Raw genomic sequence first — 144,179 nt, 5'->3', positions numbered from 1 at the left:
GAAACCTATTTCCCCACAGTTTTGGAGGTTGGAAGTCCAAGATCAAGATGTCCTGGCAGGGCTGGTTTCTTTTTTTTTTTTTTTTTTTTTTTTTTTTTGTCTTTTGTCTTTTGTTGTTGTTGTTATTGTTGCTATTTCTTGGGCCGCTCCCGCGGCATATGGAGGTTCCCAGGCTAGGGGTCGAATCGGAGCTGTAGCCACCGGCCTACGCCAGAGCCACAGCAACGCGGGATCCGAGCCGCGTCTGCAACCTACACCACAGCTCACGCCAACGCCGGATCGTCAACCCACTGAGCAAGGGCAGGGACCGAACCCGCAACCTCATGGTTCCTAGTCGGATTCGTTAACCTCTGTGCCACGACGGGAACTCCAGGGCTGGTTTCTTATGAAGCCTCTCTTCTGGCTTATAAGCTAATGTTTTCTCACTGTGTTCTCACGTGCTCTTTCTTCTGTCTGTGCCTTCCTGGTGTCTCTTCTTTTCTTATCTGGATACCAGTCTGGATTAGAGCTGTATCCTTATGATTTCATTAAACACTAAATACCTCCTTAAAGGTCCTATCTCCAAATACAGTTATACAGGGGAATTAGGGCTATAAATACAAATTTTAGGTGGAGGGTGGAGGGCTCACAATTCAGTCCATAACACTTCTTTAAATCTGTTAGATGATTCAAAAGAAATACAATGCAATTTAAATTTTCTAGTAGCCACTTTTTTTTCTCTTTAATATTGGTCTTAGCAATATTGTTTTGGATATGTCTTCTTAGGCAAGGGAAACAAAAACAAAAATAAACTAATGGAACTACAGACAACTAAAAAGCTTTTGCACAGTGAAGAAAACAATCAAAAAAATGAAAACAACACTAACTGAATGGGAGAAGATTTTGTATTTGGTAGATCTGAGACAGGGTTAACATCAAAAAATGCAAAGAACTTGTGACTTATCATGGAAACAAAACAGAGCAACCTGATGGAAAAAAATGGGCCGAGGATCTAAATAGACTTCCCTCCAAAAAAAACATACAGATGGCCATTGGGCACATGAAAAGGTGCTCAACATCACCAATCATCTGGGAAATGCAAATCAAAACAATGAGACACCATGCCACATCTGTCAGAACAGCCATCAGCAAAAACAAAACAAAGCAAAACAAAACAAACAAACAAAAAAACAACAAATAATATGTGTGGAAAAGGATGTAGAGAAAAGGGAAACCTCAGGAACTATTGATGAGAATATAAATCTGTGCAGCACCATGGAACATACTATGAGATTCTCCCAAAAGTTAAAAATAGAACTACCATACTATCCAACATTACCACTACTGCATATTTATCCTAAGAAAATGAAAACACTAATTTGAAAAGATTCTAGTAGGTACATCTTTTTTAAAGTAAAAAGGAAAGGTAAAATTAATTGTAACAGTATCTTATATTTAATTCAGCATATCTAAAATATTATCATTTCAGCATGTGTGTAAACTATACTAAAAGTATTAATGAGATAGTTTACAATCTTTTCTTCAAACTACGTCTTTGATATTGATGTGCATTTTTACTTTCGGTACATCTCGTTTTGGACTGGCCACATTTCAAGAGTTCAGTAGCCACATATGACTAGTGGACACTAGTGTCAGAGAACCTCCAAGCTGAAGAGAGAGAAGTGTCAAATAAGAGAGCAAGGGAGAATGGTGCAAGATATGACTGAGGCCCCAGGGGCAGGGGGTTGAGGAAGAGTCATCATGACTGATAGAATCCTGAGGGAGGTTTGGGGATCTAAGCACAGAGTGACCTGTGTTCACTTCCCAGGTGGGGCCAGAGTAAATAGGAAAGGGTAAAAGTGGGTGTGTCTGAGACAGCCCCCCAAGTCTCCACAGTGGCACAGGAGGACGTCCATGTTTCTGAGTCGATAAGAGAGGTGGAGACATGGCAAAGGGAAAATCACCACAGTCAAGACAAGGAGCTGCTAGGGAAGGACTAATGACCGAGGATGACAAGAACGTGAACAGTGAATATCAGCCTAAAGTGTTATTGGCGAACATGACACTTCACCCCATATACCCTAGAACTTAGATAACACTCTAGGAAGATGATGGGTATAGGGGTGGGGAAATTCTGAATTCATGGAATTTACCAGAAATTATGAAAAAACTCAGAAGTAAACTTATCTACAATCTACTGAACTCTATTTCTACTATCAGGCAGAAGAGAAGCTTGAAATAGCAACTTAAGTTCAGTGATAACTTTTAAAGTTCAGTTATGAAAACATAGCTCTAGCCACCCTGGTCTCTGTGCAAAGGGGAACAGTAACTACCAAGAGGGTGAAAGGGTCATTCCAAGCCCAGCCAGGGCTTTAAAGCCATCTGGCAAAGGCTTCCCTCTGGTCCCTGTGCCCAGCCCAGCAGACGTGTTGAACCAGAAGGAAACCCTGGGCACTTTGTGCACATAATTTATTCTGACTTTCCTTGTTTTTTTTCCCCCACACCTTATTTCTTCTCTGCTTTCCTTATATTGATCCCCAGAATTAATCGTGCCTTCCTCTTTGTGGGTGCTCCTGGCAGAGCAGGAAGTTAGGGTTGTGAAACTGCTTGACGAATTCAGTGCCCTGGCCAGAGATAGTACATAACAGAAAACAAAGTACTTCTCAGTTTAGCTCTTCAATGGATTTGATTGGCTTCTCCAGCTCACACTGCTGGCTTGGAGATTCCCAGGTTTGGGGCTGCTTGTTTTCTCCTTGGCACAGACCTTGTTAAGTGCTTTCCCCAGGGCTGAGTTCCTACGGTACCAAATTTAAAGAGGCACCTATTCTCAGGCTGCCCGTGAGAGTGGATGCCTTCTTAAATTTGGCACCCCAAGTGTCTCCTCGCCTCCCCCCAGCTTAGGCCCTGTGGCTTTCTCCCGCCAGGAAGTAAAACTTCTTCCTGCCCCAGCCCCTCCTGTGGTCTGCCTTTGTGGCAGCCTTGTTCTTTGCTCGTTGGTGTCCCCGGTCTCTCCTCTACACTCACATCCTCATGAAACAGAGAAGAAATCTCAAAGCAGCAGCAGGTCAACCCTGTGTATCACCCACTGGGCAAGAGGGCTTCTTTTTTTCCTTAAGATGTAGAGTTACAGCATCTTGGACCTAGAAAGATTTTAATGGTCATGTAATTTTATGTGCATGCTAATATTCAGGATTTTGAGACTTTGCATTTGTTCATTTGTTTTACTTTGGAGATTCTCAAAATGGCTATTAACAAAGGTATTACTCTAACAAGTAGCTTAGAGAAGAAAAGTCATCCCCAGGACTGTCACCTGTTGAGAAGCCAGTAGAATCCAGGTCAGCTCAAAACTTGGAGTTCCCAGCAATCAGTGACACGATAATCAGAACATTGGGAATAAGAGAGTCATAGCTAGACCAATATGCAGTGGAAACCTTTACATGTCTGTGGTTGGGTTCAAGCAAATATTCACTTAAGGATCGGATGGGACCACAGGCAATATTAAAATAAATAATTTGAAGGTAAAATTATGAAATCTCTAAAGGACCAGTTTGAAAGATACCAAAGCAAGTAAAATAAGCTAAGTATGTAATTCTATATCCATACTGCATTAGAGACTGACATGCTGTCTTTGCTGAGTGAGTCCAACATAGCAGTTCCCTCCAAACACCAGCAGCTGGACTCTATATTTAGCTAGGTAAATTTCCCAATCCTAGGAAATCCATTCAAACATGATAGTAATGAGTGAGAAGCTTTTAAATATCTATCTACTCTGTGTGTTGTCATCTAATAACATTCATGACATGTAACCTTCAAAGCATTTTATAAGCACTTGATAAAATGTCCTTCACCATCCACCTAAGTCTAAAAATATCATTATAACATGTTAGGAGTGAGGATCTGATACAGAGACATCAGTGACTCATCCTCAAGAGAGCCAGGAGTTGTACCCAGTCATTCTGGGTATCCAGTCCAGTGACTACTTCATGTGGACAACCTCACTTCCTCTGCTAAGAGATAAGTCAATTAATTAATCTGTTAATCCAAAAACATCATTTTCCTAATTAGATTTTTTCTTTTTTTGTTTTTTGTTTTTTTTAGGGCCGCACCTGCGGCATGGGAAAGTCCCCAGGCTAGGGGTTGAATCAGAGCTCTAGCTGCCAGCCTACACCACAGCAACAGCAATGCCAGATCTGAGCCATATCTGCGACCTATACCATAGCTCACCACAATGCCAGATCCTTAACCCACTGAGAGAGGCCAGGGATTGAACCTGTGTCCTCATGGATACTAGTCAGATTAGTTTCTGCTGAGCCACAACAGAAACTCCAGATATTTTCTTAATTGTAAGAAGACTACATTATATCACACTTAGATTCATCCAACAGAAATGTTTGAATTTATGTGCATTTTAGATATGTGTGTTAAGTTTCTCAGCTGCATAAATTTATTTCCACTTATTCTGGATTTCTTAAGAAACCTGACCTTATATAAATATATTTAAAGAGGTAATTTAATTCAAAAGATTAAATAAAGCTAGTTAAACAAAATGCAATCATAATTTTAAGAAAACATCCTTAAAGAATTGTTCAAAGAAAAATCAATTGCGGGAGCTCCCATTGTGGTTCAGCGGTAATGAACCCGACTAGTATCCATGAGGATCACTGGCCTTGTTTAGTGGGTTAAGGATGTGGTGTTGCTGTGAGCTGTGGCATAGGCCGGCAGCTGCAGCTCCGATTCAACCCCTAGCCTGGGAACTAACATATGCCACAGGTGTGGCCCTAAAAAGAAACCAAAAAAAAAAAAACAATTGAAAAAGAGGCTGCCAGTTGTGATGATGGTTGTACAACTGTAAATACAATAAAATTCATTGAATTAAAAAAAGCTGCCAATATTTGTCTGGCAGATAAGGGAACTGTCTTCTGAAATTTCTAAATTAAATTTTAGAGAAATTAATATCTTATCTATAAAATTATTAATAAATCAATCTAAAGATTATTGTTCAGGTTTTCCCTAATAAAACATACTAGTGCTTCCATTACTGGAGTTTTATTTTTCTGATTCTAAATGTACATGATGACACAGTTTTTAAAATAAACTCTGCCGGTGTTTCATTTCCTTTGTAGCTATCAACATAATTGTCAAGTTATCATATGACCTAACATAAAATTTTAAATAAAGTTGGAATTTCATTTATAATATGATGCTGGAGAGTCTGCTTATGAACCAGAAATTCAAAGCATCATGAAATCAAATATAAAACACCACAGTCTTATTTATTAGCCATTTGCAAAGATTTACTATTTTTCATAAGGGTACAATTTTTCATCTGAACCAAGGACATATTCAGCTTAGTCATGAGAAAGGTTAAAAGACTGAAGCTCCTCTTGCCCAAGAGTGAACAGTAAAATGAATAAAAAAATACTGATTTAATAACAAGGACATTGTTCAGGTATATCTGGCTAGAAGTCAGAATACAGGAGCACTTCTGTTTATGGGAAGAACTGCAACTTCTCTCTCACACTTATTTAGCATCAAGCCTTATGTTAATACAGAAATTTTAAAAAGCAAACTAAAATGGTGGCAGTAGCACTGTCTCTCATTTTGAAATCAGAACAGAAACTACAGATAAAAATGAAGAGCTAAAGACTTTTACAATTAATTCAAGGGCAAACACTTGAAAGGTAACTGGAACTAAGGTGAATCAATTTTGGGAAGTAAATTGGGAATGCTACATTTTTTTTTAAGGCATCTCTATCACTGATTCATTTGTAAAGTGAAATGGGCTTTCTGCAATTATAGGTTATCATTCAAGGAGTAGAATTTCTGTCCTAATGATCCAGGACTCTCCTTTGGCTGTGTCTGTGGAAAGTCACTGCATCACTCTAGCCAAGGAAATTAACATATCCACATCTCATTTTGCATTTCTGTAAAATGTTGTTCTCCCCAGAAGCGCTTGAGAATGTTTTAGACAATAATTGTGAAAGGCTTTGTAATCCTGATATACTAGTTGCATGCTAAGTAATAATGATTACAATTGAAGTATCCTTCAAAAGAAACTTGGGGAAAAAAAGAAACTACTTTGGGGTTCCTCTGAGAATGATTAAGTTTCAGAAAGAAATTTTGACTCAAATGTTCTTGAACAGCTAGTGGTTCAAGGGAGCAAGTTATTCTTCAACTCACTTTAGAAAGATACATAAGAAAGAATATAAATAAAATTATTTAAACCCTGAGTAATGATGCTTTCTACTAATGCCTAGGCATATGCATGCATATATATATTTTTTTCTTTTTTTCTTTTTGACTTTTTCTAGGGCCGTACCTGTGACATATGAAGGTTCCCAGGCTAGGGGTCTAATCGGAGCCACAGCTGCTGGCCTATGCCAGAGCCACAGCAATGCCATATCAATCATAATTTTAAGAAAACATCTCTAAGCTGCATCTGCAACCTATACCACAGCTCACAGCAACACTGGATCCTTAACCCCCTGAGGGAGGCCAGGGACCGAACTTGCAACCTCATGGTTCCTAGTCGGATTCATTTCCACTGCGCCACGATAGGAACTCTTATTTTTAATATTTATATGAAAAATATTTTTTAAAAATAAGACTAGATTTTAAGACTGTATTTTATTTTATTTATTTTTGTCTTTTGAGGCCCACACCTGTGGCATATGGAGGTTCCCAGGCTAAGGGTCTAATCAGAGCTACAGCTGCCAGCCTACGCCACAGCTACAGCAACGTCAGATCTGAACTGCATCTGTGACCTACACCACAGTTCAAGCCAATACCGGATCCCTAACCCACTGATTGAGACCAGGGATTGAAACTGCAACCTCACGGTTCCTAGTCAGATTCGTTTTTGCTGCGCACAACGGGAACTTCTAAGACTGTATTTTTTTTTTTTTTTTTTTTTTTTTTTGTCCTTTTGCCTTTTCTTGAGCCGCTCTTGCTGTATATGGAGGCTCCCAGGCTAGGGGTCTAATCGGAACTGTAACCACCGGCTTATGCCAGAGCCACAGCAACTCAGGATCTGAGCCGCATCTGTGACCCATACCACAGCTCACGTCAACACCAGATCCTTAACCCACTGAGCAAGGCCAGGGATCGAACCCACAACCTCATGGTTCCTAGTCGGATTCGTTAACCACTGCACCATGACGGGAACTTCCTAAGACTGTATTTTAAACATTTTTTGAAAATCAGTGACTTTGCTGGTTTTGACCACATCACGATATGAGAAATTAGTTCAGATTAAGTTAGAGGAGTTCTTGTCATAGCTCAGCAGTAACCAACCCAGGCAGTATCTGTGAGGACTTGGGTTCGATCCCTGGCCTTGCTCAGTGGGGTAAAAATCTCATGTTGCTGTAAGCTGTGGTGTAGGTTGCAGAGGTGGCTCAGATCCCATGTTGCTGTGGCTGTGGTGTAGGCCAGCAGCTGCAGCTCCAATTTGACCCCTAGCTTGGGAACTTCCATATGCCTCAAATGCAGCCTTGAAAAGACCAGAAAAAAAAAAAAAAGATAAGTTAGTATTATTATTATAAAAGGAATATCAATATTAATTAAGTCCAGTGAGAAAGGCCTGAAGAACAGGTTGCAATGGAAGGAACATGGCCTTTTGGAGTCAGACAGACCTGGGTTGGAAAACTGGCTCTGCTGTTGCTGACTTTGAACAAATTATTTCATCTTCTGGGTTTCTGTTTCCTTGTTTGTGAAATGAATAATGATACCTCCCTTTTAGGGCTGCTGTGAGGATTAGATGATATTACATTTGAAAAGTGCCTTATTCAGAGACTGGCTGACCATTAGTCACTTATAAAAGAACTACTCTCTTTTAATTAAATTCTATACTTAAATAGGAGCCTAAATGACCCCATCTGAGAGAGCTTTGCCCAGCAGTTCATTAGTACTTTACAGAGTGGAACCAGATAGGTATATATGTATATATACACACAATGTACATATGTTTTCTTGGGTTTTTTTTTTATGAAGAACCACTGACACCTTGTGGGATATTTCATATATTTTCAGGATGTTAGAGATGAGATATCTGAGCCCTCACCTAGTCTGACAACTTTTCTTTACAGATGAGGAAACTGAGGCCCAGAAAATTTGAAAAATTTGTCAAAAATAACACAGTGCTAGAATCATGAATAAAACTCATATCTTTTGACTATCAATCCAATTCTTTTAGGGCCTTTATTTTTTTATGCTTATTGAGGTATGACTTATATATCATTCACTAATTTCAAGTATAAATTGATGACTTTTGACAAATGCTTGCAGTCTACATTTCTATTACAAAAATATAGGCATACAGAAGTCAGACATCAATCAATATTGTTCCTCTGTAGGTGATGTGTCATTTGTCTCTGGATGCTTTTTAAAATTTTTTCAGTTTTGATGTTCTTCAGTTATCAGATGATGTGTCTAGATATGTGGTTTGTTTGTATTCATCTTATTCGGGGTCCATTGGATTTCCTGCATTTAAAGATGTGTGTTTCCCAAGAACTATTTGCCTAATAGTGAATGTGAAGTTTTAATTTGCTACAATTCATAATATTTGTTGTTCTTTACATATTGGAAAGAAAAATGTACACAAGTGGTAATTTTATAGCTGAAAAAAGTTGCAAAATATTTGTGTGATATATAATACAACTGAAATAAAAGATACACTTAGAAAAAAATATATAGCCATAAACATACCACTCACTGTTCTTAAACTATTTGTCATAGCCACTTGATATTTTGCAGTTAAATTATGTATATTTATAATTATTAATTCACTTTAATTATTTTTAAATTATAGGAGTATATAAAATAAAAGTACACCTATCCCACTCCCTGTTCTGCTTCCCAGAGTTAGCTCTTAAAAACTATTGGAGGAGTTCCCGTTGTGGCACAGAGGTTAACGAATCCGACTAGGAACCATGAGGTTGCGGGTTCGGTCCCTGCCCTTGCTCAGTGGGTTAACGATCTGGCGTTGCCGTGAGCTGTGGTGTAGGTAGCAGACGCGGCTCGGATCCTGCGTTGCTGTGGCTCTGGCGTAGGCCGGTGGCTACAGCTCCACTTCAACCTCTAGCCTGGGAACCTCCATATGCCGCGGGAGCAGCCCAAGAAATAGCAACAACAACAATAACAAAAGACAAAAAGACAAAAGACCAAAAAAAAAAAAAAAAAAACTATTGGAGGAATTCCCTTCTTGGCACAGAGGTTAACGAATCCAACTAGGAACCATGAGGTTGTGGGTTCGACCCCTGGCCTTGCTCAGTGGATCTTGCGTTGCTGTGAGCTGTGGTGTAGGTCACAGACGCGGCTCGCCATGTTGCTGTGGCTCTGGTGTAGGCTGGCGGCTATAGCTCCGATTGGACCCCTAGCCTGGGAACCTCCATGTGCTGCGGAAGTGGCCCTAGAAAAGACAAAAAAAAAAACTATTAGAAACTCTTGGAGTTCACTTGTGGTACAGTGGATAAAGGATCCAGCATTGTCACTGCAACAGCTTGGGTCACTGCTGTGACCCAGGTTTGATCCCTGGCCTGGGAAAATCCATATGTGACCAGAGCAGTCAAAAAAAAATTGGGAAGTCTAAAATACTTTACATCTTCTTAAGATAAATGTTAGTGTATTATGGAGTTCCCATGTGGTGCAGTGGTTAACAAATCCGACTAGGAACCATGAGGTTGGCGGTTCCATCCCTGGCCTTGCTCAGTGGGTTAAGGATCCGGAGTTGCCATGAGCTGTGGTGTAGGTCACAGACGTGGCTCGCCGTGTTGCTGTGGCTCTGGCCTAGGCTGGTGGCTACAGCTCCGATTAGACCCCTAGCCTGGGAACCTCCATATGCTGTGGGAGCAGCCCTAGAAAAGACAAAAAGACCAAAAAAAAAAAAAAAAATAGTGTATTATATATATTTTAATTAGAAATTTGATAATATCATCTAGTATATATGCATAGATGGATACATATCTATTTTGTTTTATTAGCACTAAATATTTATAGTTTTCTAAAGAGCAATACAATCTCTCATAAATGTCTTTTCTATACTCATAGCCTGGAAACTTATTTTCCCCTTTCTTTGTTTAAAATAAAATTCATTTTGGGGAGGAGTTGCTGTCATGGCTTAGCAGTTAGCGAATCCGACTAGGAACCATGAGGTTTCAAATTCAATCCCTGGCCTCGCTCAGTGGGTTAAGTATACAGCATTGCTATGGCTTTGGCATAGGCCTGTGGCTACAGCTCCAATTGGACCCCTAGCCTGGGGGGATGTAGCCCTAGAAAAGACAAAAAAAGAAAAAAAATAAAAAACCCTCAGTTTGGGTTAGTTTGAGCATACTGTGTTTAATTATAAAATAATATTTAATGATTTTTTTCCCTTTTTGTCTCTTCCTAAACTATTCTAGTTTCTATGATCTTTTCAGGGAGTATTTTATTGTTCTTTATATTTCCTAAACCTATAACTATTGTCAAAATAAATATTGGGTTTTTTTTAATTGAAACATTGATTTACAATATTGTGTTAATTTCTGCTATACAGCAAAGTGATTCAGTTATACATGTATATACATTCTTTTCCAAAATTATTTTTCATTATGGTTTATCACAAAATACTGAATATAGTTCCCTGTGTTATACAGTAGGACCTTGTTGTTTATCCATTCTATACATAGTAGCTTATATCTTCTAACCCCAGACTCCCACTCCACCCTTCTCCCCCATCTCCTTGGCAACCACAAGTCTGTTCTCTATGTCTGTGAGTTTGTTTCTGTTTCATAAAAGTTCATTTGCGTCATATTTTAGATTCTACATACATGATATTGTATGATAATTTTCTTTCTCTTTTTGACTTATTTCACTTAGTATGATAATCTCTAGTTCCATCCACGTTGCTGCAAATGGCATTATTTTGTTCTTTTTTATGGGTGAGTAGTGTTCCATTGTATATACACATACAATATTTTCTTTATCCATTCAGCTGTCAATGGGCATTTAGGTTCTTTGCATGTCTTGCCTATTGTGAATAATGTTGCTACAAATGTAGGCAGTACATGTATCTTTTTGAATTATATTTTTCTCAAGATATATGCTAGATATAAACACTTGTTTTTTTCCAGTTTTACTGAAGAATAATTGACATCACTATATAAGTTTAAGATGTGCAGCATAATTATTTGATTTACACATATCATGAAATGATTATCACAAAAAGATCAGTGAACATTCAGCCTCTAATATAGATACAAAATTAAAGAAATAGAAAAATTTTTTTCTTTCTTCTTAGTAACTTTAAACTTAAAAGGCAAGACAGTACACTGTTGCTTTTTTTTTTTTTAATGTTCCTGATCAGAGATTTTGTGTCCCATTAACAGGCAGTATGTTATATACATATTTGTGTTCACACAGGGCCTAGCAGAGTTCTTTGGAATAGTGAGTGCTTAATACAAAAATTTATGGCATTTTTTTAAGGCTATTAGTGTGTATATGAATTTTCTTTTTTGAGAGAGAGGGATAGTTGAACAGAATTGGATTTTGCTGCATATAATGGTTGGAAACTACAATAAATTTATGATGACATAAGCAAATGAATAATGGAACAGTTGTCCGGAATTTTTAAAAAATTACCTGGCATTATAAAGAAATACTGGCTACCAGCATGGCTGATATATACCAAAAGTCCCTTTTTTTTAAAGGGAGAAGACTATGTTTTTGTGCATAAATGAAACAGTTTTCTGAAAATTTCACATTTCTTTCCTTACTGCATTGAGTCTTGGGCTGTGGCTCTGTGAGGTCATGCATTTTGATGAAAACTGGAAAATAAGGTAACCATCAAGATGTTGATATAATCACAGCATAGAAAGAATAAGCATACAGTTGTAATCAAAGAAGTTATACCTATTGACTTGCATCACAATATTACCTATACATGGCAAATTTACATAGTAAAGCCATTCCAACTGTTGCAATATTGCACTGCCACTAAAATTAATGATCTTGAAGATAATGTGACAACATGGGGAAAATGTCTGGTTCTAGTATTTCACTAGGAAATCAGTATTCATTGTCAGATAATTTTATAGAAAAGAATTCTGCATAGAAAAGGAGTAAAGGAGTTCCCGTCGTGGCGCAGCGGTTAACGAATCCAACTAGGAACCATGAGGTTGCAGGTTCGATCCCTGCCCTTGCTCAGTGGGTTAAGGATCCGGCATTGCCGTGAGCTGTGGTGTAGGTTGCAGACACGGCTCGGATCCCGCGTTGCTGTGGCTCTGGTATGGGCTGGCAGCTATAGCTCCGATTGGACCCCGAGCCTGGGAACCTCCATATGCTGTGGGAGCGGCCCTAGAAAAGGCAAAAAGACCAAAAAAAAAAAAAAAAATGGAGTAAAAAAGGAAATATACCAAAATACCAAAATAATAACAGTGGCTCTGTTAGGGTGGCAGCAGTATGAGTGCTTCTTTCTTATCTCTAGTTATATTACTTCTGTAACAGAAAGCAAATTTACAAGTGCAAAGAAAATGAATTCTATAAAAAAATAAAATATAGTAAACATCTGTTATTCATGGCAGTCCCAAATCTAGCCAAAAAACCGCCACACATCTTATAGTTCCCCATATTATGGATTCTATCCTCCTGAAGTAAATTCTAAAATTTAATATTTCATCATCTTCCTAGCCTCTGAGTCTAGGGTAAGGTCCTATACCTTAGTTTCAGGCTCTTAGTTGCACCTGTCAGAAACTACTTATAGTGAAATTCCCTTGTGGTACAGTGGGTTAAGGATCTTGTGGTGTCATTGCAGTAGCTTGGGTCACTGCCATGGCATGGGCTTAATCCCTGGCCCAGGGAACTTCCACATGCCTCAGGTGCAGCCAAAAAAGAAAGAAAGAAATTACCTATAGAACAAACAAGGCCCAGACATCCACTCTGCTGGCACAATTGGCTTCAGTGTCATAGTTGGGGGATCAGCATTGGGAACAGAAGCTTCCCATGGCAACAAAGACTGATGGGTTCTGGGACTGGTGGTAGGCTGGCCCAGAACCTGTTCCTCCAGCCTTTCTGATGATTACCTGAGCTTTCTAATCTCCCCTCGCAAATCCCTTCTCACTTAAATGACCTAGATTTGTTTCTTCTGTCTACACCTAACAATGCTAACAGATGGAGGAGGCTAACAAAACTAGAATTCACCTAAGAAAAGAAGGAGAGGTGACATAATTAAAAGCAAGATCATTCTGAACTTTGAAAGAACATTGTGATCAAATAAAAGATCGTTATAGTGGGTAAATATCATGAACATCATTTCCAGGCAAAGCACCTAAAAGATGCCATGGCTCTTGTAGCAGCAGGTGATGCAGCTACAAGACATGAGATTCCCCATCAGCCCAGGTTCTTGAGAGACTGTGTGGAAGACAGCCTCCCACTGACCCAGAAAACACAGGAAATGTGAGCAAGAAATAAACCTCTGTTAGATGAGGCTACTGAGGTTTGGGAGTTAATTTGCTACCATGGCATACATAGCCTAGCCTAATCAGGTTTAATACCCATTGGTATCAAAAATGGGATGTGGGGAGTTCCCGTCATGGCGCAGTGGTTAATGAATCCGACTAGGAACCATGAGGTTTCGGGTTCGGTCCCTGCCCTTGCTCAGTGGGTTAAGGATCCAGCGTTGCCGTGAGCTGTGGTGTAGGTTGCAGACGCGGCTCGGATCCTGCGTTGCTGTGGCTCTGGCATAGGCCGGGGGCTACAGCTCTGATTGGACCCCTAGCCTGGGAACCTCCATATGCTGCGGGAGTGGCCCAAAAAAATAGCAAAAAGACAAAAAAAAAAAGGGATGTGTTTAATGATCAAAATAAATGTTTATAAGCCTCATATGATTATCTAATAATCATAGATATTATTGTTATCTAATAAAAATAAATCACATAAAACATGGATTAAGGATTTGTTGTCACTCTTCATCAAGTAAAGATAATCTTGGTTTTCTTAAAAGCAACAACAATAAAAAAATGTAACACATTGTGAAAAACCCTAAATATTTAATGATTGTAAAAACAACAAATAGGTTATGCATTTTAATTCTCACCTTATAAAAATATAGAATTTTTAATGCATATTTTATTAAAATAATCCCCCCCAGTATGAGAAGGAAAAATTTTAAATTAGGTTGTGATGATGGTTGTATAATTATAAATATAATAAAATTCATTAAATTTTTAAAAAATAACCCCCCCAAAATTATGCAGTAATAAAAGATCAAATCATATTTACTTTTGTGAAATTCTTGGTGGTCTGTGGAAAGAAGTGTAGGGAAATTGCTAACAAAATTTATTGAAATTGCTTCAGGCAAAACTAAAAGAGATGTGAATGCGGCATTCATTGGAACAGATTCATCAATGTCTGCTTGCTTTTGCAGACCTTTTCCTTTTTAAATGTCTATTTCAGTCTGTACAATAGTATTCTTCTGCTCAGTAGTAAATTTCATAAAATGTATGTGATTCACCTGCAATAGCCACTGACAAGGTTATTTTCTATCTGTCTATTATAATCAGCTCTGCCTTGTCTGCACTGAGTGATCCAGCCTACTGGGCCAACACTGGCAGAGGAAATCATCATCACAGTTCTGTTGTTTGAAGGTTCCCCGTGTTCAAATGCCCTGGTAAATGATCCTTTACTATGTCTTAAACATGAAAGGGTTTTCAAAAGAGTTGGTTTTGTTTTGTCTATAGTACAGAAGATCAAATAAGAGAAAATGAGATTAAAGTAGGAGAGATTTCTATTGGACATAAAGAACTTCCAGACAACCCTAATGAAAAGATACTGGAATGGATTATCAAGGGAGAAGGCCTGGTCTTTTGTCAGGCACATGATTAAGAAAAATTAACTTTCTTTCTTTTTTTTTTTTTTTTTTTTTTTTGTCTTTTTGCCTTTTCTAGGGCCACTCCCACAACATATGGAGGTTCCCAGGCTAGGGGTCCAGTCGGAGCTATAGCTGCCAGCCCATGCCAGAGCCACAGCAACGCAGGATCCGAGCCGCGTCTGCAACCTACACCACAGCTCACGGCAACGCTGGATCCTTAACCCACTGAGCAAGGGCAGAGATTGAACCTGCAACCTCATGGTTCCTAGTTGGATTCGTTAACCACTGTGCCATGACGGGAACTCCAAGAAAGATTAACTTTCTAAAAGTAGAAGACTAGGTCAGATACTCATAGTCTCTTCCAGTTCTGTGGTTTTATGATTGCTTAAGACTAATATCACATCAGAATTCTCTTGACTTCTCTTGCTTTCATGTATATCATTCAATGTCTCTGCTCGACTGGTATTGCTGGGGGACTATGCCCCTTCTCTGGCCATGTGAACACACACCACAAAGAAACAAAGAAGGGGGGTGTCAAATAATTAACTCAAGCATTCCACAGACAGATTCCAAATTCTATGAGTCTAGTGGAGGAAAGACATTAACCATTTCCCTCCTTATTAATCTGATTCATCTCTGAGCATAGTCTACAAGCACAGACTTCACTGGCCTGACCTTGAGAATATGCTCTCATGGATGTCCTTGGCAATGGAAAGTGTCCTCATAGACCCCTTGTCTCTCGTGGCACCATGACCTTCTCCCCCACCCTCACTGTGCTTTCACCTATTTCCTTTCTCTCCACTTTCCCTCTCCAGTAGTGGCCCATCCCCAACAGTAGCAACTCTCTGGCCTCTTGCTTTGACCTGGAAATTCTCTCAGTCCCTGAGTCCCAGCCTTAGGCTATGAGTCACAATTTCTTTCTTCCACTTGTTCCTCCTGGTGGATGGGAGAAGAGGGAAGGTTTAGATCCTGAGGTAGAGATGAAGTCAGAAGGACATGGGCTAGAGAGATTTGTTTTCTATTTATTTTCTTTCCCCTCTTTGCTTTGGCCGTCCCACTGAAAAATCTAGCATCTTGCATCAGATGGTTAATCTGTCAACAGCCCTCAAGAGGCCCATATATGGGAGTCATATTCTCCTTGCTACTCTAATTCAGAAACTTATCAATCAAATACTGCTTTCCCCTCAACCTTGTGTAACATTGCGAAGTCCTTATTTATTAGTCTTGGGGGAGTTCTCTTGTGGTGCAGCGGGTTAAGTATCCAGTGTTCTCCCACAGCAGCTCAGGTCACTGCTGTGGCTTGGGTTCAATTCTTGGTCCAGGAGCTTCCACATGCCACACATATGGCAAAAAACAAACGAACAAATAAAAAACAAACTAGTCTTGCGACTATCCATTGCTCTCTACTAAAGTTGAAGGAAATGCAATCTCTCTATACACCTAAGGTCTTATAAAGTTGCAGGGGTTGGCAAACTACCCATGGTCTGAGAGCCAAATCCAGCCCACTACCTGTTTTACAAGTTTCACTGGACATAGTCAGGCCCATTATTGTCTATGACTGCTTTTGCTCTCCAATAGCAAAGTTGGGTGATTATAACAGTTACATTTGGTCCCCCAAAGTCTAAAGTATTTACTATCTGCCTCCTTATAGAAAAAAATTGCCAACCCCTAATACAGTGTATCACATCTAAAAGAAAGACCACTTCAACCAAAAGGCTTACTCTTAGCTGCTACTTTTAAGGGTTTTGTGTAGCTCTTTTCTTTTTTCTTTTGAATAGGAGACTTAGGTTCTGGAGAAGTTAATCCTTTCATCTTTCTTTCCCTATACCCTGCATGCCTTCATTGTAGCTAAAAGAAATGTCATTTTTTTAAATGGCAGAATCTATCAAATTAATGAATTTTTGTCACTACCAAAACTTTAACTTAGATTGGCAAGTTCGTAAATGTGAAACTTGAGTTACTCTTGACTCCCTCTCCTCATATCTGTACCCAGCTGGTTACCAAGTTCTACCGCTTCTACCTCCTAAATGTCTTCTACATTAACCTCCTTTCTCTATTCTCAATATCCAACTTGAAGCCTTTATGTCTCACCTGAACTATATAAATGGTTCCTACTTTCTCTTATCCTCCAAGACATCCTACTCCTACTCAGTCATTCTCACTGTACATAAAGTGCCCCCCTCTTCCACTAAATCACTCACCATATGCATAATCTTTCTCAAGACATACTAGTCATGTATTCCTCACCACATGATACCTCTAAACTCAGAATTGGGCTTCTATATCATTAAATACCACTACTACTCACCTCATCACTCAAGCCAGAAACCAAGGAATCATCTTTGATTTGTCATTTGCTTTCATACCCCACAGCTGATTGATCAGCAAGTCCTGTCGTCTCTACCTCCAAAAATGTATAGTAATTCTAACAGAGTTAAAGAGAGTTAAATTGACCCTTATGTTCCCAGACCCCTTTAAGAACCAACTGAAAGGAAAACACCAAAGTCACACAAATGGAGATCAAAATATCACCTTTATCAGTAATAGAGCTAAAATTGGTAACTTATTCTTCTACCTGCAGAAACACCCTATTATTTGTGAACCCACAGCTAGTCAGGCTTCCCACCCATTTACAGGCCATGTGGGTCACCACAGACCTCCCTGTCAGGGCAGAGGGCCGCTCCTGTAACACTTAGAGTGTGGAGAAGCAGGGCAGGATACATATGCATAGCAAGAAGATTGAAAAAAGCAAGAAGGAGGGAGAGACTAGAGGAGCCTGCTGGCATCATCCAGCACTGCCTGTACTGCCTATAAGTCTGACAAGCCCTAGGAGAAGAGAATGATAATGAGAAAAGACTGGTAAGATTACTTGGTATGAAATCACAGGGAGGAAGATTCCCTTCCTTCCACATTCTCCAGATTTTCCTCTCTCACCCATCAAGTTTAACCATTAACTAGCATTGTGGCCACCATCCTTAGGATGCAAGGTTTATAATCTACCTGGGAAATCCTGGTCCCAGTTTTCAGAATATAATTTCCCTAATACCAGCCATGGTTCTTTTGAACTGCTGGTAGACAATGTTTTATTTTTAAATCCAGAAGTCCCTAAAAGGGTCAGAACAATATACTAATTAAATTAATTCTTGAACCTGCATCCAAGGCTAGAAATCTTTCTCTGTTCTATTTATCTTCCCAAACTATTTCCAGCCACATTATCCAATATTGCTCATCAAAGGTTTAGCAATAAGATAAAATAACAACATAAATGTTCCAATCATAAAAATGCCATCAGGAGTACCCATCGTGGCTCAGCAGTAATGAACCTGAATAGTATCCATGAGGACACGGATTCGATCCCTAGCCTTGCTAAGGGGATTAAGGATCAGGTGTTGCTGCTGTGGTATAGGTTGCAGACACGACTCAGAACTGGAGTGGCTGTGACTGTGGTGTAGGCCAGCAGCTACAGCTCCGATTAGACTGCTAGCCTGGAAACTTCCATATGCTTCGGGTGCAGCCCTAAAAAGATAAATGAATGAATGAATGAATGAATGAATGAATAAATAAATAAATAAATAAATAAATAAATAAAAATACTATCAACATACAAAGATACAAAGTCCCAAATCTGAAATTGAACTGCCTTTTAAAAATGAATTTTCCTAGGAGGAAATTAAAGTTGAAAGTTAAATTCCATGCAAATTAATTCAAAGGTTCTAGAGGTCAAAAAATTAAAATTCAAAATTACATTCTCTTGCACTTATAAGTTACAGATCTGAAAATTATAGTCCATACTTCATCTTCTCTGAATTCTTATTTCTGCGTACTCTCAACTAGAAGGATTTTTGTTGCCATGTAGAGCTGTCTTTTGCAGCCTCAGTCTAGGCGTTCTTCTTTGGGATGGATGTAGGTTCTAATATATATTAGGGTACATATTGAAGGCCTCTCCAATATGCCCTGTATTAAAAGGCTTTTAACAGACTTAACAGAACAAAACAGACTATCCCATCACTGGCCCCTGACCCACCAAACCTAGAAAACAACTCAATTTTGAAATCACAAAGTTATGTTTCCAGAGTCCAGAGTTAGTGTTACCAAAGACCCCAACAAAGATTCTGTAGTACCAAAGGAAGTGAGATCAAGAAAATAACTTGGGAGTTCCCGTGGTGGCGCAGTGGTTAACGAGTCCAACTAGGAACCATAAGGTTGCAGGTTCGGTCCCTGCCCTTGCTCAGTGGGTTAACAATCCGGCGTTGCCATGAGCTGTGGTGTAGGTTGCAGACGCGGCTCGGATCCTGTGTTGCTGTGGCTCTGGTGTAGGCCGGTGGCTACAGCTCCAATTAGACCCCTAGCCTGGGAATCTCCATATGCCACGGGAGCAGCCCAAGAAATAGCAAAAAGACAAAAATAAATAAAATAAAAATAAAATAAAATAAAAAAGAAAATAACTTGGCTAAAACTCTTCATAATGCCAGTGAGTTTAGTCTAGTTATCTCAAGTCCACAACTCTGAATTTACCCTGAATCAGGATCAATCTCCCATCTAGTAGTTAATTTCGACATCATGTACATATAACGTATAGGGGAATAGAGTTGGTGCAGGTGATATGCACATAACCTTCTTTCTAAGATAGTAGCATTTGAGACATTACAATCTTCTTGCAAAGTTAGAAATTTGTACTGGTGGCAGCCCAGATTACCAGGTTTCATTTGATGTGCTTCCACGTTTTTACTTATTCATAATCTCTAAATTTCCATTATCCCCTTGAGCTCCATGTTTCTGGTGACCCAGTGCTAAACTGAATGGCTTCATCAACAACACCTAAGCAGGGCTTTTTGATCCTAGGATACAGAGGGCACTTCCATTGTTTCCTGCTGTGAAATTACTTAGAACTGTAAAATCTGTCTTTGAAAGAGGTTTTTACGTAGCTGTCATAATTGATTCAGCTGAAGAATTACTCTTAGCAGATTCCTGAGTTGAATTACTATTGAAGCTTCAGAGCTTGTATTTCTCATGGTCTGTGGAAATCCATTTCTCTCCAATGTGCTCCTTGATTCACTGTTTTTCCTTCACTTTGGAATATTCCAGGCATTGGGTAGAATTTATGTCTGGGGCATCATTAATTGAAGTACTAATAGGTGCCTCTAGTGTTTCATTCCGCTCTACTATTACCTTGTTCCTTACAGAATGACTCATTTGAATTTCTGAAAGTTTAACCTACTTTTGAAATTGCTTCATTTCCCTTTCTAACACACATTGGGCTGGGTTAAGGCCTTTCTGTTTTATTTTTATTTTCTCTTTGCCTTTTGGGCCAGAAAATAGATTATCTACCTTATTCTTCTAGGTTTTTGATGTGTGGGGGTTCACCTTAATGAGAGAGATGAAATCAGTAAATTCTAAGACTACCCAAAGCTACACTGTCCAAACAAATTTTGGCCACTTTCTCCTGCCCACGTTGGATAATCCTTACTAGAAGAAGATATTACTGTATCAAACCAGTATCCAATGTGGGCTTAGACAAAGCTGAGTATTGTTCTGTCTGTCTCTTCATTTTTATTTCTCATCTCTGCTGTGCCTTCCCTTAGATTGCCAGTTCCACAAATTTCTCTGACATGTGCCCTCAAGGTATAGGCAAAACCTGCTTGCCACCTGTAATAACCATCTGTCTCTGAATCTAACCCATATAACAACTATTTGAGTATTTTATGCTTATCATCCTATCTTCCCCTCTCAAATCTGTTCTTTATGATCACTTGGTATAATGACTCCAGTCTTCAAAACTTCAGTTACTCTTCCTGTGGATTCTCCATCTTCTCCTTTTAGAGAAGTCTCTCAGTTTGCTCCTGAATCTGGCTTCTTGCAGGAAAAGGGGATAAGTCAGAAATCTTACCTCTTTTCATTTTTTTAAAAAGGCCTAGTCACTACTCCTGAAGTAGTAATAATTAAAACATCTTTACCTTTGTTAATACCTTCTTTATGAATAATTAAAGATGAGTACACACCTTTTTTCTTTTGTATATCTCCATCCTTATTTCCAAGAGCTCATGCTGATCTTCTTATAAGTCTAGTCTCTGTGTTAAGCACTCATTCTGTTTCTACTATGGACTAATGTTTGTGCCCTCCCCAAATTCATGTTATATACTAACACCCCCATGAGATGGTGTTTGTAAGTAAGGTTTTGGTACATGATTAAGTCATGAGAGTGGAGCTCTCCTGAATGGGATTCATGCCCTTATAAAAGAGATGCCAGAGAGCTCCCTTACCCCTTCTACCCTGTGATTTTACTCTGAGAAGAGGGATGTCTATGAACCATTAAGCAGGCTCTTACACTGAATCTGCCAATGCCTTGATCTTGGATTTACCAGCTTTCAGAACTATGAGAAATAAATTTCTGTTATTTATAAGCCACCTAATTTGTAGCATTTTGTTATAGCAGCCTGAACAGACTAAGGGCATTTCCTAAGAAAAGTTTACTCTCCCTCTGACTAATCATCTTGTCTTCCTTTATTTTGATTTCATTCTTCTACTTCCTCTGCTCTTACACTTGGAATGAAACATAACTTTAAGATCACCCCAATTCTTCCTTGATTTCCTGAGAAAACTTCATTATTAGGTATGGAAACTCCAGGCACAGGCCTCTGAGTTGTTTTTATACCTGAGAAAAGTGACACATTCTCTTTACCTTAAGAGCATCCATTCCTATGATGAGTTTATTAACAAGATTTACCACCTTGGAGTTTCCCTTGTGGTGCAGCAGAAACGAATCCTACTGGGAACCATGAGGTTGCAAGTTCGATCCCTGGCCTCACTCAGTGGGTTAAGGATTTGGCATTGCCATGAGTTATGGTATAGGTCACAGATGCGGCTTGAATCCTGCATTGCAGCAACAACTGGCAGCTACAGTCAGCAGTTAGACCCCTGACCTGGGAACCTCCAGATGCCGTGGGTGTGGCCCTAAAAAGACAAAAAAAAAAAAAAAAAAAAAGATTTACCATCTTTTTAATTTCGTTAATTACAAATTAAGATGTGTAATTTGGGTTTCCAAAATCTAAATCCGTGGTTAGAACTTATGTAACAAATCCAGAGCCACATAACAGGGTTGATTCTTGAGCTGATGGATAAGTATGATGAATGTTAGTTGTGTCAATTTTCTCTCTTAGCTCAAATCAATATAAAGTGGGACAAGGAGTTCCCATTGTGGTGCAGTGGAAACAAACCCAGCTAGTATCCATGAGGACGAGGGTTTGATCCCTGGCCTCACTTAGTGGGTTAAGGATATGGCATTGCCATGGGCTGTGGTGTAGGTCGCAGATGCAGCTTTATCCTGTGTTGCTATGGCTGTGGTGTAGACCGCCAGCCACAGCTCTGATTGGACCCCTAGCCTGGGAACTTATATATGCCAAGGGTGTGGCTCTAAAAAAAGCAAAAAAAAAAAAAAAAAAAAAAGATACATTATTAAAAAAAATAAAGTGGGGGAGTTCCTGTCATAGCTCATTGGAAATGAATCTGACTAGGAACCAAGACGTTGTGGGTTAAGGATCTGGCATTGCCGTGAGCTGTGGTGTAGGCTGGCAGCTGCAGCTCTGATTAGACCCCTAGCCTGTGAACCTCCATATGCCACAGGTGCAGCCTTAAAAAAACAAAAATAAAAAATAAAAAGATAAAATAAAGTGGAACAAAATTTAGACAGCTGACCTAACACTGCCTACCTAGAGCTGGCAATAATAATTTAAAGCCAGAACTTTGTCTAAAACCCAAACCAATGTCATCTTTTGCCTGGGTCACTACAACAGTTTCTAGCTGATTTTACCACCATTGCTACCAACCAAGGGTTCACCACTCCACACACATAGAAGGCAATACTATAACACTGGCCTTTGAGGAAAGAAAAAGTTTTTTTGTGAGCTTAGCTGGTAAGATGGGAGGCAAAGCTCTCAAATCTGTCTCCCCAATAGGGGGTTCAGTCAAACTTTTATGAGTTAGAAGAGTTGATCTAGGGAAGCACTGGAGGAGGGGGGCAGATTTATATTGGATAGAGGCCTTGGGAACGTGACCATTTATGGTAAGGATGATAAAGGGGCTTCATCACCAGATCTTCCTGGACAACAGACCCTTCACTTCCAAAATGTTCCAGCACTCAGGTTCCATTCATGCCCTGATCCTTTCTTTAGTTCTATGAAGGGGGAGAAACTTTGCTTCCCAGTGTTATTTGAGATCAAAATTTTCTCCTCTATGCATTCTTTGGCCACATGACCTGTAGTTTTGCTCTGGTTTCTCTGAAAAACAACTTACTGTCTTGTTAGAAACAGGATAGGGTCAGTTTGGGGCTGGTTCTGCAGTTATACCGTTCTAGCCCCGCCCCTAAAAGTTCTTCCACTAGATGCCAAATGATATTTTTAAAACTTATATATGATCTGGGGGTGGGGGCATGTGCTTGGGTTGTGGGATGGAAATCCTGTGAAATTGGATTGTGATGATCATTATACAACTACAGATGTGATAAATTCATTGAGTAATTTAAAAAAAACATATATATGGTCAAACAAAGGACAATATCAAGAAAGTAAAAAGAAAACTCATAGAATGGGAGAAAGTTTTTGCAAATCAATGTCTGACTATATAATGAACTTTCACAACTCAACAATAATAAGACCAATAACCCAATTCTAAAATGGGCAAAGGACTTGGAAAAACATTTCTCCAGAAAAGATACATAAATAGCCAATAAGCACAGGAAATGATTCTCAACATCATTAGTTATTAGGGAAATGCCACACGCAAGCGCGCGCGCACACGCACAAGCACACATTAAGGTACTTCACCCCCACAAGAATGGCTATAATCATAAAAACAGAAAATAACAAATGTTGGCAAGAATGTAGAGAAACTGAATCCCCATATGTTGCTGGCACTTATAAAAGTGGTGCAGCCACTTTGAAAAATAATTTGGCAGTTCCTCAAAATGTAAAGAGAGTTATCATATGACCTAGCAATTCTACAGAAGAGAAAACATATATTCATACAGGTGTATGCCCAAGAGAAAAGAAAGCATTCATATAAAAACTTGGGAGTTCCTGTCATGGTGCAGCAGAAATGAATCCGACTAGGAACCATGAGTTTTCATGTTCGATCCCCGGCCTCACTCAGTGGGTTAAGGATCTGGCATTGCCTTGAGCTGTGGTGTGGGTCGCAGACGTGGCTTGGATCCTACGTTGCTGTGGCTGGCAGCTGTAGCTCTGACTGGACCCCTAGCCTGGGAATCTCCATGTGCTGCGAGTGTGGCCCTAAAAGCAAAATAAACAAATAAACTTGTATGCAAATGTACATAGCATATTATTCATAAAGACAAAAAATGAAACAGTCTAAATGTCTATTAACAGATAAATGCATAAACAAAACATGATATATAAATACAATGGAATATCATTTTGCTGTAAAATGAATGAAGTTCTATTAAGTGCTACAACATGGATGACCTTGAAAACATTATGCTAAGTGAAAGAAGCTAGACAGGATAGGATATATTGTTCCATTTATATTAGGCAAATACATAGAGACTGAAAACTGACTATTTTTTTTGCCAAGGCCTGGGGGAAAGGGGTAAGGGGAGTAACTGCAAAGCGGTAAAGGGTTTCGTTTGGGGCTGATAGACATCTTCTGAAATTCGTGGTAATGGTTACACCCATTGTGAACGATTAAAACCCAATGAACTGTACTCTTTAAAACGTACATATATAACACTTACGTACATATATAACATATGTACCAATGTAACATATAACACATATAAATCATATCTCAATTTTCAAAAACAATAATGAGCAAAGAAAAAAAGTTACACTAAATTGTGATCTTCCACATGTTAATCTCTGCAGCGGTTCCTGTAGTACTCAGACAAGATTCAGTCTCTTTACCTAGACATAGAAAACCCTGTATGATATGATCCCTACTGCCTCTCTTATCTCATACCCATCCCTTCTTTCACTCCCCGTCTCTCGTTTACATTATATTCTGGGCTCACTGCCCTCTCCCTCCCAACTTCACACTTAATCTTCCTCCTGCTTAGAGCATTCTTTGCCTAAGGCTTCTCATGGCTGCCTCTTCCTGGTCATAGAGGTCTCAGATCAACTTTACCTCTTCAGAGAGACCTCCCTCACGATCCTCATTACTGTCTGTCATATTACCAGGTATTATTTTCTTCATAACACGTATTATTGCCTGAAACTGTTAGTTTATACACACAATTCTCTGAGGGCAGAGGTGTTTTTCTGCCTTGTTCACTGCTATTAGTCAAGTGCTAAGAATAATGCCTGGCACAGAGTATATGCTCAAAAAATACATTTTGAATGAATTAGTGAGACCTAATTTGTATACGTTGGAAATTTAGATATTTTAATAGTGCTTGGGGTGCTAAAAGCTTCAACTGATTTTGAATGAGAACCTCAGAAACCCCATTCCTGAGCATATTGAAGCCACATGTATAGCATCCAGGGAAAGCAGCAGAAACAGGAAGGGTGGGGAAATGTATCCCCTCTATTTCCAAATTATAAAGGACAAAATTTTACAGTTGTGGAAACCCATGATAAAATTGCCCAAAGTTTATGAGATCAGCTATATAAATCTTGCCATGTAATTCATGACTCTGTTTGTTCTCTGAAAGTGGCGGCAGTGGGGGGAACGCAGTGAGGTACACACACACTTGATCCTGGAGCATTGGGGAGATCAAAGGGAGGATGGCTATGAGGCAGCACTGTGAGGTATCGTTGGGATTTCAGTTCAGTCCAGGCTCCAGGCTTGTTCTTTGTTCCTGGAAAGGGGTAGTAATAAAGAACAGAGCCTCTGAACAGTACAGAACACAAAGCACATCTGCTTGGGGGCCCAGGAAGAGGGTATGCTGGTAGAAACGGGTGGCATGACAACCATTAAGAATGGAATTAAGGAGTAACTAAGAATATGCCTGTGTTGGGAGTCAGGGGGATGTCAGGATAATGGGAACCACAGGGCTGACATTAGAGAGCAAACGAGGATGCTGGAAGTGAGGAAGACACCCTCTGAAACAGACACCCTATGGTTCTGTGAAGGATCTGAGGCCTGGAATTTCCATATTTTGCTTATGAAGACTGAGCCACATGCTGCTGTATCATGATTCATCTTTATGACCTAGGGAAATGTGGTTACACGTATAACATAGGGAACAATGCTCATATTCCCCTATCCAAATGAGGAAAATATCCTATTTTTATTCTGAGATAATCTATGAATCATATATGGATTCATATATTAATCCATTAGGTGGAAGCAATATTGGGGGGAGGACCATCTGTCACTGTATATCTTAGTGAGTTTGATTATCAGGTAAAAGGTGCCTCTAAATGAGCCAGGTGGAACAGAACGTAAAGATAATTTAGGTTTATCAAATGAGGAGAAGAGGTTATTGAGGCAGGAAAGAAAAAGCTTGGGGGATTGAGAAAGCAAGGTGGTACAAAGAAATTAAAGGCTGGTTTAGAAACAATGACAAGTTTTGTGAAATTAGAAGAGTAGATTTTTAAGCTTAAAAAGGTAAGGCTTAAATTTTTTTGTTTAATTAAGAAAAAGTAAGGCTTTATTTTAAACCAGTTTGAACAATTACATGAAAGTATTGAAAGCAAGTGAAAGTGATTTTGTAAAGGTTTAAATATAAGAAAATAAGCAGAACATGATATGGCCTCGCTTGCCCAGACACATTGAGCTAATATCTAGGGATGACTTGGATCAGGTGTTGGATGCATATCAGGTTATAAGAAGGAAGCTGTCACTGGCTTGTACAGATCTGAATTTCCAGAGTAGCCTGCTGGGTGCCTGTACTGTCAAGCCATCCTGCACACACTGCCGCCCAACTAATCTGCCCAAAGCAGGACTTGAATGATTCTAAAGCCTTCACTGCCTTCCTGAGTCTTACCAAACCGATGCAGAACTCTGAAGGGATCTCTAGCCCCACCCTACCTATTCAATTTTTGTTCTTAGTTCTCTCCAGAACATATCACTCTCTCAGGCCTGACTCTCCACTTGTCCTGCCTCTGGACCTTTGCCCAAGATGCTGCCTTTGTCTGAAATGTACACTCTCTGTCTAGTCAAATGCCACCCTTCTGTCAAAGTCGAGCTTACATTTCAGTTCCTCCCTGGGTCTTTCTTGATTGCCCCATCTTTGAAATCCTAAAATGCAATTGCTCAGTTACACACTGCTGTGTATTATTCACTATTCTTGTGCATGTATTAGCACCGGGTACTAGAGGAAAGAGGAGACAAATTAATAACAGAGGGGAGTGAAATCCCCACTTTAGGTTCTGATTTGGAAATGGGTCTTGGTAAAGGATGGAAGAAACATAGAGTGATCCCAGGGGCTTTGGTACAAGAAGAAAAATAGAATCAGTTGTAAAAGCACTTTGCTTTTCACGCCTTTTGGCAATAGCATGTTCAGTGTTCCATTCAACGTCATGAGGACTGGAAAATTTTTTCTGGATGTTCCAGATAATGGAAGCTTACCATGCAAATTCTTGGGTTCCACCCTACCTACTGAATCAGAATCCCTGAGGGCGGGGCCCAGCAATGTGTGTTTTAATCACACTCAAGGTAATTCTGATGCATGGTAATGTTAGAGAACAACTACTTTAGAGCATAAAAACTTGCAAATTACTTGCCTTTTGGAAAAGAACAAACATAAAACAGTCCTTTCTTGTGGGGCCATAATCACCATATGAACATGACTCCTTACCCAGTGCCATTGCTATGGGTGGCACACCAAACAACACTCAGGAACATACTGCCAGCGCAACAGTCCACCTCGCCACCTCATTCAGGCAACTGACTGCAACCGTTGCTTGGGTCCATCCAGCCCTGATCATTATCTATAACCATACCAGAGGGGTTCTTTCACTGGAACATTATTAAAAACAACACAAAGACTAGTTGAAACTGAGTGAATTATAATATAAAAGAAAACCCACACCATTCACTAATTATACCCACACCTAATGCTATAGAAGAGACACTCACAGTGGCATTCTGGTGTCATATTCCAATGTCTCCAAGATGTGGTGGAAATTCTTAGGCAACACTCAGGAAATGTTTCTCTTCTTTACTGGATTTCACTTTTTACATTATCCAGGCTTTACTGATCCTTCTCTAAATAACACTCTCTGTTTTTGCCACACACCAGTTTGCCCAGGAACGACAGCCACTTTACAAATCCTTTAAAAGAATTCTCAAAATCTGCATCTGCAGTTGTTCAAAGTTCAGATTTACTGAGATATCTCCCCAGACAGTGACCATTGAAGGTTTAGCTTTCCTTGAATACAATGTGCTGAGCTTGCCACCAGCTTCGTACCACTGGGAAGTGCACCTTTTCAACACTCACAGCTTTGCACTTAATCTCTGGCCAGAAAGCTATCTGTTGACATTGAGTTTTCAGTTAGATTCATATCCAGTTTAGTTCCTTTTGGAAATAAATAACTTCTAAATTGAGTCTAAACTAAAGAGGATTTCCTTGGACCTAAGTTTAGATGCACATGAAAATTTGACCGGCTGTCCAAATGCCTCTCAGAAGGGTTTAACCAATGGTTCCCAGAAATGTCAGGGATGTCTGTTTCCCCACAGCCTTACTGGCAGAGAAAGAAATTTCTTTTTCCTGTGGATAACTTAGTATCCTACCACATCTCCCCATGAAAGTCACCATGAGAAATGCTTCAATCATTGTTCTTCAGATGTCGATCCTTCTTCTCAGATGCAGTTTTCATTTTCCATTTAGTTCAAAGAATTGAATTGAGAACTTTAAAACTAGTTCTAGCAAGTATAAAAATCACAGAGCTGGTTATGATATTTGTAATAACCTCTATTCCTTTCCTTCTTGAAGAAGAGTCAAGAGTTTTAAAATCAGAGGTAGAAGAAAAATTTAAACTGCCCCCATTTGTATAAGAGAATTTGGAGTTTCATGGTATCAACCTCCGTATTCCAAGACTTCTCATTTATTTCCATTCATAGAAAAGCACTGCTACTTATTGGGAGCCAAATTTCCCTTGCAATACAGCACTGTCCTATTTGTCCTTTCTAAGACAGATGAAGTTCAAAAATTAATCACTAATGCAAATTATTAGTTATAAGGGAAACTGGGCAGGAGAGTGGAGGGGTATAAAGGAGCCTTCTGTATTTGCACTCAATTTTTCTGTAAACCTAACCCTGCTATAAAAAATAAAGTCCATTAATTGTTAAAAGACATAAATCAGTGTTTATTACTCCTCTATTATTATAACATTTGTGAGATAAGAGAAACCAAATGCAACAAAATAAGTGTCCATTTCAATTTTAACTCACTGCAAATATTTTCCTACCTGAAATATCATTAAAAAAAGTGAAAAAAATAAAGTCTGTTAATTTTTTTAAAATGAATAACAGAATGGGCTGTGTAACAAAATGCTGTTTTTATAATTGAGAAACATATACACAGAAAAGAACAAAACACATTTTGCAAAAACACATAGAAGAGGAAGGTACCCATTTACTACATTAGAATGGTGATCTTTGGGGGCAGTGAAAATGGCAGTGGAGTATGGAATTAAAATAAGTGAGAGACATTGTATGACCAACAATGATAACTTGCGATCAGCTTAGTATGATAAAATCTGTCCTATGAACTTGAAATCCAAAAATAAAAAATAAAAGTAGTGGTTTTCACTCTGGGCAGGGAGGTAGAATCTAGAGAAATTTAAAAAGAACACACACGCTTCACCCTCATTTCTGACTAACTGATCAGAATCTTCACTCTTGGAGTTCTTCTGTGGCATAGTGGGTTAAGGATCCACTGTTGTCACTGCAACAGCTGGGGTTGCTGCTGCGGTGTGGGTTTGATCCCTGGCCTGGGAGCTTCTGTAGGCACCACCAAAAAATTAAAAAAAAAAAATTAAAAAAAAAAAAAAAAGGAAACTCCACTCTTAAAGTCCAAGCTTATGTATTTTGCAAAATTCCCATATTAGCCAGGAACTTTTAGGCACAAAAAATGCAACTCAAATAAGCATATATAGTTATACCATCCTTAACCCCTGGCAATCACTAATCTTCTCCCTATTCCTATGATTTTTTCATTTCAAGAATGTTATATAAATGAAAGCATATAACATATGGCATTTTGAAATTTTCCTTTTTCTTAGATGTACTTGGTTTTATGTCCTGGCTCCAAGAGGGAGCTATATAATTAGGACAATGAACTTCTCAGAGCACCAGTTCTCCTATCTGTAAAATAGAGATTATACTTTCTTCTTAGCCTATTATGAGAATAAGTGAGATAACGTTTGTAAAACATTGCCTGGCACATAAGAAAGACTCAGTATATAGCAGCAATTTTTATTATTAATACTTCCTGTGCAGCATTGCACCTTGGACAGAGATAAGGTTTGGAGATTATAAAACCTGGGTTCAAACCTGACTCTGTCATTTTGCATGATATGACCTTGGATATGTTAATATATCCAGTCTTTGTCCATCTTAAACTTATCATCTATATTGTGAGAATTAGATGAGATAATATATATGGAAAAGCACAGAATACCCAGGTGCCTTAAATATCGTTTTTTTATTCCAAGCCCATTCAGAGAGCTGTAAGCCAACAAGTTCAAATTAATGCTTTTATATTCCTGGGACAAGGGGTGGTGTAACTGAATATGACAGCATTTCATGACCAGACTGAACATGGCAGCAGTGCCCAGGTAAGCAATAGACCCGGCTAGGGAACCTGGAAAATGTTTCCAATGAATTTTTTTTACGTCATGAAGACCCATATTGCCCTACAAGGAAATGCTCAAATAATCCTGTATTAAATTATCTGGGAAATTATGGTAATTATCTTATTTGGTGTGCCTGTCCCTTTTATTGCAGTACCCCCACTCCACCTCTCATGGCCCTCAAGGGGTTGTCAGTTAACAGGGCTCTATTTTACTCAACCCCCTTCTCAGGAACAAAGGTAACCACATGACCAGAAATGTCCTCATCACATGGAAAGAGAACCTGTTGTAATAGGAGAGACTGAGATGGAGACAGACAGCAGTGAGAGAGAACATGATGAGATTGCTTGAGCTCCTGGATTAATCTGTGCCTGAGGCAAGACTACACCTCAGACTTCCACCCTTAGTAGGTAAGGTTTGCCTTGGGTTTTATTTTCTAGGAAAACTGGGCTAAGATAATGTGTGTTGCTGAAAAGCTACGCTCAAATTAAATTTTGTCAAATTGAAATATGTTTTAAATAAATTTAAGAGGCTATTTTTGCTTTAATGGAATGAGAACCTTTCTATAATTCATATAAATTCACTTTTCTGTAAGCTTAAATTTTTGAATATCAGTTATTCACAATTAAGTTTATGAGCATAGGCAAATGGCTCATACTAAAACAAACACAATTTTTAAATGTGTACACTTTTGTTTTTTTAATTGAAATATAGTTGATTTACAATGTATTAATTTTTGCTATACAGCAAAGCGATTCAGATATATATATACATATATGTAAATGTTATGTGTGTGTGTGTGTGTGTGTGTATATGTACATATACATATCCTCTTCTTTATACATGTTATTTTCCATTATGGTTTATCATAGGACATTGAATATAGTTCTCTGTGTTATAGAGTAGGATCTTATTGTTTATGCCCTCCATGTATGATAATTTACATCTGCTAACCCCAATCTCCCACTCCATTTCTCTCCTAAACCTTTTCCCCTTAGAAATCACAAGTCTGTTCTCCTTATCTGTGAGTCTGTCTCCATTTCATAGATAGGTCATATTTTAGATTCCCTGTATAAGTGGTTTCGTTCATATGATACTTGTTTTTCTCTTTCTGAATTACTTCATTTAGTATGATAATATCTAGTTACATTCATGTTGCTGCAAATGACATTATTTCATTCTTTTTTATGGTCATCGTATATATGTATACATTTTTTTGTGTGTCTTTTTTTGTCTTTTCTTGGGCCGCACCCATGGCATATGGATGTTCCCTGGCTAGGGGTTCAATTGGAGCTGTAGCTGCTGGCCTACGTCAGAGCCACAGCAACACCAGATCCTTAACCCACTGAGCGAGGCCAGGGATTGAACCCACAACCTCATGGTTCCTAGTAGGATTCGTTAACCACTGAGCCAAGATGGGAACTCCTATATATGCATACATTTTAAAAGTTTCTCCCTACCAGCAACAAGCATGCCCAGGTATGCCTAAATTTTTAATTCTGTTATATTCTCTAATAAAAAGAACCAAGACTCCTTAAGGAAATGGCATCCTATTGTGCTCATAAAATGAAAGGTTAGAGCATGGCAAGGAGATAAGGAAGCTGATGTGAAAGAACTCTCAAAACAAACTTGGGAGAATTTGAAAGCAAAAATAATGTAATACTGAAAAAATGTTCAAGAGTTTATACTGATGTAAATAAATGACTGAAAAAATGAATAAGGGAGAGAAGGCAAGTCTTCCTTCTATTAGAATTCCAAACCATTGTTGTAGATACTTCCTCCCTTGAATATGAACTGAGTTTAGTCATTTGTGTCCATGGAGTACGGAGAAAGATAGAAAGTTACTTTATGGTGAAGAAACCTAGCAAACACTGTCTGAGCTAAGCGAGCAAGGTTCATTTAACCAGTAATAAATCATTATATATTGCATATATCCCTGATATGATGTGATAAGAATGTTGGTACTTCATCTCTGTTGTCATCCTCTCCAAAACCTGTAACCCTAGTCTAACCAGAGAGAAAAATCAAATTAAGAAGGATGTACAGAATATCTGACCAGTAGTCCTCAAAACTGGCAATGTCATAAAAAATGCAGAAGGCCTACAAAATTGTCACAAATCAGAGAGGTTAAAGAGACGTGATGACTCAGTAAAATATGGTATCCTGGATGGGATCCTAGAACAGAAAGAGGACTAGTGAAATCCAAATAAATTCTGGCATTTAGTTCATAGCAATGAATCTGTGTTGGTTTTTCAGTTGTGACAAATGTAGCCTGCTAATAATGTAAGATACTGACAATAGGAGAAACTGGGTGAAGGGCAGATGAAAACTCTCTGTACTATCTTTGCAACTTTCTTGTAAGTCTAAAACTATTCTAAATTTAAAGGTAAAAACAAAACAAAACACCCTAAACATTCTGACTTACCAGGTACTTGTAATGTAATTTAAAGACAGAAACCAGAAAGGGAAAACATTGCATACAGATTCAGCAGGAAAAAAAAGACACTGCTTATTTTTCACATGAATTATTGTATACTTCCTTTCAAAAATAGTTCTATGATGATGTTACTGGAATATTGTAAATGGAGAGGGAAGACAGAAAAGTAAATAAGAGCAAGAGGCAATGTCAGAGATTAGGATTCAGGCTAAGGAAACCAGAGTGAGAGGTCAGAGGCCACTAAGCAGGCACCACAAACTGGGCTGAGCAAGTCAGTCAGCTTCGCCTCTTCCCCTGGCAATGTCTACCTTGCCCAACATTGTGACCCAGTTTGAATTGAGCTCAGTAGTGCAGAAAGAGATATCTTCATATCCCAGATTATCCAGAACTGTCTGGATCAAAATCTGCATATTGGTGAGGGTGGTGAGAAGCTAAACGATGGAGGGGAAAATTCAGTTAAGATTGTACTTACTCTTTGCCCTGCAGGCACTCACCATGGTGCTATCCAATTTTCTCAGACACAGGGTGTTTAGAAATACACAAACTGTAGTGCCATATTTCCTTTCATAGGATGGTGTTGCTGATTCATATTCAAAAACTACTGAGAAAAAATACTTACTCCCATCAATAACACTAATTTCAACTGTTTCTTGTAGCTTAAGTGACTATAAATTCTAGTCTACAGGAAAACATTAAATAAGAATTAAAAACTTGGCTTGTTGGGAGTTACCATCATGGCTCAGAGGAAACGAATCTGACTAGTATCCACGAGGACACAGGTTTGATCCCTGGCCTTTCTCAGTGGGTTAAGGACCTGGTGTTGCTGTGAGCTATGGTGTAGGTGTGTGTAGCTGTGGCATAGGCCAGTGGCTACAGCTCTAATTCAACCCCTAGCCTCTGTATGCCATGGGTACTTACTTCCATGTTCTAAGTGGATCATCATATAGTTTATAATTTCAAAATCCATAGTTGATTTTTATTACATCAACCCAGTGATAAAATAGGTATTATTTCCATCTAATAAATGAGAAATGTGAGGATCTGAATAATTAAGTAATTTGTTGAGGGGCATACAACTAGTAAGTAGCTACTCAATGTTTGTATGTTTAGAATCAAAGTCATCTGACTTCTGTTCTCCACCTGATGCTGGTCACTCCATACTCTCAGCCTGCCTGACATCACTAGATCCCTTTAAAGGTTCAAAATTTCCAGCGTGGGTGGGGTGAAGGTAGATTCTGGTACACACTTGGGATAGGTTGTGCCTTTCACACTGGTGGGTGGACTTAACCTTGCAGCTCACCATGTCCTCATCATGTGCTATCAAGCAATAGAGAATTGGCTTTTTTTCACAGCCACAGTTTCACAAAAAGCACTGAGATCCAAGAAAGGCGGTGGAGGTTTCTTACATGGCGTTTAAAAATGTCTCCAATGAAAAGTGTTGTTGATTGAGATTCTGAGATCTGTTTTAAAATATTCCAGGAGGTAGCAGAGGGGAAAGAGGGTACCAATGACATAGGAATGGCTATAAATATGTAGGAAATGGCACATACACAAAGGAAATAGGAATGACCTTATAAACATTAACATTTAATGATGGGTACATAAGGCTTCAATATATGATTTCTCCTACTTTCATATGTTCAGAATTTTACAGAGTAAAAAGTTAATAAATTAACAAACAGATACAGAAATAATATCAAAAAAAAAAAAAAAAGAGTTTCCATCATGGCGCAGTGGTTAATGAATTCGACTAGGAACCATGAGGTTGCAGGTTCGGTCCCTGACCTTGCTCAGTGGGTTAAGGATCCGACATTGCCATGAGCTGTGATGTAGGTTGCAGACACAGCTCAGATCCTGCGTTGCTGTGGCTCTGGCATAGGCTGGCAGCTACAGCTCCGATTAGACCCCTAGCCTGGGAACCTCCATATGCTGTAGGAAGCGGCCTAGAAAAGGCAAAAAGACTGAAAAGAAAGAGAAGAGAAGAGAAGAGAAGAGAAAGAAAGAAAGAAGAAAGAAAGAAAGAAAGAAAGAAAGAAAGAAAGAAAGAAAGAAAGAAAGAAAGAAAGAAAGAAAGAAAGAAAAGAAAGAAAGAAAGAAAGAAAGAAAGAAAGAAAGAAAGAAAGAAAGAAAGAAAGGAAAGAAAGAAAGAAAGAAAGAAAGAAAGAAAGAAAGAAAGAAAGAAAGAAAGAAAGAAAAAGAAAGAAAGAAAGAAAGTCAAGACTAGACCTAGGGCAGGGTGGGGGAAGAGGTATCTAAATTTTGAAAAACATAGCTAATTACTTAGGGTAGGCTCACTTGTTTTAATACATAAACCTTAAAAGGTAATCACTCAAATATAATAGAATTTTATTTTTCTCTAACAAAATTGTTCAGGGGTGGAGGTTCTTCCAGCCTGGAAAGGTAGAGGCTGTGTTCCATGAAGTCATTCAGGGACTCAACCAGGCAGAGATTCTGCCATCTTCAACATGTGGCTTTAAATTCATTCCATTTGTCGCCATCCTGGCCCAAGAGGAAGAAGGGACTGCAAAACACACTGTCTTGAAAGCACAGTCTAGAAGGGCACCTGTTACTTCTGCTGCCTTCCATTAACAAGCGCTTAGCCCCCTGGAACACTAAGCTGAAAAGGAAGCTAGGCACTGTGGCTCCTGGCTAGACAGACATAACCTAGTTACAGCCTCTATGGAAGAAAGAACAAATTTTGGTGGAAAACAAGCTGTCTTTGCCACAATCTGGTAGACTTAGCCATTAACTCTGGCAAAAACAAATTTACCATAAAGCTTATGAAATTCAAACTTCTAGGCTTCTCACTTGCATGAGCCTCTTCCAAGTCCCTTTGAGGAGCCTGCATTAGTTACCAATTTCTATATAACAGATTATTCCAGAACTTATCAGTTTAAAACAATAACTTATTATCTCACACATTTTCTGATTCTGGAACCAGGGAGTGGCTTATCTGGGTGGTTCTGGCTAATGGCTAAGAGGTTGTGGACAAGGCTGCAGTTATTTGACTTGACCAGGGCTGGAGGATCTCCTTCCAGGATGGCTCATTCACATGGCTGTGGGCTAGAGGTCTCAGTTTCTCACCACATGGGCTTCTCCACAGGGGCTACCTGAGGGTTTTCACAACATGGTAACTGGGCTCCCCAGACTGAATGGTCCAAGAAAGAGAGAGGTAGAAGTCATAATGTTGGAGTTCCTGTCATGGCTCAGCAGTTAACGAATCTGACTAGCATCCATGAGGACGCAGATTCGATCCCTGGCCTCGCTTAGTGGGTTAAGGATCCGGCATTGCCATGAGCTGTAGTGTAAGTCTCAGACGTGGCTCAGATTCTGAGTTGCCTAGGCTGTGGTGTAGGCTGGCAGCTGTAGCTCCAATTCGACCCCTAGCCTGGGAACCTCCATATGCTGCAGGTGTGGCCCTAAAAAAAAAAAAAAGGTCATAATGTCTTTTATAACCTAGCTTCCAAAGTGGCATCACTTCTAGTATATTCTATTGGTCTCACAGACCAATCTCAGTACAGTATTGAGAGGGATTTTACAAGGGCATGAATACCAGCAGACAGCAACCACTGGAGCAAATCTTCACAGTGAGAGGCTGGCTCACTACAAGCCCCAGGTGTTTACATGTTCTTGTAACATTTGCAAAAGTAAGATGTTTTTACTTTTTTTTTTTTTTTGGTCTTTTGTCTTTTTGAGGGCAGCACCCGTGGCATATGGAGGTTGCCAGGCTAGGGGTCTAATCAGAGCTGTAACCACTGGCCTAGACCAGAGCCACAGCAACACCAGATCTGAGCCACATCTTCAGCCTACACCACAGCTCACAGCAACGCTGGATCCTTAACCCACTGAGTTAGGCCAGGGATCGAACCTGCAACCTCATGGTTCCTAGTCAGTTTCGTTTCTGCTGCACCATAATGGGAACTCCAATATTTTTACATTCTTTTTCTTAATTAACTATCCCCAACCTCAATTAGATAAACTTTTGGGTACCACAAAACATGAACCCTTTTCTTATAATGACCTTGCTTGGAACTCTAAAAACTGTTTTAGATCTTGGTGAAACTGTTCCACAAACCAGCGTAATAATAATTCTGAAGGGAGTGAAACACTTTTTTCAAAATGTGGTTGCTTTGATTATTGTTACTTTTATATAGTTTGTGAACTGCTGGTTTATTATCAATGCTAGAGGAGAATTTAGGAGATATGGATTCCAATCCAGATTCTACCTCTAACAAATTTGGTGACCTTCTTTTAATAAGATGCAACTTGCTTTTTCAGCTAGCTATTTTTTTTTCCCCAGTACAATGAATAAGGGGTTGAATTAACTAATCTATACAGGTGCTTCTATCCAGTTCTTTAAAAGTCTGTAATTTAATGATGTCTCTCTATGCCACAAAAGCATGTACTTCACAGAGTTGTAGTGTTGTTTAAATGAAGTAGCCTGTATGCAGTGCCTAGAATAAACAGTGCATGCTCAATAAATATTAGCCACTCATATTATCTTATACCTGAAAACTAACCTACTTCAAGAAGCCTTTAGAGTTTTTTGTTTGTTTGTTTGTTTGTTTGTTTTGTTTTGTTTTGTTGCTGTACCCACGGCATATGGAACTTCCTGGGCCAGGGTTCGAATCCAAGCCACAGTTGTGACCTACACCACAGCTGTGCCAACTCTGGATCCTTAATATGTTTTGCCGCAGTAGGAACTCTAGAAGCCTATTTTTAAAAAATCATTTTACAATGTTGTGTTAGTTTCTAGTGTATAGCAAAGATTCAGTTACACTCATATATAATAGTTTGCATTTGCTAATCCAAAACTTCCCTTGGCAACCACAAGGCTGTTTCAAGAAGCCTATTTTGGATGGTTTTATACTATCACTATAAGTTCAGTTTTCATTTCAGATTACTGTATAAATTTTATTGGCTGGTAAAAGATAATACAAAATAATATCAAGGATATGGAACAACTGGGACTCTCATACATTTATTGATGGTAACATAAATTGGTATGACTTTGATAAAATACTTGATAATATGTCCATTTAAGCTGAACTTATGCATATCCTATGATACAGCAAATCCTCTCCTGGCTATCCACCTGACAAAATTAGTGCTTATGTTCACCAAGAGAATATACAAGAATATTCATAATAGCTTTATTCGTAACAGCCCACACTTGAAACAACTAAAATGTCTTTTAATGGTAGAATGGATAAAGTACAATATAGTCATACAATGGAATGAATATAGCAATGAAAAAGAGCAAACTCAGCAACATGATGTGGAGTGAAAGAAGCTACTTCATTATGTGGAGTTCAAAATCCAGCAAACAAATCTGTGATGATAAGAGGTCAGAAGTAATTACCTTTGAGAGGATGCTGATTGGCAGAGGGGGTGAGGGACCCTTCTGGGCTGCTGGAAATAGTCTACATATAGGTCTGAGTAGTGGTTACACTGCTACATACATATGTAAAAAATTAGTCAAACTTTAGATTTAAGATTTGTACATTTAAAGGTGGGAGGGAAGGAGGAGAGGGATGGACTAGGAGTTTGGGGTTAGTAGATGCAAACTATTACATTTAGAATGGATGAGCGATAAGATCCTACTGTATAGCACAGGGAACTATATCTTTTCTCTTAGGATAGACCATTATAGAAGATTATGTGTAATTGTATATAGAATTGTATATAACATTCTTATGCCCCTGCTTGCTCTCAGCCATAAGCTTAAATGATTGGAATCATTTACTGGATGAGATAACCCAAACCTTCTTTCCTAAAAGGTCTGAGCTTTTTATGACCTGACAGATTCCTTGAGGTTCTCCACGGGCATGGTAGCAAATAGGAGGCAAGGATATCCTAGGTCCCAAATATGCTCCTCCTTGCCTTCATTGTATAAGAAATCCTATTTCCCCTTTAAAATCAAAATAAAGCACAGCAGCCAATATATGTAATCCCTCCTTGTTCATGAGGCATGAGGAGTCCAAAAAGATCAGTCTCAACCTCTAGTTCAGTGTAACCACTCTTGTGTCTTCCAATGGACTCAGTTTTGCCTTTGATAAGAAGACTGTCAGGGAGTTCCTGTTTTGTCTCAGCAGGTTAAGGATATGATGTTGTCTCTATAAGGATGTGGGTTCAATCACTAGCCTTACTCAGTGGGTTAAGGTCGGGTGTCACCAAGATATGGCATATGTCACAGATGCAGCTCTAATTCAGCCCCTAGCCTGGGAACTTCCCTATGCTGCAGGTGCAGCCATAGAAAAAAAGAAGAAGAAGACAGCGACAACTATCAGACCAGCAGGGGCAAAAAGCAAAAATTTTGGGAGTGGGTCGTTAGGTTTGTTAGTGGGAGGTGTTACTCCTACCTCACATCTATGGGTTTCTGTTCCCATGTATTATGGGCATGGAAGATGTGCATTTATTTCATCCTGACTGATAACATTAAACCTTCAAGAGTGTTGTTTCACAGCTGGTACCATAACTGAATCTCCCGAGGACCATCTACCTTACTAGAAGCCCATCCACTTCTCCCATTGGATACATGGTAAGATAAGTGAATCTCAACAGTATTAGTTCAGTGTTTCACTTTATCCACCAATAAACAAATTCCCTGGTAAGAAGCAATGGTTAATGGGCTCCCATAACAATGGACTGGATACTTAGTAGGACTATAGATAATGATTCAGGTGAAAATTTGGCATGCAAGGGGAGTAAACCTATATCTATAGTAAATAAGCATTTACAATGAGGAAATATTGCTGCCCTCTCCATAATGGAAAGAAGTCTATGTTATCAATCTGCCACCCGATGGCTGGTTGATATTCCAGTACTCCACCTGGATCAGGACTTGGTGACTGGTCTCTGCTGCAGTTATATTAGGTACTCAAAAGCTGAAACAACCCATTCAGGTCCATTGCAGGAAGTTGATGTTGAACCTACGTATAATCTCTTTCCCTGCCCCTATGCAGCCTTTTAAAATGAGCCTTTTGAACAAAACACTTAGACACCTGGAGAAAGGCCATTTTGTCCACCTAATTATTGAGAACCTCCTCTGCAGGAGTCCTGACACATATCCATGTGGGACATAGTTATTCTGACACTCCAGGCACAATCTAAAGGTGTCCATCCATGAACTTCCTCCATCATATCTCCTTGTCATTACTTTCAATCTTGTTTTTCCATGATCTGACTTAGCTCATGAATCAGTGTAGATCCACATCTCAGAACATCTCCTTCCATGCAAAATGGACCCTGAGACATTCCTTCCAAAATACACACGGGCATCTGCTTGGCTGAAAGAAGCTTGTTATGAGAAAACCTTGATGATGACTTCTCTTGCCCTGTGAAAAGGAGGCAAGGTCATCTGCTAAAAGTGAGGAAGAAAGTGACAGAACCAGAGATTTGAGGAATTCAAAAGTTTTAAAATAGGGAGAGAGCCAATTTGGAAAACAAAGAAATATCTTGGGGACCATTTTGAAGGTGCCAAATTATGTAGGTCTTTTTTTTTTTTTCCTCCGGAAGTCCTACTGTAAGCCACTAAGAAGCAAAAACCACCACCATGGACAAGTACAGCATGTTTACTGCAGCTCCAAGACTATCCATTCACCTGTGTTTTAAAAAAATTCCTAGTTCACAAAATCAATTTACTGGTCATTCTGACTGAATAGGGTTATTATTTAGATATTAGAATTTTTGTCTAAGGCATAGTAATGTATAAAAAATATTTTTTCAAATAAGGATTATTTGGAATAATCATCTTTTAAAATCTATAAAATCAATTGATAACAATGGTTGCCTCTGGGAAGGGGAATTAGGTGGATATCTCTGTGGTGAGATTTATTTATCTGTATTCTTTTTTTTTTTTTAGTAGTAGTATATGTATGTGTTTTCTAAGAAAGAGAATGTGATGATGTGTTCTAGGAAATACAGAACTGAAGAGAGGAAGCCTCTAGTTGCCTCAATCTTTTCTGGATGGGACAGTGTATAAATAAGAAGTGATCCCTGTCTTCTAAGTATCTGTAGACAGATATGCAGAGAAGTACCCAGTAAAAGAGAATGATGTAAAAGCAATGTGTAACAACCATTGCTCTCTGGAAGTGAAAAAAAATAAACAATTCATCCTGGGCATGTCAGGAAAGGTTTTACTGAAAAAAAAAAAATTTGAGCTAAGTTTTGAAAAGAGATCAAATTTTAGAGAAGAAAGGAGATGAAAAGTGCATTTCAGGTTGAGGAAAACAGCATGGATAAATGCATAGAAATGTGAATATGCATGGCAACTTTGAAAAAACAGTCACCGGCCAGTGAGATAAGAACACAGTGTGCAAGGATGCTTATGGGAACAAGATGCCCAAAGTGATGGACAAATCATGTTGCCTGAGGAAGGCACTGGAAAACCACTGAAAGTGTAAAAGGAAGAACAAGTTCCCATTCATGTTTTAGGAAGAAGTTATGTTTAGGTGGTGTGATAATATAAAGATCACAGGCTTTGAAGTTAAGCAGACTTAAATTTGAATCTTGTCTTACACTCAGTTGCAGAGTCCATTGGGATAAGTCATTTAACCTCTCGATTTCACCATGTCAGACAAGAGATGATGAATGAACTCACTCAACCCTTGCAGGACACACAGTAGAGGCTAAGTACATTATAGGTATTATTCTTTTGATGGTAATGAGGAGGCTGTATTAACAAGGTGGGACATAGTATACATGGGCTAGTTCAGGAACTGATGTGGAATCTAGGTGAGAGGTAATGAGGGCCCAAAATAAGTAACAACTGTGGGAATAGAAATGACAGAAGCTATTGGCATCTAGTGGGTAGAAGCCAAGGATCCCACAATGTACAGTGCAGCCCTCAACAACAAATGATTATATGACCCAAAAGGTCAGTAGAGCCAAGGGTTGCAAAACCCATATTAATGAAAAGACATTAAAGAACAAATTATATGACCTTTCTTCACAATTTTTATTAAAATTATGAAATATTTAAAACATGCTTAAAATATAATAAACATCCACATACTTACTACCAAAATTTAAGAGACATTTGTAACGTGGCTCATCTACATCAAGGAGAAGGAGGTAGACCCATAGTCTGGATAATTCTTGAGGAACACTCTAGCTCTCTGTGACTGACAGTTGTATCTGTTGGAGCAGTTCTTAAATACCTTCAGGTAAAGGTCCTTTGTTCCTTCTTCAAAGATCTTTAAAATGGAAAGGTTTTGAAGAGGATAATTTACTAAAGTAAGAATTTTCTTTTTGGCTTATTAAGCAATATTAATGAACAACAACAGGATAGCATAATATCTGGAGAAAGAAGAAAAACTGCAATATACTACAATGAAAACTTTCAAAATGTAGAACAGCATTTACAGAGACTTTGCTTAAATGGATCAGACAGGAGAACTGTTTAGTCTTACAAGCCCCTTATAGTTTCATCTAAATCTGACATTGGTGAAGGATTCAGCCTTTGTATGGGGAGGACCCCCACATCTGAATATTCTACAATGCATGTGGTTTCTCCCATAAAATGCCACTAATAAAAAATGATAAAAATTAAGTGACTCCGAAATTTTAGTGAACGTTAATGCTTATGTGATAAGTAGAGAAATACAAAGGGAAGTCAGACAGGTCTACACACCACACAAGGGATTGCTCCTATAGTCAGGCTAATTTAAATTCACACCACAGTAAATTTACAAGAGTCACCCTTGGGCAGGTAATACTACAAATGTAAGATCTGCACATGCCAAGGACCCATGGTATATCTATTAAATCAGAGTACTTCAGAGTTCTCTGGTGGCGCAGCAGTTTAAGGATCCAGTATGATCACTGCTGTGGCTCTTGGGTTTGATCCCTGCCACAAGCACAGCCACAACCCAAAAACAAACAAAAAACAAGGACCTACTATGGCTCCCTTCTAATTAACCATTATTAGCCTTATTAGCCTTCCCTCTATGCCTCAGATCTTACCATGTTTACATTCATATATATGATGTGCATTTTTAATTCAGAAGGATCTAGTCACCTGAAGCAGAATTTTATGTGGATTATTTTATGTCTCCAGTTTAACATGATCATGGAGCTATATAAAGTTGTGCTGTCCATTGCACTGGCCAATAGTCACCTAAGATTATTGAGTACATGAAACATGGCAAGTCTAAATTTAGATATGCTGTGAGTATAAAAAAACACATGAGATTTTGAAGACTCAGCTTTAAAAAAAAAGGAAAATAATTCATTAATTTTACTACATTGATTGCATGCTAAAATTTACTATTTTGGATATCTTGGGTTTAATAATACATCATTAAAAACCAATTTCGCCTGTTTCTTTTTACTTTTTAAATGTAGTGTCTTGAAAATGTGAAATTATGTGGCTTGCACTATAGTTCTATTGGACAGCACTAACCTAGAACTTACTCTACACATCTGGCCATTTTTAGGATTGGGTACATTCCAATTTAGAATGTACATACTGCTAATACAATATACATGGTATAAAACCAAACGTCAGACACCATTTTTCCAGAAAGTATCTTTAAAGTCTACATTCTCAATAGATTTCGTGCTAGATTACACTGCACCAGAAATGGAGTTGTCCTATTCATGAGAGAGATTTGGTCAAGGAAGGAGTAGCTATAGTCCTATTTCCTTAAGATAGGAGCTGATAGAATTGATTATAAAAAGTATTACTTTAGGAGTTCCCACTGTGGTGTAGCAGAATAAGAATTTGGTATTGCTGTAGCTATGGTGTAGGTCATAGCTGCAGCTCAGATTTGATCCCTGGCCTAGGAAGTTACATATGCCACAGGTACAGCCAAAAAAAGTATTATTTTAAATATTTACATATATGTGATCTCTGGGGGAAGAAGGAGAAACTGTAAGGGTTCTTAAGGCAAAAGTCATACTCATTAGACATTTGGAGTAGGAAATAATTACATGTAGGACAGGGAAGCTATAACATCTATTTTCTCAATAAGCTTTGAGCAAATTCCATGCTGAAAGGATAAATGGGTGGGAAGAGAGTGTCCAAAACACACTTCGGTAAAGGACAGATGTATTTTTTTTTGGAACTTTTTTTTTTCCTGGCTGTGCCCAAGGCATGAGGAAATTCCCAGGCCAAGAATCAAACCCTTGCCACTGCAGCGGCCCTGGTCGCTAGATAACACTAGATCCTTAACCCACTGCATCACAAGAGAATGCTAGGCATATTTTTAATCTATTGCTGCATAACAATATTACTACAGACTGAGTAACTTAAACCAACACACTTTTATTATCTCAATTGTGAATTAAGGATTCAAGTACAGCTTGACTGTGTTCTCTGCAAGACTTTTAATCAAGGTATGGCCAGGGCTAGATTTTCATCTGAGGCTTGCCTGAGAAAGGATCTGCTTCTACATATACATGGTTCAACATCCAGTTCTTTTCAGGATATCAGGCTGAGATCCTCAATTTCCTGACTGGAGGCTTCCCTTAGTTCCTTGCTACACAGTCTTCTCCCTAGGGAAACTCACAACACAGTAGCTTGCTTCTTTAAAGCCAGCAAGAAAGTCTCCCGGCAAGAAAGATGTTACAATCTTATTAAGTAATCACACCCATGTAACCAAGTACATCCCATCAGCTTTGCTGCAGTTCTGTTGACTAGAAGCAAGTCAAAGGTCCCACCCACACTCAAAGGAAGGGGATGGCAGAGACATGAACACAAGGAAGTAGACTTGGAATCTGTCCTACATGATAGGGAACTAGCTTAAGGATAGAAACTAGGGGGCAGTGTCACAGTGGCACTCAAGGAATCTGTTAGGGCTATTTTAGTGAATATTCTTCAAATGATCAGAGGGAAAACAAAATTTCCCAGTTTTCAATGGAAGTAAGTTTCTAGATAGTGAGATATCATGACACTGGGAGTAAGGAAAGACTGATCAATGGTAAACCACAACCAACACAGTAGCAGCATCACTGGAAAGCAGCATGGGGACTACCATCTGAGAGCCACAGCACAGAAGCAATAAATGGAACAGTCTCAGTGTAATCTACGAGCAAGACAACGGTGCCTCCCTTCAGGTGGTGCAACCCAGAGAGGTCACAGAGAGAAAAAAATAGTTGTATGCCACTTAATTCAGGGATATTGGATGAGGGCAAAATTAACTAGGTCATAGCATATGGCTATCAAATCTCAGAAAAGATAACCAACTGATTAATTTCATACAGATGGAATTGATTCAAAATGCACTTTAATACCCAAAATCTCATAAACTAAAGCCGAACTGTACTGTGTTTTTTGAGTATTGACCCTCATATTTTTGAGCAGTTAAAATATGTGCTAAGGAATGTTCTAGATGCCTTGGAATACAATGTAAACAAAGACAGGTGAGGTCTTTGCTCTTGTGGGGCTAATAACAGTGGGAAAGATGAGCACTGAATGGAGAATTACACTAATAACCGTGTAATTATTATTGATGACTGGTAAGAATAGAACACTTTGAGAAAAATCTAAGAGGGGAATCTAATCTGGCCTGTGGGATCAGGATTGAAATAAAAGTGACATTTAAGCTAAGACCTGAAAGATAGGTTTCCCTCGCAAGAGGATAAGACAGGACAGGGCAGCAGAGGAAACAGCAGGTAAGAAGGCCTTGAGGTGGGAAGGAGTTTGAGGTGCACTGAAGGAGGAGGAAGGCATTATGGCTGGGGTGTGTGACCATGATCACAAAATGACAGTAGCAATCATGTAGCAACTGAACATAAAGGAATTTAAAATTCTAGCTTAAGAGCAATGAGAAGCCACTTGAAAAACTTTACAAGCCAAAAAATGGCTGCTATGGTCTGAATGTTTTGTTCCCCCCTTAAATTCGTATGTTGAATCAATCCTAACCAAAGATCATGGAATTAGGCCATAATACCTTTGGGAAGTCATTAAGTCCTGAGGGCTGAGTCCATGTGAATGGAATTAGTGCCCTTGCAAAAAAGTTCCAGAGATCTTTAGCCCTTCAACCATGTGAGGACACAGCAAGAAGTTGCCCGCACTGAATCTGCTGGGACTTTGATCTTGGACTTCCCAGTCTTTAGAACCGTGAGCAATAAATTTCCGTTATTTATAAGCCACTCAGTCTGTGGTATTTTATTACAGCAGCCCTAACAGACTAAGACAGATGGCATAACATGATCTCTCTTTAAACTGTCACTCTTATAACTATTGAGGATTGGACTGGAGAAGGGGCAAGTGTGAACAGAGAGTAGCCAGTGAGAAAGTTTTTATAGTTTGTCCAGAGAGCTATGACAGTGGCTTGGACCAGGGCAATGACAACGGAGATGGAGAGAAGTGGACAAATTCAACACATACTTTGAAGGTAGAATGATCATTTATTAGATGTGAGGTATTCTTCACAGAGAGATGGAGTTTTCAAGCATGACAGCCAGGTTTGAGACATGAGCAACTAGGTAGACAAAGTTACCATTTACTGGTAACAAAGTTACCATTGATTGAACACCCAGATGGGCATAAATTGGGGGAGAAGCTCAAGAAGCTTCATTTAAAAGATGTGAGATGTTCCTTTCTCTTGCCAATGGTGTTTAATAATAATAATAATAATAAATTGTAGTGATTAGGTACCAATTGAATGACTTGATTTAAGAGTTAGGAGGTAGAACATTTATATGCTACAGAAGCAGACTATAATGTTACAGAGAAATCTTTGGACTTTTTCTGCAATAGATTTCTGACTGGAAATACTAATGACACTATCTTAGGTTGGCAGTATCCCATAATCAACTCTATCAAGTTAGTAATAAGCAGACTAATCACCCCCAGTGGACCTATCTCACTCTTGCTATTGTACTAGCTATCAGAAACTAAAACCTTTGGAAGTAGGACCAAACAACACTTCCAGTTTATAGAACACATATTAGAATCATGAATGACCAAACATTTCTCTTCTGAATATAAATGAAGAGCATTTCTGAGCTCTCATCCAATTACCTGAGGATATTGGGCGACTATTTCTCTAAGCAAGAATAAAGCTTATTCTGCCAATGTTATTATAATGTCTTGCTGCCAAAGTGGTATCCATATTGTGAATATATCTTCTGTGTTAACATTTCCTAAAATTGATTTGTTTACATGTGTTTTGCTTTTCCATGTTGGTTGGCCTCTCAAGTCAAACATTTTGAGGATGCTAAAAACAGCACTGTGTCTTATCCAGTGTTGAGCCATAGGGTATATTCAATGAATGTTTGCTGGGGGGAAAAAAAAAGAGCATCTATTTTATGGAATGTAGAAAAATGTAGTAATGTGATAAGTGAATTCAGTATAGATAAATGCATTTGAAGAAAATAACTCAGGTTGAATTCATGAAATACTGGGTTCTGAACAATCAAAATACAATGAAAAAATAATAATCTAGAAATATAGTTTATGAAAAATATCTATTCTATTTTTCTCTAGGATAGCTGAGAACTGTAAACAGAGACTACATTCACCATGATTTTAGAAATGTGTAGTACTCAGATATCAAAGACAAATGGATATTGACCATAAAAAGACAGTTTTTTATGTGAAAAAAATAAATAGCAGTGAATACAAAGATACACATTTACAGTTAGGTTTATAAAAATAGAAAATTGATTTATCTTGCAATACATCTATCTCTTTGGAAACTTCTATCAAAGATAGTAATTATTTTAAACTGTCATTCAAATTTTCTGATATTGAGGGAGATTATTTCATAAAATGTAAATTAAAAGGAAATTGTTTCAAATCTCTCATGAATATTTCACCTATTTCTATTTGTTTCCATAGTTTTGTTTCTTTAACATGGTTAAATTGTAACCTGAGTGATACCTATTCAGTGATCCACAACAAGGCATTCTAATTTTTATTGTGCAATCATTTATAAACCTTGGATTGTAGCCACTTTACATGTAAACAACTCCAATGATGACTCTTAGGAAACCAGAGCTATGTGGCTCTTTCCAACAGTGCTGAGGCTATATAGCACAACATGTTGGTTTTTTGGTCCATAAAGATTAAGATTGAGTTGTGAAAGGACTAATTCATCACCTTTTCATCAACTTTAGCTTCAGAATCTTTTGTGTTTTTCAGAGGGAAACAAAGATTGGAGAGCAGATCTGTGAGGAAGATTTGGGTTTTACTGGATAACCTCCTAATATTTGATTTTCTTTATGTATTTTTACCACATGGATGTATTAACTTAAAATAACCACAAACCACTTTTTTTTTTTTTTTTTTTTTTTGGTCCTTTTTAGGGCCATACTGGCGGCATATGGAGGTTCCTAGGCTAGGGGTCTAATCAGAGTTACAGCTGCCAGCCTACGCTAGAGCCACAGCAACACGGGATCTGAGTGCATCTGCAACCTCCACCACAGCTCAGGGCAATGCCTGATCCTTAACCCACTGAGGGAGGCCAGAGATCAAACCTTCAACCTCATGGTTCCTAGTCGGATTCATTTCCGCTGTGCCATGACGGGAACTCCCACAAACCACAATTTTTTTAAAGTTAGCTACCTTTTTAAAAACTACATAAGTAGGTTTTTTTTTGGTTTGTTTTTTATCTCTGCCTTGGAGATAGTCATGCCTTCCCCAAAGTTCCTTAGAATTTAATGATATTCTTAATATAAAATTCTCTATAATTTTATGTAAAAACAAAGGTGAATCTCTACATGCTTTTTTTTTTTTTTTTTTTTTTTTTTTGTCTTTTTGCCTTTTCTAGGGCCGCTCCCACGGCATGTGGAGATTCCCAGGCTAGGAGTCTAATCGGAGCTATAGCCTCTGGCCTACACCACAGCCACAGCAATGTGGGATCCGAGCCGGGTCTGCGACCCACACCACAGTTCACAGCAACGTCGGATCCTTAACCCACTGAGCAAGGGCAGGGATTGAACCCGCCACCTCATGGTTCCTAGTTGGATTTGTTAACCACCGAGCCACAACGGGAACTCCCGAACCTCTAGATAGTCAATAGAAACAAGTAAATTCTCTGTATTCCCAGGATCATGAAAACAAAGATAAACTGGACTCTTCAAAATTCATATCTCTTTTTAATCAAATGTTTTGATCTGACCTCAACAACTTTTAAAGCTGCTCATGGGAAATAAAATGAGCTGAGATGAATTGAGTTAAATTGTCTTTTATTCATGAAAAGATTCAGTCACTGGTTAAGAAGGTATTAGCTGGCTATGTAAGGCACTTTTAAGGTGCTAGAAAACAAAGCAAGTAGAAGTCACCTGGGATCCAGGGTCCAAATTCACCCCAGAAATGAGCTCCAGATAAATTGGCTGAGATTGTCTGTGCTCATTTCTGGCTCAGTTGTACTAATAAATTAACTTATTAAAGAACAGTGGGCAAAGAGATCTAGATAACCTCCATTTACTTTCTTGGTAAGGTAGGCTCAATTAGGACTCCAGAGTCCAAATATAAAATTGTTTTGGAGAATTCCAAATCAGAATCAAGGATTTCTATGTTCATCAGAATCTAGTTTAAGGAGTTCCCATTGTGGCTTAGCAGTAATGAACCCGACTAGTATCCACGAGGATGCAGGTTTGATCCCTGGCCTAGTTCAGTGGGTTAAGGATCTGGTGTTGCCATCAACTGTGGTTTAGGTGCAGACTCACCTCAGATTCTGTGTTGCTGTGGCTGCGGCTGGCAGCTACAACTCTGATTCGACCCCTAGCATGGAACTTCCATATGCCACAAGTGTGGCCCTAAAAAAAAAAAAAAAAAAAATCTGGTTTAAGGAGTTCCCAATGTGGCACAGTGGGTTCAGTATTCAGCATTGTCTCTGTGGCAGTGCAGGTTCAATCTCTGGCCCAGTGCAGTTGGTTAAGGATCCTGCTTGCCAAAAGTTGTGGTGTAGGTCACAGCTGTGGCTCAGATTCCCAGCCTGGGAATTTCCATATGCCATGGGTGCAGCCATTATAAATAAATAAATAAATAAATAAATAAATAAATAAATTTCTCCTTCAGCTCTATGTTAGTTCAAAGAAATGGAACCAGTAATGAAGAAAAATATTTTCTTACAAAGGCATCCTTTTTCCTTTTTCCTTTGTGTCTGGCTTCTTTCATTTAGTATAAAGTTTTCAAGATTCAGCCACATTGTAGCACAGATCAGTAATTCATTCATCTTTATTACCAAATAATAATCCCCCATATGGATGTGCCACATTTTGTTCATGCATTCATCAGTTGATGCACATTTGGGTTGTTGGCACTTTGCAACATTCATTTAACCTGATGTTTATGTGCAAAAAATTTTAGAGGTAGGAGTGTTTTCCACATCTACCCTAAAAAATACTGCCTCTTGGAATTCCCATTGTGGCTGAGCAGCTTAAGAACCCAACTAGTCTCTGTGAGAATGGAGTTCAATCCCTGGCCTCACTCATTGGGTTAAGGATCTGGCATTGCCACAAGCTATGGCATAAGAAACAGATATGGCTCAGATCCAGCCTTGCTGTAGCTGTGGCATATGCCAGCAGCTGCAGCTTCAATTCGACCCCTACCTTGGGAACTTCCATATGCTGCAGACATGGCCATAAAAAGGAAAAACAAACAAAACAAAACAAAACAAAACAAAACACTGCCTCTGCACGTAGTCCAAATATCTCTCCAATTAGCCTTAATATTTCATATCTGTGGTTTCAACCAGAGCAGGACAGGCTTGACCTGTGTACTACAGCTTGGAAAATATACCACAGTGATTTGAATATATGGAGTCTGTACACATTCACACACAAGCACAAAAGTCAGAGTCTATGTCAGTATATCTCAGATTTTATCCCATCCCATACTTTCTCATAGTAGAACAACTCATTCACCAACTGAACAGATCTTATCAAGCTTAATTTTCTTGGGTTGTATTAGGAAAACAATAGGCATATTCAATACCCTTTTTAAAATTACACATGCTCTCCCACCCTGAGAATAATTGTTCTAAGTATATCGTTCAATTCTTCTGCTAACAGCACCCTTTTCTTAAGCACATTCCTCATACTTTTATGATGGCAAAATTCCAAATTCATAATAATGCAATGTGACATTACAAAAGACTGCTCTAATAAATTTTGGGTGAGTTTCTACATAAGTATAATGTCTACATAATATATTGTGACATTTGCTGCCACTTGTTAAATTCACTTTTATGGCTTTATCTTCCAAAAAAATATTATTCACTTTTCACAAAAATCCCATATAGTAAGACACCACAGACTCTGGATTGCAACTATAGGGCCTGAGATTTAAATTATAATTCCCTACTGAACCGTCCACAAAATTATAAAATAAAATTTTCGTATTTTATTTAAAATAATCATCTTTACTAAAATCGCTCAACAAAATTTGTTGAAGTATGTTAAAGCCACCTTGAAAAGTACAACCGGCCCTTGAATAAGGATTAGGGGTTATGGGTACCAACCCTCCATTAAGGTGAAAATCTGCATATCGTCAGCCCTCCATTTAATTAGTTCCTCTATAGCTGCATTTCCACCTCTCTGAATGAACCAACCGTGTGGATGGTGTAGTATTTACTCCAAAAAAAAAAAAAAAAATCCACTTATAACTGAACCCATGAGTTCAAATCTACTTCATTCAAGGGTCAATTGTAAAGAAATTCAACACCTTTATTAATAAACCTGGAGGCATTTGCCATAGGAGGTCTGTGATGTGGTCTTCAATGCATGAACCCTGGGGCCAGGCTCTAGCCTGGGAACCTAAATGCAGCTTGTTTTTTGTTTTGTTTTGTTTTTTGCTATTTTTTTTTTCCTTTTCCTTTTTTCTTTTTCTTTTTTTATTGCCTCACCCATACAGAAGTTCACAGGCCAGGGATTGAATCTGAGCCACAGCTGCAGCAATGCCAGATCCTTTAACCTGCACCTCCACAGTGATCTGAGCTGCTGCAGTTGGATTCTTAACCCATTGCATCATGGCAGGAACTCCAAACTCTATTTTAATTTCTAATTTTTTCTTGAGTTCTATCACTTCCTTTTTGAATTCTAATTTATTTTGCTCTTTTAATTTATTCTATACATATGTATTTTTTAATGTATTTTATCTCACTTTGAAATAATATAGTACTTCAGATCTGCTTGTTGAGTATGTCTTCCTGTCATACTTTTAATGTCTGTATGAATATTACTTTACTCCTTATTCTTTTTCCTTATAATAACTGTGAATGGCATAGACTTTGATATTTTCTTGTTGCTCATTTTTATATATGAATTTAGTTTTACTGAATTTTAAGAAGAAAGCTTGGTTCAGATAACTTTTATAACTTCAGTTGTTCAAAATAGAACAGCTTGCTTTCAGATATTTATTTTTTTCTTTTCCCTTTTCTTTTCTTAAAATTTTTTGGCCATTCCTACAGCATGTGGAAGTTCCTGGGCCAGGATTGAACCCTGGCCACAGTGGTGACCTGAGCTGCTGCAGTAACAATGCCAAATCCTTCACCAGCTGAGCTGCAAGAGAACTCCCAGATGTTTCTTGATTGTTCCCCTTTCCCATGTTAATCTAGACTTTTTTCTCTTTCTTTTTTTAATTGAAGTATAGTTGATTTACAATATTGTGTTAGTTTCAGGTGTACAGTAAAGTGATTCAGTCATATATACCTATTTTTTATATTATTTTTCATTATAAGTTATTACAACATATTGAATATAATTTCCTGTGCTATACCAAAAAAAAAAAAAAAAAAAGCAAATCCTGGTAGCTTATCTATTTTACATATAGTAATTTGTGTCTGTTAATCCCATACTCTTAATTTATGCCTCTCCCTCCCTTTCCCTTTGGTAACCATAGGTTTGTTTTCTATGTCTCTGAGTCTGTTTTGTATATAGACTCATTTGAACTATTTTTCAGATTCCACATATAAGTGATATCATATATTTGTCTTTCTCTGTCTGACTTACTTCACTAAGTATAATATTCTCTGGGTCCAGCCATGTTGCTGCAAACAGCAAAATTTCATTATTTTCAATGACTGAATAATAGTCTCTTTTATGTATTTCTTAAGCCAGTTGTTTGTTGATAGGCACTTGAGTTGTTTCCATGTCTTGACTGTTGTAAATAGCACTGCTATGAACATTAGGGCGCATGTATCTTTTCAAATTAGAGTTTTCTTTTTTTTTCTGGATATATGCCCAGGAGTAGGATTGCTGAATCATATAGTAGCTCTATTTTTAGTTTTCAAAGGAACCTCCATACTATTTTCCATAGTAGCTGTATCAACTTACATTCCCACCAACAGTACAGGAGAGTTCCCTTTTCTCGACACCTTCTCTAGCATTTATTTGTACACTTTTTGATGACAGCCATTCTGATGGTTGTGAGGTGATACCTCCATTTGGTTTTGATTTGCATTTCTCTAATAATTAGCAACATGGAGCTTCTTTTCATGTGCCTATCAGCCATCCATATGTCTTCTTTGGGGAAATGTCTATTATGACTTCTGCATATTTTTTGATTGGGTTGTTTTGATATTGAATTGTAAGAGCTATTTGTATATTTTAGATATTAAGCCCCTTGTCAGTTGCATCATTTGAAATATTTTCTCCCATTCAGTAGGTTGTCTTCATTTTGTTGATGGTTTCCTTTGCTATGCAAAAGTTTTTAAGTTTAATTAGGTTCCATTTGTTTATTTTTGCTTTTATTTCTTTTGCCTTGGGAGGCTGATCTAAGAAAACATTGGTTTTTTTTGTTTGTTTGTTTTTTTGTCTTTTTGCCATTTCTTGGGCCCCTCCCTCAGCATATGGAGGTTCCCAGGCTAGGGGTCCAATTGGAGCCATAGCCACTGGCCTACGCCAGAGCCACAGCAATGTGGGATCCGAGCCGCATCTGCAACCTACACCACAGCTCATGGCAATGCCGGATCCTTAACCCACTGAGCAAGGCCAGGGATCGAACCTGCAACCTCATGGTTCCTAGTCGGATTCGTTAACCACTGCAAGCCACAACGGGAACTCCACCTATGTTCTTTTCTAGGAGTTTTATGGTGTCATGTCTTGTATTTAGTGGACCTTCTCTTTCTTTCTTCACTCTGTCTTGCTGGATTGATTGTTCTCACAGTCATTTCTCTTCACTGTGAAGCCCCACCTTGAAGTGAAACTGATGGGTCAATTTTGAAATTCATGGGATTATACCACTCTGGCCTGCAGGCCTTACCTTGAGATCCTGTTTCCTAGCAATCTACTAGCTGTGTGACATTTAACAAAACTTTCTGTACCTTTCTATACCTCCATTTCTCCACCTGTAAGATGAAAAAGGTAATAGGATGATGAGTTTTCATTCAAGGTGGTTAACACATTGTATGACAGTCGCCGATCACTTTTTGAACATTTGCTTAATAAATAAAATAGCCATCTGCTCTTTCTTTATGAACCCATCAAGTTGTAGAAGCTCTCAGGTCATCTGATCACAACTATCCCAAATCCAAATCCTCAGTGCTTCAGGGAATCTATTTATATGCTAACCATAGTTAAAGTTTTAATTTACCCATTCAACATATCTCACACCATTTTTTATTTTTATTTTTTTGCTTTTTAGGGCCAAACCTGAAGCATATGGAAGTTCCCAGGCTAGGAGTCTTACAGAAGCTACAGCTGCCAGCCACAGCCACAGCCACAGCAACTCGGGATCCAAGCCACATCTATGACCTACACCACAGCTCATGGCAATGCCAGATCACTGATCCACTGAGCAAGGCCAGGGATCAAACCTGCATCCTCATGGATACCAGTTGGATTCATTTCTGCTGAGCCACAATGGGAACTCCGACATTTTGATAATTGATAAAAGATTCGGAGTTCCTATCATGGAGCAGTGCAAACGAATCCAACTAGGAACCATGAGGTTGCGGGTTCGATCCCTGGCTTCGTTCAGTGGGTTAAGGATCCAGCGCTGCCATGAGCTGTGGTATAGATCACAGACGTGGCTCGGATCTGGCATTGCTGTGGCTGTGGTATAGGCCGGCAGCTGTAGCTCCAATTAGACCCCTAGCCTGGGAACTTCATTGGCCATGGGTGCAGCCCTAAAATTAAAAAAAAAAAAAAAAAAAAAAAAAAAAAAAGATAAATTCGAGAGAAAGGAAAGCTGTTCAAAGTTGTCCTAACAACGCAAATGCCCTTGCTTTGGTGTTGAGTCATTTCTCATTACATTTGTTTCATTTTTTTTTTCTCTCCCTAGGCTCTTTAGGAACTCAGAGAGAGAGAACTTTATTTGCATATAATCAAATAGGACTTCTCAACACCTGGCACTTTAGCAAAAGTGGCAAACACTCCTTTTAGAAGAGCCCTGTAAAAACTTTTCTTAAAAATCCAGAGCAGGAGTTCCTGCTGTGGCACAACGGGATCGGCGGTGTATCTGCAGAACCAGGACGCAAGTTCTATACTGGCCTGGCACAGTGGGTTAAAGGATTCAGCATTGTTGCAGCTGTGGTGTATGTCACAACAGCAGCTTGGATCTAATCCTTGGCCTGGGAACTCCATATACCTCAGAGCGGCCAAAAAAGAAAATAAAAATAAAAGTCCAGAGCATTTTAGGAGTTTCCTTGTGGCATACTGGGTTAATGATCTGGCATTGTCACTGCAGTGGCTCAAGTCACTGCTGTGGCATAGGTTTGATCCCTGGCCCAGGAACTTCCACGTGCCATAGGCACAGCCGGAAAAAAAAAAAAAAAAATCCAGAGCACTTAAAAAAGGTCTTGGATTTTTTTTTTTTTCTTTTTTTTCTTTTGGTTGCACCCAAGGTATACAGAAATTCCCAGGCCAGAGATTGAACCCAAGCCACAGCAGTGACAATGCTAAGTCCTTAACCACTAGGCCACAAGGAAATTTCTGAAATTTTCATTTTTTATAGCTGATGATTTATTGCTGAAAATTTCAATTATCTATAGTCAGAGTTTGCCTCTTTAACCTGTTGGATTATATGTTTTCCTTTTTAAGCAACTTTAGTTTAAAACATACAAATACAAATAAAACTAACCAACCAGATTTTTTTTTTTTAATTTTTTGTCTTTTGTCTTTTTAGGGCCACACCGGTGGCATATGGAGGTTCCCAGGCTAGGGGTCTAATTGGAGCTGTAGCCACCAGCCTAGGCCAGAGCCACAGCAACTCGGAATCCGAGCCACATCTGCAACCTACACCACAGCTTACGGCAACGCCAGATCCTTAACCCACTGAGCAAGGACAGGGATCGAACCCACAACCTCACAGTTCCTAGTCGGATTCATTTCTGCTGCGCCACAATGGAAAATCCCAACCAGATTTTTTTTTTTAATTCAAGTTGCTAAAAAGTATTTTTCTACCTCAATCTAGGGTTTTTCTAGAAAAATATGACCCCCCCAAAATTACGTGTGTGGAGGAACTCATGACAACTAAATGTAATGTATGTTCCTGATTTGAATCTGGGGCTAGAAAAAAACATTTTCTTCTTTTTCTGTAAAGAAAATTATTGGGAAAATTGACAAAATTTAAATAATATCTATAGAGAGCAATATTGTATCAATTTTCCTAATTTAGATAATCACACTGATTATCTAAGAGGATGAACACAGAACATTTGGGGGTATAGAGACATCAAGGCTGCAACTTAGTCACAAAGAGTTCAGAAGAAGGAGAGGATGTGAAAGCAAATGTGGTAAAATGTTAACATTTGAGGACTCTGGGTGAAGAGTATATGGGAATTTTTTGTACTCTTCTCTTACAACCTAGTGAAAATGAAATTGTTTCAAAATAAAAAAGATTTTTAAGAGTTAGGGTGGTTAATGGAGTTCTCTTGTGGTGTAGTGGGTTAAGGATCTTGCGTTATCACTGCAGCAGCTTGGGTTGCTGCTTTGACGTGGGTTTGATTCCTGGCCTGGGAACTTCCATATGCCATTGGCACCCCTCCAAAAAAACCCCAACCAAACAACAAACCAACAAACAAACAAAAAAAGAAGAAAGAAGACTTTTTTAAAAAAAGTTGGGGGGTTAAGAGCAGAAAGGTAGTAAAATTAATGTCACTAAGGGTCTCTTTGAGCACTTACAGTATCCCTGAATATTGCACGTGGAAAAGCAAAAACATAATTTTAATAGAAAAGTATGGGGCTTAAATGCCTCAAATGTCTGACTAGAAATTCCAGTGCAGTTCACTCCCCAGAAAGTATTCATTAGGTATACTGATGTTTGAGTCAATAAACTGCCATTCTGTATTAGCCAAGTCAGTGATATCCTAATGAGCCAATAACTCAGGCTAAGGCCATTCGAAATAGCAGGCACTATCAGATTGGCAGAGATGAGGTTGACTTATTGTGCTCAGTTAATATGTGGGGCAACAATGGTGCTTATTAATCTGTTGGTGGGATTTAGATTGGTATGATCTAGCGTAATATTTTTAAGGAGCAATCAGGTAGCACGTATCATGTTTTAAATGTTCATACCCTTTGACTCAGCAATTTTACTTCTAAATGTTTATCCCAAGCAAACAGTAGGGTAGGTGAATAAACATGCATATTCAAGAATGTTCACTCTGTCACAGCAAAGAACAGGATACATTGTGTGTCCATCAGTAGGAGATTAAACAAATGTTTTATCCATAAAAGAAAATATGCTATAGCCATCACAAAGTATAAGAAAACTGATAGGAAGCAATATCTCTGATATATTAAATTAAAAGTTTGAAGATTAGTATGTATACTATGACCCTCTGTATGTTTGCATTAACCTATTACATTTAAGATAGATATTATATAGGCATTTATTTTTATTTATTTTTTATTATTTTAGGGCCTTACCTGTGGTACATGGAAATTCCAAGGCTAGGAGTCCAGTTGGAGCTGCAGCTGCTGGCCTATTCCACAGCCACAGCAAGGCCAGATCCGAGCAGCTTCTGTGGCCCATGCTGCAGCCTGCAGCAACACCAATCCTTAACCTACCGAGTGAGGCTAGGGATCGAACCCGCATCCTCATGGATACTCGTCAGGTTCTTAACCTGTTGAGTCACAATGGGAACCCTATAGGCATTTATTTTTAAATATTGAAGAAACATGCCAAAAAGAATTTGGGGTTGGTAGAGTTAGAAGAATATACATTGCATTATCTATGGAGATTACATAATTAAATACAAGACTCAGTGCAAAATGAAAATGTAGAACCCCTCTATAAAAAATTAAGAATTTCAAGATAGTGACAATGGAACATTGAGCCAAGTGTGGGGCCCTTCTAAGTGTGGGTCCCTGTGTGACTAGATGGGTCTCATGTCCTTGAAACTGACTCTAGATATACACTATAAACTTAGATATATGCTGCACTATACTATAAATTACACTACAAAGCATATACTAAGATATATACCATGCTAAGTGCTAGTGTATGGTAGGATGGGTGGAAACATACATGTTGCCTCTCCACCTCACCCACATCTTTGTTAATTGAGGTATTATAATAAGGGCAATCCAGAGTGTGTATGAAGTAGTCCTAAAAGGAGCTAGCACATTAAGTGTGCCAAGATCAGCGATTTGCCACTGTACCCTTTCAATGACTCTGAGTGCCACAACAGTGCCTCCCAGAGGGCCGACAGAGACTTAGTGACAAGAGAGCTGTGGCTCTCAAAGATCTTTCTGTGGCAAATTTTGATTACTTTTAAAGAGGTTCCATTTTAATGACCATCAGGACAGATAAATGATGAGTAATTTTTTTCCATCTTTTCACGGGGACAGTAGAAGTACAAGGGAAAAAAAGAACAAAAAAATGTAAACAGGAATTTCCTATCTCTAGAAATTAAACAGCTCTTCTAGGCCACCTGGTTATCAATAAATATTTTTCCACTGCTCTAATGGTTCTATGATATCCTTGAATTAACTAAATAATAGTATTACTAGTCATGAGTTGACTTGGTCTGTATACAAGTTAAATGTTCCTCTGATGCTTCTATTTATAAGTAGAACTAAAAACCTCAGAAGTCTAATTTGAGATCAGCATGCTAGCTTATGTTCTGCCATGTAGAACATCAAGTTTGATTAGGCAGATCCTAGGGATATAGCCAAAAGGCAAGAGAATAAGATATTCCAATATCCAACAGCCTCTAAATAAGATGGTCTAACACTAACCAGGCTCTGATTCTCATTAGTTTTAAGGACAGCAAATTTTATAAGGCCTAATGAGTGTTAGAATCAGCATGCAGGTGAAAGGACAAGGATTTCCAGGGTTCAATTGAGTGGGGAAAGAATGAGAAAAACATTAATAGATTTGTTAAAAGATTTTTTTTTTGAAGTCCATCATAAGGTAACTAAGTCTAAAGGACACACCAGGAGCTATAGACCTTTGACTCTGTAGGCGTCTGGAAAATCTGTTGAGACTATTTGAGAAGTTTTCCAAGAGAGTTCAGGGTTTTATATGACACAGCAACAGAACTATAAATAGAAAGCCAATAAATGCTATGAGGTATTGTGTATTTCAAGACTAATTTCTATGTCTTGAATGTGTTCAATTTTGTATTATTGTTAAATTCTTTCTCCAGAATTATATGTGTATACATGGCCATATGTCACATATAATTTATGACCAGTAATTGGGTAAAAAAACTAATAAATACATCAGAGTTTTAATTATATGTGATCATCCAAGGCAGTAATCTGTTGCAGGCATCAGTTCTGTCTTCATTGAGGTTATTAAAAATCCCTTATATTCATGAGAACTAATCTTCATCAATCTGACTAGCACTACTATTCTCAAATTTCTAAAAAGGACCCATAATCCAGGTGGAAGACATTATTGAAAATGGAAATTCATCATTTTCACAAATTTTTTTAAGATGAGCTCTGTTTAATGCATCTGCCCTTCGTTATATCCACAGATCTTAACTGCTTCAACCTTAAATATTACAATGACTTTTTATTTTAAATGATATTATTTACACATAAGCGTTTGACATGAACTTTCTAATGATATCTTCTGAAGACTGAATGGGCTATGATTCAAGAAATATTGAATTCTCCAATAATGAATGTGATGCACTTGATGAGAATGAAGTGAGAATTCAAGCACAGAAAAGGTGGTTGAACTAGTTAATGTGTGTGCTCTTTTCCTACTCTGAGACATCAGGAATATGAAACAATTCTTACAAGTCTTGAACAGGACAGAAGATGGTCACAGGGAGAAGGAAAAGGAGGCAAATAAGAGAGACACCATGAAGATACCTATTTATTCAATACAATTTGCCATTGATTGGACATGGAATGCAGGAGAAATGGATAAAGAATCAATATCACAATGTTTTTAGCTCCAGAAACTAAGTAGCACCATTAACAGAAATGAGAAAGGATTAAGAATTAACAGGGGTTTTTTTTGTGGTGGTGTTTTTGTTTTTGTTTTTTTCCCCCCTCATTGTTGACTGTGAAGGAATTTCCTGGACCAGGATGACTAAAAATAAAGTTAACTCTGCATTTCTCCTTTGTTCCTTGGTACCAGAGAGTTCTAGGAGACCAGTCAGGATGTGTCAGGAGACCCCACTCCTGACTGGACCAGCAAGGGTATGATCCTAAGGAGGAGGTTGGGAAGGAAAATCTGAATGCCTGGCAAACAGGCTAGAACTCAGAAGCCAAGGAAGAACAATTAATGGAGGCATGTTCTGCCTCTTTGGGAATTGACTCAAGAACTGGGACAGGCTTGAGCCTCCAAGGAGCTAGGGAAGGCAGTAGCAGAGATAAGAGATTTAAGCTAACAACAAGGAACTCACAGTAGACTTTACAGGCTCAATGGAGCTAGTCTTTTAGAAGACTGTCATCAAGGAAATGATATTTGAGAAAACTCAAGAGAAAAACTAGAGGCAGAAAGGGGACTCAGGAAAATACCACATAAACCTATTCAGAAAGTAAAATAGAATTGGTTATTATTGACCTGTAAATTCTATCCTCAAAACATTACTTGGTATACTTTTTGAGTAAGAGCCATATAACCATTATTTTATATTTGTAGTACTTTAAAAATGTGCATGACATATCATAATCTATTACTATGATGCTTAATTATCCTTATTTTAACTCTATACTTACCTTAGGCTGAAATCACCTTATATGAGATGTTGGACCAGATCTAGTGGTTCTCAAAGTATGTTCCAGAAAACAGTACCATCAGCATCAAGTGAGTCTTGTTAGAAATTCGATTTTTTTTTTTTTTTTTTTGCTTTTTAGGGCCACACCTGTGGCATATGGAGGTTCCCAGGCTAGGGGCCGAATCGAAGCTACAACTGCCAGCCTATACCACAGACAGCCACAGCAACTCAGGATCCAAGCCATGTCTGTGACCTACACCACAGCTCATGGAAACGCTGGATCCTTAACCCACTGAGTGAGGCCATGGATCGAACCTGCATCCTCATGGATACTGGCTGGATTCCTTTCGCCTGCGCTGCGATGGGGCACTCCTACAAATTCAAATCTTTACGTGCTATCCTAGACCTACCAAATCACAAACTTTGTGGATGGAGTCTACCAATTGGGGTTTTAAGTCTTGCAAGTGGTTCCAAAACACTCTATTGAGGTTTGACAACCACTTTCTCAGGCATTTCAGACTTAGAGCCTGTTTAGGAAAAAATACTCTTCTGTTTTCTGTCTATTCACAGCACTGATCACCACTACTCACCAAGTGTGTGATAGTTTTTTCCCATACCAAACAATTCTGTCACACCAGCTGGGTGTCCTACAATATAACTGTTCTGACACTATCTGGAGATAGAGTCAGCTCCAACAGGTTAAAGGGACTCAACTCTGAGAGACAGACATCAGACACCTATAACCCTTATTACTTAGGAAACTACAAAGGTTTTAGAAGTTCTGTGCCAGGAACTGTGGAGAAAGACCAAATATATATTTGTTAAGTCACAATATCATTGAGGTCTGTCAGAGATTTGTTATAAACAAATTTGTTTTTTGTTTTTTGTTTTTTTTTTTTTTTTGGCCGTTCAAGCTGCTATTACAAAATGTCATGAACCGAGTAGCTTATAAACAACAGAAATTTATTTCTCACAGTTCTGGAAGCTGAGAAGTCTAAGATCAAGGTGATGGCTAATTTGGTGTCTAGTGAGAACCTGCTCTCTCATAGACCATAGTCTTCTCACTGTAATCTCCTTGGAGCCTCTTTTATAAGAGCACTAATCCCACTCATGAAGGTTCAACCCCCATAACCTAATCACCCCAAAAGGCCCTATCTCCAAACACCATAACACTGGAGGTGAGGTTTCAACATATGAATTTTGTAGGGACACAAACATTCAGAACACAAAAATGGTCAACTAGAAATAGTGGGAGTTTTCAGCTAGTCACACCTGGAGTCAAACAGGGGCTCCAGTGCTTGTTAGTTGTATAGGGTCTTGAGCCTCAATTTCCTCATATAGAAAATATAAATAGGAAGTTCCCATGTGGCCCACCAAGTTAAGAATCTTCTGTTGCCACAGCTCTAGCACAGGCTGCAACAGGATTTGATCCCTGGCCTGGGAACTTCCACATGCCACAGGTGTGGCAAAAAAAAAAAAAAAAATATATATATATATATATATATATATATATATAAAATTTTATATATATATAAAATCTACCTTTAAAAGTTACTATGAACACTGAAGTCTGTGTACCTACATGGTAATCAGGAGTGCTGGCTCTGGTGTCAGACCCAGTTCAAATCCCAGCTCTTCCACTTACTGTGTGATTTTGGGCAAATTACTAAATCTCTCTGTGCTACAGATTTCTCATCTGTAAAATGAATAATAATATTCTTGCTTCATAGGGTTATTATGAGGATTTAGTGAGTCAATATTATCAATTGCTTAGAAGATTGCCTGCCCTATAACTGCTCAGTAATTATGTTTATAATAATAGGTATACAAATATAATAAAATACTTCCCATAGATACAACACCTAATCATAGAATATCATAGGTATTAAATATTTGTTAAGTTATTACTAGTCATTATAAAATTCTTATAAAGCATAGGATTGTAAGAGGTACTCCCTGCTACCTTCATATATATATATATATATATATATATATATATATATATATATGTTTTGTTTTGTTTTTTGGTCGCACCTGCCACATATGGAAATTCCCAAGCCAGGGATCTAATCCGAGCCAGAGCTATGACCTAGGCCACAGCTGCAGCAGCAATGGATCCTTAACCCACTGTGCCACAGCAGGAACTCCCTTCATATATTCTTTACATTCTAATGTCTCCCCTCCTCTCTGAATAAACTGTAAGGAACACTGCACTTTGTGACTTCCTCACCTAACTCAGTTCCTGGGGCATAGTGGCAAAAGATAAGAAATGTGCTCTTCCTGACCAAAGTTGTAAATCCAAATATTTTCCTCATACAGATACTGCCACATTTTGTCACAAGGTTCTACAACATTCATATAAGTACTTTATAGATTAAGTAAGTCTTTGTGGGCTAACATGAACACCTACCCACTAGTCATGACCAAGCTCCTATGCCCACATTTCAAAGAACTAATCAAATTTTTGAAATACCACCCATTTGTAAGTCACTGTACTTACAAATTTGTTATTAACACAAAATTTTTAAATCGAAGAGGGATAGTGACCTTCCTAGCTTCACTGATATCAAGTTTGCAAACTGTGTTCTGCTTAACACTGTCTCAGAGTTCCTCCAAATCCCCACCAAGTTAAAACATTAGAGCAAAGAAACTTTTTTTTAAAAGGAATACTTACTAACATCTAGATCTAGAGAACTCTCTGAGAAATACTGTTCTGAGTCATATAACCAGCCTCCTTGACTTTTTGGCTTAAGTGGCTTCTTCTGTGGTACTTAATTTTTAAAAATTAAAAATGAAGAGTATATATCTTTTCATTTTTCTAATATTTAGGCCCAAATAAAAAGCAAATGAAAAAAGTTTAGAAAATCTATGGATGTTTGCCTGGTGGCAATACAAACAGATATCAACCAATAATCAATATTTGTACATTTGAATTATAAGTATTTTCCCAATTACTAAAAACTAAGCTTAAACAAAACAAAACAAAACCTAGGTTTTGCACAGCAAAGGAAACCATTAAAAAAAAAAAAAGACAACCTAAGGAATGGTAGAAAATAGTTTCAAGTAATGCAACTGACAAGAGTTTAATCTCTAAAATATACAAACAACTTATACAAGTCAATAGCAAAAAAAAAAAAAAAAAAAAAAAACACAACAACCCAACTGAAAAGTGGGCAAAAGACCTCAATAGACATTTCTCCAAAGAAGATATACAGATGGCCAACAGGCACATGAAAAAATGCTCAACATCAGTAATTATTAGAGAAATGCAAATCAAGATGACAATGAGGTACCACCTCACACCAGTCAGAATGGCCATTATTGACAAGTCAACAAATAACAAATGCTGGATAGGGTGTAGAGAAAAGGGTACCCTCCTACACTGTTCGTAGGAATGTAAATTGGTACAACCACTATGGAAAACAGTATGGAGGTGCCTCAAAAAACTAAATATACAACTACCATATGACCCAACAATCCCACTCTTGGGCATATATCCTGACAAATGTCTATTGCCAGCACTATTCACAATAGCCAAGACATGGAAACAACCTAAATGTCCAACAACAGATGAATGGACTAAGATGTGGTATATATACACAATGGACTACTACTCAGCCATAAAAAAGAACAAAATAACGCCATTTGCAGCAACATGGATGGAATTAGAAACTCTCATACTGAATGAAGTTAAGTCAGAAAGAGGAAGACAAATACCATAATCACTTTTATCTGGAATCTAATATATGCCACAAATGAACCTATCTATAGAAAAAAAAAAAAAAAAAAACCTCATGGGCTAAAGAACAGACTTGTGGTTGCCGAGGGGGAGGGAGTGGGATGGACTGGGAGTTTGGGGTTAATAGATGCAAACTATTGCATTTGGAGTGGATAAGCAATGAGATCCTGCTGTATAGCACAGGGAACTATATCTAGTCAATTATGATGGAACATGATGGAGGATAATGTGAGGAAAAATATATATATGTGTGTGTTTGACTGGGTCACTTTACTGTATAGTAGAAATTGAGAGAAGACTGTAAGCCAGCTATACTAGAAAAAATAAAAAATCATTAAAAAAAACCACCTAGGTTAAAGAAAAACTGATGGCTTATCACAATGAAACTAATATCAACAGCAAGACTTTTTAAAAATTTTTATTTTTTAAATTGAAGATTATTGGAGCATAATTGATTTACAATGTTGTCTTAGTTTCAGTTTTACAGCAACATGAATCAGTTGTACATATACATATGTCCATTCCTTTTCAGATTCTTTTCCCATATAGATCACAGCAGAGAACTGAGTAGATTTCCCTGTGCTTTGCAGTAAGTCCTTGTTACTCATGCATCCATATATAGTAGGGGGTATACAGCAATCCCAACCTCCTATTTTATACCTCCCGACATTTTCCCTTTAGTAACTATAAGTTTGGGTTCGAAATCTTTTTTTTTTCTTTGGTCTTTTTGCCATTTCTAGGGCCGCTCCCACGGCATATGGAGGTTCCCAGGCTAGGGGTCCAATCGGAGCCACAGTAACACGGGATCCGAGCCGCGTCTGCAACCTACACCACAGCTCACAGCAATGCCGGATCCTCAACCCACTGAGCAAGGCCAGGGACCGAACCCGCAACCTCATGGTTCCTAGTCAGATTCGGTTACCACTGAGCCACGACGGGAACTCCCTGGATTTGAAATCTTTGAGTCCTATTCTGTTTTTTTACCAAGTTCCCCATATTATTCTTCAGTAGATACCACATATTAGTCAACTCACATGATATTTGCCTTTTTCTGTCTTAGTATGATAATTTCTAGGTCCATACATGAAACTCCAAAAGGCATTATCATTATTAATTTTTTTGGCTGCACTCACAGCATATGGCAGTTCCCCAGCAAGGGATCAAATCCGGACCACAACTGTGACCTAGGCCATAGCTGTGGCAACCCTGGATCCTTAACCCACTGTGCCAGGCCAGGGATGGAACCCACACGTCAGCAGTGACCTAAGTCACTGCAGAGACAATGCTGGATCCTTAACTCACTGTGCCACAGTAGGAACTCTGAACTGGCATTATTTCATTCTTTTCATGGCTGAGTAATATTCCATTGCATATATGTACCACATCTTCTTTACCCATTCCTTTTTTTTTTTTTTTTTTTTTTTGGCCACACCTGAGGCATGTGGAAGTTCCCAGACCAGGGAAACCATACCACAGCACTGACCCAAACCACTGCAGTGATACCAGATCCTTAATCCATGTGCCAAAAGAGAACTCCCTATCCATTCCTCTGTCAAAGAACATTTAGTTTGCTTCCATGCCTTGGCTATCGTAAACAGTGCTGCAATAAACATTTGGGGTGTATGTAACTTTTTGAATTATAGTTTTCTCTGGATAGATGCCCAGGAGAGGGATTGCTGGATCATATAATTAGTTTTTAAAGGAATCTTCATACTGTTCTCCATAGTGACTCACCAATTTACAGTCCCACCAACAGTGTAGTTGGGTTCCCTTTTCTCCACACCCCATCCAGCATTTACTGTTTGCAGACTTTTTGATGATAGCCATTCTGACTGGTGTGAGGTAATACCTCATAATTTTGAGTTGAATTTCTCTAATAATTAGTGATGTTGAGCACCTTTTCATGTGTTTTTTGGCCATCTGTTAGTATCAACAGCTAGCCTTTTAATCTCTTACCTTTCAAGGACTTTACTCAAAATAAGAAGTAATTTTTTCAAGGTTCTTCAAAAGTTTAAAAAGTTCTGGCAATAAAGAGGAATGAACAAAGTCCCCCAATACCTGATCAATTCTGTTTTCCTAATGAAAGTATATTAACAAAGGTCCAATGTTTTTTCTCTCTCAAAAAAACCCAACACTCTAACTATAAAAAAACACCAATTGAATTTTAGTGAAGATTTAGCAACATAATATTTAGCATAAAAGTTCTTGTTTCAGCAAATACTGCCTAGAATTTTGCTCAAGAAACCATACATAATTCTCCAAACAGTAACAGAAGCTCTAAGGTACATATTCTAGATTAAAGAGCGATTCCACAATCTTCAATTCAATGTATGTATCATGAGAATATTCCAAACTGTTTAAATGATATAATTATCAATTTAATTATTTTCGATATTACATTTGATCAACTAAAACCTGTATAAAGCTTCACAAACCCTCTCACAAATCTCTGCTGCAGAACAGAAAAAATTCCTTTAGTCAGAAAGTGACTTCCAAGAGGAGAATTTCATGACATATTGAAAGCTTGTTTCTTCATAATATTCTAGTCTTTCCTTATACCAAAGTAGTAACAAGTCAGGATATTAAGTTACCTGACACCAAACATCCAATCTGAAAACAGACCTCAGATGTAATTTTATTGTGTTTGGTTATGAGTATATTTCATATACACAAAAACCATTTGTTAAAGTCTATGTTGAAGTAGCATTTTACTGTTTCCTTAGTTCAGCATATTCAACTTCTTAAACTTCCTAACTATACTTAGAGATACCATCTTGCCAATTAGATTGCCAATCTGCATTTAGATCTATTACCAACTCCAGGAAAAAATATTCTACTCCTTTTATAAATTATGTATCTTCTATCTGGGAAGAACTAGAAGTACAGACATTCACATGTAAAATGAGTGGCAATGGGTAATGATAATTTCAAATGAAAAATTTAGGCTAGCAAACACTTCCTAAGCATTATAATAATTTGTATTAGAAAAGTGTGTCACAGCTAATTTTAAACATGTGGGGGGGAGGGGTGTGCCCTGAAACCTATGTCTGATCTACTCCCTGAACTTTAACCCTGGAATGAGCATGAATTCAAACTAAGAATTCTTAAAAGGAACCCAGTGTAGATTAGAAACGGTTAACAACTCAATCACCTTTTCAATCAAGAAGTGTTAGCTTGTTTTTAACTTCTGGAACATACACTCTCCACAGATTTAAGTCCTGCCTTTGACAGTCACTGAGTTACACGTGCCAAGACCTAGGTGCCAGATATACAGAGAACAAAATAAATATGGTCCTTAACTTCAGAGAGATCACTGTCTAAAGGAGAGAGACTTCAGATAGTAAACAAATTTTAAAAAAGCAAAATTACAAGTTGTGGTTATTTACTGTTTGTATTGCATCTGTCTTAGTAGACAACTGTGATCACACCCTAGTACTACAGGATTCTGAATTGAATTTTCTTATCCTAAACCCATTCTGAAAACAATTCTACAATGTGCAATGTTACTTCAATTAAATGATTCTTTGGAGAATAAAGATTTGCAATGAACAACGTTTTAAACTTAAAATCTTAGCATTGAATTTACATTCAAGTTAACCTTCAGTGTCAATTATTTCCAGGTACAGCTTCTGTTTGCCTAGGCAGCGGAAAGTACACAAAGAATTGAGAATTTTAAAGGTATTATTCTCATTTTAAACGCTTTATCGCCAAACTTTCTACTACAAAAAAAAAAAAAAAAAAAAAAAGAGAGAGAGAGAGAAAAAGAAAAAATCGTATGGAAGTGGGAGCGAAGGGGGCGAGGTTGTAAAAGTTCTCAAAGGACTTTAAATCAGGGTCGCCTCTCCCTATCTAGCCAAATTTAAACACACCCAAGTCTTCTAAACGTCCTCAATCCCAGCCCTGCTTTCCTTCTGACCTCAGTTACTGCTGACTTCTTCACATTTCCCTGTACATCAGAGGCGCTATCAATTGTACTTAAATATATTTCTAACCCATTTTCTCTCCTTCTTTAAAATATGGTATTATGTTCTTTTACAGCTTGTGTTATTTCTGCCTCTGATAATAACACTCCTGGTAAAGATGTATATCTTTCGAACTCATCTCCTTTCTCAACAGAAGTACAATATTACATTTTCTCTGTCAGGTACCACAGTTCTTGCCTTCCATAAGTTAGTACATTGTGGCCAGGGAGCTCCTTTAACTTTCGAAGACAAAATATCTAGGAGGTGGTACACCAAAGGATCATCAGAACGTTCCAAGTTCTCACCTGTTGAGGGAACTTGATTAGAGGGCATGAATCACATTTGTCTAAAGCGTCCTTTCACCCAATGTCCCTCCCGCTTTCCGCTGCGCCTCGCAAAGGCACGTCACTTTGGTCAGTCCAGGCCCCGCGGCTGGGCCCCCAGAAAGCAGGGACCCACTGCCAGGGTATGGAGCTCGGCCAAAAGGAGCGGAGGAGTCCGGACCCGGGATGGAGCCGAAGCGCAGATTGCACTTACTCTAAAGTCAGCAGAACGCGCAAAGAATGTCCTGGAAGAGAAGGTGCACCGAAAAGAACGTACTTTAACTCGGCTTCGACCCCGGACCCCAGACGTCTGGGGCGGGCTCTACAAGCAAAAAGCAAACCAACTCTTGCCTGCGAGTCCCCTTCGCCTTCCCGCCTCCCTTCAACCTTTCCAATTCTCTTTCGGTTCCTTCCCCTAACCTCCGGAGGCACGTGGTCCCTCCGAGCTCTGCCCCCGCCGCACCCCTCCCTTCCTGGCCCGGCCCCCCGGCCCCTTCCTCCCAGAGTCGCCCGCTTCCCCTTTCCGTTCTCTCTTCCGCCCCCGCTCTCCATCGTTCTTTCTGATTGGTCGAGCGCACCGGGGTCTGGTTGGCCAATCGGCAAGCTGGGCTGGCGGTGATGGGCGTGGCCGCGGCGCCGGGGCCCTCAGATCGAGGCTGCCTCCCCCTCTCAGCCGGCAGCACATTCCGCCGCCGTTGCCGCCGCCCGGCCCCGCAGTTGTCTTCTCCCGAGCTGCTGTCGCGCAAGGGTTAGGGCTTGGGGGGGGGGACGGGCGGGAGAGGAGGAGAAGGCCGCTGCGGAGGCAGGTGTGAGGAGGAAGGAAGCGGCGGCGAGGCGAGCACAGCAGCTAAGGCGGCGGCCCGGTTCCTGGGAGTGTCGGTGCGGCGTGGTGGTTGGGGCGGATCCCGCGGGGCCCGGGCGGGGGAAGGAGTCACCGGCCCGGCCATGGCGGACAGCGAGAAACTGGACAACCAACGGCTCAAAAATTTCAAGAACAAAGGCCGCGACTTGGAGGTAAACTCGGGGGCGCAGGAGGGGTGGGGGCCGTGGGCCTCGGGTCGTCTCCGCTGGGACTCGGAGTATAGGGAGTAGGGGCGGGAGCCGCTGCCGGGCCGCGGGGGAATGGCGCTGGGGGCCGGCCAGTCCGTGACGCCTGTGCTAACGCGCCGGGAAGTTTGTCTAGGGCCTGGTCCACCTCTGCCGGCGAGCGAGGTGTGCCGGGGTACGGCCGGCGCGGCCTAGGCCTGCCCCACGGAGCCGGCCCGGCGCGAGTGCGAGGGGCTAGGCAGCGCGACTGGGAGGCCGGGTGCGGCGAGTGCGGAGGAGGCGTGCGTGTGCGGCGCTGCCCGGGCAGGGCTGCGGCCCCTACCCCGGTAGCGGCGGAGATTCCGGTTTTCGCTCCCGCACCGACGTCTGGCGCAGGGGGAAGGAGGGCGGTGGGAGGTGGGAGATCGGGCGTGTGGCGACCAAGTGGGGCTCGGAACTTCCTCAGCGAGGTCCGAGTCGTCTCCACTTAAAGGCATTTTTTCTGGTCTTCCCGACTCCCGCTTTACCCCTGCCTCCCTCCAATATCCAAACTACAGGAGTCAACTTCTCCGTTGAAAAAAACACCCCCGGCGTGAGAGGCCATCCTGGTGATGCTAACAGTGCCTTCCAGCGGCCTGTGTTTTACTGTGGATATAGTTGATTCAAGATGTGGCTCACGGTGTGCCCTCTTCCAGGCAGAGGATACCCCTTATTTCAGCTTGTTCACAAATCTCTTTACCCCCTCCTGAGAGACCAGCAGCTGCATTCTTACTCATAAAGTCCAAAGGGTTATACAAAGCTGTCATCCTCTAGTCTACAGTATCCTTTCCCTCCACCTGCAGGTGGTGGTAGTGGGGGATGGGTGGGCTGTGGAATGGCACCATCACATTTTTATTATTTTAAAAGGATGAAAAAAAACCCTTCATTATCTTAGGTAACAGCTGCTCCTGAGGTTCTTAGGCTACAGAAGGTGTGCAGGTTAAACACACACACAAATCACAGATTTTTGATAGAAGACTTCTTCCCTTCAGTTTTAAGAGTCTAGGTAAATACATTTTTTTGATATTTCCATTCTCTTCTGAATCAAGAGTTTAACTTTTAAGAGAAAGTGTCAAGTAGTATTTTTTTATATTGTTTCTTTGTACTTTTTTATACTGAGATCTTGAAATTCCCATCATCTGTTTGTGAACTCTGAGCATTTGCTTGACTGAGGAACTATTTGGGGGGCTCTCCATAAAGCTATTCACTCTCTAAGGTAGCTAGTGCTGTTTTAGTGGGTTTCCTAGTTTGAAGGATTATATAAGTATCTGGTTGATTCTGTGATTGTTCTAAGGTTAACATAAGACAATTTTTATACTCTCTTTTTTAATGAAAAAAAATGTTAACATTTTTGTTGAGGTCATTCACGTGCCAGAGAAATCGCCATTTAAATGTAGAACTTGTGATCTTCAGTAAGTTTACCTAGTTGTGTGATGATCTGATGAAGAAAATTTTAAACTAATACGGATATTTAAAAAGAGGGGGGAATTACAAATTACAAACCCCCCGAAAAATAAATGCCACAATGTTACAAAATCCATAAAAATAGCAATTAATGTGTGATAAATCCTTCTCATCCCACCCACCCCCACCCCTACATTTCTGGCTGCATTTTTTTTTTTTTTTTTAAACAGCTTCATTGAGATCTAATTCACATACCATACAGTTCACCCATTTGAAGTGGCTTCTGGAGTTTTCACATAGTTGTGCAACCATCAGCACAATCAGTCTCAGAACATTTTCATCACCCCAGAAAGACAACCAAACTCACTAGCAGTCACTCTCTGTCTTTTCAGATTTGCCTGTTCTGGGTATTTCGTATAAATGGAGTTACACAATAGGTGACTGGCTTCTTTTAGGTGGCATAATGTTTTCAAGGTTCGTAACACATTGTAACAAGAATGTTTATTAGTGCTTCATTCCTTTTTATAGATGAATATTCTAGTGTATGGATATACTGTATTTTGTTTATCCATTCCTTAGTTGATGGACGTTTGCATTGTTTCCACTTTTTACAGTTATGCATGGTGCTGCTCTCTGAACATTTATCTCCACATTTTTGTGTGGACCTATGTTTTCATTTCTTTTTGGTTATGTACTAGGAATAGAATTATTAGGAATGTAATTACTGGCTCATGAATTATTTTATGTATAACTTTTTATGGGGCTGCCAAACTTTTCGGGTGATCCTTATTTTTTAAATTAATGTTTCCTTTTACTGTGTATCTCTTACTGCTTTAGTCAAAATAAGAATTAAGTGCTGATCCTGTATTAGAACAATATTATATATTTTTTAATACCTGTAAATAATACAGTAGATGGGGGGTTTTGAGGAGCTTATTGTGCCTTGTGGGCATCCTTTGGTGACTTTGATAATCCTATGTGTACATTACGAATATGAATGTTTTCACATTTTCATCTAAGGAAATGGAATATGACTTTAATAGAAAGTCATACTTTCTTATTTGTGATTTATTTGAAGTCAGACATGCCTGTAATGAGATAGAAACATCTTTTATTATCCTTAGAGAACACTAGAATGATCTGTTTTATATGTTTATTACATATATGCCTATGTCTCTCAAAACACACTAATTTTGCCCATTTCCTCCTCAGAATATGGTTTATATGTTGTGCTACAAGAAATTCTAAGAAAATACTGCTTTTTGATTTATGTCTTACAGTGACATGTTTCATTGGAAGGTCTTGAAATATGGACCAGTGCTGTCCAATGAATTTTATTTAAACAAATATGTCCAGAATACCATTGCAACATGTAATCAATGTAAAAAAATCTAATGAACTATTTCATGTTTTTCTTTCATACAAGACTTCAAAATCTGATCTGTATTTTACACTTAAAACATGTCTTGGTTTGGACTGGCTTCATTTCAGGTGCTTAATAGCTGTGTGTTCCTAGTCACTACCTTATTGGACAGCACTGATAGGATAGCATATAGAGTGAGGTAATTGTAGTATTTTTTGGTTTGATCTAACATTGTTTGATTCCAAATTATGAAGACTACAGAGTCCTAGAATTTAGTTTAATCTAATCTCTTTGTGTGTGACCTTGGAAGAATCAGTCTTATGGCTTTTTCTTTAAAACTGGAGGTGCTTGACATCTGCTTCATGGGTATTGTGAAGATTAATAAGTTAATGTTAGGACGATGCTTGGTGATTCTCTGAGCATTTTATCACATTCTCCTTTTCTGTTTAGGGAGAGGAAGGGGACAATAGGATTCAGTGGAATTTATTCTTTTACTCCCTTATTTGTGGTTGGTTCTTTGTTTTTTTCTCTGTGTGCATATGTAACTTATGCTGAATTTAAAATTAATGGGGAACATTTTTAATATAGAGATATGTAGTTGCTCGTTGAAGGGCAGTTTGGGCACAGGAAATTAGTGACCCTTCTAAAGTCAGTTTCTGAGTATTAGAGTTGAAACTGATTCCATAGCATTCATTCCTGTATTTCATTTTACCATTCTGGCTCTTCTAAAATATGGTCATGCTAATAACTTCTTGAAAAATAAAAGCTTTAAAGAAGGCATATGTCAGTAGCCATTTAAAATAGCATAAAAACTCTGGAGTTCCCTTGTGGCACAGTGGGTTCAGGATTTGGCATTGTCACTCCTGGCACCGATTCAATCCCTGGCCTGGGAACTTCCACATGCCATGGACAGGGCCATACAAAAATCGATGAATGAATGAATCAATTAATTAACATAGAAACTGTCAGATGATATTCAAGGTGTGGCTTATTTTGCATGGTATGGTAGAGGATCATCATTATTAGTTTGAGATGGTAACCGTAAAGAGGGTATGCACAGTACAACACAGGAAATAGGTAATGACCAAATTTCAAATACAAAAATGTGTCAGAGTAAAGCAAATTAAGTGCATTTAGATTATGTTTTAAAGTAGAGGGGGAATTCTCTTGTAGACTTTCTGATAAACCTGCATAGTTTTTATAGAAGTTTTGAGATTATCCGTTTTTGAATACAGCTTAAGTTATATTAGAAAAATAATTAGATCTTATAAAAAAAACTACTTTAAGAAGAACACCCTGAAAGTAAAAGAATAGTAAAATACTGCATAATTGGAAACTTGTGATTGTCCACCCAACATAAAATATGAAGTCACTTTGAACTTTGAAAAAATTAGTTGCTTGGTTGGGAAGAGTTTAATAAATTGATCAGCTCTTTTGTTGTTTAGAAGTGGCCTTGGTGATTTGCTAAACTGTACAGAGTGAAAGGCATTGTTGAGCTATTAAGTCTTGTTAACTTTTAGAGACTGACCTCTCTCATCACAAATCTTGGAACATATTTACTGTACTTAAAATAACTGCTGTCTAATTTTTCATATAATAGTCCAAGCATGTGACAATATGAAATATCTGATAGAAATAAAGTTGGAAATTAAATAATTGTTTTTGTGTTTCCTGTCAGCTTTCCTTATTTATAAAGCAACCAGTTTCAGAATTGCTTAATTGATCATTTTCTTAGTGATAACAAGATGTCCTTGTTTTTCATAGAGACTAATATGTCAAATGTGAATAAAACAAGATTGAGAAGAGTTGTAGGAATAATCTACCTTTAAAAGAATGAAACTAGAAAAAAATGTGTAAAATGTGTAGGAAATTTTTAAACATTAATCTCTTATACCTGATAGTGGTTGTGAGTCTTTAAAATATTTTAAAACGTTTGCTAGAGCAGCATTTGTCTACTTGAGGCCTATAATAATGAAATGAGAGCTTGTCAAATCTAACCTTGAATGATGATTGTGGTGTTCACTAGATTAGTTTTGGAACAGAGAAATCTGACTGAAGGGAATTAACTTCTTTGAGCATGTAGCATTTATGCTTTTAATTGAATTCTTATTTCTCTTAATCTTATAAGTAGGAATTACTCATTGTATAAAGAAAAAATTCTAGAGTTTAGTGACCCAATAGCATAACCATTCAAGGGAATGGTTTTAACTCAGGTGTGTCAAACTTAAGTCTGTACTATTTGTACTATACCATATTACCTCCCTTTAACTTCTTTCAGCCTTAATACAGATCTCAAAGTTGATTAAAAGGTTATATGTGAAAGTACCTAGCATAGTCCATGGGGTATGATAGGTATTCAGTGTTTCTCTTTTTTACGAGAGAAATTTTTGGGAATTGTATATCATTTGTGAACTTTAAACTAGAAGTACACAGTCTATTTTCCATGCTTTCCTTTTAGGTTTAGTAAAAGACAAGGATGAGGGAGACTCCCTTCTTCTACAAATAAAGTGAAAATCTTTATATTGACACCTACCAGAAAGTGCAATGTATATGTGCTTGTAATGGCCTTAGTTCAGAAGTTTTCAGAGCTTTGGGGCTAAAGACCCATTTATGTAGTTAAAATAAGGACCCTTTTTAGGAGTTCCCGTCATGGCTCAGTGGAAACGAGTCCAACTAGAACCATGAGGTTGCAGGTTTGATCCCTGGCCTGGCTCAGTGGGTTAAGGATCCCACATTGCCTTGGGCTGTGGTGTAGGTTGCAGAAGCAGCTCAGATCTGGTGTTGCTGTGGCTGTGGCATAGGCCAGCAGCTGTAGCTTTGATTGGACTCGTAGCCTGGGAATCTCCATGTGCCGTGGGTACAGCCCTAAAAAAAAGGCAAAAACAGCAACAAAAAAACAACTTTTTTTGGAGGTTTTTATCAGTAACAATTTTACCACTTTAGAAGTTAAAAGATTTTTTTTAAATATTAACTCATAAAAGTAATATTAAAACTATTTTATATAAACACAGATTTCAAACCAAAGATAACTTATTTTCCAAAATCCAGAATTTTGGTGGGAAGAATGCTTGTGTTTAACATTTGAGGGGGGGTGGTCTCTTTAATGTTTGGCTCAAGGAAAGATAGCTGAATTCCCATATCTTTTGCAACATACCATATGGGTTGAAGTGTATGAAGAATATCCAACTTCATACAGTAGGCATTTGAAAAAGGAACATTTCATAGCCTTTTCAGATAATTATGGACATTATTCTTTGATATACCATATCCCACCATATATATTCAAACTTCACAAATAGTAATTTCTTGAAAGTTGCAATGTGGAATCTGAAGCCAGTTAGTAAACTTCTCCTATTCTGTTACATTAGATCCATTGGTCTGTCTTGCATTTGGACAGGCCTGATTTTGTAACATCATGTGTTGGTCATTTGGAAAATTTTAGTTCACTAAGTTATGTAGATCTTCCAAATGGTTCCACATTTTATTATACAATGAGAATTCACAATTATTGGCATCACCATGTAGTTCTTAGAAAAATCTTGAATATTGGGAATCTGTCAGGCTCACAGTGGTAGATAAAAGTTTTCCCAAATTCTTATTTTCACTTGAAAACTCAAAATTTTATCATTAGCAACAAATAACAGTAAGTTGTTTTCCTTGAAACCATAAGCTCACTTTGCTCATTTTTGTGAAAAACATCTGCCATAATTTGTCAGTTGTTCTTTCAAGTAAAATGATGTTCCATGAAAAAAGGGGCTAGTTCAATTAGCAACTCTCAATCATGCAAATACTTCTAAGACAGTCATCCAACTGCAGAAGTGGGTATGCTGTAGAAATGGTTTATGTGTAATCCCTATTTTATCACGAAATTTTAGAAAAGGCCGGTTTTAAATACAAGTAATAACTTTTTTTACTGTTTCATCAAAGACATTCTTAAGTCAGCATGCTTTTTTTTTAAACCGAAATGCAGTAACTACTAACACAGCTTGTGCTAGTGCCTTAATACATGCTAAAGCACCAACAGTTTTACCCACTGCAGTGCAAATGTTACCATAATATAATATATATACATATATTAGTAGTAATATTAAGAAAATTGTTTTGACTTTGTGGACCCCTCTGAAAAGGTCTCTGTGTCCCCACAGGAACCCATTGATCACACTCTGAGAACCACTGTCTTTGTTTGCTTCTGACAGGTGATTGTCACTTTTAATTAATACCAGGCTCTTTAAAGGCTTTATAGTATCACAGTTAAGCAACATGGACTGTGGAGTCACACCTGAATTTGAACTCTAGTTCCTCCATTTAATAGTTGTGGAGGTTAACTTTCTCTCTCTAAACTATTTAAATGCTTAATAGTGACTGGTATATAGTACATGCAGAGTGAATTGGTGGCTTTTTATTTCTACCAACTTGCTTAATTATACATCAAATCCAGATAACCCTATGTGTTCCCTGTCAGAATAACATTTTCTTTGCAATTTCTTTTGTACCACTGTACACCATAATTCGGATCACATCCCATGAATTGGAGAAGGCTTCTTTCTCCCTTCATTAGCACTCAAGTGTAAAAGCCTATTTTCTCACCAAATTGTTACAGAATTACTAATCTCTGAGTTCATTTCTTTAATCCAGTTTTTTTTTTCTAATCCAGTTTTGTAAATTAGTATTATGTAGATTTTGTAACTGTTTTGCCAGAAGACTGTAAATTTAACCAGAAAATAGCTCTAATTCACACTATTTGGTACCCGTAATGAAAAATGGTTTAAGGTCATAGACATTTGCTGGTAGTACAAGATTAGCCTGATTATATAAAATGCTAAACTGTTTCCTATTACTGTTTATTTACTACGGGACAAACTTTGATTAGCTATCACTTTACTCTAAATTTAATTTACATTCAGCTTAAATTACATTTTCAATTATGGTGTATTTGGACAAAACTGAAATTTCGTTAAATTTTTATTAACAAAAGTCAGAATCCTAAGATAATGTGATGTTTGATAATTTGGTGACAGATATTTTTAATATTAGAAAGCAAATCATGTTCTGTCTCAGTTTCCAGTTCTTTAAGTGAAAGCTTTAGTTATCCAGTATCTACTTTTTTTTTTAAAGATTTTTATTTTTTCTATTATTTACAGTGTAATATCAATTTCTGCTGTACAGCAAAGTGACCCAGTCATACACATATATATTTATATACATACACATGCACACACTCTTTTTCTCACATTATCCTCCATCATGTTACATTACAAGTGACTAGATATCCCTGTGCTACAGAGCAGGATCTCATTGCTTATCCACTCCAAATGCAATAGTATGTATCTACTAACCCAAATCTCCCAGTCCATCCCACTCCTTCCCACTCCCCCTTGGCAACCACAAGTCTGGTTTCCAAGTCCATGAGTTTATTTCTTTTCTGTAGATAGGTTCATTTGTGCTGTATATTAGATTCCAGATATAAGTGATATCATATGGCTTTTGTCTTTCTCTTTCTGACTTACACTTAGTATGAGAGTCCCTAGTTCCATCCATGCTGCTGCAAATGGCATTATTTTGTTCTTTTTTATGGCTGAGGAGTATTCCATTATGTATTTGTACCACATCTTCCTAATCCATTCATCTCTCAATGGACATATAGATTGTTTCCATGTCTTGGCTGTTGTGAATAGTGCTGCAATGAACATGCTGGTGCAAGTATCTTTTTCAGTGAAGGTTTTGGTCCAGATATATGCCCAGGAGTGGGATTGCTGGCTCATATGGTAGTTCTGTATTTAGTTTTCTGAGGTACCTCCATACTGTTTTCCATAGTGGTTGTACCAATTTACATTCCCACCAACAGTGAAGGAGGGTTCCCTTTTCTCCACACCCTCTCCAGCATTTTTTTTTTGTTGATTTGTTAATGATGGCCATTCTGACCAGTATGAGGTGGTACCTCATTGTAGTTTTGATTTGCATTTCTCTAATAATTAGTGATGTTGAGCATTTTTTTTTATGTGACTGTTGGCCATCTGTATGTCTCTTTAGAGAAATGTCTATTCAGGTCTTTTGCCTACTTTTCAATTGGGTTGTTGTTTTTTTTTTTGCTATTGAGTTCTATAAGTTTGTATATTTTAAAGATTAAGCCCTTGTCAGTTGCATCCTTTGAAACTATTTTCTCCCATTCTGAAAGTTGTCTTTTTGTTTTCTTTTGGTTTCCTTTGCTATGCAAAAGCTTGTCAGTTTGATTAGGTCCCATTGGTTTATTTTTGCTTTTATTTCTGCTTTGAGAGATTGACCTAAGAAAACATTTGTAAGGCTGATGTCAGAGAATGTTTTGCTTATGTTCTCTTCCAGGAGTTTAATGGTGTCTTGTCTTACATTTAAGTCTTTAAGCCATTTTGAGTTTATTTTTGTGCATGGTGTGAGAGCATGTTCTAGTTGCATTGATTTACAAGCAACTATCCAATTTTCCTAGCACCATTTGCTGAAGAGACTGTCTTTTTCCCATTTTATATTCTTGCCTCTTTGTCAAAGATTAATTGACCATGGGTGTCTGGGTTTATTTCTGGGTTCTCTATTCTGTTCCATTGGTCCCTATGTCTGTTTTTGTACCAGTACCACACTGTCTTGATTACTGTAGCTTTGTAACATTGTCTGAAATCTGGGAGAGTTATCCTCCTGCTTGTTTTGTTTTTTTTTTCCCCCTCGTGATTGCTTGGCAATTCTGGGTCTTTCATAGTTGCATATAAATTTTTGGATTGTTTGTTCCGGTTTTGTGAAAATTGTCATGGGTAATTTTATAGGCATTGCATTGACTCTGTAGATTGCTTTGGGTAGTATGGCTTTTCTTTTCTTTTCTTTTTTTTTTAATTGCTTTTTAGGGCTGCACCTGCGGCAAACAGAGATTCCCAGGGTAGGGATCCGATTTGAGCTACAGCTGCCAGCCTGTGCCACAACCACAGCAACATCAGATCCGAGCCATGTCTGTGACCTACACCACAGCTCATGGCAACACCAGATCCTTAACCCACTGAGGCCAGAGATCACACCTGCAATCTCATGGTTCCTAGTCAGATTCATTTCCTCTGTGCAACGGTGGGAACTCCAGTATGGCCATTTTAACAATGTTAATTCTTCCAATCTAGGAGCATAGAATATCTTTCCATTCTTTGAATTCTCTTTAATTTCCTTGATTAATGTTATAGTTCTCAGCGTATAAGTCTTTCACTTCCTTAGTCAGGTTTACCCCTAGATATTTAATTTTGGGGGTGCAATTTAAAAAGGTATTGTATTTTTATATTCCTTTTCTAATATTTCATTGTTAGTATACAGAAATGCAACCAATTTCTGAATGTTAATCTTTTATCCTGCTACTTTGCTGAATTCATTCATCAGTTTGAGTAGTTTTTGTTGTGGGGTCCTTAGGGTTTTCTTTATATTTATCTTGTCATCTACATAGAGTGACAGTTTTACTAATTCTCATCCAGTTTGGAGACCTTTTATTTTTTTTGTCTGATTGCTGTGACTAGGACTTCCAATACTATGTTGAATAAAATTGGTGAGAGTGGGCATCTTTGTCTTGTTCCAGCTTTCAGCAGGAAGGTGTTCAGCTTTTCTCCATTGAGTATTGTATTGGCTGTGGGTTTGTCATAATGGCTTTTATTATGTTAAAGTATATCCCCTCTTTACCCACTTTGATAAGAGTTTCTATCATGAATGGATGTTGGATTTTGTGAGATGCTTTTTCTCCGTCTGTTGAAATGATCATGTGGTTTTTGACTTTTCTTTCGTTAATGTGGTATATGATGTTGATTGATTTGTGTATGTTGAACCATTCTTGTGAACTTGGGATCAATCCCACTTGGTCATAGAATATGATCTTTTTTATATGTTGTTGCATTCGGTTAGCTAAAATTTTGTTGAGAATTTTTGCGTCTATATTCATCAGAGATATTTATTGGCCTATAATTTTCTTTTTTGATAGTATCTTTGTCTGATTTTGATGTTAGGGTGATGGTGGCTTCATAGAATGTCTTTGAGAGTGTTCCTTCTTCTTCAACCTTTTGGAAAAGTTTAAGGAGAATGGGGATAAGTTCTTCTTTGTATGTTTGGTAGAATTCGCCTGTGAAGCCATCTGGTCCTGGACTTTTGTTTGTAGGGAGTGTTTATATTACATATTCAGTTTCATTTCTAGTGATCAGTCTGTTCAATTGATCTGTTCTTGATTCAGTTTTGGTGGGCAGTTAAGTCTCTAGAAATTTATCTATTTCTTCTGATTTGTCAAATTTGTTGGCATGTTAATTGTTTGTAGTATTCTCTTATGGTTTTTTTGTATTTCCGCAGTATCTGATGAGATTTCTTCCTTTTCATTTCTTATTTTGTTTGAGTTCTTTCTGTCCTCTTCTTGGTGAATGTGGCCAGAAGTTTTTCAGTTTTGTTACCCTTTCAAAGAACTAGCTCTTGGTTTTATTCATTTTTTTTCCTATTGTTTTTGGAATCTCTATTTTATTGATTTTCTCTCTGACCTTTATGATTTCCTTCCTTCTGCTAACTTTAGATTTTGTTTTTTTCTCCTTTTTCTAACTTTTTTAGGTGGTGGGTTAAGTTGTTGATTGGAGATTTTTCTTTTCTGAGGAAGGCCAGTATCACCAGAATTTCCCTCTAAGAACTGCTTTTGAAGCATAGATTTTGAATGGTTGTGTCTTCATTATCATTTGTCTTGAGGTATTCCTTAATTTCCCTTTTGATTTCTTCGTTGACCCTTTGGTGTTTTTTTTTTTTTTTTTTTTTTTTTTTTTTTTTTGGTCTTTTGGAGGTGTTTTTTTTTAGTAGCATGTTGTTTAGTCTCCATGTGGTCAGATTTTTCTTATTTCTTTTCCTGTGGTTGATTTCTAGTTTCATGCCATTGTGGTCAGAGAAGATACTTGAAATAATTTCTATACTCTTAAATTTGTTGAGATTAGTTTTGTGCTCCCAACATATGGTCAGTCCTTGAGAATTTTCCATGTGCACTTGAACAGAATGTATATTCTGATTTTTTTTTTTTATGTAATGTCCTGAAAATGTCAATTAAGTCTAACTTTTCTATTGTGTCATTTAGTATCTCTGTTGCCTTATTGGTTTTCTGTCTAGAGGATCTGTCCATTGATGTGAGTGGAATGTTAAAGTCTACTACTATTATTGTATTCCTACCAATTTCTCCTTTTACGTCTGTTGGTATTTGTATATATCTGGGTGCACCTATACAGTCTGTTTTTTTCTAACATGTTCATGGAGAACAGACTTGTGATTGCCAAGGGGGAGAGAGAGGGAGCAAGATGGATTGGGAGTTTGGGCTTAATAGATGTAAACTCTTGTTTTGGAATGGGTAAGCAATGAGATCCCACTGTATAACACTAGGAACTATATCTAGTCACTCTTGATGGAGCATGATAATGTGAGAAAAAAAAATGTATACATGTATGTGTAAGTGGGTCACCTTGCTGTATAGTAGAAAACTGACAGAACACTGTACACTAATGGAAAAAATAAAAATCATTAGAAGATTTTAAAATGAAGTATTTTTTCTGATATGAGTATTGCAACTCCTGCTTTCCTGTCTTTTCCATTCACATGAAATATCTTTTTCTATCCCCTTACTTTCAGTTTATATGTGTCCTTTGCCCTAAGGTGAGTCTCTTGTAGACAGCATATTGTGGGTTCTTGTTTTTTTATCCAGTCTGCCACTCTGTGTCTTTTGATTGGAGTATTCAGTCCATTGACACTTAAAATTATTATTGATAAATATGTATTTATTGCCATTTTAAATGTTGTTTTGCAGTTGATTGTATGTTTCTCCTTTGTTCCTTTCTTTTTTTGGTTGGATGATTTTATTTTATTCTTGTTTCATCTTCTTTTTAGTTTTTGTGAATGTAATGTTTGGTTTAGATTTGTGGTTGCCCTGTTTTTCAAATATGTTAACCCCCTCCTATATCTGCTTGCTTTAGCCTGATAGTCACATAGGCTGAAGCACATTCTACAAAAAGAGTCTAGGTTTTATTACTTTCCTTCCCCACATTTTATGGTTTTGAAGTCCTTTTTTAACATCTTCATGTTTGCCCTTTTGCTGTTCCGTGTGTTTATTGTCACTTTTATAACAGGTTTTTTCCCCCTTTTAGAACTGTGTATTGGCTTATTTCAGCGTTTGCTTTCCAATTGTGATTTCCTCCACTTTATTTATTCTTACTTCTTTTTTATTTAGAGGAGCCCTTTCAGTATTTCTTTTAGAATGGCTTTAGTATTGCTGTACTCTTTTAGTTTTTGTTTGTTGGAGAAGTTCTTTATTTCTCCTCCTATTTTAAATGATATTCTTGCTAGGTGGAGTATTCTAGGCTGCAAGTTTTTCCCTTTTAGAACTTTGAATATATCTTGCCACTCTCTTCTGGCCTGTAATGTTTCTGTGGAGAAATCAGCTGATAGCCTTATGGAAGTTCCGTTATAATTAACTCTTTGTTTTTCTCTTGCTGCCTTTGGAATCCTTTGTCTTTAACTTTTGCCACTTTTATCATAATATGTCTTGGTGTGGGCCTGTTTGGGTTCAACTTGTTTGGGGCCCTCTGTGCTTCCTGTATCTTGATCTGTTTCCTGTAGATTTGAAAAGTTTGCAGCCATAATTTCTTCAAATATATTTTCAATCCCCTTTACTTTTTCTTAGCCTTCTGGAATCCCTATTATGCATAGATCGCCTGCTTTATATTATCCCTGTTATATTGCTTTCATGTTTTTTCATTTGTTTTTTTTTTTTGTTTTTTTTTTTTTTTTGGTTTGTTTGCTGTCCTGATTGGGTGATTGCCATGATTCTGTCCTCCAAATCACTAATTCATTCCTCTGCATTATTCATTCTGTTCTTCAATGCCTTTAACTCAGCTTGCATCTCTGCAAATGAATTTTCTAATTTTTTTTGGCTCCTTATGTTTTCTAGTAACTTTTTAAAGTAATCTGCATTACTGTTCATATCTGTTCTTAATTCCTTCATATTCGCTCTTAATTCCATCAGTATTTGCAGTATCTCCTTTTTGAACTCAGTGTCTGTTAGACTACAGAGATCCATTTTATTGTTTTCTGCTTCAGGTGAGTTCTGTTCTTTTAACTGGGAATGATTCCCGAACTTCTTCATTTTGCTTATATTTTTTTATTCTGTGGTTTAGGGAAAGCAACTACTGTAGTCTTGGAGGGCTGTTTATGTGTGCATGCACCCCTGGGTATTTTGTGAGGGGCTACTATTTAATTTTAGGGTGCTATGTAGGCTTCCAGGGAGATGGAGCCAACGGGCAGGGCTGGTAGCCAGTGCCTGATTGCTGGACCCTTGATGGTGCCAAGGACCTGTGGAAACGTGACTCAGACTGCTCCTAGTGCAGGACCCTGGCAGTGACAGTGATCAGGTAGGTGTCGGCGGCATCCAGAGCATTTGGTAGTGGCAGCAGCAGGGCAGGTGCATTCCCAGGGGAGTGAGAGCAACAGTGGGTGGTTCTTGGTTTCAGTGCCCTCTTCTTTGCCAACCTCTGAGGTGACCTGGGCCACAGGTGGTGCCCCATCCCAGACCCCTAGTGGTGGTGGGCCACACCCATCTCTGGTGTTTGAGATGACTGACTGCTGTGGTTGGCCCCTGATGCCTGTAGAACACGTAAGAGGTGCTGTGTTGTGCTTAGCCCCCGACTGCCCTCTGAGAGTCTGTGCTTGTGCACTGAAAGGTATTCCTAGGGCAGTGTGCCCTCTTCCTCTCACCCTCCCCAACAATGACAACTTGCTTCTCATGCAGGCCCAGACTTCTCCTGGGTTCCCTCAGCCTGTCTCCACACAGCCAACCCTAGTCCTCTCCCTGGAACTGACCTCTGGAGCCTGCGTCTCAGCTCCCAGCCCCCACTCAAGTGTCTTGGGCCGTGGTGTCCAAGGTGGTGGTACAGATGGTTTGTGTGGCTCTCTCTCTGCTTTGTCTTCCTCAGTCCGGCTGCTGCATTTTTCTCCATAACTTTGAGGTCCCTCTGTCTCAGCTGAGTTCCCCATTGGTTAGGTGGCTTCCCAGGGCGTGGGTTCCTTTCCTTTTTAACAGTTCCCTCTCACAAGTGATAGTCTGGTCCTGATTGCTTCTCTCTCTCTCTCGCTCTCTTTTTTCTTCCCTACCCATATCCAGTTATGTGGAGGGCTTATTGCCCTTTCTGCCAGCATTCAGTAGGTGTTCTGTGCAGATCGTTCTACATATAGGTGGGTTTCTTTTTGATGTGTTTTTGGGAAAAGGTGAGCACCACATCTTACTCCTCCACTATTTTGATCTTTTCTCTCCAGTACTGATTTTAGTATTTGTTTTAGTTTTTACAGCATGTCTTTGTGGCTCCTTACAGTAAGTGCTACATAAAATTAATTGTAGTAGTTGTAGCCCTACATCTAGTCTCTACCTGATTGTGCTAAATGACCCAATCCTATTTGCCACCAATCCTGCCTATTCTCTTGGTCCTCTTTAGCCACTTTGAGTTGTTACAGGTCCAGGAAAAAAGGCAAAATAAAGTCTCAGGTTTCTGTAATAATTGTTACATTATTCTTGATTTTTTAGTAAATGTGAAATGCCACATTCTCTGGCTTTCTTTTGAATAGTGGCTTTAAATGCTATAAACTCTTTTCCATGATATTGATATTAAAAGTTAAGTCTGGGAGTTCCCTTCGTGACTCAGTGGTTAATGAACCTGACTAGGATCTTTGAGGATGCAGGTTCGATCCCTGGCCTCACTCAGTGGGCTAAGGATCTGGCATTGCTGTGAGCTGTGGTGTTTGTAGGTCACAGACACAGCTTGGATCCCGAGCGCATGTGGTGTAGGTCGGCATCTGTATCTCTGATTCGACCCCTATCCTGGGAACTTCCATATGCTGTGTGCAGGTGGGGCTCTAAAAAAAGTTAAGCCTAATAGCTTCAGGCTGAAAGAGCTGATTTTTTTATATTATGTAGTTGTGTTTTAGGGAGCAGAAACCTAGCTCAAATTAATTTATGCGTAATGGTAGAATTCTACTGAAAGTCTAGGGAAGGACTCTGAGCAAGATTTGATTGTATGTTTATAACTGAATTAATCACTGTGGGGGAAGGATTATGGCTTTGTGATTGGCCAGCACAAGGTCATGTGCCAGGTGTCCGGTTGTGTATGTGAGTGCCTGTGTTTGAAGGGGAAGGGTGTTGGTACTCCACTTTAAGCCATAGGTTTGCCAAAGACTAGAGTCTGTCTGTTAGAGTAAGAAGAAAGGAAGGAAAAGCCTGTTGAAGGCAAAATTATAAAATACTGGTATCTAATACAGATATAGAATAGTTTCTTTTTTGCCTTTGGCTGTTATATGGAGGTGTTCACAGTATATCTACAGAATTGAGCTCATTGTTGATCTACTATTGCCTCAAACATCTTAGAGTGTTCGTATTTCTTAATGTCTTGGATACTTTTTCCCAATTCCCTTTTGTTCAGCTTTAAAACAGTAACAATGTTATCTTTAAATGATGATAAAGCTTGTTTAGGACCCATAAAAAAATACAATCAGCATTATAAGTCATTAAGCTCAAAACCATAATGAGGTGCCACTTCACACCTACTAGTATAACTGTAAGCAAAAAGACAGACAATAAGAGGTGTTGTTGAGGATGTGGAGAGTGGAACTGCCATACATGGCTGATGGGAATGTAAAGGGCAGATCCACTCTGGGTTGCAGTTTGGCATTTCCTCAAAAAGGTAAACATTTAACATGTGACCCAGCAGTTCCACCTCTGGGTATAAACCCAAGAGGATTGAAAACAAATGTCTACACAAAAACTTGTACACAAATGTTCATGGTAGCATTATGTATAATAGGCAAAACATGGAAATAATCCAGATATCCACCAACTGATGAATTAATAAACAAAATGTGGTATGTGTATACACTGGAATATTGTTCTGTGATAAAAAGGAATGAAGTACAGCTACATGTTACTACATGTAGTAACATTATGAAAACATATGCTACCTGAAAGATGCCCATTACAAAAGATCACGTATTCTGCTATCCACTTATATGAAATGTTCAGGATAGGCAAATTCAAAGGGACAGGATTGATTAGTGGTTGCCAAAACCGGGGAAAGGGGAGCAATGGGAAAATGACTGCTAATGGTATGGGGCTTTTTGTAGTGAAGAAAATAATCTGGAGTTAGATGGTGGTGATTGATTGCAACTTTGTGAATATACTAAAAACTGCTGAAATGTACACTTAAAATGAGTGAGTCATATATGAATTATATCTAAATAAAATTATGTATTTAAAAAAAACTCAACCACAAAGCTTAATTAAGAGAAATAAGTAGGAATTGTGGCAACTTTCTACTACCTAAGGGTCACAGGTGAACTCTTGGCAGCTCTTTTTCTCACTTCTTCATCTACCTTTCCCTATATCGAATTCATTTGTTCAGCACATTTTTATTGTTTATGTGTCTGAGCTTCTGTTGTAAGCATGGAGAACACCAGCTAAATTCCCATTCTCATGGTTTTACATTCTAGCATGTCAGGATTTCTCAGATTCCTGCACTAAACTGATCTGTGGGGATAATCAACCTCTGTGAGCTAGTATTATAGTATAGTTCCCTCATCTTTCCTAGACTCAAATTTATAATAGATAGTACTCTTCATATTTGAAGCGTTTGTCCTAAGTGTTTGTCATCCGGTAACTCTTCCCTTGAGATTTGTAGGAAAGCTTGACTTTAGAATAAAATCTAGGATTGCATCTCATTAGCTATATGCCATTAGGAAAGCTTTATAATAGTTTTTTTAGCCTCAGTTTCTGTAAAATTAAAATCCTTGTTTGGGCTCCCTTCCTCCCCCATCTTTCCTTCCTTGTTTCTTCCTTCCTTCTTCTCCACCCTGCCCCCTTCACCCTCCTTCCCCTTCTTCCCTCTCTCTGGCCCTTCCCCACCTCCATGCCACCTCCCACCCCCCGCCCCACTTACTCAGCACACCCTGTGGAGCACTGAGTCTGGCCAGGTTGTGCAGAATGAGGAAAGACTGTCTGTCTGAGGGGAGCAGTAGAAAGGCAGAGGTAGGGTAGGGTAGTGGTGTATCACACTTTGTTTCCTGTGGAAGAGGTACTTTTGGGAAATCTGGGCTGAAGGGAGGCAGAGGGGTCAGGGTGGAAGAGGCAAAGACCAACTTGCCTTGGGGTGGCAGCTGGCACCGCCCCGGATGCGAGCCCTGAGGGCTTCCAGTTTCCTGCTGGTCCTTTGTGTGATACTCGTGGGTTGTGGGTGAGGGGCCTCAAGCAGCAGGTCCTGCTAGTGAAATTGTGGATGGGGCACTGCGCTCAGTGCCTAATGATGATTTTACCATTCTGAGAACCTCTTCAGGAGGTAGACATTATCATGTCATTATTTACGTTTTAAAAATGAGGAAAATCGATTTTAGTGAGATGATGTGGATAGCTCTGGGTCTTTTTTAAATGACAGAGTTGATTCACAGTCTTGCACTGGTTTCAAGTATACAGCAAAGTGATCAGCTGTTTATATACTTATATATACTTATGTATGTTTTTTCAGATTATTGTCCATTATAGGTTATTACAAGATATTGAGTATGGTTCTCTGTGCTGTACCTGGGGTCCTTGTTGTTTATCTATTTTATTTATGGTAGTTTGTATCTGTTAATCCCAAACTCCTAAGTATCCCTTCCCACCCCTTCTCCCTTTGGTAACTGTAAATTTGTTTTCTGTCTGTGAGGGTCTGTTTCTGTTTTGTAAATAAGTCCATTAGCATTGTGTTTTTTAAGATTCCACATACAAGTGATAGCATATGGGATTTGTCCTTCTTTGACTGACTTCACTTGGCATGAGAATCTCTGTTGGGGTAGCTCTAGTTCTTAATCCCATGAGTGGTTGGAGTTAGGATTTGAACCACGCAGCTGAAACCATCTCTGATCTCTGTGAGCCACTATGGTTTGAGGGGTGGAACCTTAACGACTTCCTAGAATCCAGCCTGGCCTGTCACTGATGCAGGATTCAGCCTGTTTGGCTGAATGCACAGAGTTTACTTTAGGCATCCTAAGTGAAAGTCGCAGATTTACAGTGTTTAGCATTTAGTTTATTTTTCCTTTTAGTTTTGTTTGTACCATATCATGAAAAGTGTGATATATTCAGATAGATAGTAGCTAATGGTAACAGTGTATCTAAAATTGTCTTGGTTTCCATACAAGGATAATACTCACTTAAATGGAAATCCCAGGAGAGGGTGAAAGAGTTAATGTGTGAGTAATCTTTGATTGTTAAAGTTTGGTTCATAGCATATTTGAATATATAATATAAAATTACTGCTTTTTACAGAAACAGGCTTACAGACATAGAGAACAGACTTATGGTTGCCCAGGGGGTGGGGGTGGGGTGCAGGGAGTGGGATGGACTGGGAGTCTGGAGTTACTAGATACCAACTATTAGATTTAGAATGGGTGGGCAGTGAGGTCCTACTGTATAGCACTGGGAACTATATCCAGTCTCTTGGAATAGATCATAATGGAAAAGAATTAAAAAAGGACTGTATAGGAGTTCTAGGAGTTCCCATCATGGCGCAGTGGAAACGAATCCGACTAGGAACCATGAGGTTGCAGGTTCGATTCCTGGCCTCGCTCAGTGGGTTAAGGATCTGGTGTTGCGGTGAGCTGAGGTGTAATTTGCAGATGCAGCTTGGATCTGGCATTGCTGTGGCTGTGGTGTAGGCCGGCAGCTGTAGCTCCTGTTCGACCCCTCGCCTGGGCCTCCATATGCCTCCAGAGCAGCCCTAAAACACAAAAAACAAAACAAAACAAAAAGGAGTTCTATTGTGGCTCAGTGGGTTAAGAACCCAACTAATATTCATGAGGATGCAGGTTTGATCCCTGGCCTTGCACAGTGGGTTAAGGATCTGGCATTACCACAAGCTGCTGCATAGGTCACAGATGTGACTTGGAAAAAAATAATAATAATAATAAAATAAATCCCAATTTGGAGTTCCCATCATGGCTCAGTGGTTAATGAACCCAACTAGTATCCATGAGGATGTGGGTTCAATCCCTGGTGTTGCTCAGTGGGTTAAGGATCCAGCGTTGCCATGAGCTGTGGTGTAGGTTGAAGATGTGGCTTGGATCCCACCTAGCTGTGGCTGTGGCATAAGCCAGTGGCTGCAGCTCCAATTTGACCCCTGGCCTGGGGACCTCCATATGCCATGGGTGCAGCCCTAAAAAGACAAAAAAAAGTCCAGTTTAATGGATACTTGTTTTGATTAAGAGTTTAAGAATGTAAGGAACACCCCTATTTTAGACCATGTCATGTAAGAGTGGGGTGTTAGGAAAATTAAGAAACTAGTTTTCGGAGTTCCCGTCGTGGCGCAGTGGTTAACGAATCCGACTAGGAACCATGAGGTTGCGGGTTCAGTCCCTGCCCTTGCTCAGTGGGTTAACGATCCGGCGTTGCCGTGAGCTGTGGTGTAGGTTGCAGACACGGCTCGGATCCCGCGTTGCTGTGGCTCTGGCGTAGGCCAGTGGCTACAGCTCTGATTCAACCCCTAGCCTGGGAACCTCCATATGCCGCGGGAGTGGCCCAAGAAATAGCAACAACAACAACAACAAAAGACAAAAAAGACAAAAAAAAAAAAAAAAAAGAAAGAAACTAGTTTTCACATTATCCAAGATATTTCAGATTAGGAGTATCTTGGTGGTAGGAATTTATGGATTTTTGCTCTGCCAGCTGCTAATTCAGCTACTAAGTTTTACTTTTCCTAGATACTGACTTTCTTAGTCTTTATGTAATTTTTGTTAAATGATCAATTGTAATTTTTGTTAAATTGCTGAGACAATCAGCTTGAAGCTAATAAGCTTTGTCCAGACTGAGACAGATTGTTTTTACTACTGGCTTGTTTATTGATTAGCTTTTCCTGTTTGACCCCCACCACCAGTCAGCTGTGGTGTGGGGAAGAGGAGGGTGTCACATGGTAAGGAACATTCTTTGTTGGCTTCTGCAACAACATCCCTGAAAAGAAAAGTTTCTCTTAGATAAGGTTATAAGTATGACATTGTTTGGCTAATGTCACTCCATTCTTACTTTTCTGTTAACTCTCTACTCATTGTTAAAATCTGGGGCAAATCATTATTACTTCATTATTAACTCATCTCCTTTGGTTGCCTTATTTCTGCTGTTGCCCTTCCCTATCTCATAAAATAACCAGCATAGTTATTTTTTTAAAAATAAGTAAATCAGGAGTTACTGTTGTGGTGCAGGGGGTCAAGGATCTAGTGTTGTCTCTGAGGTGGCATAGGTTCAATCCCTGACCTGGCACGGTGGTTAAGGATCCTGCATTGCCATAGCTGTGGTGTAAGCTGCAGCTTCAGCTCAGATTCTGTCCCTAGCCTGGGAACTTCCATATGCCATGGGTATCCCTCCCCCCCACAAAAAAGGAAGTCAGATCATGCCTCTCTGCTTCAGATTCAGCCCACCACATTTAGCAAAGTCGTTATTGAGATCTTCAAGTCCTTGCCAAATCTGGTCCCTGTCTACTTCTCCTACCTCTCTCACTTTATTAACTCCTTTTGTTGTATTCTCATTCATCTTTTCATTCCTCTAACATATAATAGCCCTCTCTTCTTTCTCGGCCTTTCACACATGCTTCTCTGTCAGAACACTCTCACCCCTCCCATTGCCTTCATCCCTTTTCTTTCATCTGATTATTTCTCAACTTTTGACTCTTCAGTATCATTTACTTAGACCACCCCTAAAAAAACTAATTGAAAGTTAAATCTCCCTGTTGTTTTTCTTAAGAACACTTATTATCATAACCTGTTAGCTTTTTTTTTTTTTTTTTTTTTTTTTTTTAGCTATTCCTGCAGCATGTGGAAATTCCCGGGGCAGGTATCAAACCTGTGCCACAGCAGCAGCCAGAGCCTCTGCAGTGTCACCACCAGATCCTCAGCATACTGCACCACAGGAGAAGTCCATGTTAGCATATTTATTCTATGTTAATTTCTCCCAACAGACTATTAACTCCCTGAAAGTAAATTTTTTCTCTTGAAATGGTAAAGGCATGGTAATTGTAGAAATTTTTTATAAAAATGGAAAAATAAAATAATCCCCCATTATCTTACTGCTTTTAATCTTTTGGAATGTTTCCTTTTTCAAATATATTTGGACTTAATTTGAGTTCTCATGAGAATAACTCATAGTAGACTACAACAAAGTTTCTTAACCTTAGCGCTATTGACATCTTGGGGCAAGTAAAATTCTTTTTTGTGGGAAGCTTCCCTGTGCATTGTAGGATGTTTAGCAGTGTTTCATGCCTTGTCCCATATGATGCCAGTAGCATGCCTCTCCTAAGTTGTAACAACCAAAATTGTCTCCAGAAATTGCCAAGTGTCCCCTGAGTGGCAAAATCACCCTGGATAAGAACCAGTAATAAGTAAGATATTTTCAGGCTCTTGGTTCAGTATAGCAGATATTTGAGTGTTGCATAAATGCTAGTGAAAAGGCAAACACAAAATATCTGACCAAATACTTAATTTTCTAGTTTATAACTCCTCCCTCCATATAACTCTATCTCAGACTTTCCTCTCACTTCAGACAGGTGAACCCACCTCGCCTTTAACATTCAGTTGTGCTTTTGTGTCTGTGGTTTTATTAGGTCCCTAAAGTCTTCCCTTTTACCTTGCCATTTCTTATTTTTATTTCCAGGCTGAACTTCAGCATTCAGGCTTCAGTTGAGTTTTTCCTATTCACACCAGTTCATACTGATCATTCCTTTATTGAACTCTTATTTATGTACCCATATTTTGGTGTTTCCTCATGTAAGATAATGTCTTTACTTGTTATGTGTTTTATAGAGAAAAGAGTGTTGCAAAAAGGTACATTTGAGTCATACACCAACAAATCAGAAAACTTAGATGAAATGGGTAAATTCTTAGAAGCTCACAACCAACAACAGTGAGTCATAAACAAATAGAAAACCTGAAGAGACCTGTAACTAATGAAGAGATTGAAGCAGTAAATCATAAATCTCCAAACAAAGAAAAGCCCAGGACTAGATGGCTTCACTGGTGCATTCTACCAAACATTTAAAGAAGAATTAATACCAGTCCCCCTCAAACTCTTCCAAGAGACTGAAGAAAAGAGAATATTTCCAGACTCATTCTATGAGACTAGTATCATCCTGGTACCAAAACCAGACAAGGCACTGCAAGAAAACTATAGACTGGTATTCCTGATGAATAATGTTTCAGAAATCCTCAACAAGATATTAGCAAACTGAAATCAACAGTAGAGTAAAGGAATTATATACCATGACCAGGTGGGATTTATTCCTGGAATGAAAGCATGGTTCAATATATGAAAATTAATGAGTGTAATAAACCACATTAACAGGACAAAATTATATGATCTTAATTGATATGAAAAGGCACTTAATAAAATTAAGAATAATTAAGAATAAGTATAGAAGGGAACTACCTCAGTATAATAAAGAACAAATATGAGGCTCCAGCAGACGTCATACTCAGTGGTGAAAGACTGAAAGCTCTCCCTGTAAGATAAAGGAACAAGACAGGAATGCTCACATTTACCATGTCTGTTCAACATAGTACTGAAAGTTCTACCAGAGCAGTTAGGCAAGAAAAATAAACAAAAGGCACCCAAATTGGAAAGGATAAAACAAAATTATATGTTTGCAGATTGCAGGATCTTATATATAGATATCCACCAAAAAACTATTAGAAGTAATAAATGATTAAGCAAAGTTATGGGATATAAAATCACTGTACATTAATGAGGAACCACCTGAAAAGGAAATTGAGAGGCCTACCCATTTACAGTAGCATCAGAAAGAATAAAATACTTAGGAATAAAACTAACCAATGAGGAGAAAGATGTTTACACTGAAGACTCTAAAATGTGGCTGAAAGAAATTGAAGAGGACAGTAGTTCCTACTGTAGTACAGTGGGTTAAGAATCTGCCTGCAGCATCTTGGTTCACTGCTGACTTTGGGTTTGATCCCTGGCCTGGCACAGTGGATTAAGGATCCAGGATTGCTGCAGCTGTGGCATAGGTTGTAACTGTGGCTCAGATTTGATCCCTGCCTCAGGAACTTCATGTATGGCTGGTGCAGCTATTAAAAAAAAGAAGAAGAAATTAAAGAGGGTACAAATAAATGGAAAGATATACTGTGTTTTATGGATTGGAGGATTTTTTTTTATTGTTAAATGTCAATACTGTCCAAATGATATACATATTTAATGCAATTTCTGTCAAAATCCCAATGGTGTTATTTGTAGAAATTAAAAAAAAATCCATCTTAAAATTTATGTGGAATCTCAATGGATCCTAAATAGCCAAAAGTAATCTTGAAAAAGAAGATAAAGTTGGGGGGCTCATACTTCCCAATTTTAAAACTTCTTTCAAAGCTACAGTAATCAAAACTGTGGTATTTGGGAGTTCCCACTGTAGCACAGTGGAATCAGCAGCATGTCTGGAGCTCTGGGATACGGTTTGATCCCCAGCCTGGCATAATGGGATCCCTGGCCTGGGAACTCCATATGCCATGAGGTGTCCAAAAAAGAAAAAAAAAAAATTTAAATAACAAATGTGGTATTTGCATAAAGTCGTACATATAGACCAATGGAATAGAATTGGGAGCCAGAAATAAATGGGCATGTGTGGGCACATGATTTGGTTTGTTTTGGTTTTTTTGTTTGTTTTTGCTCTTTTGGCCATGCCCATGGCATGTAGAAATTCCGAGGCCAGAGATCCAGCCTGCTCCACAGCAGTGACAATGCCAGCTCCTTAAGCTCCTGAGCCATCAGGAAATTCCTTTGGGCTTATGATTTTTGATGAGGGTGCCAAGACCATTCAGTGGGAAAAGGACAGTCTTTTCAATAAATGGTGCAGGGAAAATTTGATATCCATGAGCAAAAGAATGAAGTTGGACCCCAACCTCACACCAGAAAAATTTACTCAGAGTGGATCCAGGCAGGGCCTAATAAGACCTAAAACAATAAAACTCTTAGAAGGAGACATAGGACAGAAGCTTCATGACATTGGATTTGGCAGTGATTTCTTGGATATGACACCAAAGGCACAGGTAACAAAAGAAAAAATAGATAAATTGGGCTACATCAAACTTTTAAGACTTCTGTACATCAAAAAAACCCAGTCAGCATAGTGAAAAGGCAGCTGATAAAATAGAAAAAAATGTTTACAGATCTGATACGTGGTTATTAACCAGAATATATAAAGAAGCCTACAACTCAAACCTCCCAAAACCCCTCTATTTTAAAATGGGAGAAGAATTTGAATAAACATTTCTTTACAAAAGGTATGCAAACAGCCAAAAACATATAAAAAGGTGCTCATCATTGCTAGTCATTGAGGAAATGCAGATCAAAATCACAGTGGGATACTACCTCATACCCATTAGAATGACTACTTAAATGAAAACAAAAATGACAGAAAATAAGAAGCATTGATGAAGATGTGGAGAAATTGGTAACCTTGTACACTGCTGATGAGAATGCACAGTGATGCAGCCACTATGAAAAATACGATGTTTCCTCAAAAAAAAAATTAAAAATAGGATTACCGTATGACCCAGCACTTCCACTCCGGAGTATACCCAGAGGAATTGCAAGGGACTTGAAAGAGATATTTGTACACTTAACATAGCAGCATTTACCATAGTGAGAAGGTGGAAGCAAACCAAGTGCCCTTCATGGGTAAATGGACAAATAAAATATGATATATACATACAATGGAATGTTATTCTGACCTAAGAAGAAAGGAAGTTTTGGTACATGTTACGACGTGAATGATCCTTGAGGCCATTATGCTAAGTCACCAGGAGTTCCTTGGTTGCCTAGTGATTAAGGATTTGATATTGTCACTGCTGTGGCTTGGGTTCAGTCTCTAGCCTGGGAATTTCTGCCTTCTGTGGGTGAGACCAAAAAAAAAAAAAAAAAGCAAAGAGCAAACAATTCCACTTAGATTAGATACCTAGAATAGTGAAATTCATAAAAACTGAAAATAGCTTGATGGTTGCTAGGGAAAGAGGGAAATTGGGATTTGCTTAATGGGTACAGAGTTTTAATTTGTCAAGATGAAAAGGTTTGGGTGTTGGATGCACAAAACGTGAATGCACTTTTAGCACTACTGAACTCTCCACCTGAAAATTATGAAGATGGGTAAATTTTACATTTTCAATACAAATTTGAGTTAAAAATGGTTAAGATAATACATTTTATATCATGTCCTTTACCACAATTTGAAAGAAAAAAAAAATTACTTGGCAACAAATATTAGTGCGGATGTGGAGCTGTAGGAGCTCTCATTCATTGCTGATGGGAATACAAATTTGTACAGCCACATTGAAAGACAGTTTGGCAAGGTTTCTTATAAAACTGAACATAGTCTTACCATACAGTTCATTAATCATACTTTTGGTGTTTATGCAAGTGAAAATTAGTAAGTTGTGATACATTCAGACAATGGAATATTATGCAGCACTAAGAAGAAATGTTCTAAAGCTATGAAAAGACATGGAAGAAACTTAAATATATACCATTAAATGAAAGGTGCCACTCTAAAAAGGCTGCTTACTGTATGATTCCAACTCAGTGACATTCTGGAAAGGGTAAAACTAAAGACAGTAAGAAGATCAGTAGTTTCTAAGAATATAGGCAGGGTATAGAGGATTTTTAGGACTGTGGAACCAATTTGTATCATACTACAATAATAGTAAATACCTGGTATTTTACATTTCTCAAAGCCTGTAGAATGTACCCTAGGGTAAACTATGGACTTCAGGGTAACAAGGTTGTATCATAGGTTCATCATATGTAACAAAGTTACTACCCTGGAACAGGTTGTTGATAGTGGAGGAGAGGCAGAGAATATATGAGAACTCTGTACTTTTCAGTTTTTCTCTGGACTTAAAACTAAAGTTTATTTTTAAAAAGCTATTCATGGCATGATATTCATATTAAAATGTTAAATGTAAAGCTGTTACAGATGTGTTGATATACAGTCAAAACACCTATGAGAATTCAGAAAAATGATTGCTTCTGTGTAGGCAAAAAGGGAGAAGTTGAAGTTGGAGTGAGATTTTAGCAGTATCTATAACACTTTGGTTTTTTTGTTTTTTGTTTTGTTGTGGTTTTGGCTGCACCCACAACATGCAGAAGTTCCCAGGCTAGGGATTGAACCTGCACTATAGCAGCGACCCAAGCCGCTGAAGTGACACTGGATCCTTAACCCCTGCGCTACAAGAGAACTCCCTGAAATTTTTATTTCTGTAAAAAATAGAGCAAATAGTACAAAATAGTGGCTCTTAATACATGAACGTCTGTTATGATTTTCTGTTTTTTTGTGTGTATTAACATGTCATGGTTGAAAGTTTTTTTAAAGTTCATTCTCATAGAAGTAGTTAATTTGGGAATATTTATGTTAAAGTATAGTCTGCTTCATTGACTACATTGATAGAGGGGGAATCACTATGGCTAATTTACACAAATTCAGGCAAAGTCTTGTTCTGGAAATAGTACAACCCAGTCAGACATAGATGGCCTGCAGAATGACTTAAGAGAACAAAAAAGGGCCAAAGAGTGGATTTTGTTTTCCTTTGGAGAAATTTGCATTTTATAGATACCAGAGCTTACCTTTAGTTCTGTAACTTACTCAGGTACAGTACTGTAGCACAGTAAATGAGATGTGGGTTAGAAGTTTCGAGTCTTGAGTAGTTATTTTTCAGCTTTTTAAGTGTCCAGGAATGAGAATAAATGGTAACAGAAACACCAGAATTCATAGTAGATGGGGATGGGGATGGGGGTGGCATATTGTTTCTGTTATGATGAGCCATATTAAATTACTTTATAAAATAAATGTGCAGTAATCTGATGGTTTCAGTCCTCATCTTATTTGACCTATCAGTACCATTTGACATAGTTAATTATGTATGCTTCCCTGGAAAATAATGGTTTTTTTACTTGAATCCAGATTTGCACAGATTCCTGTTTCCTTCTTTCTCATTGACTATCCTTCTTGGTCTTCTACCTCTTAATTTTTGGAGTGCCTAAAGTTATGCTCACTCCATAAATAATCTTATCAGATCACTTGGTGTTAAATACAATTTGTACACAGCCAGCTTGGTGTTAAATACAGTTTATACACAGCCAGCTTTCTAAGTTGATATTTTTAGTCCTAACCTCTTCCTTGAATCCTAAGTTCAGCCAACTGCTTGACATCTCATTTTGATTCATTATAAGCATACTAAACATAGCATGTTCAAAAGTGATATTACTCCCCAAACCTTATAATCATTCAGTCTTCCCTGTCTCAGTGAATGGTAGTTCCATCTTTCAGTTACTTGAGCTAAAAACCTTCAAGTCTTCATTGTCTCCTCTCTTCCACAATCCTATCCAGTCCGTTAGCAAATTTTGTAGATTCAGTCTTCAATATGTATCCAGAGTCTCGAGTTCCTGTTGTGGCTCAGTGGGTTAAGGATCCAGCATTGCCATGAGCTACAGTGTCTGTTGCAGATGTGGCTCAGATCTGGTGTTGCTGTTGCTGTTGCTGTGGTGTAGGCTGGCAGCTGCAGCTCTGATTGGACCCCAGTTTGGGAACTTCCAAATGCTACAGGTGTGGTGCTAAAAAGTATACACACACGTACATACATGTATCTCCAGAATCCACATCTCATGATCTCCACTGCTGTCATTCTGCTCCAAACTCTTATTTCTTACTTGAATTACTACAGTTACAGTATATTTGCAACATAGCAGCTGGAATGATCCTATTTTAAATTAGAGTATGTCTCCTTTGCACAAAACCCTTCAGTGGCTTTCTGTCTCACTAAGAGTAAATGCCAAAATCTTTATAGTGGCCATTCATTTCTTACTCCTCTTTTGTTCGTTCTGTGTCAGCCACTTGGAATCTTTGTCTTTCCTTTTCTTTCATATCTAGTAGTCCTTTTTTACTTGCTGATTCCTCTGCCTTGAATACTTTCTGCCAGATTACCCACATGGCTTGCTCATTCCTCTTAAAGTCTTTACATCCCCCTTCTTGGCTTTATATTTTTCTCTCTTTAATATTTGTCACTATCTAATATACTATGTATTTTAGTTTTATGTATTGTCTTTCCCTACACTCAAATGTAAACTCCATGAAGACAAAGATTTTTGTCCTTTGTTCGCTGCTGTGTCCTTAACACTGAGAACAGTTTGTGGTATATAGTGATCAGTAAACCTTTACTGGCTGAATGACTGACTTTCTGTGATGTACACATCTGTTTAGTATGTGAACATAATTAGAGTTGATGCTTCTCAAAGGTTGTTTTAGTAAAGTAATTCAGTTTATTTGCCTTTTAATGAAGATTTTTCTACTACCATTGAAAAGTCTTTAAACATAAGTTCACAAAGAAAAATTAATATTTTGAAAATAAATACTGAGGAAAAAGAAGGGAAAGTAGTTTATTTGAAGAGATAAGTGACAGAAGCAGACTTAGAATGAAAAACTAGTATGGTCTAGTATAAAGAACATTGGACTAGGGCCGGGATAATCTGAGCCATGCTATTCTCAGACAAGTCACTGTGTAAAATGAGATGGTTTAAATGATTTCTATTTTTTTCCAGTTACAAAATTCTATGATGCTATTTGTGTAGATTTTTCTGTAACAAAAGTCATGAATTTGAATTATGTGCATTAATATATATGTATAACACACAAGGAAAATATTCCTTAACCTCTTGCTTTTCATATTTTGTTTTAATGATACTGTTTTGGAAATAGAAGAAAATAGTTGGTTTTCTTATATAAGAACATACCAGATGAGCAGAGATAGCAGATTTCTTCAGTGGTGTAAAGCTTGGATTCTGTTGACTTCCTTAACTTGGTGGAATCTCATTTTGTTTCATGTTCTTCATTTTTCCCAGTGTCTTTCCCATGGGTTGAGTTTTCTTCAGTTCCTGAAATTGTATTTCTTCTCAAAAGTACTCAAAACCTTTGAAGAGAATGATCATTATTACCAGGATTTGATCAGTCTCATTCTAAAAGAGAAGGGGTATCTTCCCTTTTCCTCATATAAAACTCAAATATGTGTTTGTTTAGTATAACAGGTTTCTCTGTGTTGGTCCTTAATCACTGTCTATAACCGATTATGGAAGTTTACTTTGCAGCATTTGTCTTCTCTGAGATGGTTGGTTTTATGTGTCTTACTAAACACCTCCTCCAGCAAACATACATGCATAGACACATATACACACAGAGTTCATTTGTTTGGTGATAGTCTCTGTTACCAAATCTAGCTATTGAAAGCTTCATGAGTTCCATGTCATTTTAGCATTTGCATGTAATTTAAGGCAAAGTGCAAAATGTGAAAACACAGAGGAATTAAACCAAAGCCACAAAATATCTCTTCATTGTTTACAATTTTGAGGGGTGGCTTTTTTAGGATTCTTAGCCTAGAAGTTATTGCCATGTGTACTAACTTGTACAGGTGGCAATTAAATATTTTTTTAAGGAGTTTCTGTCATGGCACAGCAGATACAAATCTGACTAGGAACCATGAGGTTGCAGGTTCAGTCCCTGGCCTTGCTCATTGGGTCAAGGATCTGGCGTTGCCATGAGTTGTGGTGTAGGTCACAGACACAGCTCGGATCCCACGTTGCTGTGACTGTGGTGTAGGTCGGCAGCTACAGCTTTAATCAGACCCCTAGCCTGGGAACCTCCATATGCCATGGGTGCAGCCCTAAGAAGCAAAAATCTATCTATATATAGATAGATTTTTTTTTTAAGTTTTATTTAAGTGTAGTGGATTTACAATGTGAGAATTTCTATTGTACAATAAAGTGATTCAATTATACGTATACACATACCCTTTTTTATGTGACATTGTTTTTTGAAGATGATAAAATTGATAAAATTTTTGACGCATAAAAGATGTTAGAATCCCCTCACTTTACAAATGAAGAAATTCATGCCCATAAACATGGTTACTTGCCTAAGATTGCATCAGTTAAAGGTAGAACTGAGACTAACAGTGGTGTACTAGTAGAGTAGCTTAATCATAACAGTAGTAACTCATCTTGGGGCGAGACATATATGTATGCATGTATTTTCTCCTGTTATATATGTGGTATTATATCTTGTACAAGATAGGTGAATATAGAAAACTTTGGAAAATCAACTCTTTCCTGTTCTTCCCTTTATTTTCTAACTTTTCCATTGAATTTAACACACACTTCCCTGTTGTTTGAATATTGACTAGATATGAAACTCTATTGTAATGCCATTCCTTACACTTAACTGTTAACAGTTAACTTTTCTCTCCTATTGCTACTATTAATAAATACCATCAATAAGAACTAAATCCACAGCTTGAGCAAGCATTTAGCTTTTTATTGTCATAAATGTGAAGTTGAAGTTTACATGCTAATCGCATGCAATTTAATGACATATTATTTGGTGCAAAGGCATGAATAAGCACTGTAATTACAGCTACTGGAGATGAACAAGTGGAGATGAAAGGAGAATGAAATAGGTAAATGGTGAGAAAACAGCCTTTTTTTGGTCACCCCACAGCATTTGAAGTTCTTGGGCCAGGGATCAGATCTGAGCAATAGTTGTGACCTGCACCACAACTACCACAATGCCAGATCTTTAACTCACTGTGCAGGACTGGGGATCGAACCTGTGTCCCAGCACTTCAGAGATGGTCCTGATCCCATTGTGCCACAGTAGGAACTCCCAGACTATTTTATAATTACTTATTTTTAGCATTTGGTTTGTTATGTTTATTGAGTTAACTGTTGTACTTACCAAGTATGTTTAAGATGTGATGGTCACTTGGGTTGAAAACACTAGTAACTCACTTTATATGGAAATTCCCAGGCTAGGGGTTGAATCAGAGCTGTAGCCGCTGGCCTAAGCCACAGCCAGAGCAACTCAGGATCTGAACCACGTTTGTGACCTACACCTTAGCTCAAAGCAACCCCAGATCCTTAACCCACTGAGGGAGGCCAGGGATTGAACCTGCATCCTCGTGGATACTAGTCATATATGTTTCCACTAAGCCACAATGGGAACTCCCCATATGCTATATTTTCTAACTAGAATGCCTGTCTCTAACTCTATTTCCATTCAGTCTTAAAAGATTCAGCTTATATTTCATCTTTATTACATAGTTTCTCAGCTATTTTCAGCTTATATTTCATCTTTATTACATAGTTTCTCAGCTATTAAAATCAGTATGCATGTTATAACATATTACATATATTTAACTGAATAAAATCAATCAACCTGTTTAGAATGGTGTTTGGCACTCAGTGTTTGCTAGATATTAGGTCTTACTACCACTTTATTAACTTACATTTCTCTGTCATAACGGTTCTACCTCCTTGAGGCCATGACTATGCTATGTCTGGTCCATCTTAGTATTTCTAGTGCTTGGCAAGTAAGTGATTAATAAATATTTGAGTGATTGAGTTATGCTTTGTAGAACGCTCTAAATAGTAATAGTAGTTAGTAATCCATGTTGGGAGGATCTATGTGTGTAAACTGTTTTATTGTGATAAAATTTACTTTGCGTAAAACCCATTTTAGGTATACAATTAAATGATTTTTAGTAAATTTTCAGAGTTACTACAATCCAGTTTTAAAATATATCTTATTCCTTCACGAAAAGATCTTGTGTCTGATGATTTTTTTATCTTTTGCTTTTTTGTGCTATGTTACTTACATATCAATATTGCTAGGTAAAAATGGATGAAATAAAATCACAAGTTTTTTTTTTGTTTTGTTTTTTTTGATCTTTTTTTTTTTAGGGCCACACCCACGGCATATGGAAGTTCCCAGGGTAGGGGTCAGATCAGAGCTGTAGCTGAGGCCTACACCATAGCAACAGCAACACGGGATCTGAGCCACGTCCACAACGTACATGTACCACAGCTTACGGCAATGCCAGATCCCCAATCCACTGAGCAAGGCCAGGCATCAAACTCACATCCTCGAGGATACTTGGTTTCATTACCAGTGAGCCACAATGGGAACTCTCAAAATATTATTTTCCTTATCCTTTTATAAGAATGACTAACTTTAGACTTTTCTTTAAACATTTTTCTCTAGTGAGACTTACTGAGGCCCTACTGATCTAAACCCCAACTTCTTACTAAAGAAAATTTAAACCAGCTTCATACAGTATATAATTACATTGTCAGATCTTAAATTAGTAGTTTATTTAAAATTTTAAAGAAAACTATGCATTGATAAAAAGTGACTTGTAAATTATGTAGCCATAAATTAAAAAGTGTACAATACCCTATACTCCATTAGAGCAGAGAAAGTGTTTAATCCCTAGAACCTAGCACAATGGACACATAGTAATTATTTGTCATTTTAAATAGAAATATCATCTTCTTAGCAGTTGCTGTATAGTGTATTAGAGAAGGCCTTGAAGAGAGAGTTTCCACTGTGTTGGAGGAATAGCAAAGCTAGTGAGGATATTTTTAGGTGAGGCTACTGCAGACTGAGTGGAGAGAATGATAGGAGCTGAGGTCTGAGAGGTGGTAACTAGGAAGGAGATGAGGTGAGAAGACTGAAGTCATTGTGATAACTAGCATTTACTCTAAAGTGAAGAGCCATTGGATGGTTTTGAAGAGGAGAGTAACCTGATCTAACTGACTTTTTAGAAAGGGGTTCTTTACTGAGTCCTTCTTCCCATGGAGTCTATGGGTAGAATTCAGGGGGGCCTGGGAATGTAGGAAAAAATTGCATCTTTGTTTTCACAACTTCTAACTAAAACAGTATTTCCTTCAGTTAATAATGTAGACAATAAACCTCAGTAGTTATTAAAGTTGTGACTTTGTCACCACCAATAAAAATGACATTATTGTTATAAGACATCATGAAATACCATTTATGGTCATCATTGCTTTGAAAGTATAGTAGTTATTAGACCCATAGACCCATTGCTAGATTCTATTTAGTGTGATAGTGAAGGACATATAATTTGTTTTTTCATATTTCCGTATTTTTGGCAACTATATATCAACTTAATTGGTTTTCTTTGTAATCTTACATATTTTGTTTCTATATTTAAAAACTGTCTGAGGAGTTCCTGTCATGGCTCAGTGGTTAACAAATCTGACTAGGAACCATGAGGTTGCGGGTTCGATCCCTGGCCTTGTTCAGTGGGTTAAGGATCCGGTGTTGCCGTGAGCTGTGGTGTGGGTCGCAGAAGAGGCTTGGATCCCACGTTGCTGTGGCTCTGGCATAGGCTGGCAGCTAGAGCTCCGATTAGACCCCTAGCCTGGGAACCTCCATGTGCTGCAGGAGCGGCCCTAGAAAAGTCAAAAAGACAAAAATAAATAAATAAATAAAAATAATTTTTAAAAATAAAAACTATCTGAGAAGATGGCCATTGATTTCATCAGGCTGCCCAAGAAGTCCGAAGCACACAAAAATTAAGATTTCTTGTGGGGATTACTTTGGATGCTGTGATAGTAATGGACTGAGAGGAAGATGAAGGGCAGGAGTAGAAGAAGGGATATAAATTAGGAGACATTTGCAGTATCTGGAGGAGAGGTAATGGTGAGTTTGACCAGAGAAGAGGCAGAAGAGGTTGTGAAATGTAGTTAGATTTCTGATAAGCTTTTTAAGGTTGAACTGACCTTCAAATTAGGATTTGCTAACAAATTGAGTGTGTAATGTGACAGAAAACAAGAATCAGGGATGGCTCTAAGATTTTTGGTCTGTGCAACTGGAAGGATGGATTGCCATTTGTTGTAAATCTCTTTGAAGTTATTAATAGATCTGGAATATTAGATATATCATAAATGTTTGAAACAGTAACAAAAGGCTTATAAAAGTAAAAAGGCACAAATGATAAAAGAACTCATAATCTCATCTCTCATATGAACCTTATGAGATGGGATAGAACATATGTTTGTTAAAGATCAAAAATTCAGTTTCAGATATAAGTTTGAGATGTTTACTAGACATTCCAAGTATTACTTTGTGACTTGCTATTTCCACTTAATATGTCTTGGCATATGTAGTCAGTCATTAGAAAGAGTGAGGTGGACATAAAAAGAGCTTGAACTGGAGTACCTATTGTGGTGCAGAGGAAACAAATCTAACTAGTATCCATGAGGATACAGGTTTGATCCCTGGGCTCACTCAATGGGTTAGGCGTCTGGCACTGCAGTGAGCTGTGGTGTAGGTTGCAGACACGGCTTGGATCCCGCATTGCTGTGGCTGTGGTGTAGGCTGGCAGCTGTAGCTCTGATTCGATCCCTAGCCTGGGAACTTCCATATGCAGCAGGTGCACCCCTTAAAAAAATAAAAAAACAAAAAAAATAAAGAGCTTGTAGTTTGAACTGGTAGTGAACACGTATCCATGTGTTAGATAACTTTAAAATGAATAAAACATAAGTTAAAAAATAGGATAGTTACAATATGTGATAGAATAATTATATGGACATTAGAAAAAATGAAATAGATCATCACATACCATCATGGAAGATCTTAAAGATCTTGAAATAAACAAAAATAAGGTAACAGAATAAATACATAAATATGTCAGAATCATAGTAAATCTAACAATGTTTATCTTTAGAGAAAGAGTCTAAGGATGGGCAGGAAGGTACATTCCTTCCTTTCTGCCTGCCCTTTTTAAGCAGTTGAATTTACTAATCTTGTACTCCATTTTCATTGTCGTGGTTCATATAGGGGGTGAGATTCTGGGTTCTTTTATTCATTGTACCTTTGTATTAATAATTCTTTTTTAATTTTATGATATATCCAGTATTGTAAATCTATTAATGTCAAGATTTTCAGTATTAGAGAATGTGAATATAAAATGAAGATAGGAAATCATCTGTAATATAATCTTTATTATGAGTAGACTGTGACATGTAGATATATGACTAGAAGAAAAGATTAGGAGATATACATCAAAATGTTAATAGCAGTTTCCTCTGGGTGATGAAATTTGAGAGATTTTTTAAAATAATTTTCTTTAATTTTTTGTAGACCATGAGAAGACAACGAAATGAAGTTGTAGTTGAATTAAGGAAGGTGAGTAATACTGGGTACTTCCCATGTGTAGTTCTAACAACATTACTGCATATACAGAAAATAGATAGCAAATACACATTAATCTCAAGTGCTTAGTTAGCATTTCTCTTTCTTTTGAAAATGGAAAGATTGTCTAAATTTGACAGGCTGTTGAAGTTGGCAAATATTGTTTGTCCACTATCCAAAAATAGAGATAAACACATAATCAGATGGCTTTTTTCTTTTGTAATTTTAAATGATTTGTATAAAGTGTAAGTCATAGGTATAGTTATGTTAAATAGTTCTATTTACAGTAGTAGTTGCTCCATAAAAGGAACTTGATACTTAGAGATTTCATCAGCTTTTCAAGTATTAAAGTAAGGTTGGTTAAGAATATATTTTTTAATTTGTCCCAAACATTTTATTTTGTTTATTTTTTTATTTTTATTTATTTATTTATTTATTTTGCTTTTTAGGGCCACACCCGCTACATATGGAGGTTCCCAGGCTAGGGGTCTAATTGGAGCTACAGCTGCCGGCCTATACTACAGCCACAGCAACGCAGAATCCAAGCTGCATCTGCGGCCTACACCACAGCTCACAGCTACATTGGATCCTTAACCTGCTGGGCGAGGCCAGGGATCAAACCTGAAACCTCATGGTTACTAGTCAGATTCATTTCCATTGCGCCACAGTGGGAACTCCCTCTCCCAAACATTTTAAGTGAAATTCACGTGGCCCTTGATTTTTATAAGATAACGTAGATTTTTCTCTGATTTTGAATTGCCCACCTTTTGCTTTGACTTTATTTTTAGGTGATAAAGAGACGCTCCCAGATGATGTATAAAATGGTTTAGTACTTTTAAATAAATATGAATGTTTGGTTCTGGCTTAAACTGTACACTATCTTTTTAATTAAATTATTTTGTTTTTTAGTTTGTTTTTACATAGTTTACGGTTCATTAAAAATATAATATTTGGGAGTTCCCGTCGTGGTGCAACAGAAACGAATCCATCTAGGAACCATGAAGTTGTGGGTTCAATCCCTGGCCTCACTCAGTGGGTTAAGAATCCGGCGTTGCTGTGAGCTGTGGTGTAGGTCGCAGACGTGGCTCAGATCTGGTGTTGCTGTGGCTCTGTTGTAGGCCAGCGGCTACAGCTCCAATTGGACACCTAGCCGGAAAACCTCTGTATGCTGCAGATGAGGCCCTAAAAAGGACAAAAAGACAAAAAATATATGTATATGTATATGTGTGTGTATATATATATATATGTATATGTGTGTGTGTGTATATATATATATACACACACACACATATATATTTGGGGTTTGGGGCTCAAATTAGTGTTGCTTAAGTGTTTAATTCACAATTTGGTTTAATTTTCTGCATTTGTATTTTACATTTAAAAAGGCATTTCGTATTTTTTTGTAGACACAGGATTTCCTAAACTTTGTATGAAAGTATTTAGCTTTTTAAAATTTAACTGAAGCTTGCTTTCTTTTAAAGAATAAAAGAGATGAACATCTTTTAAAGAGAAGAAATGTACCACACGAAGATATCTGTGAAGACTCTGACATAGATGGTGATTATAGAGTGGTAAGTTATTGTTATTCTGATAATTTAAAAATACCAGTGAAAGATTTTTACATAAATACAGAATTATAAGGCAACTTTTTAACTTAGTTTTCACTCACTTTTTTCCCAGCAAAATACCTCTCTAGAAGCTATTGTTCAAGTAAGTTGAGTTTTTTCCCCTCTCTTCATTGTATTTTTTGGACTTAACTAATTATTGTGTATCTGCATCAAAAATTGTTTTGTTTTTTATAGAATGCTTCAAGTGATAACCAAGGAATTCAGTTAAGTGCAGTTCAGGCTGCTAGGTAAGTTAAATTTTAAAAATATATTTACATTTTACAACTTCCACAGGAGTTCTGTTTGGGGTTTTTCACTATAGAGTGGTTCTATTACTTGCATTAACTTTGATGACAAACAATAGAGGTCAGTCATAAACCAACTGAGTTTATTTTAAAAATTATTCTCTTAGAGTATTTTTTTTTCCCCCATTTTTGGCCATTTCACAGCATATGGAGTTCCCAGGCCAGGGATCAGATCCGAACCACAGTTGCAACCTAAGCCTTAGCTGCAGCAAATGCCAAACCCTTAAGCCGCTGTGCCAGGCCAGAGGTCAAACCTGTGTCCCAGCATTCCCAAGATCCCTACCAATCTTGTTGCACCCTCAGCGGGAACTTCTAGAGTATTAATATTAGCAATTTTCTAAACTCATGAATTCGTGGAAGCCTTAGTGTGCATAATATTTACAAATGCTAGGGGAAAGTTGATTTGACAGGTTTTTGCTGTAGACTAATAGAAAAACATTATTTATAAATCTTTTACCTTTTACTGATGAATAGGTTTAGTTTTATTTAAAAGTCAGAGTCTCCAGGTGCTGCCCAGGTAGCTAATTCTTTGCACAGTCCTCAATAAATTGAATTATAAGCTTACTGTAGCAATGCATAGGCAAGTAGACATTAAGATTTAGGGCTACAGGAGTTCCCGTCGTGGCTCAGTGGTTAACGAATCCGACTGGAAACCATGAGGTTGCGGGTTCGGTCCCTGCCCTTGCTCAGTGGGTTAATGATCCGGTGTTGCCGTGAGCTGTGGTGTAGGTTGCAGACGCGGCTCGGATCCTGCGTTGCTGTGGCTCTGGCGTAGGCCAGTGGCTACAGCTCTGACTGGACCCCTAGCCTGGGAACCTCCATATGCCGCGGGAGCGGCCCAAGAAATAGCAAAAAGACAAAAAAAAAAAAAAAAAAAAAAAGATTTAGGGCTACAGAGATTCCCAGTCTCTTTCATGTAGGAATCTTAAGTTATGTTTGCACATTTCTATTGTGAAAGCTATGCACTTGTATTTTAAGGGAAAAGCCAGAAAAACTTTTTTATTCTTTTGACAGCCATACTTGTGGCATATGGAAGTTCTCAGGCTAGGGCTCAAATTGTAGCTGCAGCTGCCAGCCACAGCCACAGCAACCCCAGATCCAAGCCACATCTGCGACCTGTGCCACAGCTTGTGACAATGCCAGATCCTTAACCCACTGAGCCATTACTGGAACTCCCCAGAAAAACTTACTAACTGAGAATTTGTATTAATAAATAGGTTGAGGAAGCCATTGTTACATCATAGTAAATGTAGTGGTTTGTTTTTTTTATAAATGAAAGAATAGCACCTTATGTTGTGATTATCAGTAGCAAAGAGACACTTAAGCAAGAAATTGATTCTAGTTAAAGAATTTCAGAGTGGAAAAAGATTTCACAGGTTCGTCTAATATACCCAGTGTATGAGTTCCCTTTATGTTTATTAGGCTTTTTCTACTGTAGTGTATTCACTTAGCAGATAACAGATGCCCTAGAACAGTTAGGGAAGTTATAGAATTACATTGTTGTCCACTACGGGTAGAAGAACTACTTAGGATTTTGTTATGTAGGCAGAAAGTCACAGAAGTTTTCACATCTCACAGTGGCAATGTTAATAGGAAGAATGATTGAGAAGTTGATATATTATGCTTACAATTGTCAGAGTTGATACTATACAATACTATAGTGTTGGAGCATCTCTTCTCAACATGTTATACAACTTAATTAAAGCCCTCAGGCCCCTAAGGCAAGAGTTCTTAAAATGCAGTCTGTGGGTCCCTAGATCTTGAGATAATTTCAGGAGGTATTATTTTCACGGTAGTTCTAAGACTTGACTTGTCTTTTTTTCACTGTGTCAGCATTCACACTGATGTTGGAAAAGCAACTGTGGGTAAACTACTGGCACCTTAGCACAAATCAAGACAGTGACACCAAACTGATTATATATTGTAGATACTGTATGTGACATTGTACACTCAAAAAAGGTCATTTCTCTTTAAGAATGTCCTTAATAAGGTAGTAAAAAAGGTTTTTTTATTCAATCTGAAAACCTTGATTAAGCAAGACTGGGTCATTTCCTACTTTGTGCAAAGAATTGTGCCATTTATTATGGAAAATACTGTGAAAAAGCATGTGGAATAATTCTTGCTCTATAAGAAGTTTAAAACCTAATCAAGAAGGCAAAACTATATAAGAGGTGTGATGCTCAACAGCAAATGTAGGTATATGCCATGTAACTATTCTTGAAATTCAAAGTATTGTGAAAATGTAAAATTTGAGTACATAGAGTTTGAATAGACAAAAACAAGAGAGCATTGCAAGTGTGGAGAATAGGATTTGGAGGGCCTGAAAATGAGATTGAAATGTTGGGACAGATAACTGACATGTTAAATTACAGAAAATAAAATTAGATAAGTGAGATGTAGCCAGTCTGTGAAATGGTGTAAAGCTAGGTCAAGCAGTTTACATTAATAGGATAATAAATTAGCAGCAATCACTTGGTTTACATAGGGGAATGATCTGATTAAGCTCTTTCTTGGGGGGAGATAGGGGTTGCATCCATGGCATGCAGAAGTTCCTGGGCTAGGGACTGAACTTGCACCACAGCAATGACAATGCCAGCGCCTTAACCTGCTGGACCACCAGGGAACTCCTGATTAAGCTTTTTTAAAAAAGCAAAAAAAATAATAGTGCAGGGAATTCAAATGAGTGAACATCTGTGTTAAGCCACTTTGAGAGTTTGTCAGCTAAAACTACAGTCTACCGCACGTATAAATGAGCACTAGTTATTGTTTTATTCTCTAAGCTACATGAGAACAAGGATGTATCTGTCTTGTTCACCTTAATATCTCCAGCATCTCTCTGGATATTTTCCTGGGTATTGCTCAGCTTATTTCCTTTAATTCCTGAGACAGGAATCTTATTGACCTTCTGTGACCTTTGAACTGGTGAAGGTGAAGAATTAGATACTAGTGTCAGCTATAAACTTGTACCAGCACCCTACCTGCTTTTGTTCTTTGACTTTGTTGTGACCTGGTATGAATAATTTAGGATATTTTGGTGACCTCTTAATTCCTTTCTTAGCAAGGTAAATGCCATGTTGATGGAGTCTGCCCTCTTTTTTTCTCTGACCTCAAAATTAAGTCCAAAGGTAACACATACGAAACATTTAGTTGTCTTTTTGTAAGTCATGTTTGGGACTTATTGAAGGAATAATATTACTGTACTAATTATTTTTTAAGTGATAAAGTGGCTCATGTCTACCATTTTTTCCTAATTATTAACAACTCTGTAAATTTATAAATTAATCTTTTTATAATAGAGAAAAGGTTGCATTATATAAATTTAAAAAGTAACTTTCAGAGAGAATATTTGCCAGATATTCACTTTATTTAATATCTATAGAAAATATGAATTTGAATTTATATATCATTAAGTTTCACTAGGGCTACATATATCTCTCTCTTATAGGAAACTTTTGTCCAGTGATCGAAATCCACCAATTGATGACTTAATAAAATCTGGAATATTGCCTATTTTAGTCCATTGTCTTGAAAGAGATGACAAGTAAGTACATTTTAAGAAATAATTAAGGTGTATCGTTTGCAGAAGACAAGATTTTCTAGTAGTTTGATTTTTAAAGAAAAAAGAAAAGGGCTATTAGATGGAGTTGAGCACCCAGGTATGCTTATACCAGCAGAGGAAGGTAAAGGCCAGAGAGGAACTTGAGAATGATGTATTTAACTTCGAAGCTTTGAAAGTTAAGAACAAATTTAGCCAGATAGGTAACCTGAGAAAACTGCTTGGGTAGTAATGTATTTTAATAAAGTGTTAATCTTTATTAAGTTAATCTTAATAAGGAGTTTATCTTAATAAAGTATCTTAATAAGAGTTCTCACTAAAAGTGAGAAGGACACCTGAGTAGGTTGTGTGTTTTTAATATTGAAGATATTTTAGATAGTCACTGGAAGTTTGGGGGGATTGTCTTTTTAGGGACACACCTGTGACATAAGGAGGTTCCCAGGCTAGGGGTCCAGTTGGAGCTGTAGCTGCTGACCTACACCAGGACCACAGCAACGCTGGATCCGAGCTGCATCTGCAACCTACACCACAGCTCATGGCAATGCCAGATCTTTAACCCACTGAGTGAGACCAGGAATCAAATACTCATCCTCATGGATGCTAATCAGGTTCATTACTGCTGAGCCACAATGGGAACTCCTTTTTTTTTTTTCTTTTTAAGTACTGGATGCATAGATCTTTTGAAGCAAAATATTTAATACTTTATAAAAATGCTAGAGGGGAGAAATGGTTGGTAGATATTTGGGCCAGTGTAGAAATTCCTGCTGTTTAAAATTATTTGTTTTTTGTAGTCCTTCTTTACAGTTTGAAGCTGCATGGGCTTTGACAAACATTGCATCTGGAACCTCTGAACAGACTCAAGCAGTAGTTCAGTCCAGTAAGTTGGTTATTAACAGACAGAATTATAATTTTCAAAAAATAGGTTAATTTTTAAAAGTAGCTTTTCCTAAAAAAAAAGAGCTGTTTATATTATAAAGTAATTCAGTATTTTGAATTCAGTAACACACAGGGTAGTTGCAATGGGCCAACTTTAGTATGTTACTTTGTTCATCTTATCCATATTCTATTTCCAAAAATTGATTTGATTCTAAGAGCAATTCCTAATTATAGTAGCATATTACATTATTGTAATTATACTTTATAGTACATCACAAAAAGATTTTTTCCCATTGCCATACTACATTTTGGCTACTCTTAATGAGATTTCCATCATACCTTTTAGAGAAATCTTTTTTTTTTTTTTTTTTTTTTTTTTTTTTCGTCTTTTTGTCCTTTAAGGGCCACACCCGCAGCATATGGAGGTTCCCAGGCTAGGGGTCTAATTGGAGCTGTAGCCACCAGCCTACACCAGAGCCACAGCAATGCGGGATCCGAGCCTTGTCTGCAACCTATACCACAGCTCATGGCAACACCAGATCCCGAACCCACTGAGAGAGGCCAGGGATCAAACCCGTAACCTCATGGTTCCTAGTCAGATTCGTTTCCACTGTGCCACGACGAGAACTCCTTTGGAGAAATCTTTTATAAAGTAATTCTACTTGAGAGAATGGCTTGAATTTTTTTTTTCATTGTTGTTATAGGATTGTCTTTTATGTTCCAAGAAATGTAAGTGGAAAATAACTTTTGCGAGTAATAACCTGAGGTATTTTCATTAGTACTATTTGATTCTTCAGCTAAACAAATTAATAATTTTAAAGAAGGTACTTTCACAATCCCCTTCAGGTTTGTAAGCGTACTTGTCTAACCCTGTTAAAATCTTAAGCACTATCATGATTTTGAAGGGGAACAAAAGTGTTAACCACTAAGGAAGGGTTTTATTATATAGACACTTATAATATTACGTAGAACTTCCTGTGTGGCACAGCAGGCTAAGGATCCAGTGTTGCCACAGCTGTGGTACAAGCTGTAACTGTGGCTTAGGTTGCATCCCTGGCCTCAGAATTCCACGTGCCACAGTTTTGGCCATAATAATACATAGAAAAGATAATTACCTTAAGTCTTAATAAAACTGGTTTAATTCTGGGTTCAGATAGTTTTGAATTTTTATTGTTGTATTTTATGCAGTTAACTAGTAAGTGTTATGATCTCAAGAAAGTGCTTAATCCCTCTTTTTCATTTTTCTTTTGTGCTCTTTAAAGATTAGAGACAGGCTGATAGTCTTTTACTATAATACCAAAAATAATGTATAAATCGAACTTTTTAGTATAAATAAGCATGATTGATCTATATGTACTAAATAGCATTTTTCAAAGCAATGTCAGAAGGAAGAAAAGAAATGGAGTCATTTATTCAGTGCAGAATTATTGTGTTAAACCTTTCTTTGTTTTTTCCATCCTTGTTGTTAAGCAACAAAATCACTTCCTGATGCATAAGGTCACAGGCGACATGGAATCATTGACCTGGCTAAAGACCCATGTGATGTTATTTTAAATTTCTATATTCAAAAGTTATTTCAATAATTGGAATTTTTTTCAAAATTGAAGATAATGCTTTATAAAAAGTTAGTCTTAAATTGGAATTTAGGTTTAATTGTGAATGAAATTTTATCAGCTTAATTTTGTATTTGTCTATATGTTAAAACTATCAATTTGATAATGGATAAGTAGTCTGCTAGTCAAAAATTTTCCTACTCTTATTCTAGGAAAATCATTTAATAAGGATATATTTTAAATGTATTTTTATAGCTTTCTTTTGAGGTTTTAGCAAAGAAGATTGATTTTTGGTTTACACTGTAGTATTTTCAACCTTCTTTTCCCATTTTATTGAGATATAATTGATATATAACAGTATCTTCAGACTTAAGTGATAACTTATATTTTCCTCCTTCAGATGCTGTGCCACTTTTCCTGAGGCTTCTCCATTCACCCCATCAAAATGTCTGTGAGCAAGCAGTGTGGGCATTGGGAAATATCATAGGTTTGTCTAAAATTTGTAGTACTAGCCCAACAATTGTTATCATGTACTATGTAATAAAAGTGACTACTAGTACTTGAAAAGGAAAAAGGTTGCCTTTTTCAGCACTAGCTTTTATGAATCTCTTGGGAATTTTTAGTACAGTAAAATAATGTTATCTCCTATCAGCACCAGGTCATTATTACACAGGAGGTATCTAGCTTACAGATAGTCTTATTAAATGTTGACCATTGTGATTACCATACCTTTCAGGATTTTTCTTTTTTTGCTTCTTAGGTCTGCGCCCTTGGCCTGTGGAGGTTCCCAGGCTCGGGATCCAGTCAGAGCTGTAGGTACTGGCCTACACCATAGCTGCAGCAATGCCAGATCCAAGCCACATCTTTGACCTACACCACAGCTTACGGCAACACCAGATCCTTAACCCACTTAGCGAGGCCAGGAATCAAACCTGCAACCTCATGGTTCCTAGTGGGATTCGTTTCTGCTGCGACACAATGGGAACTTCTCAGGTTTTTTTCTAATAAATAATTGCAGGAAGAATAATTAAAGACAATTCAAGGAATTCCATAGTTCCTCAGCAATAACAAACCCAACTAGTATCCATGAGGATTCGAGTTCGATCCCTGGCCTCACTCAGTGGGTTAAGGATCTGGCTTTGCCGTGAGCTGTGGTACAGGTCCAAGATGCGGCTTGAATCTGGCATTACTGTAGCTGTGGTGTAGGCCAGCAGCTACAGCTCAGATTCAACTCCTAGCCTGGTAACTTCCATATGCCATGGGTGCAGCCCTAAAAAGACAAAAATAAATAAGTAAATACATAAATAAAGACAATTCCAGGAGTTCCCACTTTGGTGCAGTGGGTTAGGAATCTGACTGCTGCAGCTCAGGTTGCTCCAGAAATGCAGATTTGTTCCCTGGCCCAGTGATTGGATTAAAGGATCTGGTGGTGCCACAGCTGCAGCTTTGGATTCAACCCCTGGCCCAAGAACTTCCATATGTGGCAGGTGCAGCCATTTAAAAAAAAAAAAAAGACAGTGCTTATTTCAAGAACCTGTTTTTTTTAACGACAGCTTAATTTTACCCAAACTCAGAACTTCAAAAACCTGTCCTCTAGTGGAGGGAGAATGGGAAAAACCTGGGGTCTGACCTGTATTGTGGTCTATGATGTCAGAGTTATTTTTGCCACAGATTTTTTTAATTGTTCTTGCACAGAAGTGATCAAGTTCGCTTTGATATACCTCTTTTTTTTTTTTTTTTTTTTTTTGTCTTTTTGCCTTTTCTGGGGCCTCTCCTACAGCATATGGAGGTATGGAGGTTCCCAGGCTAAGGGTCTAATCGGAGCTGTAGCCACCGGCCTACGCCAGAGCCACAGCAACTCGAGATCCAAGCCCCGTCTGCAACCTACACCTCAGCTCACGGCAACGCTGGATCCCTAACCCACTGAGCAAGGCCAGGGATCGAACCCGCAACCTCATGGTTCCTAGTTGGATTTGTTAACCACTGTGCCATGACGGGAACTCCTGAGATATACCTCCTCTTTATTACCCTTTTAAAGGCCAGGTATGGTTAGTACCCCACAATCACAAGTTTTCAAATGGGAGAATTTCATTATAAACTGTCCTTGGCATATGGTATATTACTGTTAGGAGTGCTATCATTTGTATGTCCGGAGTCCCTCATTTTTACAACACATATTAGATTTATAACTATTAACATGACGTCTTGATCTTTGGTTGTTGTGTATTGTTGCTTTTTTTTAAAGGCCACACCTGCAACCTATGGAAGTTCCTAGGCAAGGAGTCGAATTGGAGATGCAGCTGCCAGCCTATGCTACAGCCACAGTAACACTAGATCCAAACCACATCTGCGACCTATGCTGCAGCTTGCATCAGTGCCAGATCCTTAGCCCATTGAGCAAGGCCAAGGATCAAACCAGCATCCGCATGGATACTAGTTGGGTTCTTAACCTGCTAAGCCAAAATGGGAACTTCTCATCTTTGGTTTTTTATTTGAGTGACTTTGTATAATTAATTACAATACATGGATACGAAAAGAACAAGCATTTAATTTCAAGTATTGTAGTGCAAAGAAAAGTGTTTTCACTTACAGAACGTAATATCTCAATGTGACTTTCATACTACAAATTACAGTGATAGCCTAAGTACATAAATTTGGCACTTCTTTCTAGGACAGTGATTCTCAAACTTTAGCCTGCTGTCAAAGTTATAGTAAGGGCTTATAACACAGAATCCTAGACCCACAGTGTTTCTGTTGCAGTAGATTTGAGATAGGACCCCCATATCACTAGGGGATCTACTGGTCTAGGAATATTGGTTCCCTCTTCCCCTCCCTTTTGGTTGACATAGTTTCTAAGTATATAGAGTAATTTATAGTTAACATTCTCTGCTTTGATAGTGGATCATCAGTATAAATTTTACAAGTAAATTCTCTGTAATGTTTTTTCAAACTATTTTTTTTTTATATGTGAAAGTTTCTTAAACTGAGGGTACTATTGAGAGAGATGAGAAAAAGCAACTATTCCATGTTCGCAAAGTGCTTTAAAGAATCCTTAGGCTTCTAGCATTTAGATGGCATTAAAAACATGTTGTTAAGTGAGCAACTTATAAACCTGAATACATAAATATGCAAAAAAAAAAAAATCTTAGTACCTTAGATGCTTCTCTTGGCTCAGAGACCTAAAATATGAACTAAGTTATTATTCTCTTAAACTTTTACATAAAACTAAATAGTGTAGCTGGTTCAAACACCGGAAGCAGCATATTGAAGCCAGTGCTTCATGTTTTTGAGTTGCTTGTTGTGTTGAATTAATAAATCCTTCTTCCTACAGGTGATGGGCCACAGTGTAGAGATTATGTCATAAGTCTTGGAGTTGTGAAACCTTTACTTTCTTTCATAAGTCCATCTATTCCTATAACATTCTTAAGAAATGTTACTTGGGTTATGGTCAACTTATGTCGCCACAAAGACCCACCACCCCCAATGGAAACCATTCAAGAGGTAACAAATAGTTTTTGCTTTTGTTTTTTAAACTAGAGTATATATGTGTATGTTTTTAAATCTGTGTATATTTTAAAATCTGTATATTTTTCCCTTTAGATTCTTCCAGCTCTTTGTGTTCTAATTCATCACACAGACGTAAATGTGAGTAAATGCTTCCCATCATATATTTTTATATGTGTAGATGTCTAGGGCTTCTCCCTGGGACATAGAGGAGAAAATGTTATACTGTACTTTATGTCAGTGTACCCTTACTAGATTTTTCCATTTCAAAAGCTGTAATTTATACTTTGGTGTTTTTATATTTACTCTGTGTTTACCCATATCACAAAATGTAATTTCAGTGAAGAAATGAAGCCATTATTATTTTGGTCTGGGCAGTAATAAGCGTGCATGTATGTATATATTAGTGTTGTAAAAACTCTCATTGGACATTCTTAAAGTTGCCAGTTAGTAATTTCTCTCATTAAGACTATACCTTTGATTGTTCATGAGCTTTTCAATGAAAGCTTATTTTGACAGCTGTCCAATGAAAGAACATATATACCTAGTGATACTATTTTTTGAAAAGTGAAAAAGAGATATATTTGTACCTTTATGCATGGGTCTGTATTCATATACATACACCAAACCATGAACATCATTTGTTCTTTAATTTCATTTTTACTCTTTCTCATCATTTATAGTGACTTGGGTAGTAGCTTTGCTTGGTGTAGAGATAATTCTTGAGTATCCAAGCAACAAGGAAAAATATTAGTGCAGACTAGATTTTAAACATTAATATATCCTACTCATTCATACTACATAGAGAGCAAAGGAAAAAGCAGCTCAGAAAGTATGAATGAGATAGAAAACTGCCCTGATTGGTTATAAAGTCAGTCTAGGCTTCAGTGTGTCAGAAGAGTTAGGAATATAATAGGTAAAGGAAATCATGTGGATAAAATGCATAACATCAGAAACTTGTGTAGTTCTTTAAAAACAGTTTGGTATGATGTTCATTGTTTGACAAGCTACTTCATTCCTTTACAGTTTCTAGAGTGATAACTTTTTGCCAATATCTCTCTAAAGCAAATGAAACAAATTAAAGTTAGAATTATAGTACATCAAGCAGTGACATAATATACTTGACATTTCATTAGAAGAACATGATCTTTTTGCTCTGAAGAAATGTTTTTCTAGCTCCAGGTAGTCTAGGATCTTTAAAAAAACAAGCAAAACACACATGTATATAGTTTTTGGTTTGGGCTTCCTATAGCCAGATTCTTTAAGTTACAAATATTAGTATCTCATTTTTAAAAGGTTTCCAAGAAAGATTAAACTCAGAGTTTGTAACTACTGGAAAGCCAGACATCTTGGTTGACCTTATTCAGAGATGTATTCTTTCTACTTATTTCCCAATCCATTTAAGGTTTTAAGTCCATTTTCCTTGCTCTTGATATATCTTGAATTTCTAAAGCCAGTTTGCATTGTTCTCCCCCCCCCAGCATGTTTACTGTAAGTAACATTGTTTACTAGATAATAATGTTTACTAAAAATAAAATTTTCTTGGGTAAACACTTAGGGGCAAGTTCTTAAATTAGACCATCAAAGAAGTAAAAAAATAAAATAAGAACAAAACTACTTTGAGCAGTTAAAAAAATAAGAACAAAACTATTTTGAACCATAAGTGAAACATCGAAATTAACTGTTAAGTGTAGTGTAAACCTATCCTAGACTTTTGAATTTGCTGACACAAAAAGTACATGAGATCAAATTTGATTTAGATTGTGATCTTGATGTGGTCGTATTAATGACTCGTTTAGGATTGGGCCTTTTTTGAAAAAAATGTATCTGGGTTTTACGTAGTTGTACACAAGTAACTTGAAATTTTTTCCCTGTATCAACAAATTTTGAAATATGTTGGGGAGTTCCCATTGTGGCAGCAGCGGAAACGAATCCGACTAGGAACGATGAGGTTGCAGGTTCAGTCCCTGGCCTCGCTCAGTGGGTTAAGGATCCAGCATTGCTGTGAGCTGTGGTGTAGGTCACAGACGCAGCTTGGATCTGGCATTGCTGTGTCGTAGGCCAGCAGCCATAGCTCCGGTTCAGCCCCTAGCCTGGGAACCTCCATATGCTATGGGTGTGGCTCTAAGAAAGAAATATGTTGGTACTCCTGGAAAAAAAAAAGTTATTTTGTAAGTTGAAATTTATTTGTCTTAATATTTTGATACTGCTGTATATGTGTGAGTTCTTTCACTTGGTGTCTTCTTTTTACATTAAAAATATCCATAATGCTTTCTTGAATTTTCGAAAGGAAAAATGGCAAAATACGTTCTTTTCTAGAAGCTTCTTGGATATCTTAAACATTGGTTTAGAATTTAAAAGGTTTCATACTTTATTGGCTTGTCTTTTGACACAGAGTCCATATTCCAGAAACGTTTTGGAAGTAAAAATTCAGACACAATTTTTATTTCTATGTCACTGTCAATAATTGTGTCATTCACCAGTTTAACAGTTTGTTTGTCATACTTCCTTTTGGCCATAACTTCTAATTAGGACTTGAGAAACAAAGATGAAACACAGTGGCCTATTGTACTTCAAACTATAATCATTATGAGTTAATTACAGAGGCCTTTTTATTTAAGTAGCTTTGGCAGCTAGTAAATTATATTTTTTTGTTTTTTCATTGGAACATATTTTTTAATTATGGATCTCACAGGTTGACCTATGGTTAATGTCTTGATCTGCAGCCATGGTATACCTCTGCTCTTTGGGAAGTTACCTCTAGTTTTATAAGGCAAAGCAAACTGGTTGGAAAAGATGAAGGTTCTATAATCCTAATACTGAAGTATTGGCTTTAGACCTACCAGCATGGTATTGATGTGAGGACACCCTGAATATATTCACCAGCCCAGATGTTTAGAACCACCATGTGTGTTGGATACATATACTCTTTCCAACTATATACCTTTACTATAATGTCCTTTGACTTTTTATCCCCTAGTCTGAGCATTTGAGAAAGAGAATGTCTTTTTCTCATATTTTGTGTGCTGTGTACTGTGTTTGTATCTTTATGAGTGAAAGCTGGATACCAATCTGGAATCAGCATCATAATTAACCCCAAACATCCTAAATATGCACATACTAGATACAGACATTAACAGATGATGATAGAGAAGATAAAGATTCCAGTGAATTTAGGTGAGAGAAAAGGGAAGAAAGAAGATAGTAGGACAATCATAGATTAGTCCATGTGATTAAGAATTTTTGAAGTGAGAAAATATTCAAGGTTATTTGAATTTTTTTTTTTATTAGATATTGGTAGATACAGTCTGGGCACTCTCTTACCTTACTGATGCTGGCAATGAACAGATACAGATGGTAATAGACTCTGGAATAGTCCCTCATTTGGTTCCTCTGCTCAGCCACCAGGAAGTTAAAGTTCAGGTGAGTTTTTTTATTGATAAGAATGTACCACTGTTTGCTTTAAGCATGAAATTCAAAAATAGATAATTTCAGTAGTATAATTTCAAATGTTTGTTTTTAGTGTAACAACCAAATACCACTGGTAAAAAGAGTGAGGAGTTATATCTCCATTTTAAAGATGGAGGAAATGAGGTAAGATTACTACAGTTCAACAAGAACCCTCCTCCAAAAAAAAAAAAAAAACAATCAAGTTGACTTCTTTTTAAATTACTTGATTTCTAATGTGGACCAAGACAGTTTGTGTAGGAACATGGGAGCATCTGAAACAAGTATTAGTAATTTTATTTTTCCTCTGCCACTCTCCTACTCTTTTTTTTTTTTCCCTCAAGAGCTGTTCTTTTTGACTCTCCTCCACTGCACTCAGCAAGTTAAGTTAATGCTTAGCTTCACTGGCACTGTGATAAAAGGCTTTGGACTGAAATGTGTTGCTTAGGGGCTTCATAAAGTTGTCTTTCAGTATTTAAAATCTTTAATTTTGTTTTTTCTTTTATTATTTTAAAAATCCATATACATATTTATCCCACAAGAACCTGCATCTAGAAAGAGCTCAAAAAATGTAAGATGTTCACACATGTATTACAAGCAATAACTGTCCAACTACAGTGGTAAAGGGAGATGCAGCGAGTTGCCTCTTTCCTTCTGAGATAAATAGCATGCTTTAATCTTATAATGACTGAGGGCATAGCATAAGAAAACTGTTAACCTGATTCACTGTTTCTCAACTCTGACTGGACATTAAAATCAGTTGTGTGAAACTTTAAAAAAAATTGGTTTATTTCCCTTGTTCAACTCCTAGAAATTCTGTTTCAGTAAATCTAGAATATTTCCTAGAAACCTTATTTAAAAAGCTCTGACAGTATATCCATATACTGTCAGAATGAAGATCCACTGCCTTAAATTTTGAAGTACTTTAAAGAAAGGGAACACTTAGCTAAATTCAGAAAGAATTAATAGACTATTTTGTCATTTAGGGATATTTATAGTTTATTTTAAATATTCCTACATGGTACTTAAATCACTAAGTTCATATTTCATATGTGTGGTTCTTATGTCTTGATATAGGTTTTTGGTTTGCATTTTGTTTTTGTTTTTTCAGAATGCATCTTCAGTTTTAATACTGGACTTGGAAAGTTAATGTTATTTATGTACCTTACCTGATAACTAATATAGGTTCTTTTTAAACTTTTTCAATTTCATGCCATAATTTAGGAACACAGAATAGTGTAATGAACTATGTAGGTTTTCTCTATATCTCTACTTCCCCTCCAAAGTATTTTGACACAAATCCCAGATATCATATAATTTCATCCAGCTTGCATCTCTAAAAAGTAAGGCTATTTTTTAACATAACCGTAATACCATTAGAGCACTTAAAAATACTTAGTGTTAGGAGTTCCTATTGTGGCTCAGCTAAGTAACCATGAGGACTCAGGTTCAGTCCCTGGTCTTGCTATGAGCTGGTGAAGAATCCGGCATTGCCATGAGCTGCCGTGTAGGTCACAGATGCAGATCGGTTCCCACATTGTTGGTAGGCCAACGGCTACAGTTCCAATTCAACCCCTAGCTTGGGAACTTCCATGTGCCTCAGGTACAGCCCTAAAAAGACCAAAAAAAAAAAAAAATCACTCCTTAGTGTTAAAATCCAGTCCGTGTCCACATTTTATTGATTGCCTCACCCCCCCCCCCCCAGTTTGGCCAAATCAGGAACACATGTGCATTAAAGATTTGGCACTGTCACTGCATGCATTTCGTAGCTACATCTTTATGTTTCTACTCTACACTTCCTTTTTTTCTTTCCCATATTAAATTTTTAAAGAGGCTGGTTCACTACAAAACATTTTTAAAGAAATTAAAGAAGACCTAAAAAATGGAAAGACATCCATGTTGTTGATTGGAAGACTAAGTATTATTAGGATGGCAGCTCCAAGTTTATCCATAAACTAAATGCAGTTCCTGTTAAAATCCATATGGAAATACAAGCAATAGAATACAGAATACAGAAATAGCCAAAACAGTGTTGAAAAAGAACCAGGTTTGGGGACTTCTCACTTTTACAAAGCTAGAGAAAATAAGACTTTATGATAGTGGCATGAAAATAGACATATAGATCAGTGAAATAGAATCAGGAGTCCAGAAATAAACTCATACATTTATGATCAATTGATCTTCAACAAGAGTGCCAAGAAAATTCAGTGAGCAAAAAATAGTCTTTTAACAAATGGTGCTGAGACTACTGGATATCCACATGTAAAAGAATGAAGGTGGATCCCTACTCTACATCATATTTTTAAAATTAACACAAAATGAAACAGTAAATATAAGAGCTAAAAGCATAAGCCTCTTAGAAGGACACATAGGTGTAACTCTTCATGACTTTGGATTAGGCGGTAGTTTCTTTAGGTATGGCACCACAAGCAACCAAGGAAAAACAGATAAATTGGACTGGAAAATCAAAAACTTCCAAAGAAACTGTCAAAAAAGTGAAGAGACAACCCACAGAATGTAAGAGAATATTTGCAGATCATATATCTGAGAAGGGATTTGTATCCAGAATACATAAAGAACTCTTACAACTCAGCAAAAAAAATGACAAATAACCCAAGTTTAAAATGGTTTAGGGAGTTCCCTTGTGGCGTAATGTGTTAAAGATTTGGCACTGTCACTGCAGCAGCATGGGTTTGATCCCTGGCCCGGGAATTTCCACATACCACAGGTATAGCAAAAAAAAAAAAAAAAGATAGTGTTCTCCAAAGAAGATATACAGATCATCAGTAAGCACATGAGTTGTTCAACATCTTTAGTCACTAAGGCAATACAAATCAGAGTCGTGATTTGATACCCACCAGGGTGGCTGTAATCAAAAAGACAGTAACAACTTTGGGCAAGAATGTAGAGAAAGTGTAATAATCCTCATACATTGTTGGTAGGAATGGAACAGCCTCTTTGGAGTATAGTTTGATAGGAACTGGAAAAATTAGACGTAGTAGTTATCATGTGGTCTAGTACTTCTACTCCCAAGAGAACTGAAAACACTTGTTCACACAAAAACTTGTGTAGTATTTTCTTTATGACCATAATTACTGTCTAAAATTCTCCTTCTTATTTGTTTATTGGCTGTCTCCTCCTTCAATAATGGAAGCTCTGTAAAAACTGGGTTTGTATCTGTCCTATTTACTTCTCTGTTCCTAAATCAGTGTCTGACACAACTTGCTCAAAAAGATAGGTTGCCATGAGTGAATGAAAGAATGTATCTTTCATACCTGCCTAACACACCTTTGTGGTAATAAGGAATATTTCCTGTAAAACAACTTCTCATTAAATTTTTTCATGTTTCAGACAGCAGCACTTCGAGCTGTGGGCAACATTGTTACTGGAACTGATGAGCAAACGCAAGTAGTTTTGAACTGTGATGCTCTTTCACACTTTCCTGCACTTCTGACACATCCCAAAGAGAAAATTAATAAAGTAAGTATTTTTAATACTATTTAATAACATGTTAAGTATCAGTTTTCATTTATAAAATTAGGGACTCAAGTGTCTTTAATATTGATTACTAATATAAATTGTCATTTAGACATTAAGAGAAAATAAAATATTTTGGTCTTTATAACATGAATTAGTATGTGATTTTCCATATATAAAAAAACAAACCAATTGTAAACAGTGCATATTTGGCTCTCTTGGAAATGATGAGGCAGAGATAATTGGGTGTTGAATGTTGTGTGATTGAATAGTATGTAAGTAATTCACCTAAGTTAATAGCTACTTGATTGAGAGTGCGTGTGTGTGTGTGCGTGCGTGTGTGCTGGTGGAGGCTATGGAAAGGGGGCACTGACTGGTGATGCTGATATTGGAGTGCATCTGAGGCTGTTGTAGAAATACATGGGTTGTTGATTACAACATTGCCAATGATTATAATCCAAGAACAGCTCACCTAAGTAGCCTAGCACCCTAAAATCTCTAACAGGTTCATTAAACATGGTCCTGTGATCTGATCCAAAAGAGCCTACTGCACACTAAGTATAAAAGTTGTTTACTACTTTTTTTAAAATAGAGAAAATGTTTCTCAGTAAATTCATGTTTAATAAACTTATTAAGTTTCATAAATTATAACAATAATCCTTCATCCTCTGTGGCATCTCGCAGTGTGAAGGGATAACAGCTGCCTTTCTTGTTTGCAAATGGAAATGAAATGTAGTTCATTTGGAGCACTTAAGATTTTTTTTCCCTAGGCTTTTTTTTTTTTTTTTTTTTTTTTTTTTCTTTTTGTGGGAGTCTTGTTTTTGATGTGAGAAGAAAAATCTTAATTAGTGTAAATCTTGATTAGAATGGCAGCTGTAAACAGACAAATCAGAGTGCTATAGTCTTATTTAAAGGAAGAATAAATTCCTGTGAGTGGCATTAAAAAAAAAAAAGGACAGTAGGTAGGTATTTTTGTCTTATTTCACGCCAACTGTATTTTCAGTTTGCATTTATTGTCTATGAATTTTTTTAAGCGACTTGTAATCATCTTGGTAAAAGTAGCAACATTGTGCTATAAAGGGTAGCATTAAAAGAAAGTAGACCAGTAAAGTAGTCAAACATCTGGTTCTGCTTTAGCTCTTGAGAGAAATGGTGTAATGAATAACTATTATAAATATGTATACTAAACAATCCACTATTTCATTTTTCATGTCTCCGTTATTATGGATAATTGATAGATTTATCTACTTTGGCTAGGACTTTTGATCAGAATAGAATAGAGAATAAATAAAGCACATTGGGAGTTCCTATCGTGGAGCAGTGGAACGAATCCGACTAGGAACCATGAGGTTGCGGGTTAGATCCCTTGCCCCTTTCAGTGGATTAAGGATCCTGTGTTGCCTTGAGCTACGGTGTAGGTCACAGACGTGGCTCTGATGTGGCATTTCTGTGGCTCTGGCATAGGCTGGCAGCTGTAGCTCCAATTGGACCCCTAGCCTGGGAACCTCCATATGCTGCAGGTGCAGACCTAAAAAGACAAAATAAATAAATTAATAAATCACATTGTGTGAGAAGGGTGCTGAATCTCAGTTGTTGTAAGATTCGTGTTTGTATTACAGCTTGGTAGTTCCTTAATATTTGTTCAGCCAAGCTTCTTTTGAGTCTTGGTGTTTGAGAACATTGCTTTCAGGAATTTTTATTTTTTTTCATTATGACTTAGAAGAAAGGGGATAGCAGAGTTCAGATTCCTGAATTTTTTATTATGGAACTCATTCCATAATAAAATCATTTGGGCGTTGTAGTGAATGTGTTTTTTCTTAGTTCAGATGCAGATTTTATTTTTTAATGAGAAATATTGAAGGGGTCTTGTTCTGCAGGAAGCAGTGTGGTTCCTCTCTAACATCACCGCAGGAAATCAGCAGCAAGTTCAGGCAGTAATTGATGCCAATCTTGTACCGATGATAATACACCTTTTGGATAAGGTAAGAAAATCATGTTGTATATATCAGAAAGAGGAAAAAGGACTTAACTAATTATGTGAATATATACTTTTCTGTCCATTTAACTAGACCTATACAGTGGCATGAATACTACAATAAAGTGGCTTTAATATTAAAACTCAGGAGTTCCCTTCGTGGCGCAGTGGTTAACGAATCCGACTAGGAACCATGAGGTTGCGGGTTCGGTCCCTGCCCTTGCTCAGTGGGTTAACTATCCAGCGTTGCCACGAGATGTGGTGTAGGTCGCAGACACGGCTCAGATCCCGCGTTGCTGTGGCTCTGGCATAGGCTGGCAGCTACAGCTCCGATTAGACCCCTAGCCTGGGAAACTTCATGTGCCGCTGGAGTGGCCCAAGAAATGGCAAAAAGACAAAAAATAAATAAATAAATAAATAAAACTCATATTAAAACCTTTGAACCTAGAAGTTTTTATATACAGGAAACATTTCTTTTTGGAAACTCCTGGTCTTTTTTCTGTATCATTCTTTTACCAAAATTACCATTATCCTGGAATTTATTAAAAATTCATTTGATTACTACTGATTATAAATGCTTATTGTTTTCATCATTTTGATATATTACCTCATTTAATACTGTAACTCTGTGAGGTTAAGAATTAATCCCTTTTGACAGAGGAACAGAGGAACTAACTGTAATGCAGACAAATAAATTGCCCAAGATCAAACAAGTGTAGTATTTAATCATATGCCATATCATCTCATGCTTATATTAAGGTTCGGGAAAGAGACAGTTTAAAATGTCACAATCAAGTATTAGAGTTTTTCTGAATACTGATCTGTTAATTAAAGAGATGTCTCTTACTTTCTTTTCTTATTTCCTTCAAACTGATAGTAGAAGCTAACTTCCTATAAACTGATAGATCAAGTTCAGTTTTTAGGCGAGAATATTTAGTGCAGTAATGATTCACATGAGGAGACACATACTATCTGTCCTACATCTAGTGTTACTAAGATTAAGTGAACTTAGCTGTTGTTAGCCTGTTCCAGGTGATTAAGTTACTCATCAGTCTTTCACATAATGGTTTTTAGGCAGTCATTGATGATAATTACCTTATTTTACTAAGAACTGCAAAATGATGACTTTGTATTATTCTCTATGTATTAGTCATGATTCTTCAGTAAAGAAGAATAAAGAGCTTTTCCTTATCAGCTATTGGTTTCTAAAATACATTTCTTATAGGAAAGACAAGATACATGTTTGATTCTTGCTCATTATCACTCAGTTTTTAGAATGATTTGTTCCCTAACAACCTCCAAAGGAAACTAGGGTAAAGATTTTAGTATTATTAGGAAATTATGGATTTGTGTGTGTGTGTATAAAGTTTTAGTCCATTATAGTTATTTTTTAACATTCAGGTTGTCTCTGACCAGTGGGAACATCTTAAATATGATACCTCTGTCTTTTTTACATCACTCCAGTAATTTTTGAGAGCCTCCTTCCTTTTGGATGTGACATAATTCCCAGGTTTATTTTGTGTATTTTCTGACTAGACCTAGAATTAACTATTTCTCCAAGATGTCCTGGTTCCCTTTTGTAGTAATTGCTACAAGGTTGCATTGTGTCTAGGCCTGAGTGGACAAAATGGTAGTGATACTGTCTCTCTCTTTTTTTAAGAAAGTGAAAAATAGACATAGTGTAATTTTGTGAACTTGAGAATTCATTTTAAAAAATCATGAATGAAAAGAAGCTATTATATCTTACTGGGTAATTGGGATAAATGTTTTTATTTTTACTCCTTTGATTTCATATTTTTAATCTCTTTTATGCTGGAAATCTCACTAAAAACAAGAACATAATTATTTGCCTTGTATATTGAGCTATATAATATAAAATCTACCAAAATTACAAGACCACATTAGCACTAACAACATGACTACTCCACTTTTGAGGTTTCCTTGAGGAGTTTTGGTCTTTAGGATATACTTTATCATTGATGTACTTAAATATAATGTCACTGAAATAACTCCGGTGTGTGTGGTTAAGCCACTGACTTGATGTACAATTTTTTTTTTTTAGTTGGGATTTCCTTAGTTTTTCTTGTTTTTTTCTTTAATTTTGTTTTTAGTTAATATGGAGCATTTGTAGTTTCCAAGTAAAAAACATATACCTTGTTTTCAAGATAAATACCCAAAGGTCTGACTTCTGTTTCTGTCCATTCGTCCCTATTCTTTTCCCTTCCTTACAGATGATCATTTTTATTAGTTTTTGGTTTATTCTTCTATTGTTTCTTCTTTAAATATAAGCAAGTGCCTGTGTACATTTTTTTCCATGTTTTTTCCAGGTTATATTTAGGATTACTGGATCTACAAATGGGCATAAATGTGAATTTTGCTATTTTAAAAAACTTCTAGAGGAGTTCCTGCTGTGGCAACAGCAGGATCAACAGTGTCTCTGGAGCACTGAGATGTAGGTTCGATCCCTGACCTGGGAACTCCATATGCTGCAGGGCAGCCAAAAAAGAAGCAAAACAAAACAGCCAAAGACCTCTAGAAAGCTTGTACTATTTTACACTCCTCTCAGGTTCACTGACAGATATTTGGATTTTGTCAGTCTGATAAATAAGAGTAGATATCCTACTGCAGTTTTAATTTTCATCCTTCTTATTTACATATATTTTTTCCTTTCCTTTTTTTTTTTTTTTTTTTTTTTCCAGGGCTGCACCCACAGCATATGTAAGTTCCCAGACTAGGGGTCCAATTGGAGCTGCAGCTGCAGGCCTACACCACAGCCATCACAGTGCTGGATCAAAGCTGCATCTGTGACCTATACCACAGCTCATAGCAACACCAGATTCTTAACCCACTGAGCAGGACCAGGGATTGAAACCGAGTTGTGGGGTTCATTACCAACGAGCCACAACAGAAACTCTATATAGGTTTTTTTTCTTAGTATAGCCTATAAGCATTTTTCCAAGTTGCTAATCATCTTAATATTTAATAGCTGTTAGTATTATTTCATCAATGACTTCATTTAATCTGATATTATTGAATAGTTATATCAAGTCAGTCTGTTGCCAGGAAAGTTCACAAAAAAGAATCTCCATTTGTTTAGGGTAGTTCGGTTCAAAGGATTATCTTAAAAAGTAAAACTTTATGGATGTATATAGAAAGGCTAGAAGAAAACCTAGGAAAATAAAGTTGAAAAATCATTTCAGAAAATGTTTTTTCCATTTTACTCTATGTTGCAATTTGTATCCTTTGCTTTGCTTTTACAGGGAGATTTTGGCACTCAGAAGGAAGCTGCATGGGCCATAAGTAACTTAACAATTAGTGGAAGAAAAGATCAAGTAAGTTCAGCTCTTATTTCTCAAAACTGATAATGATAGTAGTACCAACAATTCTGAGATTTAGATTTTGGTAAGTCATAATTTAAAAGTATAACAAGATAACAGGCATTATGTGATATATGAAAGTGTCACATTGACTTCCTTGAGTTATATTTCATACATGTGAAGTGTTACCTTTCCAACCTCGTGGCCTCTTAAGAATTTCCTTATCCATGGTAAAATGAAGCACTTAGAGTCAGGGTTGCTTTTTTTTTTAAGTTGTTTTTTGTTTTTTAACAGTGTTAAGAAAAAAACAAGTCTTTTTAGGTTAATGAAACTGCCTCACAGATTCTCTTAACAAATGAATATCAAAAATTTTCAACACCAAACCAAACAAGGAATTAAACTCAGTCAGAAGTCTGGGACTAGGAACTAGGGTGAGCAATGTAAGGTGCATAGGGCATAAAATTTAAAGACACTCACTCTCAGAATTAGGCAGGTGACAAAACATTACATTGTGCCAACTGGCAAAAGAAAATGAGTTCTTAAAGGACCCAGATGTTTCACAGACAGGTTACAAATAGGCTATAAAATGGTGGAGACCAATGAATCCACTCAAAAATGAGTACAGAGCATAATACAAATATAATACATGGGAATAACTAATAAAATATAAGAAAAGATAGAAAAATATTTTGAAAAATTTATGCAACCAGTAGACTTGAGAGATAGCCAGGTATATAAGAGTGCTAAAGGTTATAGCCAAGAGGTAGGAGATGCTCTCACATTGAGCAGTTGTAGTTTAAAAAAAAAAAATCATCCAGCCTCTTAACTGATTACATAATTTCTTTTTTTCTTTTGTCTCTCTCTTTTTTTTTTTTTTCTTTTTTGCCACACCCTTGGCACATGGAATTTCCCAGGCCAGGAATCAAATCCACTGCACAGCTACAACAACACCAGGTCCCTAATCCACTGCACCAGGAGGGAACTTCCCATGATTTCTCAATGTTAAAAGGGAAAGGATCTCTGAAGGAAGTACTCCTAATGGCAAGAAAATGTGCTATATCAAGTAGAGTGATTCCTTCGTTTTCACTTTAGTTTTTTATAAGTTCATGAAAAATAAACATACTACATTAAAAAGAAAAGGGAGGTTGGATTAACGTAGTCTAACTTAACACATAAGAGATGAGAGTATATCTCCATTATCAAGATTTTAACATCAAATTTTTTTGAGTATAGTAATAGGTACACAAATGAAGTTCACTTACATTTATTATATCCTGGTGTTTTTATTCTTCAGGTGGCCTACCTAATCCAACAAAATGTTATCCCACCTTTTTGCAACTTGCTGACTGTAAAAGATGCACAAGTTGTGCAAGTAGTACTCGATGGACTAAGTAATATATTAAAAATGGCTGAAGATGAGGCAGAAACCATAGCCAATCTTATAGAAGAATGTGGAGGTAAGTTTATTATGGGCTGTTATTCCACATTTTTAATGTTCTTTTGGTAACTACTTTTATCTTCTGACTGATATTACACTTCTGTATTTTTCTGTCTTAGATTATCAAGTAACAGAATAAAGTAAATTCTATATTCTATTATGTACAGTCCTACGCAGCTTCTTGTGTATACTTAGGCAACTAAATTGTCACCATATATTGAACAAGCACTGTGCTAAGATACCGGAAAGATAGTTGTAAATGAAACTCAGTCCTTGCCCTCAAGGCATGTAGTCTAGTCATGGAGATAAATATGAACTGATTTAATGTGCTAATTACCCTAATAGAAATGTACAACACAATGAAATACCTAATCCATCCTGGAAGAAGCAGGAAGTGACACCTGAGCTGGATTTTGAGAGATGAATAAGGATTAATAAAGTAAAAAGGGATGAAAGGTGTTCCAGGCAGAGATAACACCATGAGCAAAGTCTGAGGTGAGAAATAGCATTCAGCAAGTTATAAGTAGTTCAGTGTTGCTGAATCACAAAGTATGGGATAGAAACTGCCAAAAGATGAGGCTGCAGACCTAGCCATTGACCAGGCCCCTGCAGTCTTAGAAGCTTCCTAGCACAGCAGATTCTTTAGGGCAATGGTTCCCAAACCTGGCTGTGTACCAGAGCCACCAGGAAGGCAAACAACATGTCTTAGTTTTCAACTCTTGGGATTTAACGTGTAGACAGAACTTGGAGGTCTCAAATATGGCTGTGAGACAAAATGTAAATATTATCAACCTGGATAAGAATAAAAGTATAGGTAATTTCTGATACAAGTTGAGTAGTAAATGAAAGGAGAGGGCCTAAGAGTGGGAACACCCATATCTTCAGCTTACTTAGTGGAGGAGTTCAGAGGCTTGAAAATTAATAAGAAGTAAGCATTTTTAAAGTTATTAAAGTGACAGGATAAAAAAAAAAAATCATGCATAACAAGTTTGGAACAGAAAACAGAGAATAAATACTCTTAGGAAAATAATTAGGAAGTAAATAACAGAAAAATTTTAAATAAGCATAGTTAAAATTTATTCCTACTTTTTTTTTTCTTTTACCATGTAAACATTTTAATTATTAAAATTTATTTTTATATATTAAAAACATAGGTCTTGAGCATTGCCTGCTTCACTGGAAGTAAGGCATGGGAATCTTATAAGCTTCCCAAAGAATTCTGCCGTAGGGTATGACAAGGCATTGGAAAATTTACCTTGAGGATTGATATGTATAAATGGAGCATGGATACGAGGGGAATGGAACCATTAGAGAAGGGGGCAGGAAACCACCTAGGAAAGTGTTTAGTGTTCAGGCCATAATAAATGAAGGCACTGGTGATAGAGACAAAGGGGAGATGGTAAGATTCAAGAAATAGACTTTGAGATTTTTGAGATTTGATTATAGAGTATTGAAGAAAAGAGGGAAATTAGTCTTTCTCTCAAATTTCAAACTTGTTGATTATGACTAATTAGGATACAGTGGAATAAACAGTGTAAGTTAGGAAAGGCAAATAAATATTTTGCACAGTTTGAGTTCTAGGTACCTGTGAAATGTCCTTATGGAATTACACAGGATTTACATTTTAAGCATCTGAAGTTCAGAAAAGAAATGAAGCCATAGAATACAAGTCCTAAGCCTGTGTGTAGTAGTTAAGTTTTTTCGTGGAAGGGCCCCCTGAGGAAAGTGTGTAAAGTGAGAAGTGTGCCCAAAATAACATCCTCCACTTAAGGAATAAAGGAAGAACGCTTATGAAAGGGCAGTTTCACTTTAATCGAGAGACCTTACAATTAATTATTACTCCTATAAAGCAAAACATGATCCAGTTTGCTTGTCAGCAGGTTAATGTATAAATACTCTGGCCATGATTTAATAAATTTCTTAATCTTTACAAGGAAAATTCCTTTTTCTCCTGAAATACTATGGTTGATCTTGACATTCTTCATTATACTTAACAGCTCCCTTAACATTCATATTTATTAATCACCAATAAATATTTACAATTTTTTTTTTATTCATATTCACTAGAAAAACCTGACAGATTCTAAAAAATAGAATTTCCTGTTGTGGCTCAGTGGAAACAAATCTGACTAGTATCTATGAGGATGTGGGTTCAATCCCTGGCCTCACTCAAGTGGGTTAAGGATCCAGCGTTGTTATGTGCTGTGGTGTAGGTCGCAGACACAGCCTGGATCCTGCATGGCTGTGGCTGTGGTCATTGACAGCTGCAGCCCTGACTCAACCCCTAACTTGGGAACTTTCATATGCCACGGGTGCAGCCCTAAGAAAGTTAAAAAAAAAAAAAAAAAAAAAAAGAATTTGCTTTTAACAGAGCAATTTTACATGTTATTATTCCTTATAAACATTGATATATATAGTATTCTGCTGAATAGATAGATGTCCTGTTGCTTATGGTTATATGCAGTTAGACATGCAGGTGGTTGGTTGTTTTTTGGTTTTTTTTAAGGTAACTATGCTATATCTTTGTGCATAAAACCTTTTTAAGATTCACCGTTAGGATACCCCAAAATTGGATTGTGTGTTCCCAAGGTTATTATAACTTCTTTGTCACTGCTTTTTAAATTTTACCTTTATTTCACTTAATAAAATTTCTTACAGGACTGGAGAAAATTGAACAACTTCAAAATCATGAAAATGAAGACATCTACAAATTGGCCTATGAGATCATTGATCAGTTCTTCTCTTCAGATGATGTATTTATAATTTTATAGTTTTCTTAGTTTTATGTAAAAACTTAAGTGAGTGAAATAATATAGTATGCAAAGAGGAGTTCCCACTGTGGTTCAGCAGTAACGAACCTGACTAGTATCCATGAGGACATGGGTTAAGGATCTGGCATTGCTGTGAGCTGTGGTGTAGGTCACAGATGTGGCTCAGATCCCTAGCTGCTGTGGTGTAGGCCAGCAGCTGTATCTCTGATTTGACCCCTAGCTTGGGAACTTCCATATGCCACAGGTGCACCCTGAAAAGCAAAAAATATATATATATATATTAAACTAAGAAGTATATTGTATGTATTTTGGGGAATGGAATTAAAGTAGGTGTATAATTTCACTTATTTCAGAAACATAAATATTTCAGTCCCTCAAGGCATTAAAAAGTAGTACTAGCTCTAATGACAAAAAAGCATAAGAATTTTTTGAGAGAGGACAAATCAGGCTTTATTTTCACTTGATGTCTTTATAGTTCTCATATTTTATAGTTAGTAACATAAAACTGTAATGGGAGTTCCTGTCATGGTACAGCAGAAACAAACCCAACTAGGAACCATGAGGTTGTAGGTTCCATCCCTGGCCTCATTCAGTGGGTTAAGGATCCAGCGTGGTCATAAGCTGTGGTGTAGGTTGCAGATGCAGCTCAGATCAGATGTTGCTGTGGCTCTGATTGGACTCCTAGCCTGGGAACCTGCATATGCCATTGGTGCAGCCCTAAAAAGCAAAAAAAAAAGAAAAAAAGGGGGAAAAAACTATAATGGCTCTATTGTAAATAAAATAGTGATACTGATATATCCCACAATAAATCCATTATGACATTAATCTATGTTCAAATGTATTGTCACTGTTATTTTTAGTTGGTGACTAAAAACAAATACGAAGTAAGATGGAGAATAGTTACTATATAATATAAGGTATAGTATATAAGAGTATCCTTAGATTGTTGGGTACATGGTAGCTGAAATTAGTTTGTTTGCATTGTTGTTTGTGGAGGTATTTTGCCCACACTACAGGCATGCAAAAGCTCCAAGACCCCAGGGATCGAACCCACACCATAGCAGTGACAACACCAGATCCTTGACCTGCTGCACCACCAGGGAACTCCTAAAGTATCATTTTAGTCTTACCTCTTTGGGAAAGTTAAACCTAGAATTAAAATAGTTGTTTCTTAGAAAATTACAGTGATTAGATAAAGCCACCAGTGGATTTCTTGAATGATTCTATCAACTTTTCAAAAAAGAAAATGGAATGTAAAAGAAGTATATTTACTTAAGTCCTACTTAGATTATAATACTAATTAAATAAGAAAAAACATCCAAAAAAAGCATACTTTTTTAAAGGTAGCTTTTATCTCATGTCTTAAAAGTTGGATTTTTAGAAGTCTGAATTTATAGTACAAGGCCTTATGATTTCTAATACTTCAGCATACAGTTCTGGGTTACTCTGTTACATTGTGAAAAGAATAATAAAGATGATGTGCATGAGACATAGGACCATCATTAATGTATTACTTGTCTTTCATTCTTTTGGGAATTACCCATTTTTAAGTTTTCTCTCATTTTGGCATCCCTTAAGAAAAATCCTTTACAGGGAATTCCCTGGTAGCTCAGTAGATTAAGGATCTGGTGTTGCACCTGTGCCTCTGATTACTGCTGTGGCACTGGTTTGATCCGTGGCTTGGGAACTTGTGCATACTGCAGGCATGGTCAAAAAAAGTAAAAAGAGAAAGCTTTATAAAGTGTTTGAAATTTCTGAAGGGGTAATAGGGTAGTATTGGCACCCATCATCTCTCTCATACTTTTTTTAAAGGAAATGGGAATATTACTATAATGCTATTTTTGTATACCTAAAACTAATTGTCACTTTCTTTTTCTTGTATTCCTTAGATTGATGAAGATCCTAGCCTTGTTCCAGAGGCAATACAAGGTGGAACATTTGGTTTCAATTCATCTGCCAATGTACCAACAGAAGGGTTCCAGTTTTAGAAAGATGTTGTGGAAGTTAGGTACAATGCAGCACTGAGATATATATATATATATATACATATATATATATACATATATATAAAAAGGTTTGATCCATCAAGCTTGGCTCATGGGATCTGCTGCTGCATTAAATCGGGAAAGAAAATGTGAAGATTTCATTGGGAATCACAGAAAATGCCCAAATGAAGTCAAGATGGCGAGTGGGTGCGAGTGAGAATGAGTGGCAAAATGTAACGAAAACTTTACACGAATGCTTATTTAGGTTGTTCAAAGTCAAAAGGGCTACAGGTCACAGATCTTCAGTGCCTGAGAAGGAAATTGACTTACTCTATATCAATTGAGGGGAAAGTGCAGTACTGTCATCTTCAAGCCTTGTAAGCATAAAAGAGAATAGGATGCCCATATAAGTCAAAGGAAAATGAGCCCAGGCCTTGCTATGAAGCAGTGTGTGAATGGACAATGTTGAATGAATGTCTGGCTCAGTGATACAGAGCCAGGTTCATCTTTCAAATCTAGGGCTCTTCATTCGTGAAGCAGACTCCTAGTCCTGGAGTGACTGTGTACGAGAGTGTGGTTGTGGTGCTGTATGTGAACGCATGCAAGCTTGATTCGCCTTCAGGGGGCTGATAACAAACCTAGTAAATCATCAAAGTGAGATCATAATAAGTGTTACTGTACACTGGACATGAAAACAAAGACCAGTTCAGCAGCAGACATTGGTGTACTCTGCAGCCTGTGTTTTCTATTTCCCTTCCCTTTTCCCACCCCCCTCCTTTTTTTTTTTTTTTTTTTTGTTTTGTTTTTTGTTTTTTTGTTTTGTTTTAGTTTTTGTTTTGTTTTTTGGGTTTTTGTTTTTTGTTTTTAGTTTTTATTTACATTACTAGTATGGCTTTTTAGTTGCTTCTCAAGTCAGAAAACTTTCAGGAAGGTTTCCCTGTGCATTTGCACCAGATGAATGTTTGATGCTATGAAAAGCTTTCCATATCATCAAAACTAATTTGTGTAGATTTTTGCATGAAAAAAAATCATAAATTTCCCTCAAAATAGACTGTGTTGCAGTACACAAGTTGCCATAATAGTATAAACCAGTAAAATGTGCTTTAAAAAGCCATCCTTTTCATTTTCAGAGATAACATAAAAATCTTTGCATGAGGTAAATCTACAGCATAGTTCATTTTTAGATTTTGTTGAGTCCTGTAAAGAAGAAGAAGAAAAAAGTTTCAGTTGTGGTAGAATACCGTGCTGTGTTTAAATGTTACTTGTTTTCAAACTTTGTTTTCTATGAAAATGATATGGAAACTTCTAAAATGGAATTTGGTGCATATGTACTGCTGAATAAAGACCGATGAAGAGGTTTGAGTAGATGTACAAATCAAGTAATGGTTTGAACACCTTTAATAATATGCCTAATCTGTTCAATTGTTTTAGAATCTTTTTATCTTAGATGTAGGCAGCCATGAACAATCTATTTTGAGCCACTTTAGGGAGAAAACTTTGTATTTTTAAAACTTGCATAAAAGTTATGCAAGTGGTTTTTATAAATTGGAATAATACCTCAGTTTTGAGGTTATGCACACTAAATTAAATGTGACATAAATTAATTTGTACAAAAAGAACTCTTTATAAGGTGGCTCATTGTAGGAAATCCTGTGCCTTCCCCTTTGAGCACAAGTGTTGCATGAACAACAGTTTGCTATAAGAAACATACCAGATTAGCCACCATTAGCATCTATATCTACTTTGTGTTTAAAAATCAACTGGTAATTCTGAAACACTGTAGAATGGATAAAAATTATTTTGTGATCATAACTCTTTGTTGAACTAGAGTATTTTTGCAGCATTCCTTGTCATCAGAAACATGGTTAAAGTTTAAAACTAGAAGCAGCAGAAAACTAGCTTGTAAAATTTATCCAAGTAGAGTGCAGGCTAGGCTGTCTTGGGGAAATAAACATTAAAACTTAAAGCAATGTTTTACATGGGATATGTGTGTGTGCTTTGTGGTTTTTTTAAATATATATTCATCTAAAGTTAGAATTAAACTCAGTGGCTTTGACCTAGTCCTAACATTGCAGAAGAAATTTGTTAAGTTCTTTAATTTCAAAATAGACATATTAGTATTCTAAGCTAGCATATCACTTGAATTTGTTCAAGTGACACTATCTATGCTTCTGCTTCCTCATGTCTAAATCAAGAGTTTGACCTTCTTTCATTCTTCCAGCAAAATGGACTGAGAGAGACAACTTGAGCTGTGTTTTAAGTATTAGTATAACTTGAACATATGGCTCAAAATGATAGATTGCACACAAAGCGTGGTTTTACAAACATCTTAAGTTACCAGGCGGTGAACATAACAGTACTTAGCTTAATTCATGTTTCTTAGTAAACAGAAGCCTGGGTCAAAGTAAGCCAGTGAGGGTTATAACAGGCTAAATGATTGTATAGAATAATTATTCTTAAATCCATACTAGTTCTGAATGATACTAGTGTCTATGAGTACCAGGGCTGCTTGATGAGTATAAGGGCTGGTCGTTTACTTGTAGTCTCATACAGGACATTGATTTTTCTAATAGAATTCCAGGAAGGACTTTTCCATGTCTAAAATTTATTTTAGCACAGTTAACAGTTCACCATATTTAACTGATTAAAACACAACTTTGTTTTTCTCCACTAATCTAGTAAACCGACTTATTTTTAATATAGAGCAATTGTGCTGAGAAAAAAATGGAATAATTAAGTTTTAATAAGCTTGATGTTCTTCACTTTTCATCTCTTGAACTGCCTTTTTGGAACACTGAGGCCTTCTCAGATGCTGTAAAAATAAGAATGTTAAATTGCAATGTGTATAGGTAGCTCCAGTCTAAAGTATATCTTTTAAAGATAATTTTCCTTAACACTAAATTTATGCTTATTACCTCAATAACTAATTTATAGGGGTTTTGTTTCTTTAAAGGTGTAATTGCATTGTAACATGATTTATTGACATTAATTTGTAAGACATCGTATTTGAATTTTTTCCATTGCCTCTCTGAAGAGAAAATTTGGAGTCTCCATTGTGGCACAGTGGAAATGAATCTGACTAGGAACCATGAGGTTGCAGGTTCAATCTCTGTCCTTGCTCAGTGGGTTAAGGATCTGGAGTTGCCATGAGCTGTGGTCACAGATTCAGCTCAGATCCTGCATTGCCGTGGCTGTGGTGTAGACTGGCAGCTCTAGCTTGGATTTGACCCCTAGCCTGGGAACCTCCATGTGCTGTGGGTATGGCCCTAAAAAGCCAAAAGAGAGAAAATTAAAGCAGCACTTCAGAGAATAAGTTTAGAGAAGTCTTTTGGTGTCTGACATATCACAAACTTACAGCTTTAAAACAACCATGTAGGGAGTTCCCATCGTGGCTCAGTGGTTAACGAATCCGACGAGGAACAATGTTGTGGGTTCTATCCCTGGCCTTGCTCAGTGGGTTAAGGATCCGGCGTTGCCCTGCGCCTACGCGGCTCAGATCCTGCGTTGCTGTGGCTCTGGCGTAGGCCGGTGGCTACAGCTCCGATTCGACCCCTAGCCTGGGAATCTCCATATGCCACGGGAGCAGCCCAAAAAATGACAAAAAGACCAAAAAAAAAAAAGTTGTTTTTTTTTTTGTTTGGTTGGTTTTTTTTTTTTTTTTTTTTTTTTTGGTCTTTTTGCTATTTCTTGGGCCGCTCCCGCGGCATATGGAGATTCCCAGGCTAGGGGTCGAATCGGAGCTGTAGCCACCGGCCTACGCCAGAGCCACAGCAACGCGGGATCCGAGCCGCGTCTGCAACCTACACCACAGCTCACAGCAACGCTGGATCATTAACCCACTGAGCAAGGGCAGGGACCGAACCCGAAACCTCATGGTTCCTAGTTGGATTCGTTAACCACTGCACCACAACGGGAACTCCAAAAAGTACATTTTTGACTATTTCTGTGGGTTAGGTGTCCAGGTACAGCCTAGATAGGGCCTGTGCTCAGGACCTCACAAGGCTGCAGTCAGGATGTCAGCCAGGGCCACTGCCTTATCAAAGCTCGAGGTCCTCCTTCATGATCCTAAGGCAGAATCCATTTTCTTACAGATGCAGGACCGATAGCATCTTGCTTCATCAAGGCCAGCAGGAGAATCTCTGATCTCAGAGAAGACCCTAAGCCTTCTTTTAAAGAGCTTGCCTAATTAAATCAGGATTCAGCTTAGGAGAGTATTTCTTTTACCCTTAATATCATAGTGGAGTTGGGAAAGAATCAACATAAGCTTATTTTCCTGCCTTATTACCATATTTACTGTTTTTTAGGGGTTGTTCTTCTGTCCAGCTCATTAAGGTAAAACTCTACCTATTATGTGTATATTCTACCTCCAACCATTTCCCTTCATTTTTAGCAGTGTGCTCCCTCCATAAATTACATTCTGCCTCAAATCTAGTAGCTCCCAAGGTGAGCTACAAGATACCTCACCTAAATAACTATGTAAGTGGTGCAAAGAAACTGGTATTTACCTTTTTGGGGGGTTGGTTTTTTTGTTTGCTTTTTGGCTTTTTAGGGCCCCACCTGTGGCACATAGAAGTCCCCAGTCTAGGGGTCGAATCAGAGCCTGTGCAACAGCTCGCAGTAATGCCAGATCCCCTACCCGCTGAGTGAGGCCAGGGATGGAACCTGGATCCTCATGGGTACTAGCCTGATTGTTTCTGCTGCGTGCCACAGGGAACTCTTTATCTTTTTTTTTTTTTTTTTTTTTCTTTCCTTTGAACCTGTTTCGGATGGTTATGGGACAGCTGTTAAGGTGCCTAAATAGTAATTTTGTTCCAGTCTGAGTCAAGTAGTGATCAGAGGTGCTAAGAGTACTGAAAAGTTTGTTACTCTGTTACCCCTTGTTCCTCATTTTTTTCAGTTCTCCCCAGCTGCAGAAAGTAAGGAACGCTAGAGGTAGCAGATAGGAAATGTCTTGTTTGCATTCTGGATTTCTCAACTACTTTACATACTTTGAATATTCCAGGTATCTGTCTTCTTCAGGAAGCCAGATATATGCAGTACTGTCTACTACCCTTGCCATCCCCATTAGCTGTCACTTTGCAGTGTGTGTTTTACACTTAACAGTAGTTTTTCGATCTGTAGAATCTGTTCAGTCATCATTCTATCACATCTGCATTTCTCCATCTTTCCCCTAAATTGTAAGCTCCTGAAGTGCAAGGTCAGCAAATAAAGCTCTGTAAACCCCTTGAAAGTGCCATCAAGTTCTCTAGGCACTCAGTAATAAAAGTTTGTGATTATAATGATACAACCTCTGAGATGAACTGATACAGTGACTGCTTCTAAAATTTACTTCAGTTTGGCATTTTTCAGTTTCCCTCCTTGCATCTGGTTTAGAATGCTTTCTGTAGGAAGGAATGATACTTCATTCCTCGCCAGATGAATGTCTCTATTTCCTTTTCTTCGCCTTTGATATTTACCCAATGTCAGATCTGATATCCGACTCAGGATATAAAATGGATCCTCATGTGTCTTTCAAATACAAGTTTTGCCTGCTAAAAACTAGGAGTAATTAATTAACTGATGCAGTTAATTTTTTGAAATGTCATTTATTGAAATAGCTTTGCATCATAATAGTGTTTTTGCAAAGAAAGTATCCAAACCACAAAGGTAAGTGTTGTTCTATAGTATGACATTACTAGAATGCTTTTTGATTTTTGATATTGCAGTGTTCTTTGGTTAGAATAATTACGTAAGCTTTTTTCTGCCTGAATAGCAGTTATACAAAATTTTAGTTGCTAGACATAATTAGAAACAAGCACAAGGAACTTTCTCAGTTTTATCTAGTCCCGATCTAAACAGTTCTGATAATTGCCATGGTGTTTACTCATTCTTTTGCCATTAAGTATTGCAGAGGCCTTAGGAGCAAATTCATATAGTGGCCTCTTTGGTAGATTATCTGGCTTCAAGACCTAGCTCTGCCATGTACCTCCTGTGAGACCTTCTAAAGTTACTTTACATGCTTCTGGTTCTTCATCTGAAAAATGGAAAATATAGTAATACCTACCCCAGTGGGTTATTTTATGACTTAAATGAGTTAATTAATGTAAAGCACTCAGAATAATCCTAGGTAAATAATAAGCACAGCAGCTAGGAGGAATTCTCTTTAACTCTTGCTGCAAATAAAAGCAGAAGCTTTATTCATTTTACATTTGACAAATACCTGAGAGCCCATATTGGGCTAGGCAGTAAATCAGGAGTTAAGGATACAAAGACAATTAAAATGTATAGTTGTTCTCAGTTTACTGGGGGATAGACAGTCATAAGTGGATAAATAAAACCTTTGGTAAACCCGATTGGGCACTGTATCAGAGCATTTGATGGTGCATATAAAAAAAATTTAGACATTATCTCTAAATCCATTGTCTCCAACTTAAGACTTTCTTTTACTATTCAGACTGATTTTTTTCCAAACCCCAACGCTCTTTTCTCCCTCATTCTTAGTAGATTACCTTTCCTATTTTAGAGATGGGGAGGTGGCAAAGATAAACTGTATGAGAGAAACTCCCTCAGCTCATTTCCAGCTTAGAAACATATTTTACCCACTCCTTCCTGTTTCATTAGAGGATGTAATTTCCTCACAACTAAGGCAGTCCCTTTGTCTTACTCCTATCTCCTGCTACTTCTAAGAAATCTCACACTATGAATTATGGCTTTTCGTTAAGGCAGCTATTCCCCGTCAGTGTGATCCTTTAAATGTTAAATAATTAACATTTAAACATGCAGCACATATTTCCCAAGCTAAAAATGAAAGTGCAACACTCCCTCCCCTTCTGGCTCCTACCCCATTCTCTTACCATCACAGCCAAAGCTCTTGTAAGAAGTTTACTCCAATTACTCAAGATTCACAACCCATTCCAGTCTCTCCTTTGCCCTCATTACTACATAAAGCCCTTGAAAAATCACTATATGTCACTAAGTGGGCAATTTTTGCCTTTATCTTGATGCTCAGAAAACAGACGCTTGACCATACCCTTCTAGATTTTCAAATAACATTTTTTCTGGCCATTGCTACCTCCTTCCCTCCCTCTCCCCTGTCCCCCAAACTTGTATCCAGCATTTTGTCTCCTTTCTAGCACATCCTTTTCTCTGTCATTCAGATGTTTAGGTATTTAGTTCTCAACTCAAGAATTAAAGTCCCTTTAATATATGCAGAGGTAGAGTGATCACACTTCAGTGATCATCTATGGCATGCACCGATCCCCAACTTAATATCACCTTTCTCTTAAAATCTTCATACTATTCCTTTTAAATTTCCACTTAGATGCCTGAAAGGCAATCATACAACTCAAACTTGTCACAAGTAATAAGCCCATGATCTTCCTCTCCTACCCTCAACCATGTATCTCAGTATCAGTTCCCCTGAGATCTCCGAAATGGCTCGAGCATCCTTTCACTTATCTCCATTTCTTCCTCCTCAGCCCAACCATCATCTCATTTTTTGAACCATTGCAAAAGTCTATTAAAATGGTCTCTCAGTCACCTGGCTCCCTTTCATTCTGATCTCCACCTTAAAGCCAAAGTTTTTTCTAAAAATCAAATCTGAGTGTGCCGGTGTTGATGCTTAGAACTTCACATCTTCTCACTGCTCTTAAAAACCAACATCCTCTTTTAAATTATTGGAGATTTTAATCATGTGCAAAAGTAGAGTTAAATAATCCTGATACACCCATCACCCAATTTCAACCATCAACACATGGTCAATCTTGTTTCATCCTTGGCCCGCCTGCTTTTCTTCTCTCCCTTGGATTGTTTTGAAGCAAATACATATCTCTAAAAAATCAAAATCTTTTCCCAATATAACCGCAACATTACTGTCACATCTTTTAAAACTTAACAATTCCTTGGACATTCCCTTGTGTCACAGATGGCAACTATGGTGCAGGTTTGATCCCTGGCCCAGGAACTTTCATATGTGGCAGGTGTGGGGGAAAAAAAAAATTCTTAATAGCAAGCAAGTATCTAGTTCATGTTTAAGTGTCCTTGACTTAGTCGAAATCAGTACAATGGACATAGCCTTTCATTTCTGGCCCCTACCCACTTCTTTAGCCATTTTTCACAAACACCACTCTTCTCTGTGACTGCACTGGTCTTTAAGCTTCTCCTCTCGTAAGGCTTTTGATTTTGTTTTCTCTGCTAGAAAATCCTTATTCCCCTTTGCTCATCCCTCAAGCTTAATAAGCATCACCTGCTTGTACTGCCTGACTTAAATTCCTTTATTAAATACTCATAGAGTTTCGTTCCTTTTCTTTAGAGCACCCTGAAGTTCCCAATTAAGATTCATACGACACCAGACTGTAGTACATTGCCTGGAACATAGAATACAAGTATTCTTTGGATGAAGAACAAATGGATTTATGG

The 144,179-nt window shown here is 37.7% G+C and overlaps 2 protein-coding genes, 1 long non-coding RNA gene and 1 other non-coding gene across 5 annotated transcripts; 2 read left to right on the top strand and 2 right to left on the bottom strand.

Moving 5' to 3' along the window:
• Positions 1-65,165: 65,165 nt before the first annotated feature.
• Positions 65,166-69,703, bottom strand: LOC146397565 (uncharacterized). Its single transcript, XM_084990110.1, has 2 exons — positions 69,265-69,703; positions 65,166-69,032 (listed from the first exon to the last, which is right to left on the bottom strand). The coding sequence occupies exons 1-2, from the start codon at positions 69,600-69,602 to the stop codon at positions 69,029-69,031; spliced, it is 342 nt and encodes a 113-aa protein (XP_084846236.1). The 5' UTR covers positions 69,603-69,703; the 3' UTR covers positions 65,166-69,028.
• KPNA4 (karyopherin subunit alpha 4) lies at positions 69,703-137,766 on the top strand. Of its 2 annotated transcripts, XM_021069736.2 has the most exons (18): positions 69,703-70,064; positions 70,634-71,121; positions 105,921-105,965; positions 107,453-107,542; positions 107,652-107,681; positions 107,774-107,826; positions 111,329-111,424; positions 112,231-112,316; positions 114,269-114,355; positions 117,200-117,369; positions 117,469-117,513; positions 120,664-120,795; positions 124,171-124,299; positions 126,174-126,278; positions 129,532-129,603; positions 130,883-131,045; positions 133,685-133,779; positions 135,687-137,766. In XM_021069736.2, exons 3-18 carry the CDS (start codon positions 105,924-105,926, stop codon positions 135,783-135,785), a joined length of 1,494 nt encoding a protein of 497 aa, XP_020925395.1. In that variant the 5' UTR covers positions 69,703-70,064; positions 70,634-71,121; positions 105,921-105,923; the 3' UTR covers positions 135,786-137,766. The 2 variants fall into 2 exon arrangements, with proteins under 2 accessions (XP_020925395.1, XP_020925394.1); XM_021069735.2 differs by lacking the exon at positions 70,634-71,121.
• LOC146397564 (small Cajal body-specific RNA 7) lies at positions 124,516-124,834 on the top strand. Its single transcript, XR_014825416.1, has one exon.
• Positions 137,039-143,599, bottom strand: LOC146397563 (uncharacterized). Its single transcript, XR_014824250.1, has 2 exons — positions 139,552-143,599; positions 137,039-139,455 (listed from the first exon to the last, which is right to left on the bottom strand). It is a non-coding gene; the product is annotated as an uncharacterized LOC146397563 (long non-coding RNA).
• Between the last annotated feature and the right edge of the window lie 580 nt (positions 143,600-144,179).

This window comes from Sus scrofa, chromosome 13 (genome assembly GCF_054392235.1).
Source record: "Sus scrofa isolate SSC_HxYL_T2T_F1_AM1 chromosome 13, Sscrofa_HxYL_maternal_Yorkshire_Landrace_v2.0, whole genome shotgun sequence".
NCBI classification, from domain to species: Eukaryota; Metazoa; Chordata; class Mammalia; order Artiodactyla; family Suidae; genus Sus; species Sus scrofa.
Note: the sequence above shows the minus strand (reverse complement) of the source record. Positions and strands in the feature narration are given on the sequence as shown.

What these genes read in the sequence shown, in the direction of transcription:
- LOC146397565 (XM_084990110.1), bottom strand. Translation starts at nt 69,602, where the DNA reads ATGGAGAGCGGGGGCGGAAGAGAGAACGGAAAGGGGAAGCGGGCGACT.
- KPNA4 (XM_021069735.2), top strand. Translation starts at nt 69,996, where the DNA reads ATGGCGGACAGCGAGAAACTGGACAACCAACGGCTCAAAAATTTCAAG. An exon ending in CAATGGAAACCATTCAAGAG is followed by an intron (nt 117,370 to 117,468) that starts GTAACAAATAGT and finishes TTTTCCCTTTAG; the next exon opens with ATTCTTCCAGCTCTTTGTGT. An exon ending in TTCATCACACAGACGTAAAT is followed by an intron (nt 117,514 to 120,663) that starts GTGAGTAAATGC and finishes TTTTTTTATTAG; the next exon opens with ATATTGGTAGATACAGTCTG.